At 46.0% G+C, this 110,188-nt stretch overlaps 2 protein-coding genes and 1 long non-coding RNA gene across 3 annotated transcripts; 2 read left to right on the top strand and 1 right to left on the bottom strand.

Annotated features, from left to right (window-relative positions):
- Window positions 1-32,032: 32,032 nt before the first annotated feature.
- LOC149448948 (extracellular calcium-sensing receptor-like) lies at window positions 32,033-43,185 on the top strand. Its single transcript, XM_089694030.1, has 4 exons — window positions 32,033-32,764; window positions 34,284-34,511; window positions 39,116-39,239; window positions 42,051-43,185. The coding sequence occupies exons 1-4, from the start codon at window positions 32,048-32,050 to the stop codon at window positions 42,959-42,961; spliced, it is 1,980 nt and encodes a 659-aa protein (XP_089550156.1). The 5' UTR covers window positions 32,033-32,047; the 3' UTR covers window positions 42,962-43,185.
- Window positions 36,821-99,380, bottom strand: LOC149448946 (uncharacterized). The gene is made up of 3 exons (XR_016315470.1): window positions 99,258-99,380; window positions 43,374-43,447; window positions 36,821-37,285 (listed from the first exon to the last, which is right to left on the bottom strand). It is a non-coding gene; the product is annotated as an uncharacterized LOC149448946 (long non-coding RNA).
- LOC149448947 (extracellular calcium-sensing receptor-like) lies at window positions 85,719-96,353 on the top strand. Its single transcript, XM_089694045.1, has 4 exons — window positions 85,719-86,499; window positions 90,989-91,216; window positions 94,440-94,563; window positions 95,300-96,353. The coding sequence occupies exons 1-4, from the start codon at window positions 85,783-85,785 to the stop codon at window positions 96,208-96,210; spliced, it is 1,980 nt and encodes a 659-aa protein (XP_089550171.1). The 5' UTR covers window positions 85,719-85,782; the 3' UTR covers window positions 96,211-96,353.
- Window positions 99,381-110,188: the final 10,808 nt, after the last annotated feature.

The following is a 110,188-nucleotide window of genomic DNA, read 5'->3' as shown; positions in this document are numbered from 1 at the left end:
CAATAAGCATTCACCATATGCTCAGAAAATATCAAATAGGCCGGTGATCAAAATGTAATATTTTCTTGCCATTTCCTTTTTTATTTTGTAATCAGGGCCACTGTTAGTGAATAACGTAGGACCTAAAATGTATTATTTTAAGATTGCCTGAAGCAGTCCCCTCTTTCTTATATGGCATGGAGATATTGAGCATACCCTGCCTTTGATTCATAATACAGAACAAGAGGAATGCTGGGAGGTGTAGTCTGGGTTGTAAACAGTGAGTGAGTGAGAAACTAAAAAACTCCCAACACACCTAGGAGGCAGGAGGAGTTAGAGGGAGGGGCTTTAAATGGAAAGAGTGGGGCTTGTTGGGGGATTGCCCCAACTAGAGTGGACTGAGAGGAGTTGCTGCCAAGAGGGAGAGAGGGAGAACCAAGGAGGATGGATTTGAGACTTTACCCCTGAGCCACTGGCGGGTCTGCACTACCCAGAAAGCTGCTCACAAGTTTTGCAGATTGCTACACTGAGATCTTCAGAGTGTCTGCACTCCTCCGCTGCCTGATGGATACTGCTTTGAGGAATGTCCATCTGCTGTAGGGGAACCATGCATACTGCACTGTACAGTGGTTCAGTCCTACTGCCACTTGGGTCCACTCCAGGAAAGCCATCATTCTGTTCTCTGAGCCAGTCTGGACAACCATCCATTAGATTGCTGTAAGAAGCTGGTGGACATCATCTTCACACCAAGCAGAAGCCCTTCCAATGGTACAGTCTGCTGCCATAAATTAGAGAGCTGGTGATTGTGCCCTTGACCCATCATTGTTCTATAGCTGACACTGAACCTATCCTTTGAGAATCATGAGCTTCATTTCCATCTCCTAAGTCTCTATTTAATTGCTTTTAGTCACTGTCTGTCCTGCTTGGTCAGGGTTTACATCACCAAGCCCTAACTTGTTATCTGGCCCCCTCTGCACAGGAATCCATTATTATTTTCTTAGGCTCTCTCACCAAGTGCAGGATTACCTGTCACCAATACGTGTGCCAGAGTCTTCAAGGGTCCCAATGTAGTCAGCAGAAGACTAACTTTGAGAATTGTACATAGTTTATTTGCTGTTGAGTGTAGTTATCCTTACACTGCATATTCGTATATTTACAAGAAGCTTAGGCTTAGCTGCCTCATTGCAAGCACCCACAGGCAACGTTGTCCCCCGAGTATGAGGATACCATATGTATAAGAGTTTTTCATAGTCTAGCCACATAGAGGGCTCAAAATCCAAGGAAGCACCTTCAGGCGTTCCAGTGGTATAAATTACACATCTAATTTCCTGACTACCTATCACAGTTTCGAAGGCCCAGAAGCACCAAGGCGGTGGAAACATCTACAAAATGACCACATTTTGGAAAGAAAAAAACCTGTAATTTTTTGCTACAAGTTTTTGGAAAATATGGAAAGAAAATGTATTTTTTACATGCAGTTGTCAATTAATAGGATATTTCTCATATACAGCATAGACATACTAAAATACACATCAGCACACATTCTGCTACTCTTGCTGAGTATGTCGATACCACACGTCTGAGACTTTTTCACAACCTAGCCATATAATGAGGCCCAAAATCCAGGGAGCACCTTAAAGTGGAACTGCACCGCACCTGAGCACTGCAAACCAAAAATGCTATTTAATTCATTTTTAATATTCAAAACAAACTCACCTATCCACCCATGTTTCCATACTTTATTTTGTTGAGAAATCACTTTGAAAAACACCCCACTAGTATTTCTGGCCATGACCATCCTCAGTAAAGGCAGATGATTCATGGCCTATACCAGGAAGTAACTGAAAAAATGTAAAAAAAACAAGTAACTATAGATATACTTTCCTATCTATTTACTAATACAGCCTAAAAGCGGTCAGAAATACTAGGGGGTGTTTTCAAAGAGATTTCTCAGCAAAATAAAGCATGGAGACATAGATGGATGGGTGAATTTGCTTTGAATATTAAAAATGAATGAAAAGCACTTTTGGTGTGTAGTGCTTAGATGTATTGTAGTTCTACTCTTTCCAGGGGCATACATTATGCATCTAATTTCCTGCCTGCCTTTCACATTTTTGAGGCCCTGGAGCAGCAGAATAGTAGAAACACCCACAAAATGACCACATTTTAAACAAAGGAATCTTAAAGGAGTCATGGGGAGTCTTTTGAAGACTTCATTTTTTGCCACAAGTTTTTTGGAAAATGTGGAAAGAAAATGAAAATGTATTTTTTTTTTTACCCAAAGTTTATTTCAATTTAATAAGTAATTTTTCACACATGACATGCACATACTTAGAATTTCACCGAGGACACATTTTGCAACTCCTCCAGACTGAGGGGATGCGACCAGGGGTGGACTGAAAACTCATGGGGCCCCCGGGCAATAGGGAATCATGGGGCCCGTGTCCCTGCCCACACTCAAAGCACACCCAAAAAATCCTATAAAAAGGTAACAGGGGCATTTCATGGGGCCCCCTACTGACCCCGGGCCCTCGGGAAGTGCCCATATGCTCAAATGGTCAGTCCACCCCTGGATGCGACATGTATGAGAGATAAATGCAGAAGACCACACTGTGTACACTACTCACTGAGGGACACTGCGTGCAGACACCTTTACCATACATCTTCCTGGCTTCACCAGGAATCATTTATTTATATTAACCACTATTGCACAGCAATCTCTTTGGGCCTCTATTGAGCTAGTTGAAGATTCAAGACCCCTGCCCATCAAGACTCCTTTTGCTATCTCTCAAGCCAAGGAGTCTGTGCCTCACATCTGTGTGTGTAATAAAGGGTGACTCTATCTAGAATTGGTTCATAGAATAGTTCACACGCTTAGCTCTTACAAAGTGTGTTGTTATTGCTGGACCTGTGAAATCAGGATTATAAGGGAGCAAGCTGACACTCAAAAGTGCCCCATCGCTGGTATCATTGGGAGGAATCGTGCCCCATCGTCGGTGTCAGTGGAGGGAAATATGCCCCATTGTTGGTATCAGTGGATGAAATAGTTTCCCAAGGGCCAGATAAAAGCAAGCAAAGGGCCGCATCTGGCCCTTGGGCTGCAGTTTGGAGACCACTGGATCAGACTATTATTATTATTATTATACAGTATTTATAAAGCGCCAATAGTTCGCTCAGCGCTGTACATTACAGAGGGGGACAGAACATGTGACAGAACAATACCAATACAATTCAAAACATGAGGGGATTGAGGGCCCTGCTCTTTCGAGCTTACAATCTAGGAGACTATTAGATGGTACCGCCCCGTGAGGACGTCGTGGTGACGAAACGCGTAGGGCGTGGCCTGTCGGATGCGGATGTCAGTACGTTCCCTGCTAATGTCGAGTGACAGCTGAGTAGACGGAGCGGGATTTTCTGTTGTGCCTATGTGTTTGAAGCCGGTGTCAGCCTAGACACTGCATTTGTGAGTGGATTTTACATTTTAATAAACAGACGCTGGTTAAACATGCTGCACTATTATATTCTCCTTTATTTTTGAATATGGTCCCGATATACATGGAGTCGTGGTGATTGTCCACTCATGGAAGAGTGGCTGCAGAGTATTCCTCCTCATTCCTTGCCTATATAGAAGGGTATTTATCAGCTTGATTCTAATACTGCAGAATATTACATCAAAATTCTGCAGTTGGTTGGGGTCCACGCTCCCAGAGCAAAAGCGCAAAGGCTGGTCTATAATCTGATCAGCACTTAGCTCTTGTGAGTGCATTTTGATTGATTTGGTGGTGGATTACTCACAAAGTTCATTATATTTGTCACAATTTTTTTGGATTTTCACATATTTGATGTATGGACTTTTTTTGTATGTAGAGGAATTTTTTTGAATTTTTCAAATTTTTTTGAAATTTGATATATGGACGTTATATATGTTGATTTAGCGCACTCTTATATTTGATTTAATTCTTATGAGCAGGGCCCTCTTAACCCCCTTGTAGTTTATTGTTTTGTAACTGTACTGTCCAGAGGCGGACTGACCATTTGGAAACTCGGGCACTGCCCGAGGGCCCGGGGTCAGTAGGGGGCCCCATGAGATGCCCCTGGTACCTTTTTCAAAGGCTTTTTTGAGTTTGGGCAAGGACACAGGGGCCCCATGATCCCCTATTGTCCGGGGGCCCCATGAGTTGTCAGTCTGCCCCTGGTCCTGTCTCCCTTTACATTGCAAAGCACTGCGCAAACTGTTGGCACTTTATAAATACTGAATAATAATAATAATAATAAATATATAATTGGACATGCCAGAAATTTCCAATTGTTTTCAATGTGTTTGTAGATAATTTGGAAGGATACTAAAACAAGTTTGTTTTTTGCAATTACTCTTTTAAGTTTAAGGCTCCATGCACACTGTGCGCTATGCTAACGCTGGAAACGTTAGCTGTGTAAAGTCGCTTTAAAAACGAGACTATTTCAGCTTTTTTTAGCGTTTTTGCATTAGCATGTTGCGGCATTTTTCCATGTTTAGCAGTGTTTTTCCGTGTTTCTGCTTTTAGCTTGTGGGGGGTAAAATAATTTCCAAGAACACTGGTTTGTGGTGTTTTACTGCATTTTGCCGCGTTTTTCAGCATTAGAGCGTTTTTACAGATAAAAAACTCCTCTAGAAACCCACAAGTTCTGGGTTTTTTCAGCCAAAAAAAGTTGATTACAGTCTATGTGTGCATGGACACATAGGATAACATGCCGGGGATGGACACACATAGGATAACATGCCGGGGATGGACACATAGGATAACATGCCGGGGATGGACACACAGGATAACATGCCGGGGATGGACACATAGGATAACATGCCGGGGATGGACACATAGGATAACATGCCGGGGATGGACACATAGGAGAACATGCCGGGGATGGACACATAGGAGAACATGCCAGGGATGGACACATAGGAGAACATGCCGGGGATGGACACATAGGATAACATGCTGGGGATGGACACATAGGAGAACATGCCGGGGATGGACACATAGGAGAACATGCCGGGGATGGACACATAGGAGAACATGCCGGGGATGGACACACATAGGTTAACATGCCGGGGATGGACACATAGGATAACATGCCGGGGATGGACACATAGGATAACATGCCGGGGATGGACACACATAGGTTAACATGCCGGGGATGGACACACATAGGATAACATGCCGGGGATGCACATATAGGATAACATGCCGGGGATGGACACGTAGGAGAACATGCCGGGGATGGACACACAGGATAACATGCCGGGGATGGACACATAGGATAACATGCCGGGGATGGACACATAGGAGAACATGCCGGGGATGGACACATAGGATAACATGCTGGGGATGGACACATAGGATAACATGCCGGGGATGGACACATAGGATAACATGCCGGGGATGGACACGTAGGATAACATGCCGGGGATGGACACATAGGAGAACATGCCGGGGATGGACACTCATAGGATAACATGCCGGGGATGGACACATAGGATAACATGCCGGGGATGAACACATAGGATAACATGCTGGGGGGTTTACTAGCTGTAGAAAAAAACGTCAAAAGTCAAAAACAGCCGCTGTAAAAACGTCCCGTGTGCATGAGGACTCAATGAAATTAAATTAATTAAATTTAAAAACTAACGTTAATTTTATTTGCTCACGCAATAAAATGTGATCTCCTTTAGACAGGCTATGCATGTTACAAGAAATCTCTCCAGTTTCTGTAACAAAAACCTACTGTGATATATATGTATGTCCTTACCTCATCTCCAGATTTCTAGAAGAGCTCCCTACTGCAATCCACACTTGCAGCCCACTATTTCAATGGTGATATTCACTATCCAAAGAAGACTAGTAAATATTGACCCCCCCTGGAAGTCCATAAATCGCAGACACGTGCCAGGTGCTATGGCAAACTCTGGCTCTACAACCAGCAAGAGCAGGAGGAGTTTTATAGCTCGCTAATGAGATGAGTTCAATCCATCCTGTTGGGAACTGTGCTGGTTTGCCCAAGAGAGACCAAGAATTCCCATAAATGGGACTAAGCTTTCAAATGTTCCTCTAATCATTGTATTCCTGGAAATAATCTGTTGCATATTTTAATTAGTTTTGTATTGTAGTTATCTCTGTGGTAGAATGTTGCACTTGCAGACCATCAATATGGAAGGTTTGGAGAACCCTTCATTGGCTATCCTAAAGATGGAAGTGTAGTGCTTACCCCGGAAGGATTCACTCTTTTGCACCAAGGTCTTCTCCCAATCTCGTGTATCCGCAGCCAGGCACATGAGTGGCTCAATAAATAGCCTAGAGGTATCCTTTCTTGATGATTTATTTTGAGTTGGACTTGGACAGGGAGTGGGGAGCTGTGGGATACTTCAGTGGCACAACAATAGAAAGACAAGGACACTTGTCACTTTCACAAAGCTTTTTAGAACAGTTCCTCCAACAGCCACTAAAGAACAGAGTCCCCAATTTGAGCAATCACTGGGACTAATGCAAAAAACAGGATAATAGAAGCTCAAAGTCACCAAGATCCTACTCTCGGGTCTGTACTCACAGATGTCCCTAGACTGTAAGCTCGAAAGGGCAGGGCCCTCTAACCCTCGTGCATCGTGTATTGTTTTGCTACTGTATTGTCTCATGTCTTGTCCCCCACTCTAATGTACAGCGCTGAGTAAACCCTTTGGTAATATATAAATGCTCTATAATAATAATAATAATAATAAATGTCCCTGGATACTTGGGTGCAGGGGCAGACTGACCATTTGGAAACGCGGACACTGCCTGAGGGCCCGGGTCAGTAGGAGGTCCCATGAGATGCCCCTGGTACCTTTTTCATAGGCTTTTTTGAGTTTGGGCAAGGACACAGGGGCCCCATGATCACCTATTGCCCGGGGGCCCCATGAGTTGTCAGTCCGCCCCTGCTTGGGTGCCTCCTTCCAATATCAGCCATACATATATTCCGTGAACTCTCCAGACCCAGTAGAGTGAGAAAGCTAAATGTGACATTTCCAGTAGTAGGTAGTCATGGGATCGAGTTTGGTGTGGAGGTTTAAGGGGAAGTGCCTTCTATTAAATATCTCTTAAATATGTGTGTGAAAAAGATCAACCACGCTATAATGACGGCTACAGCGCGGTTGTCCAGTTCTGGGAGGGCGTCATATGACATCCTTCCAGAACACGCCCTCCCGCATGTCCCGGGGGTGTGCACCCGGCGATCTCCATGATCGCTGTTTCCTACGGACACAGCTGATCAATTGACGTGGTAAAAGGCCAATCACGGCGACCTTTTACCACATGATCAGCCGTGTCCAATGACACAGCAGATCACCAGGTAAATACAGTTGCCGGTTTTCGGCTGCACTTTCCTCATGCTGTCACAGCATGAGGAAAGTACTGCCGAGAACCTGCAATTGGCAGCGAACAGATCGGCAATAATCATCAGGGTACTGATCAGTGCCCAGCAGTGCCGCATGTCAGTGCCGCCCACCTGTGCCCATCAGTGCCACCCACCTGTGCCCATCAATGCCACCCACTCGTGCCTAGCAGTGCCACCAACCTGTGCCCATCAAGCCACCAGCGTTCAGCAGTGCTGCCAGTCAGTGCCACCCATCAGTGCTGCCTGTCAGTGCTGCCTATCAGTGCTACCTATCAGTGTCGCCTCATCAGTGCCGCCAATCAGTGCCGCCTATCCATGCCACCTATTCGTGCCGCCTATCCGTGCCCATCAGTGTTGCCTATCCATGCCACCTCATCAGTGCCCATCAGTGCTGCCTATCAGTGCCCATCAATGCTGCCTATCAGTGCAGCCTCATCAATGCACATCAGTGAAGGAGAAAAATTACCTATTTGCAAACTTTTATAATAGAAACAAAGAAAAACAAATGTGTTGCTATTTTTTTTTTTATAACGCAAAAAATAAAACACCCAGCGGGGATTAAATACCACCAAAAGAAAGCTCTATTTGTGTGAAAAAAACTCATATGGGTACAGTGTTGCATGACCGCGCAATTGCCATTCAAAGTTTGATAGCGCTGCAAGCTGAAAATTGGCCTGGGCAGGAAGGGGGTGAAACAACAGACTCTTCAGTGTTCTCCCTAGATTTTGTTTTAACCGGGTGGGATGAAAGAGGTCTCATGTACACTGCTGCTCCTAATCGTGAATTTAGGAGCTTTTGGCGTTTTTTTGCCAAAGCCCCTGAACTCAACTCAATAAAAGCCTATGTTTCTGTGTACACATAGGCTTTTACCAGAGTTTAGGAGCAGCAGAGTTTAGGGGCAGTTAATCGCATTCAGGAGAGGAACGTTTTGGCCAAAAACAGCTAAACGCGACCAAAGTGTGTCTGAATGCATCTAAATGCGGCTAAACGCTAGCCACGTTTAGCGCTTGGGTATTTATTCATGTCAGTGGAAAATACTCTGGCCAATCAAATTAATAAATGTCCAAGCACTAAACGTGGGTAAATGCGGAACTGCGTTTACACGCGTTTTTGCTGTGTTTAGTTGCCAGAAGAGTTTAACGACTAGGTGAGTTCATGTGTACATGAGGCCTAACAGTGTGGCTGTTGCTACTCTCTGTCCGAACCCCCATTGAAGAAATCCCAGACAGGCGCTAAAAGGAAGGGGGGTTGAAATGTTGGATAAGCCACGTACAGTGGGGCAAAAAAGTATTTAGTCAGCCACCAATTGTGCAAGTTCTCCCACTTACAAAGATGAGAGAGGCCTGTAATTGGCATCATAGGTAGACCTCAACTATGAGAGACAAAATGTGAAAACAAATCCAGACAATCACATTGGCTGATTTGGAAAGAATTTATTTGCAAATTATGGTGGAAAATAAGTATTTGGTCACCTACAAACAAGCAAGATTTCTGGCTCTCACAGACCTGGACCTTCTTCTTTAAGAGGCTCCTCTGTCCTGCACTCATTACCTGTATCAATGGCACCTGTTTGAACTTGTTATCAGTATAAAAGACACCTGTCCACAACCTCAAACAGTCACACTCCAAACTCCACTATGGTGAGGACTAAAGAGCTGTCGAAGGACACCAGAAACAAAATTGTAGACCTGCACCAGGCTGGGAAGACTGAATCTGCAATAGGCAAGCAGCTTGGTGTGAACAAATCAACTGTGGGAGCAATAATTAGAAAATGGAAGACATACAAGACCACTGATAATCTCCCTCGGAGAAAGCACTGCCCTCTACAGTCTCTAATGAGATCATGCAATCTTTGCCTAGAGTTGAGGTCACAAAAAAACAGAAGTAATGGTGTGTTTGTTAATGGCTAGAAAGATGCTTTTTGTTTTGTAGAAAGATGATTTGGTAAGTAAAATCCCTTACACAGTTCCAAGCTTAATTCAGTAGAATAGGCCCCTGCACTAAGACAGCTGGGACCACGAAGAGCATAGAACAGGCCCCCCCAGATTTAGCATAGCCGGGACTTCGATGAGCAAATGTAGAAGTACAACTGGACTGCAGAATCCCTTCAGGCTGTGAACTTCTGGACAGAAACCCAGCTGCAAAAGCTCTTAGGCTGTTTATGCCAGGGGCGGACTGACCATTTGGAAACTCAGGCACTGCCTGAGGGTCCGGGGTTAATAGGGGGCCCCATGAGATGCTCCTGGTACCTTTTTCATAGGCTTTTTTGAGTTTGGGCAAGGACACAGGGGCCCTATGATCCCCTGTTGCCCGGGGGGCCCATGAGTTGTCAGTCCAGCCCTGGTTTATGCACTCCACAGCCACCTACTGGGCACCCTCCCACAGGGAGCACAGACTGGGACCAAATAAATATTCTGACTCTCCCAGCCCACTACATTCCAGAACCCTCCAGAATGCAGGGGAGAGTAGTCAAACCTGCAACCAGTGAGACCCAGAACAACCCAAAGCAATCACAAGCTGCTCAACTGAATACAGAGGAGTCTAAAGAACTAAATTTACCTAACCTAAAAAGTAACCTATCTAGTAGTGTGCTACAGAAGCTTCCCAAACAAGTTAAAGTGTATGTCAACCCCCCAAAACAATTATGTAATATAGTGCAGTTGTTAAGCAATCCTTAGATTTGACAGCTGTAGCAGTTTTCCTCTTTTAAGCTTTTTTTTACATTTCAATTTCACCTGGTGATATGGGCAGTAACACACTTCCTGCCTTAGGCCCCTTCTGAACAATGGAAAACATAGGTTAAAAAACGTCTGTTTAGCCCCGTTTATGCGTGTTTATGTGCATTTGCGTTTAGAAGCGTTTTTAAAGATAAGCACAGAAGAACCTCCCAAATGCCCAGAATGCACTGAAAAGTGGTAAATTATTAACTATTTCAGACTGTTTAAGAGAAATACAGAGAGTAGAAGCAGAGACAACAGTATGTGTTGAGATTAGCTTAGGTGTGAGTTGCTCATTAACATTTCTTTTGTTTCCAAGGGTGGGAAAGGTGTCTGGTGCAGGGAGTCACCAAGGCCACCTGGCAGGGGGTCTGCATAAGGAATTTGAGGTGTGAATGGTCATTAACATATCTTTTGTTTCCAAAGGTGGGAGAGGTCTGAAGTGTGAATTGGTCATTACAACGTGTGACAAACTTGGTAGGAACATCCTGTGTTCGGTGTTTTGTCCATCTGAGCACCTTGAAAACGCTTTGCATGCATTTTTCATGATGAAAAAAGGCTCTGGACAGCATCGGGAACTGGAAGAGATAAATAAAAAATTCAGATGCAAATGCTTATAAACGCGATTTGCCGCGTTTAGCCACGTTTATAAGCGGTTTGCGTTTGAAGTGCTGATAAATGCCTGTAAACGACTGTAAACGAAGATGTGTACATGTACACATAGGTAAACATTAGGGTGAGTTCAAGGGCTGCTGAAAAAAAACGCTGAACAGCTCCTGAACGTGAGTTTATCAGCTGCAGTGTACATGAGTCCTTAGGGTGGCTACTCTCACTCCTCCACTGTGTAGCTCTTACCCTCAAAGGAGCCATTGTATTCTTGAGTCCCCTGTTCCCAGAGCCCACAACTCTGTAAGCGGCACCATGCTCTCTGACACACCTGGGCTAAAAAGGGGATATTTATTGCAACAATACATATAATTTTACAATAACCAAAGGAAGCTAAATGACAATAAGCCATCAAACAAATAAGTAAAATTGTAGCAAAAAAGAGTATTCAGTTGGTAATAAGCAAACAGATCAGAGCATGACCCCTAAACCCTATACTTAGTAAGGTTCTATTTAATGGCAAAGATAATAGTTTGATAGTCATTATCAAACACTTTCCCCACTGGCCAGTACGTTGGGGCCCAAATACGGCCTTGAAGTAGTAAAATTCCTCCTACCCTGGTATACAGTGCCTTGAAAAAGTCTTCATACCCCTTGAAATTTTTGCACATTTTGTCATGTTACAACCAAAAAATGTAAATGTATTTTATTGGGATTTGATGTGATAGACCAACACAAAGTGGCGCATAATTGTGAAGTGGAAGGAAAATCATAAATGTTTTTCAAAATTTTTGACAAATAAATCTGTGAAAAGTGTGGTAGCATTTGTGTTCAGCCAATACTTTCTAGAACCCCCTTTTGCTGCAATTGCAGCTGGAAGTCTTTTTGGGGATGTCTCTCCCAGCTTTGCACATCTAGAGAAGGACATTTCTGCCCATTCTTCTTTGCAGAATCGCTCAAGCTCTGTCAGAATAAATGGAGAGCGTCTGTGAACAGCAATTTTCAAGTCTGCCCACAGATTCTCCATTGGATTTCAGTCTGGACTGTGACTGGGCCATTCCAACATATGCTTTGCTCTAAACCATTCCATTGTAGCTCTGGCTGGATGTTTCAGGTCGTTGTCCTGCTGGAAGGTGAACCTCCGCCCCAGTCTCAAATCTTTTGCAGACTGTAACAAATTTTTTTTCTAAGATTGCTCTGTATTTGGCTCCATCCATCTTCCCGCCAACTCTGACCAGTTTCCCTGTCCCTGCTGAAGAAAGGCATAACCCACAACATGAGGCTGCCACCACCATGTTTCACGGTGGGGATGGTTTGTTCAGGGTGATGTGCAGTGTTAGTTTTCCACCACACATAGCGTTTTGCTTTAAGGCCAAATAGTTACATTTTGGTCTCATCTGACCAGAGCACCTTCTTCCACATGTTTACTGTGTCCCCCACATGGCTTCTCGTAAACTGCAAATGGGACTTCTTATGGCTTTCTTTCAACAATGGCTTTCTTTTTGCCACTCTTCCATGAAGGCCAGATTTGTGGAGTGCATGACTAATAGTTGTCCTGTGGACAGATTCTCCCACCTGAGCTGTGGATCTCTGCAGCTCCTCCAGAGTTCCCATGGGCCTCTTGGACGCTTCTCTGATGAATGCTGTCCTTGACCGGCCTGTTATAACCTAACCCTGCTTTAAACGTATCCACAACTTTATCCCTGACCTGCCTGGTGTGTTCCTTGGCCTTCATGATGCTGTTTGTTCACCAAATTTCTCTAACAAACCTCTGAGAGCTTCACAGAACAGCTGTATTTATATTGAGATTAAATTACACACAGATGGATTCTATTTACTAAATAGGTGACTTCTCAATTTAGTTAGGGGTATCAGAGTAAAGGAGGCTGAATACAAATGCACCCCACACTTTTCAGAAATTTATTTGTAAAAAATGTTGAAAACCATTTACCATTTTTCCTTCCACTTCACAATTATGTGCCACTTTGTGTTGGTCTATCACATAAAATCCTAATAAAATAGATTTATGTTTTTGATTATAACATGACAAAATGTGGAAAATTTCAAGGGCTATGAAGACTTTTTCAAGGCACTGTAGGTGCCTGCACTGTCCCGAACAAACATTACTGTTTTGCCTTAATAAGTTATAGTGGGATTTGGCTTACAGTCTCTAACCAACTCCTAGGGTGATAGCTGGTCTTCTTCATTTTTCTCTCTGTGGTTTAATTGTGTCAGTGGCAGCAGCATTCTCTCCAGCCCGCACACCACCCCCTACTGACTTCTCCATCACGTCCAACAATGCCACCATCAGACCCGCCATGCAGGCCAGAGTACTTGGTGTCATTCTTGACTCCAATCTATCCTTCCAGCCCCAAGTCCAATCACTAACGAACTCATGCAGACTCCACCTCCGCAACATCGCCAAAATACGCACTTTCCTAACCCCAGAAACCACTAAGCAGCTCATCCACTCCCTCATCATATCACGACTGGACTACTGCAACTCCCTCCTCACTGGCCTCCCTCACTGCAGGCTATCCCCGCTTCAGTTGATCCTGAATACGGCAGCCAGACTCATCCACTTTACCAACCGCTCCGTTTCCGCCACTTCCCTCTGCCAATCCCTCCACTGGCTTCCGATTGCCCAACGGATCAAATTCAAAATCCTAACACTGACGTACAAAGCTGTTCATCATACTGCCCCAAACTACATCACCGACCTAATATCCAAATACCACCCAAACCGCACTCTCTGCTCCTCACAAGACCTCCTTCTCTCTAGTTCCCTGGTCTCCTCCTCCCATGGCCGCCTCCAGGACTTCTCCAGGGCGTCACCCATCCTCTGGAACTCCCTACCCCAATCCATCAGACTATCACCTACTCTCCTCTCCTTTAGCTGCACCCTGAAAACCCACCTCTTCAGGGAAGCCTACCCCACCCCCTGCTAATTGCTGACCTCCTCCACTCTTCCTACCACTCCATCCCCCACAGCTTTTCCTCCTGTACCACTATCCCCTCCCTCCTAGATTGTAAGCTCCGAGGAGCAGGACCCTCGAAGCCCTCGTGTATCGCATTGTATTGTTATTGTACTGTCTCATGTATTGTCTCCCATTGTGATGTACAGCGTAGAGCGAACTGTTGGTGCTTTATAAATACTGTATAATAATAATAATAATGATCATGTGGCATCACCAGCCAATGACAGTGACCTTCTCATGTGTCAGGAGATGTATGCTACTCCACCTCTCTGCATCTCTGTTGCGGTGTCAAAATGCTTTACTAACAGCCTGGAGCACAGTCTCCCACATTTCCTCACCACATCAGCCACAAGCCCGGGAACGGACGTTCCTTTTCCTCTCCACAGAACTGTAGTAATGCTGGGATATTTAGTACCAGAACCAACAAAGGCTCACTCTCCCTGGAACTACGTTCCCCACATGTCTCAGTTCCTCCCAGCAAGCTGTTTGGTCCCTGGATGCCCACCAGTCCATATCCCCTTCCTATGTGTCCTCTTTCAGCTAATTACAATCCATCCAGCATACATATTGACTCAATCACAATGGCCATCCTCAGGGTTGAAGACACTCCATAGCCAAGCATTGTTCATGGTCTTCTCCAAAATTCCCCACTGAGACTTCCCCAAAATGGCCACTACAGCCCAGCATTGCATTCAATTAATTTAACGCTTCTTGTGTCACAGGTAAGTAGCAAATAATGGTCTAACCACTAGCAAACTTGAGTACAACTGTAGCTATGGAGGAGCAATGTAGCCACACTTGGAAAGCAGCATTGTCACTTTGTGGAGAGGGTGATGTTAGAGGGACTAGTAAATTAACCAGTTTTCCACTGCCCCATAGCAGTTTTACTGCTACAGGGTGGACTCCCTGCACAAATCACTTAAATATACGTATATCTGTGCTTCTGATGTGGTGATATGCTGGCCAACCTGGTCTCTGCCTCAAAGACTGCTTCCATCACTACCACACGCTAGTGGAGTGGGTACAGCATGGCACAGTCTAGGGCGCATATTTACACAGGGTCTCGAAAGATGTTAGGTAGTCAAAAAACTGGCAAATCGCATTTTGAGAGGCCCTAATATTCTGGAATGTGTACTGTTTAAAAAAAAAGTACAAAAAAAAGTTAAAAGTTTAAAAAGAAAATAAAAAAGTCTTAAAAAGGTAAAAAGTAAATAAATAAATAAAAAATAAATTGTTGTTTAATTGAGTTACTGTTTTATTGTTAACCATTGTTGTTTTCTTTGCCATTCAGCTGCATCACCAATATATTTATTCTGACAGCAACAGGGTCTTGCTTTCAGAATATACGGCAGTGTGTGCAGTGCTTTTGGATTACATTTTTAATCCGCAGTTGAAAAACAACATATATGCCCAAGCATAAGGGCCTGGGGTGGCCAGTGGGTGGATCGCGCCAATGCTTTGGCATATATATTTTATAATATTTTTGGCACAGATTTCAATAAAAGAGTTGTTGTTTTATTGAATTACTGTTCTATTGTTACTGTTTTATTGTTAACCATTGTTGTTTTCTTTGCAGGAATGCCATTCAGCTGCAGCACCTATTTATTCTGACAGCAACAAGGTCTTGCTCTCAGAATATACATCAGTGCATGCAGCACTGCTAGTTGAGATTTCTCATCCACATTTTAAAAAAAAGAACATTTATACCCAAGCATGGGAGCCTGGGGTGGCCAGTGGCTGGATTGCTCCTATGCTTCGGCATATATTTTTATATATAGCTGTGAAAACAACTCAAAAAAATCTGCTGAATCTGTGGGCTGCCAATCAGGATTTGTAGGCTTGCGTTGGAATTCTTGGTGGCTGTGGGACACTACTAGTGTTAGCCACCTCAACAGCTTGGACTGCACTTCTGGGACTTCCCACATCATCATGAGATACTACAATGTTGGTGTGTAAAGGCCAAGATATACTAGACCGCTGGTGCTCACCAGCTCACTGAAAGGTAGTGAGGTTCTAGTACTGGCCTGCTGCTGCATATGAGAATTTTCATGCAATTCCAACACCTCAGCAACCTGGGCATGGAGTGGGGTATGCCTGCTCTCTACAGGTTCATATTCTTAGGCAGAGTCTGTCATTGAGGCTTCCCCTTCGCTTTCATCTGACATACTCAGAATCCTGTAGGTCTCTTCACAAGTGTGACGTTTTGGCCACTAAATTTCTAGGTACCTAGCATGACATATGGGAAAAAGACCTCCTGGCTGCCAGGGACTGCTTGAACCACTATGAATAAAATTCACCTTCTAGTGCTAAGATCAGGCCTGATCTTACTAACGCTGCAATTTTGTGTACAATGTAGCAGAAGTGACAGTGATTCACTGACACTGCACTTTTTTTTGGTGGGGGGGGGGGAGGCGGTGGGCTAAACAAAAGTGCTGGCAGGTATTGGGGCCTATTTCTGCTAACACTGAGTTTTTGGAGACACCTATACTATAGGGGACCCTAGTATAGTTGTGATCTGATCAAAGATACTGTCAGGGATCCCGGCTCCGTCTGCCGCAATCGCGGCTCTGTCCCCCGCGCATGCGCATTGGCGGCAGATCACGCCGGGACACAGGAACTAGGTCCCGGCGAGCCGCGGCTGACAGGACGCCGCGCATGCGCAGTAGAAACCGCGGGCGCGCCTCAGGCGTCCAATGACAGCCGGGGGCGCGTCCTAGCCAGCCAATGACAGTGCAGGGCGCACTATTTAAAGATGCCCTGCACTGTCACAAATTGCCGCAAGGTCTATGTGTGATCCTGAATACCTGCTCCTGCTGTGACCCTGTTTTTGACCCTGACTACGCTGCCTGCCCCTGAGATTGACCCGGCTTTGTTCTGACTATTCTACCCGCTCCTGTGATTTGACCCGGCTTTGTTCTGACTATTCTGCCTGCTCCTGCGTTTTGACTCGGCTTGTCCCGACTGCTCCTACGGATTGATTTACCCGGCTGACCCTGCGTGTGACCCGACTACTCCTAGCCCGCCGATTCGGTACCCCGCTTACCCCACGGGGCCACTATCCGTACCACCCTGCTGGGGCCGCCATCCTCTTCACAGCTGGCTCTCCTGGTACCTACATACATCCCCGGAGGCCTCTTCGGCCGCTGGTGGCCCGCTCAGAGGTCGTGACCTGGCCCGGGACTGTTTCAAGTCCATCCCCACCATCAGGGGCCCTGGTGAAAGCACAGCCCGGGCTTAGACCCCACGCTCTGGGTAGGTCTACCAGCTGGCAGACGGAGGGCTCCGCCTGGCGGATCCTAACAGTACCTTGCGGCCATGACAGAGCCAGGAAGTGGACCGGCGTCCCTAGAGGATATTTGCCAGCACCTGGCAACTTTGACCCAGGCTTTCCAGAACTTCCACAGTCGCTGCGCCCGACTGGAAGACCGCATGGAGACATTAGCCCCCCAGACTCCCCCTGTTCAGAGTTCCCCGTCTGTGGAACCTCCCGCTACCCCGGTATCCGGAGCGGTTGCCACACCCTTAGCTCCTGAACCCCGCGTTCCCCTGCCGGAGCGGTTCCGTGGGGACCGGAGCCGTTTCCGAGCCTTTCGGAACGCTTGCACACTATATTTTAACTTGCAGCCTCGCACATTCTCCTCCGAGACCGTCAAGGTGGGATTTATAGTCTCTCTCCTTCAGGATGAGCCCCAGGATTGGGCCCACCGTCTGATGGAGAGGCGCGACCCCCATCTTGACTCCGTGACCGAGTTCTTTCAGGCCATGGCCGTTTTGTATGACGACCCTCAGCGGGCTGCTTCCGCAGAGGCTACCCTATACTCTCTGCGACAGGGCCGCCGGGCAGCGGAAGAATACGCGTCCGATTTTAGGCGTAGCATGGCAGACACCAGATGGAACGATGCGGCTTTATGTCACCAGTTCCGCATTGGACTGTCTGAGCCTCTCAAGGACGAACTCGCACGAGTAGGCCTACCTGACTCCCTGGAAAGATTGATTGAATTGGCCATTCAAATTGACCGTAGACTAAGGGAACGTCGACAGGAAAGGAGCGGCCAGGGTCAAAGGGTGGCATGGATTCCATCAAGAGATACAACTCCAGCCCCAGGGAACCATCCGCGAAACACGGAGATGGGAGACAACTCGGAACCCATGCAACTGGGACTGGCCCGTTCCCACTTATCGGTCGAGGAACGCCAGAGGAGGCGCTCACTGAACCTGTGTCTGTACTGCGGGGAAGCTGGTCACCAGGTGCGCTCCTGTCCTGCAAAAACGAGTAAGTCCACACCCGTTTCTTGTTCCTTACCTGCAGGCAGGGATGATCAGTCTAGTTACCTGGCCATTCCTGTGTCTTTACAGCTCCCCGGAGGAATATTGTCGGTGACCGCGATCGTTGACTCAGGAGCCTGTAGCTGTTTTATTGATCTGACTTTTGCCCACCGGCAAAAAATCCCTCTCCAGACCAAAGAAAGGGGGTTCAACATTTTCTTGGCAGATGGGTCCAGTATAAAATCTGGGGTGGTGGACCAGGAAACGCCACCCATTTTCACCACTATGGCAGACCATCACCAGGAGTTCCTCCGTTTGGATGCCATCGCCTCCCCCCTTTTTCCAGTCATTCTGGGGCTCCCTTGGCTGAGGGCCCATAACCCCCAGATTGACTGGGAAAAGGGAACGATTCATTTTCGGTCACCCTATTGTTTGAGTCACTGCCACGTCACAGGACCCATGGTTCCCCGGTTCCTCCTGTGCTTGGACGGAGACACCAATCTATCCCAGGTGATTCCTCCGGCCTATCATGACTTCTTGGACGTCTTTAGTAAGCGGGGAGCTGACGTTCTACCTCCACACCGTCCCTACGACTGCCCCATTGACCTCCTACCCGGGTCGGAAATCTCTTTCGGCCGTATCTTCCCCTTGTCCGAAATGGAATCGGGGGTGCTGAGGGAATATATCGACGAAAACCTTCGGAAGGGCTTTATTCGTCCTTCCACATCCCCAGCCGGGGCCGGGTTGTTCTTTGTAGAGAAGAAGGACAAATCATTACGGCCCTGCATAGACTATCGTGACCTAAATAAAATTACGGTAAAGAATCGTTATCCCTTACCCCTAGTCCCCGAGCTCCTCCAGAGACTGAGATCAGCAACGATTTTCACTAAATTAGACCTGCGGGGGGCCTATAACCTTGTTCGTATCAGGGAGGGGGATGAGTGGAAAACGGCGTTCCGTACAAGATTCGGTCACTACGAATATTTGGTGATGCCGTTCGGGCTCTGTAATGCCCCGGCGACTTTTCAGCATTTTATCAATGATGTTTTTCGCGACTTTCTTGATATTTTCGTGGTAGTTTACTTGGATGACATCCTAATTTTTTCCCCCTCACTGGAGGTTCATCGGGGTCACGTGTCACGGGTCTTAGAACGGTTGCGCCAACACGGGCTATACGCTAAGGCTGAAAAGTGCTGTTTTGAACAGCACGAAATCACATTCTTGGGACTGGTTCTCTCTTCCGCGGGGGTCGCGATGGATCCCCAGAAGGTCACGGCGATCTTAGATTGGCCAATACCCGCCGACAAAAAGGGGGTACAGCGCTTCATCGGCTTTGCTAATTTTTACAGAAAATTCGTTAGGAACTTCTCCGGTCTGGTCTCCCCGATCACGCAACTGACGAAACAAGGGGTCCGCTTTAAGTGGACCTCCGAAGCTCAGTCGGCCTTCGATAAGCTCAAGAGACTGTTCACCTCTGCTCCCATTCTCTGCCATCCGGATTCTTCGCTCCCATATGTGTTGGAAGTTGACGCCTCCGAAAACGCGGTAGGAGCGGTTCTGTCCCAAAGGAATGGTACCAAGGAACTACTGCACCCTGTGGCGTTCTTCTCCAGGAAGCTGACACCAGCGGAGCGCAACTATGACATTGGAGATCGGGAGCTCCTGGCCATTAAAACCGCTCTGGAAGAATGGAGGTATTTACTGGAAGGGGCCACTCACCCCATCCTAATATTTACAGATCACAAAAACCTAGAATATTTAAGGACGGCAAAACGACTGAGACCACGCCAAGCGAGATGGGCTCTTTTCTTTTCTCGATTCTCATTCCATATAACGTACCGACCCGGTACTAAGAATACCAAACCAGACGCCCTGTCCCGCATGTTTGAGGACCCCGACGACGCTGCGGTACCAGACACCATCCTGCCTTCTGGAAGCTTCCTCGCGCTACAAACGGAACTGCGCTCCCGGCTTCTTGATGCTTCGGTAAGACTACCCGTTCCGTCTGGTTCACCCCTCCAGAGCCACGGTGGCCTGTTTTGGAAGGAAGACCGAATCATGGTCTCAGAAGAGGTGCGAACCTTGGTCCTAGGGCATTGCCACGACCATCCAATGGCAGGTCACTTCGGGGTGACGAAGACTCTAGAACTGCTACGGCGCTCGTTCTGGTGGCCGGATATGATCAAGGATTGTGAGCGTTACGTCCGGACGTGTCCCACCTGTCAAAGGAACAAACCCTCCAGGAGTAGGGCATGGGGATTGTTACGTCCATTACCTATACCCAAGCGGGCCTGGCAAATGATAGCCATGGATTTTGTGGTCGAACTCCCACCATCCCAAGGCCACACGGCGATAATGGTGATCGTCGACCGCTTCTCGAAGATGGCGCATTTCGTGCCCCTGGAGTAGACCCCATCGGCACCGGAAACGGCACGGATCTTCATTCGGGAAGTGGTAAGGCTTCATGGAGTTCCCGAAGACATTGTGTCGGATCGGGGGGTGCAATTCACCTCCAGGTTCTGGAACGCCCTATGTAAAGCGCTGGGAATCAAGCTGTCGCTCTCGTCCGCCTACCACCCGCAGACCAACGGTCAAACCGAGAGGACCAACCAAACGCTGGAACAGTATTTACGATGCTACACCTCCTATCTCCAGGATGACTGGCTGACGTTGTTGCCTTCTGCGGAGTTCTCATACAACAACTCAAGTCACTCAGCTACGGGTCAATCGCCATTCTTTTCTAATTACGGGTATCACCCCACATTCCTCCCTGATCTAATGCCTGAAAATCTGGTACCGGCGTCGCAGGACATCTTGAACTTCTTTTCCGTCAACAACAAGACTATTCAGGAAGCCATCGCTAAGGCCCAGGAGGACAGTAAGAAGGCTTTCGACAGAAAGAGAAGAGGAGATTTACTGCTTCGACCAGGAGATCTGGTTTGGCTGGCAACAGCCAACTTGAAGATGCTGTGCCCCTCAAAGAAGCTGGGACCCAAGTACATTGGCCCATTTCCTGTTAAACGAATGGTCAACGAGGTGGCCTACGAACTCGAGCTTCCGCAGACTTTCAAAATACATCCTGTGTTTCATGTATCTCTCCTGAAGCCGTCCAGACCGGATCCCTTCCCAGACCGAGAATCCAGACCTCCCGAGGCAATCGCCATAGGTGACCAGGAGGAATTTGAGGTGGAAGCTATCCTCAGTTGCCGAAGGAGGGGGGGCCAGACTCAGTTCCTGATAAAATGGAAGGGTTATGGTCCTGAGGAGAACTCCTGGGAACCCGCCCAGGACGTTCACGCGCCTAGGCTCATCCGGGAGTTTTTTCGTGCTCACCCGCGGTGGAGAGATCAGTGGGGCTCCCGGAGGGTGCCCGTTGGGGGGGGGCAATGTCAGGGATCCCGGCTCCGTCTGCCGCAATCGCGGCTCTGTCCCCCGCGCATGCGCATTGGCGGCAGATCACGCCGGGACACAGGAACTAGGTCCCGGCGAGCCGCGGCTGACAGGACGCCGCGCATGCGCAGTAGAAACCGCGGGCGCGCCTCAGGCGTCCAATGACAGCCGGGGGCGCGTCCTAGCCAGCCAATGACAGTGCAGGGCGCACAATTTAAAGATGCCCTGCACTGTCACAAATTGCCGCAAGGTCTATGTGTGATCCTGAATACCTGCTCCTGCTGTGACCCTGTTTTTGACCCTGACTACGCTGCCTGCCCCTGAGATTGACCCGGCTTTGTTCTGACTATTCTACCCGCTCCTGTGATTTGACCCGGCTTTGTTCTGACTATTCTGCCTGCTCCTGCGTTTTGACTCGGCTTGTCCCGACTGCTCCTACGGATTGATTTACCCGGCTGACCCTGCGTGTGACCCGACTACTCCTAGCCCGCCGATTCGGTACCCCGCTTACCCCACGGGGCCACTATCCGTACCACCCTGCTGGGGCCGCCATCCTCTTCACAGCTGGCTCTCCTGGTACCTACATACATCCCCGGAGGCCTCCTCGGCCGCTGGTGGCCCGCTCAGAGGTCGTGACCTGGCCCGGGACTGTTTCAAGTCCATCCCCACCATCAGGGGCCCTGGTGAAAGCACAGCCCGGGCTTAGACCCCACGCTCTGGGTAGGTCTACCAGCTGGCAGACGGAGGGCTCCGCCTGGCGGATCCTAACAGATACTGAGCCATTCAGACACTTTACTAGTAATGGCGGTTATAGTTTGTCTGTGTTAGTGTTGCTGGCAGTCAAGTTAGTTAGTGGGAGCTAGCTAGGTTTTTTACGCAGAAGCTGAATAGCAGCCTGGTTGTGAGTCAGCCAGGTCACCTTGGCTCAGGGCTCTGCAGATCGGTTCCCTGATACTTTCCCCTGTTCTAGAGACTTGAGAAGTTTCTAGAAGGCAGTGTGTGGGGGTGAGGAAGGGCTAACCTGCATGCCTGAGAGACCTTGACCAATCCCCAATCAGGAGGCTTGGCATGGGGTCAGGAGAGCCCTCAGATATGATGGAACCTGATCAGCAGAAAGCAGTCGGTGTGTGTTAGGTAGAAGATGGTGTAGGAGGCTGAAGTGTGGAGCCTGGGAGGGAACTCAGGGAAGGGGCCTACCTACAGGCCGGCTGATTCTAGAAGAGAGGACTTCCACTGTGCCACCATCTACTAGGAGGGACAGCCTGATCAGAAAAAAAGGAGCCAGTCCAGCAGAAGGCCTGAAGGCAGCCACCAACCCATAAAGCTATCAGGAAGGACAGAGTGAGTAACCCCCTGGAATAAGAGGAGAGGGTAGTCAGGTGGGGAACCCAACTAACTCCTCGGCCGGGACTTTTTAATCTTTGGCAGCTTCTAGATCCCCTTGCCCAGGGAAAACCCTTAGTACTGCTGAGTGAAGAGGAGGATTCATCTGAGGTCTGAGGAGGTAAACTGGAGAGCAGGAGTGCTCTCAAAGAAGAGACAGATATTGCTTCCTGTCCATAGACTTGTACATAGTTTGTCCCCGTAGTTCACAGTTCCTTGGGCATCCCATGCATCCCTCAACCCCATTCAAGTTTATTACCCCATAATAAAATCACAAAAACATGCTTAAGGACTGGTTACTGTCTCCATGTGCAAGTGTAGCGCAAGAAGACAAGTGTTGCCTTGCTGTGCAGGACTGTAAGGGGACCCAAAAACTTAGAGACTCCTAAGGGGGTAGTGCCACATGCACTCTACCGAATCACAGCACAGCATAGCCGGGGTGGTGTGCCCCTACCCAGCATTATCAGACCAGGTACATGTACGTGATCTGGCACAGTGCGGTCGCCCTGACGCAGTATAAGTGCAGTGGGCAGTCTGCAAATGGATAATATACTTTCCTATCTATTTGTTAATACAAGCAGCATAAGGATTACAAATAGTTCATTTTGAGTTTTGTTCTGTATGTAAAATAACAATTAAAATCCAGTTACATTTTCCTTTCACCCATGGTCACATTTATAATGTGAATATACACCAGGTTGAATATTTAGGCTTAATCATTCACAAGATGATACCTGCATTATCCATTGTATGATATTGAGTTATTAATTGTCCCCATGCTTCAAAATCCACATGGGCCTTGGTAATTATCCAGGACAAACCAAGGTAACCACCATGGACTGTAGTCAGGAGAGGGAGGGGGTGATATTGTTTACCTGTATGAATCTTATATAAGGGGCAGGTGGTGTATGCAGTACAGGGGAGACGGACAGAATGAGGTAGGTGCATAGGAACCTATGAACATATTTTAGGTCATATTAGGCCTTTACCAACGTCTCATTATAGTTGTTTTACTAAAGACAAATAGACTGTCCACTCTGCAAGGGAAGTTGCACTTTGCAGGGGAATTTGCCCCAGAGCTTAGCAAATGACGTGAAGCTCTGTTGACTTCCATCATCCAATCATATGCAAGCAAAAATGCAGTATTTTTTATTTTCCTTGCGTGTTTTTGTGTGTTCTTTGCTAAGCTCTCGGCCAAATTCCCTTGCAAATTGAACAGCCTTAATAAATCAGCTCCATTGCCTGCAGGGGGGTACCTACAAATCATGGGTATCTATAGTAAAATTTTGTTGGGGGTCTCTCTGGTAACTTTCTGAAGCAGCTGGCTATACCAACTTTGACATTAGATGTGTTAATAGTAATATAATATATGTGTAAATCAAGGACAGGCAGTGGGAGATCTGCCAGCATAGTCAGACCACTGGGGACCATTGCTCAGGATAAAAGTTACAATAAAAGTCACAATAATAATAAACATGATAATATATTAAATCATGACAAAATAATGAATGCTCTTGTGCCCAATTAAACAATTATCCTCTTATCCTCTTTATCTTTGAATAAAAACAGAATTACACTATCGGAGGCTGCCTCTGGCTATGTTTCCCCCTTACATGCATGCACATCTGGAGAGCAGAAGCCTTTCTGCAGGGAGAGAATCCTTGAAAGAGAAGGGGAACCTTGCAGAGGTCTGCTTGGACCTGTGGTCCACCTGTGGAACATCTGCTCATTGGGACACACCAAATCATGGACTTCTCCATTCGAGTTTAGACAAGTATGAACCAGGGGCGGACTGACAACTCATGGGGCCCCCAGGCAGTAGGGGATCATGGGGCCCCTGTGTCGTTGCCCAAACTCAAAAAAGCCTATGAAAAAGGTACCAGGGGCATCTCATGGGGCCTCCTACTGACCCCGGGCCCTCAGGCAGTGCCCAAGTTTCCAAATGGTCAGTCCGCCCCTGGTATGAACTCTTTCCCTCAGGACTCCACCTGTGCAGGAACACTGGGGCCACAGATAGGTGTATTTAGGAGAAGGATATTCATTCTTGTTGTAAATATTGCACTGGATTTTCAGTAAAAGTCATTCAATTGCCATTCGCCTGGCCTGACGTTATTCAAGGGGTGCATGTTGGGTTCTGGCGTATTCCTAAAGAACTTGGGTCTGTAACAGCACTATGGGATACGTATAACACCACTACAAAAGGTTAACTCACAAGGCAAAGGAGAGGAGATAGTTGCAATGAGTAACCACAAGGAAAAACAGCTACAGCTTTTACCTGGTTAGGTGACAGGTTATCATGATACTTGGTTAGGTGACAATTCCTCCGCTAGCAAGGGGGTCAGTGCTTTGGTTCCCTCCCTAGCTTTCTCTTCTGATCACCAGAATCAGACCAGCATTAAGGAGATTTAAGGCCTGATCACTAGGTACGGGGAAGGAGGAGTTAACTGAGAACTCATATGGCTGCTTGCTGACAATATCTCCGTTGCTCATGGAAACCACATGTGATACTTGCACTATAATGACTCTTCTTACCCCCTGTATTAAATGACCCAAACCTTAGACTCAAGGTGCTAGTTACTTGCATTACACTCCTTTAACCTCCCTAGCGGTCTGATTATGTCAGTATTTCTGTGCTCAAAGCGGTACATTTTTTTGCATGGAAATATGTTGTTTTTTTATTGTAGGCCTGTAATTCTTAGGAATAACTCACTGAAATCTGTCCGAACAAGAGTCTAGTAAACATCCCGGGTATGATAAAATTTGAAACACAAAATCATAAATTATAATAAATAATCATAAAATATAATAATATAATACATTTATTTCAATAATGTAATCAAACCAAAAACACTGAAATGTGAAATAGAGCGCCAAGTTCGCACATCGCTGAGCTCAGTCGCAGAATCGTTTTCAGTGTCTGATGATGAATTTCACCCACAAATCATTATCACTCAATTCTGCAAGTGGTTCTGATTTACTATCGCTGTTCTCTAGCCGGTCTAAAACCGCTTTTGACCTAAAGGGACGCTTTTTGGACGCCATGGACGTTTCTCAGTTTCCAGGCAGAAAGAACAATAAAAATGCAGGCAGGGCGCCGGACAAAGCACTCGGGACACAATGTATGTGAAATGGTTTGATACAGGAATGTTATACTATGTGATTTTAGTGTATTTAGTAAATGTCACGTCCCGACGCTCGCAGGGACCGGAACACGGAAGACGGATGCCGGCATTGGCCGGAGGAGATGGCTGGGGACACTGCAGGGGGGACATTGCGGGAGTGAAGGACAAGGTAAGTGCTCAAGGGATCCCAGAGCAACGCTGCAGTGTATTCCCGAGCATAGCTCGGGGTTACCGATTTTGGTACTGAACGTTTACCCCGAGCTACACTCAGGAATACCGCCAGGGAGGTTAAAGGACTTCAGACCAAGCAGAAGACAAAATCTCAACACTTTTCTTTTAACAGGATCTTTGGAAAAGTCTAAAGATCAGACAAAACAGTCATTTTCCCTAAGTCCCTACTTGCCTACTCCTACTCAAGCTATGTGCTGCCCCAGGGTACCTGCAAAAGGAATAGTCCATGTGAATAAGGGTCCATCAGTGCAACACCCCAGCAGCTGGTGTCTGGATTTCACATCCTCAGGGCCAATAAACCTGTGGCAGGACTCCTCATCTCTTAGGCGGCATTGTGGCTTCCAAGAATTCCTCAGGGGCTCTCTCTCTTTACTGCTTTCCCTTTTTCCGAGGGCTCCCTGACTCTGGAACACCGTCCCTTTTTGTACCCCCTGGAGTAGTAGGTCGGACCTAGAGATCCCGCGAAACAAAAAACCCTGGAACTAAGTTAACCCCAACCCTCCTATCTGGGACAACACCTATCTAACTAATTTCAACGTGTTAACAAGCACGCCTCCAGGTGAGGTGTATGCGTGCAGTAGACCCCACCAGCACGCTGACATGCAGTACATATAAAAAAGTTATAGAAAATGTGTGGGCTAAAAGATCACATACCTGGCTGGTTTTTAACTGATAAATGACATATTTGAAAAATCAACAGGTCCTTTTTTGTTTTTGCAGGTTGAAGTCCCATCTGTACCAAACGCTCTGGCACCTCGTTGTCCTGTACAATGTCCCGGTCTCCTACTCAGATGGTAACCCAACAGACTTGTCTCCCAGCGGGATATTGGTACCTGGAGATGTTCTCATTGGGGCTGTGGTTCCCCTCAATGTCAACCCTCTTTACCAAGAAGTCACCTTTCAAGAGAAACCCCCCGCAGATATTTGCACAATGTAAGACAAGTCATGGAAGTTCTGTGTATGGTCATGAGGCTGTGTGTGGAATCTCACACCATTCTGTGGGTCCATAATTATTTATTACCAATGGATGGAAATAAAGCTTTTAAGTGATTTGAAAGTTACAGCATTGGCAGAAGGTATCTCTGGCCCGTTACAAGTTGTGTTATGGACTTCACCTAAATGAGTCTAATCTCTCGCTACCCCTTCCTTTCCTGAGGGAAACAAATAATGGAAAAGCTTGTATAAGGACCAGCACTGATGAGTCTTCATTGACATCAGAAGTTATTTTCTCCCCATACAAGTCAACAGTTATTTGAAAGCAGCTCATCAATTAGGAAAAAGTCAACTGCAAGTTAAGCGCAGACTCAGAAGGAGGTCAAATGCAAGTTGCTGCAACTTAGAAGCAGGTGAAGCAGGTCGAGTGCAGGTCAAAAGGAGGCCAGCTGAAGGTTGAGGCAACATAGAAGAAGGTCAAGTGTAGGCCAGCAGGAGGTCAACTGCAGGTTGGTACAACTTAGAAGTAGGTCATGTGCAGGTCAGAAGCAATTTGTTACAACTTAGAAGCAGGTCAGAAGGAGATAAACTTCAAGTTTATACAACTTTGAAGCAGGTCCAATGCATGCCAGAAGAAAGTCAACTGCAGGTTGATGCAAAATAGAAGCAGGTCAAGTGCAAGTCAGTAACCGATCAACTGCTGGTTGATGCACCTGTCACTGAACTCTGAATGATCTAAGAAGCATCTCAAACTTATGTCAAATGCATTTGCCCATTGACACCAGCCCAAAGCCCCTAAACACAGGTCCTGGAGGTGGTTTGGCATCTTTCACTTTGCTTTCCACAATACAAAACTACACACCACTTCACTAAGGAGCAGAATAGAAGCCATGGTATGCAGTATGTCACCTACAAACCATTGAACCTGGTAGGTTCTCTAGCCAGCCAATGCAAACATAGCGCCAACAATCTAAACAGTGCCCCAGGGTTAAAGTTGAACATGCAAGCAGCTAAATACACAGATGAAATACATACTGTATATGAGGGCTGTTTTGAGACTCATACCGCAATGCCAAATAGCATTGGTAACCTGACTTTGTAGTTATATTGTAAGTAACCTTCCTGACCCCCAGACAGTGATTGGACAATGAAGGAGCAGCAGTTGATTAATGAGGTCATCAAGCTGTTTTTTTATTGTTTGTTAGTGATATTTTCCAGCTGTTTAAATATTACAATTAATAAAAACATTTTTTTCCTTACACTTGTCCCTTTTTCCTGTCCCTCTTCTAGTCTGGGTTATACTGTACATCTTTTTTTTGTTGTTTATATGTTTTTATAGTGATATGTTCCAGCTGTTGAAATATTACAATTAATGAAAAAGGGTTTTTTTTCTCTTACATTTGTTTCATGCTTCATTTTCAGGTTCCTCTCTGAACAGTACCAGCTGTTGCAGGCTATGAGGTTCGCTCTTGAGGAGATCAACCAAAGCGTCAATCTTCTTCCCAATATCACTCTGGGCTTCTACGCTTATGATTCCTGCACTGTACTGCAGAGGGAGCTAGAGGGCACCCTGTGGATGGTGACGGGTCACGATTGGGTTGTACCCAACTACTGCTGTCGTGACCGTCCACCACTGGCTGCCATCATCGGCCATTCAACGTCCACATTCTCCATCCTCATGGCTCACATTTTGGGGTTGTATAGATATCCACAGGTAAGACACAAAAGCCATTAGATATTTCCCCAAAATAAAGGTATTAAGTGGTTTTACACTATGGGATGGCATTAAATTTGCAGAAACCAAAGCCACTGGGTTATAGACTGGATCCAGCTGTCACCATTGGTAAAAAACTGGCCAGTCAGAGCCTCAATATGTTTTTTTAAGGAGACCTTCATTTTGGATAAATTTACCAGTTATCTTAGGGAATGTTGGTTTATGTGCATTAATTGTTTCCTTTGTTAACTTTATATCAACCTTCTGTGATCCGATGTACAGTAGCACTCAGGCTAGAGGAAGGGTCAGAACTAGGAGCCGCTCAGGTTGTGCTTACAAGGAACATGCTGACAGAAGGAGTGATCAGAGGTAGCAGAATGAATAATGATGGCTCATCAGAGTGCTGTGGCTCCTTTGCTTGTCCAGTAAGCAGGCTGGGGTGTGTTCCTGACCAAGCTGTGCTGCTGCTGCTGTGCCACTCACAGGCTTGGCTGTGCTGTTTGGCAGGGGTGTCTGGATCACAAGACTAGCTTAAAAGAATTACAGATCCATTGGCAAGTAAAGCAGTTCAGGTCAGGGGACTTCAGCGAAGAGTGCAATTTTTCTAGTTTAAATAGGAACACATTTAAGCAGCTCACTCCAAAGCACACTTCAAGCAGGGCCAAGCATATTTGTATAGGTAGCTTTGGTAATACAGTTGAAAATCATTGATAATAGTAGCGCAGTCCTAGGATAGGATCATAGGATGCTGGGCCGAATTAAATGGTAAGTATGACCTCGCTATCTCTACCTGACTCTGCATCAATGTAGACATAGGCCGTACCATCGCTACTTTTTTTGTAAAAATGGAATGTCCAAAGAGCCAGGAGATGTGTCTCAGACAAATAAGCAAACCAACTGGAACATTCTCCTACAAAAGTATCTTTCTGAGGGTAATGTTCAGATTTCAGATGCAAGGGCCAAACTAAAGCAGGAAGTTTGAAAAGATAGTAGCTAGGAGGTAGAGCATTTTAGTAGAAGAGGCTCTGCATGTTTCTTCTTCCTAAAAACCTGTCCCCCTTTTTTCCTGGCAATTTTCCTCTTTTGCGTACACTACCTGTGAGCAGGGTGCAGCAGGATGGGGTGGCAGAGAAATGCCACTGAGGTTGAGTAACCTGAACTATGTATTGCAGAAAATTCCAACAAGGTACAACTAGGACCAGCAGGTGAGCAAAACCATCCTGAGCCACTTACAGCACCTGTAGCAACAATACTTTAATTTGACTTTATTCCGAGAGCTTCTTCAATGAGGAGCAGGAAGGTACCTTTGCCGGTCCAACCCCACTGGGAGGCTTCCTAAGCGAAGAGTAATAGAGTCTTGTAGTCTCTGCACTCTTCCTACTCTTCTGGAACCTCTCCTTAATGCTAGATACTGTCTTTGAAAGATATGATAACCACTCGCAAAATGCATGCCAATTCAGGGGGCCGTGCCTTAAATAAGTAGTGCCCTTACCCAAAATGGCTGCAGGGGTCAAACTGGGCACCAGCGTCCAGTTGGACAGCTGCTCTGCCAATTACTCAGGAAGTCATAGAGGAATTCAGTTCCCCTCAACTTCTTAATGTTTTGTATTGCCACTCAAGTCAAGTGCCATCTACAGAGGAGAGTACAGATTGTACCTGCCTACATGCCTGCACCATGTGCATAGTGCAATGTACATTCTGAGGTCATTCTTGCCATCTGTCAGATGCCGAGAGTGTAGCCAGGCCCTGGCACAACGCAGTATCCATTGCACATTCCCAAGAGGTACATCATCAATGGTAACCCAATGACAGAAGAGAGAAGACACTGAATTTAAAGTGCAGTGGAGAAGATGGCAATGATGGCTCCTTTGAAGGATTATATAATAGGAAATTACTTTTCTTTACACTGATTGTATTCCCTGTTTACAAATGATTTTATTTTTTAAGAAATAGCCTGCAAAATGGCATTACAGCATGAAGTAAAATATACAACAGGGACAAGGCACATCTGTAATATGCATTTCAAAAGGTACAGCCATGTGAAGAAAAAAAGAGAAAAAAAAAAGGAGAAAAGAAATTAAGTACATGAGCAATATAGGTAGAAAGGTAGGCAGAGCTATACAGCTACCAACAAAATAACTCAATCAACCAAAATTAGGGTGCTCCTTTGTCATATAGTCCACTCCACTCTTCCTACCACTCCATCCCCCACAGCTATCTCCTCCTGTGCCACTATCCCCTCCCTCCTAGATTGTAAGCTGGAAAGAGCAGGGCCCTCGACCCCCTCATGTTTTGCATTGTATTGGTATTGTTCTGTCACATGTTCTGTCCCCCTTTGTAATGTACAGCGCTGAGCGAACTATTGGCGCTTTATAAATACTGTATAATAATAATAATATAGTAAATGCCTATGAGTTCTCCAAATTTCCCATTTTCTGTCAAATAAGTGCATCTTATCCAATAAAGTATAATGAATTTTTTCCATGAGCATCACTGCATCAACAATACGCAGAACTGTGGCCAATGGCACCGTGAGGGATTTCCAGTGTAGGGCAACAGCCCATAGGGTGGATATACAGATGGTATGGATTAGCCTCATAATCTCAGTCTGAACTCCCGAGATATGGGCTCCTAGTAGGCAGGACTGCATAGACAGATGCATCGGGGCATCTGCCACAGCACAGGCCACTTCCTGATTGTATTCCTAACAAAGAATTTGCTCATTTATTTTCCATATTAAATGCTATTAATGTAAATAACTTTGTTAGTTTGTCTGGAATGCAGTCAGAGAAATTATCATCATTCCTTACATATTCCTTCAAAGGAGCTTTGACACTTGTAACTATTATAGTACAGTAGACCTTACTTTAGCACACACAACCCAGTCCAAGGTCATGGCCATTTATTTGGGGAATTAATAAGGCCAAAGAACCCACATAGCCTAAAGAGCTATTTAAGATTGAAAAACATGAAAAGACAAATATGTTCTCCACCTACAGAAGATCCAGATTGCCATTCAAGCACAACTTTTTTCTCAACCAAAATCCTTTTACAAATATTTTTGAACATATATTTACTACACCATACGTGGTCTCTCCTGTATCCCCATCATGACCACCCTTCACATGTTTACTTTTTTCCTCAAAAGCAAATGATAAAAAATCACCAGCAAATATTTTATTAACTATGATAATTTGATTGCACCTTTTCACCCAACAGATAAGCTATTTTTCAACCAGTTCTCTTCTAAGCAACAGGGCAAAGTTCCCATCCTTCTTCAGGACCGTTCCAAGCGATGCTTTCCAGTCTCAGGGACTGGCACAGATGGTCAATCATTTTGGATGGACATGGATTGGTCTTGTTGCTGCTGCCAATGATTATGGCCAAGAGGGCATTAAGATTATTAAGCAGGAAATTGCCAAATCTGGAGCTTGTGTGGCATTCACAGAGTATATACAGACTTATTACAGAAACATCAATAAGATAGCCAAGGTTATTAAGACCTCAACAGCTAAAATTGTGGTGGTTTTCTCTACGGGCATAAATCTTAGGCCCTTACTTGCTGAACTTTTGATACTGAACACAACTGGGAAAGTCTTTGTAGCTAGTGAAGCTTGGTCTATTTCAAAGGTACTCTCAGTAGATCAGTATTCTTCCATCTTGTTGGGAACAATTGGTTTTGCATTCCGCAGCTCGAAGATCCCAGGCTTCCAAAACTATCTTAACAGCATTGACCCGTACAATACTCCAGGTGCTTCTTGGGCCAAACTTTTCTGGGAAAAAACTTTTGGGTGCACGTTACCTGACCAAAAGATGGTAAACGGATCAAGGAATGCATTAAATGTATGTACTGGAGATGAGGACCTTCATAGCATCCATAATCTTTATAACGACGTGTCAAGCTTGAGAGCATCTTACAATATTTACACTGCTGTCCATGTTATAGCCAAAGCTCTTGATGACCTCATGTTTTGCAAAGATGAGGAAGGATCCTTTTCAAGGGGAAAGTGCAGAGATATTGGGAAGTTTAAAACATGGCAGGTAAAAGACTATCCAAAATGTTGTTTTATATGAGTCTGATGATACATATGCAATCCATGCACATTTAGGAGATAATTATTAATTGTCTTTAGCATTTATTGCAAATAATACATTTAACAAATAATACCATTTCTTTTTTTGCTTGTTATATAAGTAATTTTTGATTTAAGAAATCAAAAGATAATCAGAATTCTTTATCTGGCCTTTAACACTGAACCCCAGGCTTGCCGTAATCCTAACAGTAAACCTAATCTTTATAGAAAAATCCAGTTAAACGTCAAAATATCTTATAAACTGCAAACATGAACCCTTTTGTGATCAGAGGTCATTGATACCTGAATGCCCCGGCCAGTTTAGCATGGTCCATATGCCACAGACAATTATAGAATTCAATAGATGAACAGCCAACTTCAGGCTGCAGGGGACATCTGCAGTGCCATCTGAAGGCTAAAGACGTATTTTGTCACTGACGTCTCCACCCTGCATGTCATCAGTCCCTATGTCATAGCTGACATAGTGATCACATGATTAGGAAGCACTCTGATTGGTTCCCAATCATTAGTGGGAATCAGAAATGTCAATGACAGCTGAGATTACGAGTCACTACCCCAACAAAGTGTCTACTGATGGATCCCCAGTAACTGGCATCTTTTGCATCTTTAATATTTTATTTTACATATTTCCAGGTGGGAAGACTTTAACCCCTATCCCCAATTATTCAACCCTTAATTAAATCCCTAACACTTGGGAACCAGTGACCCAGCAAATAACTGATTGGTGGGGGCCTTTTTAAGTCTTCAATCCCAAACCCGTTTGCAAAAGTATACCATAGCGGTCATGAACTGTGGCTCCACTCCTTGGAGAGCCTATGGAAGGTTCTACAGAATGGGGACACGTCTCATTTACACCATTAATTTAATTTTTTGAAATTCAAACTTTTTTCATTTATTTAAGGATATTTATTTCCACAAATAAGAAAATGACATAGGCTTCTAGTGCTGACCTCAGTGTTATGCCCATCCTCTGAACACGTACAGTAGTTCTTACCTCCCTATCTACATTCTTGTAGTTAGTGGCTTAGAAAGCCAAATCACCATAATGGCCAGCCAATTAGCATTTTTAGAAGAAGGTCAGCAATGGTGACCTCTATATAATTATCACAAGAGATTTTCTTTCACAAGCTTTCAGTAGAAAAAAAAAATATTTCTTCAAAGAAGACCACATTGACCATAGGATCCTTTAGTTTGGAGATTACATCAGAAAATAATGTTTTTATTATATGAGGTAACATATACAGGACCTTATGTATTTGTATTGTGAAAGTACCAGGACATTTATTCCTCTTCAGTAGCAATCAATCCCAAATTAACTCTTATTGGTCTTCCTTTGGTTGGACTGCTGTAAACTCCCGAAAGCTAATTCATTGCTATGGGTTACACTACACACACATTTTTCTTTGTATGATCTAATGATTCAAATTTTAACTAAGTGTATTGCTGGGTTGTTTCTATCTGTACAGCTTTTGCACTACTTGAAGAAAGTACGGGTGGAACTAAGTGACAAGAGAGAAGTTTTCTTTGATGAGAATGGGGATCCACCAGCTGTGTACGATGTTGTGAATTGGCAAAAGAACCAAGAGGGTGCCATTGTCCAGGTGAAGGTTGGAAACTACGACAGTGTGGCTTCATCTGGAGAAACCTTTTCCTTAAATGCAAGTTCAGTGCGGTGGCCAAATGGCGGACTGGAGGTAAATTCATACAACATCTCTTATATATGATTGTAACTTTAAAGTGTTACTAATCCATGGACCCTGCATTCACTATATCCGGTCTCCCCGGACCCCGCATTCACTATATCTGCTCTCCCCAGACCCTGCATTCACTATATCCTTTCTCCCTGGACCCTGCATTCAGTATATCTGGTCTCCCCGGACCCTGCATTCACTATATCCGCTCTCCCCAGACCCTGCATTCACTATATCCGTTCTCCCTGGACCCTGCATTCACTATATCTGGTCTCCCCAGACCCTGCATTCACTATATCCACTCTCCCCGGACCCTGCATTCACTATATCCGGTCTCCCCGGACCCTGCATTCACTATCTCCAGTCTCCCCGGACCCTGCATTCACTATATCCGGTCTCCCCGGACCCTGCATTCACTATATCCACTCTCCCCGCACCCTGCATTCACTATATCCGCTCTCCCCGGACCCTGCATTCACTATATCCACTCTCCCCGGACCCTGCATTCACTATATCCGATCTCCCCGGACCCTGCATTCACTATATCCGCTCTCCCCAGATCCTGCATTCACTTTATCTGGTCTCCCCGGACCCCGCATTCACTATATCTGGTCTCCCCGGACCCTGCATTCACTATATCAGGTCTCCCCGGACCCTGCATTCACTATATCCACTCTCCCTGGACTCTGCATACACTATATCTGGTCTCCCCGGACCCTGCATTCACTATATCTGGTCTCCCCGGACCCTGCATTCACTATATCCACTCTCCCCGGACCCTGCATACACTATATCTGGTCTCCCCGGACCCTGCATTCACTATATCCGCTCTCCCCAGATCCTGCATTCACTTTATCTGGTCTCCCCGGACCCCGCATTCACTATATCTGGTCTCCCCGGACCCTGCATTCACTATATCAGGTCACCCCGGACCCTGCATTCACTATATCCACTCTCCCTGGACTCTGCATACACTATATCTGGTCTCCCCGGACCCTGCATTCACTATATCCGGTCTCCCACAGTACACAGAACATGGAAATGCAATTATTTTAGTAACTATAAACTGCTAAATACCTTTTCTCATCAGCAATTAGAGCAGTCTTGTGACTTCTATCAGTGTCCGGCAGAGCACTGGTTAAAGCTTGTAGGTGGAGTTTTCATTCCTCCCCTAATTGTCCTATGAGGCTGCAGGACCCCTGACCCTCTGACTGGACAGTGATGATTGGCCCTTTGCTGATCCTATGCACGCTCCCAAGAAAAAGAAGAAACTGTATAGCAATACACACCAAACTGAGCATGTGCAGCTTGCCCCCAAGGCTCTGCTCTATCAGCTGATGGATTGGGGACAGTAGAAGAAGGGAAGGGTCAGAGAAGCTGAGCACTGGTTACAGATTGTAGGAGGAGTTTTCATAGTTCCGTAGGAAGATGCAGGGCCCTTGACCCTCTGGCTGTACAGTGCTGATTGTCCCTGTGCTGATCACATGCACTCTCCCAAGAAAAAAAACTCTTTAGCAATACACACCAAACTGAGCATGTGCAGAGTGACTCCACACCAATATTCCATCAGGAGATATTTAGGAGACACTGAGATAAGGGGAGGATCAGAGAAGACAGGATCAAACATCCTTTTTACACAATGCAGAGGATTAACTCCTTAGGTTCCACAGGGAGTATATAAGTATGCTTTACTGCATATTTAGACTGATTTTACTGATATTGGTTTAGTAACACTTTAATGGTACAAAAGGGATCCAAGCTGCAGTTTATAAATCTAAGCATAGTTCAAATTTTTTAATTACAATGGTGTTGGGCAGGGGCGAACTGACCATTCGGGCGCTTGGGCACTGCCTGTGGGCTCAGGGTCAGTAGGGGGCCCCATGAGATGCCCCTGGTACCTATCATAGGCTTTTTTGGGTGTGGTTTGAGTGTGGGTGAGGACACAGGGGCCCCATGGTCCCATATTGCCCGAGGGCCCCATGATTTGTCAGTCTGCCCCTGGTGTTGGGACAGGTCTACCCATAGGCATCACTAGGAATGAATACAGGTGCATCAAATCCTTCTTCAACATACAGTATATGCATAAATTTATGCAAATATTTGAAAAGGCTCGCTTTGTTGAGTGCACTGGGACCCAAGGAGACATTTATTAGGACTACAGAACATTTTCCTCTCTCCTCATCTCCATAACATAGGGAGCAGTTGTTATTTAGTCCAGAGAGTAGTGAGAAAAGTATTAGCTGATGACAGTCTGCAAGATCAGAGATCACAGGAAGTTCCCGGCCCACAAGATTTCTGGCAGAATCAACAACTGTTTTTTTGTTTTTTTTGCATTTATTGAACAGATATAACAAAATGTTTTCAAAAGACCAAAAAGGAGGCAACTAGGAGAAGTTCTTGGTTAGTGTTTACATACATTTTTAAGCATAAAAGATGATCATTAATAAATGAACAACCTTCAGTTCTCACACAGAAGATGAAAATAATAATTAGATATAAAATAAATTATATCAAAATATGAACAAAATTAAATAGAGTAAAAGGAGTAAACTAATTAAAGGAATAAAAGGTATAAAACCAGTCCGTGGATGGATAGGGAGCAGATATCCACGTGGAATCAGATATCCAGAGTGTAGCAGTCAGCATGTCTGTTCTGCCTCAGCTATACGTGGTGGGGGTATAATTAGACAGACAGCTAACTCTCCTCCCTTAACAACTCATTGATGCAGTCGCTAGGTCCTCTTTTCAACTTTTATTGCAGGGAAGTTAGAGTAAAACTACAAATGAAAGAAATTACATTCAATCAGTATATACAATCTACAAAATATACAGTCCTGACACACTAGTCTTGCTAGAAAGGGTTTTAAACATACCAGCAATGTTTCCGATAGGCTGACAACAGAACTGCAGCTGAATACATGTGGAGTCCTCTGGAGCACATGTAAAGATGGCTGCTAGGAAATGTCTCTAAGACCTCATGGTGAAGCCCATAGGATGATGGGAAAACTACGGTGGCCTTTAAGCAACAAAATGTGTAACTAAAGAAACTAATCTATAAAACTGTAATACAAAAGAGCCACTAGATGGCGATATTGCACTTTACCTTACATTCCATTCCATAGCATACTAAACTAACAATGGACATAACATAAAAATATGCTGAAGGCATGACAATGTCCATCCAATGAATATGCAGGTAGAAGGACCATAAAGGCTGTGGAATACACAAGTGGACTGGCAGCTCCTCATCAAGAACAGAGGTATGCAAAATAACGACAAACAGGACCGAGGAGACCAGATATAGTGGATGCAGGGTCCATGGTCTAGTAACACTTTAAAGTTACAGGGCGCCAGGTCAGTGTAGATAAGAGCAATAGTACTTTATTCCAAAGAAAACGTACATCTTAAAATCCCTCAGCGAGTATGGCAGATGAAGGCCACCAGAGCCAGGGACATCAATGGAGCAGATCCGATGAAATATGCATGGCCTGGGAGGAGACCCGCAGCTATGGATGAACGACATCTCTGGATGCCTTCCCACCGGTAGCAGGGTGACAGATGCTGTGAAGGGAATGGAGGCCAGGCTGCAACGCGTTTCAGAAACTATGCTTCTTTTGTCAAGCCTGCTACCCTCAGCAAGTATGGCAGATGAAAGACACCGGAGCCAGGGACATCAATGGAGCAGATCCAATGAAATATGCATTTCCGGGGAGGAGACCCACAACGATGGATGAACGGCATCTCTGCATGCCCTCCCACCGGTAGCAGGCTTGACAAAGGAAGCATAGTTTTCTGAAACGCGTTGCAGCCTGGCCTCCATTCCATTCACAGCATCTGCCACCCTGCTACTGGTGGGAAGGCATCCAGAGATGCCGTTCATCCATCGCTGTGGGTCTCCTCCCAGGCCATGCATATTTCATGGGATCTGCTCCATTGATGTCCCTGGCTCCGGTGTCCTTCATCTGCCATACTCGCTGAGGGATTTTAAGATGTAAGTTATCTTTGGAATAAAGTACTATTGCTCTTATCTACACTGACCTGGTGCCCTGCTTGTCGTTCTTTTGCTTTACATACATTTTAATTGACTCACACTGCTTACACCTAGAGGCATGAACCATGGTTTAGAATAAGTCGTGTAGATTTGTGACTGAGGGTCAGAGATAGAGATCAAAATAGAAAGTTACAGGAACAGAGCTAAAAATCTAAGCTTTCCTTTCATTCTTAAATAAAAGCGGGCCAACAAGCCCTGAAACAGCATATTTGACATGGGCTGAACTCCACTTTGGTTAGTCTCGTGCAGGGGCGGACTGACCATTTGGGAACTCGGGCACTGCCTGAGGGCCCGAGGTCAGTAGGGGGCCCCATGAAATGCCCCTGGTACTTTTCATAGGCTTTTTTGGGTGTGGTTTGAGTGTGGGCAAGGACACAGGGGCCTCTTGATCCCTTATTACCCGGGGGCCCCATGAGTTGTCAGTCCACCCCTGGTCTCATGCAACAATTTTCCATCAAGTTCTAACATGATTAGTTTTCTATCTAATCCAGCAATTAACAAGCTGCATATCCCTTTGTACTACAATCATTTTTAATCCCTCCTAACTTCTTCTTAGGTCCCCATCTCTGCTTGTAGCATCAGCTGCTTGCCAGGATTCAGGAAGGCACACCATGGCGGGGAGCCTATATGCTGCTTTGAATGTATCCCTTGTCCACAAGGCGAGATCTCTAACACCACAGGTAAGAAGATTCATGACAAAAGCAGTGAGGTTCTAGTGAAGGCACACAGAAGTGTGCTCAAGGCTGGTACACATGGGCCAAATATTGGCCAGTATTGACCGGTTAGACAGAAACATTCAGCCACTGTGTACAGCAACCTCTCCAACAGGAGCCGGCCAAACAACTGGCTTCTGTCAAAACCGGCATGCTGGAAAACAAGCAGCCGATCGGCCTCCAATCAGCATTTGCAGCCACTGGATGCGAGCACTGACCGGTGTGTTCTGGCGGGGAGGCAGTCCTTGCGTCAGAACACAATAGTTCAGCAGGCAGATTGCTCCTCAGTTTTTGTTTTTTTTTGCTTTCATTCAGTCGGCTGGGTAGAATTGCACCTAAGTAGCACAGGAACCTTTTCCAAAATCGCAATGTGTTGAGTTGCATTAATGTGAACCATAAAAACATAGTGATTTCCATTATTGTGCGATTCTGTGCGACTCAAGACCCATCTGAGATTGCACTAGTATTAATGGAGCCTCATCGACAATATAACTACTATGCTGAAAAAACTGTGTGTACCAGGTATTACTCTCTTTGGTTTTAAAATGCAATCCCAGTCAAGATATAGTTTTGGATAAAGTGAAAGAGGATTAGAAATTTTGTAAACTTTTTTTTATGTCTTGTTCTCTATACCTAGTGATGTGTCCTCACTATTTGTCCTGTGGACCATTGTCATAGTATAGAAAGTGAGTGGGAATGCAAAGCTTTATGGTTGTCACTGGAACAGTTGGTGATGGCACCTTCCAGTAGGGACAATTTTTCCATTAAAAAAGGTCAGTGGTGAGATTTCCTCTCATTTTTTTTCTGTTTTGTATCTTATGAAAGGAAGTTTATGAAGATCTCCTCAATTTGAAATCTCTTCAATACCCAGAAAGTGACTAAGATTTGACAACTGTCCTCACCCTCAAAAAACAACAGATTGTTGGTTTTCATACATAGATAACTTAGTCTGTAATGTCTTCTTATGTGTATTGTTCCTACTTAGCTCCCTCTACTGAAAATGCCTCTGGAGCACCTCCTAAATCCTGTAGATCTTTTCTCTCGCTACCTGGTCCTCCCACACTGCAGCCTCCCCTCCAGAGTCCACATATTCAAATGACCATCCTTTTCAAAGCCTTAGGTTTCCTTGCCACCTGCAGGGATATGGCTGAACAACCCCCTGTGATAGCATGTGTTCCTATTTAAATGGCAATATTGGCCACTCTTAAATTACTAATTTTGGAGTTTGTTGGCTAGTGGGTGCAACTTTTTACTGTGTTTCATTTTGACCTCTTTTTCACTGATGTCATTTCCACCTACACTAACCCCTATTGTGCTTCCTGACAAGGCATTTTCTCCTTTTTTTGGTTTTGACGTTTGTCTCTGATCAACCATGCCCTCACCACTTGGGGAAATAATACTGTACAGTGGATATAAAAATTCTACACACCCCTGTTAAAATCTCAGGTTTCTGTAATGTAAAAAAATGAGACAAAGATAAATAATTTCAGAACTTTTTCCACCTTTAATGTAACCTATAAACTGTACAACTCAGTTGAACAACAAACTGAAATCTGTTAGGTGGAGGGAAGTAAAAATAAAAAACTAAAATAATATGGTTGCATAAGTGTACACACCCTTAAACTAATACTTTGTTGAATCTCCTTTTGATTTGATTCCAGCACTCAGTCTTTTTGGGTATGGGCAGGGGCGGACTGACAACTCATGGTGCCCCCGGGCCAATAGAGGATCATGGGGCTCCTGTTTCCTTGCCCATACCCAAAAAAAAAGCCTATGTAAAAGCCAATGAAAGGTACCAGGGGCATCTCATGGGTCCCCCTACTGACCCCAGGCCCTCGGGCAGTGCCATAGTGCTCGAATGGTCAGTCGGCCCCTGGGTATGAGTCTATCAGCAAGGTACATGCTTTGGATTTGACGTTTGGCCCTGATCAACCATGCAACAACCTCACCACTTGGGGAAATATATCCATTAGTCTGAGCTCAGCTGGGAACTAGTTTCACCATGGTCTGTCTAGCTGTTGTTTGTCACCCCTCTTCCTTAACTGGAGAAACATTCTGGAAGCAACACGGCACTATGCTGCTTTTGACACAAGAGCTGCCCTGCCAGGGGAACCACCTCAGCTTCTATCCTGCCCGTTTATGTAGCTGTCACTCTCCTCCATTCTCCCCTCATCTTCTGCTGCCCACATGGTCACTAGTCACCAGCCTTCTGCAAAATGCTGCCAAACAATTGCAGTGGTCATGTCTCGGCACTTGGCTTGACAAAATTGATACCATGTATCGCAGAAGGCATCTAAATCCTGATCTCCCACAAAACATTACAATTTCTCAAAAGCAATATCTCTGTCATTATTGTGTGAGACCAGCCAAGAGCCTACTAGCAACCACTGCGCATGTTTGAGAACATTGTGGGATTTACAAGTGACTGGTGTATCACCCAGGGAGCAGAAAGAGAGCAGCAGCTAGGTGAGTTGTGGGGCAGGCCAGAGTTCTGATATATGTGTATCAGGACAAGGACTGGTGACATCAGCCGCCATTGGGAATTGTGATGGAATATGTCAACAGCACTTGTGGGTCAGCTGCTATAAGGTGACCTAGACTCACAAGACCTGTTGTGCACTGTGCCATAGTCCGGGAGGTGAGATTGAGGGCAGTGCTATCACTTCTTCTTTTTTTTATTTCACAATACCTATAGGATGTCTACCTGAAATGACAGGTGCACTTAACACGTTTAAGGCCTGACTTGTTTATACGTTTATGATTATTCTCCATCTTCAGATGCCATATATTGTTCCAGGTGTCCATGGGATATGTGGCCTAACATAAAAAAAGACCAATGTATTCCAAAACCCACTGAGTATCTTTCATACAGTGATCCATTGGGAATGACCCTTATGTCTACAAGCCTTTCCTCTTCTATAATTCCAGTTTCCATTTTTAAACTTTTCCTTCGTTACAAGACTACACCAATTGTCAAAGCCAATAATTATTCAGTAAGTTGTATTCTGCTATTGTCTCTGTCACTCTGCTTTCTTTGTTCTTTAACTTTCATTGGTTATCCCGAGCCTGAGAAGTGCCTTCTGCGCCAAGCTGCCTTCGGTATGGCTTTTGCTCTATGTGTCTCTTGTGTCTTGGCCAAAACTTTAATGGTGGTTTTTGCCTTTATGGCCACCAAACCAGGAAGCAGGCTGAAGAGATGGACCAGTCCTTATGTGTCCTATATAGTGATTTTCACCGGTTCTCTTCTACAGTTTCTCCTCTGCAGTATTTGGGTGGGGGCTGCTCCACCATTCCCTCAAAATAACACAAAAACACAACCTGAAATCATTGTTGTTGAATGCAATGAGAACTCACCCACTGCCTTTTGGAGCATGTTGGGATATCTTGGCCTCTTGGCCTCCATCAGTTTTGTGGTTGCGTTCTTGGCCAGAAGACTTCCCAGTAACTTCAATGAGGCCAAGTTTATCACCTTCAGCATGTTGGCCTTCTTAAGTGTCTGGATTTCCTACATCCCGGCCTCTCTCAGCTCAAAAGGAAAGTACAGCGTAGCCATGGAAATCTTTGCAATCCAGTCATCAAGCTGGGCTCTAGTGATCTGTATGTTTTTTCCTAAATGTTTCATCATCCTGTTTCGACCAGAGATGAACTCCAAAGAGCATCTCATGGGCAAAGACAGAGGCCGGAAATAGAACGTAGTTAACAGTCCATGAAAACTATAAATGGCCAAATGATCATTCTTCCTGGAACATATGTACAATTTTGTAACTTTAGGTGAAATGTAAAAAATTTTATTTTATGTATTAAATGACTGTATTATTGGGCATTATATGGTTCATGATATTTTGTTTCTGTATGTTCTATACATGTAATATTTAATATTTTATGTTTACAATAAATTTTAATATCAATGAGACCACAGCCTGGATGATATTTACATTTTTTGTTTACAAAATTAGATAATACATTTTGATTTATTTAACATTGCTGGAAATATTTATTTAATACCCAAATTAGTTCATTTCATTTCAAGAATGGTGCCCCAAGAGGGGTTTACAGAAAAAAAACACACAAAAAAAAAAAAGCTCTGATTGCAGCACTTACCTCCTCTCTGGTGCTGTCCTCCATAGTTATTTCCTTCTGCCCCGTAATGATTCCACCCAGAAGACTGAAGTCATCTTGTGTCACAGCATATTACAATATGGAACAGGAAAAACCAATAAATAAACAAGTTGTACAACTCCCCAGACAGAAAGTCGCAACACCACATAACAAAATACATAGGCCCATGTGTCAAAGGTGTGACAGAGCCAGTACTCCCGGTTTTTATGCTCTTGCCTTTTAATCCAAATGTTGACCTTCTGAGTTTCTCAAAAAAATAAGCCCTGTGTTCTCAATGTATATAGAAGCCTTTGAAGCCTTTTCCATGTCCTCCCTTCACCGCCAGCACCCCAACCCTCCTCCTTATACTCCTCTTCCTTCTGCTGTTTCTGCCTCACAAAGGTGGAGGCAGTAAGCAAGAGATCCTGCTCACCTATTCAGTGGCAAGTACTCTTTTTCCCCTTGCTGCTGTGCCTTCAGTGCCTTGTCTATCAGGCCTTGAAGACTGTGCTCCAAGAAGAACAGAGGAACATTAAGATCTGGTAATTGATACAGGTGAGTTTAATTACAAGTTACAGAAGCATCACATACTTAGAATGCAATTATTTCTTACAATTTTGAGAAAGTGCCAATAATTTTGTCCAGTCCATTTTTGGGGTTTTGCGTGGAATGTGCCAGATTTGGTTTATTGTTTCTCAACGTTTTTTGTGTCATACCAATACAAGCAAAACAAAATAAACATGAGAATGCCGAAACATTTGTAATTGCAACAATTTTCTGGGCAAATTATCTGACAGAAATGCAGGGGTGCGAATATTTTTGGCCATGACTGTACAGTCTCTGTAGCATGGCTAAAGTTGAGTTTCAGCACATGGGAGTATCACAGATGGGGTGGGTGGCAGGCATCTGATGTTGGAGCTGTATTTCAGTGTATGACCATCTGAAGCAGGGGTGTCAAACTGGTGGCCATCCATGATGTTGCAAAACTGCAAGTCCCATCATGCCTCTGCCCTTGGAAGGCATGCTTGTAACTGTCAATCTTGCAATGCCTTATGGGACTTGTAGTTTAGCAACAGCTGGAGAGCCACCAGTTTGACACCCATGATCTAAAGTGACCACAAGTCCTAACAACCTTACAAAGGACCTCCTGAATGTCAGGGCACAATTTCTTTTCCCAATGCACCACCAGCTTAAGGATGTGCCTAGTAAGGTACATGTGTGAATTTTCCCTGACAAAGGGTGGCCAGAAGGTTAGTGTTGTTGTCAAAGACAACCTTGTCTGGTTGAAGACAATGTGGTATCAGCCACCTCTCAGCCTCATATTTCCAGTGATTGTCAGTTGTTATGCGACTTGTCACTTCTTCTTTGTGAGTATATTTGAACTTTCATTCAATAAACTGTTATCTGGGATAATGAGCTAGTCCAGTGCACTCTTGTTCCATGTTTTCCTGTTGTACACAGGAGCAGCAAGGCTTGGCGTATCTGCTCAAATTTCACATTTATTTGGGTTCCACCATACCTCCATGTCTTCAGCCCTCTATACTCATGCACAGGAGCTTTTGGCTTATTTTACCTCTCCGCCTGGGCTTGGACAGATGCCAGCAGCTCCGGCCCAGTGTGGCTCCTGTCCCCTAGGCATACAAGCATGTCAGAGTTTAGTTTGAGATATTTCATAAGCTCGGGGCACTTAGTGGAGACTGGTGGATTTGCAGAGTCGAAGGATGAGCCAGTGAGGAGGAGGAAGTACTGGTCACTGCAGTCTCACCACTGGACAATATGAGGGGTGACTTTACCAGCTCCAGGAGGGTGCTCAATCCTGCATACTTCCTTTCCACAACAAGATTGTCCCAGTGTGCCAAAAAGAATACATGGCATCCCTGCCTATATTTGCCTCACAAGTGTATGTAGCCCACCACTGACAGCATAGTCCAGCGACGCAGACACATTACATTCCACATGCTGTTGGAGGGAATGGATGGCATTCTGAGCAAAATAAAGCTGGATGGGTACCTGTCCCTATGGTGTAGCATAGGCCATAAACTTGTGGAAAGGGGCAGTTTCTAAGAGTTGGAATGGGAGCAGCTGCAAAGCTGCAGTTTTGGCATTAGGGCAAATATTTTTCTACTTCTCCAGCAGCTGCAGATGAGGTACCATCCTACCGTAGGATGACGGCGGGGTCAGTGGGTTGCTGGGCCCTCACTAAACCCTCCTCAGTGTGGCCTTATGACCTTCCCTGCTTGACATGGCATATCCTAAGCCTCGGATTCTCCTTGCGACACTTCCCTCCCTGTCACTGTGGCTGCAAATGTTGCAGTGGATGCACCAGAAAATCATTAAGGAGATGGGGAGAACCAGAGTGAGGAATGAGGAGGTAATGTGGGTCTTCATGCATGTGGTACCCAAATAGATGGCCCTTTTACCACAGCAGGTACGATGTAGGCATCAGAGTCCCTTCAAAAGTTGGTAGTTCCAGTGAAACGTTCTGAAAGATAATGTGCTTTCATTATGGTAGTGGCATACTTATGGGGGTGCAAGGGTGTGGACTCAGTGGGAGAACCACAGCCACCTGATATTTATATTATGGCCCTTTTACCAGAGCAGAAATTATGTAGGCAGAGGCTGCAGACCACAGCAGCTCTGTCACCACCATCAGAGTACCTTCAAAAAGCTGGTAGTTCCAGTGAAACATCGGGAAAGATAATATGCTTTTATTAAGGTAGTGGCATACGTATGGGGTGCAAGGTTGTGGACTCAGTGAGAGAGCCATGGCCACCTGATATTTATATTATGGCCCTTTTACCACAGCAGATATGATGTAATCAGAGGCTGCAGACCACAACAGCTCTGTTGGCACAATCAGAGTCCCTTCAAAAAGCTGGTAGTTCCAGTGAAACATAGGGAAAGATAATATGCTTTTATTAAGGTAGTGGCATACGTATGGGGTGCAAGGCTGTAGACTCAGTGGGAGAGCCATGGCCACCTGATATTTATATTATGGCCCTTTTACCACAGCAGATACGATGTAGGCAGAGGCTGCAGACCACAACAGCTCTGTTGGCACCATCAGAAACCCTTCATTATGGTAGTGGCATACTTATGGGGTACAAGGGTGTGGGCTCAGTGGGAGAGCCACAGCCACCTGATATTTATATTATGGCCCTGTTACCACAGCAGATATGATGTAGGCAGAGGCTGCAGACCACAACAGCTCTGCCAGCACCATCAGAGTCCCTTCAAAAAGCTGGTAGTTCCAGTGAAACATCGGGAAAGATAATGCTTTTATTAAGGTAGTGGCATACTTATGGGGGTGCAAGATTGTGAACTCTGTGGGAGAGCCACGGCCGCCTTGATATTTATATGATGGCCCTTTTACCACAGCAGATACAATGTGGGCAGAGGCTGCAGACCACAACAGCTCTGTCGGCACAATCAGAGTCCCTTCAAAAAGCTGGTAGTTCCAGTATAACATCGGGAAAGATAATATGCTTTCATTATGGTAGTGGCATACTTATGGGGTGCAAGGGTGTGGACTCAGTGGGAGAGCCATGCCCACCTGATATTTACATTTTTGTGCTGCCATGCAGCCCTTGGCACCCCCAGCAAGTTTGATCAGAGTGAAAGGAAATCTACGCCCCTGTTTCGTCCATCCTCCCCTCCCCCAGAGAGAAGAAAAACAAAATACCCATGAAGTCTCCTTGGATGTATGACATCATTTTGGCCTAGGCCAGAAACCAGGAAGCAAGTGGCGAAATGTTTAAAAAAAAAAGTAAAAATAATATACCTTCCTATTTTTTACTAATACCAGCAGCAATAAGGATTATAAATAGTTCATGTTGACTAAAAGAGTTTAGTTCAGTTTAAAAAAATATGTAAAATAATTCAAATCCAGTTCCATTTTCCTTTAACCCATAGTTACATTTATAAATGTGAATGTATAGCTGATTGTTATAGGAATATTTAAGCTTTATCATTCAAAAGATGATGAATTATCCATTGTAGGATATTGAGTTATTAAGTGTCCCCATGCAGCAAACTCCACATGGACCTTGTTAATTACCTGGGACAAACCAAGGTAACCACCATGGACTGTAGTCAGGAGAGGGAGGGGGTGATATTGTTTACCTGTATGAATCTTATATAAGGGGCAGGTGGTGTATGCAGTACAGGGGAGACGGACAGAATGAGGTAGGTGCATAGGAATCTAAGAACATATTTTAGGTCATTTTATGCCTTTTCCGGTGTCTCATTGGGGTTGAGTTACAAAAGTCACACAGACTGTTCACTTTGCAAAAAAATGTCGCAAGGGAATTTTGTCCAGAGGTTAGCAAATGAAGTGAACCTGACTTCCATCATCCAATCATGTGCAAGAAAAAATGTTATTTTTTTTTTATTTTCCTTGCATGTGATTGGGTACGCTTTGCCGAGTTATTGGGCAAATTCCCTTGCAAAGTGCAAATTGAACAGTCCTTGATAAATCAGCTCCATTGCCTGCAGAAGGGGGTACCTACAAATCATGGGGCCCTAGAGCTAAATTTGTGTTGGGGGCTTCCCTGCTAACTCTCTGTGGCGGCTGGCTATATCAACTTTGACATTAGGTGTGTTGATCTCAACATAAAGTACTGTTTGCCTAAATCAAGGACAGGCAGTGGGAGGTCTGTCAGCATAGTCAGTCTACTGGGGACCAGTGCTCAGGATAAAAACTACAATAAAAGAAGTCATGATACTAATAGGCATGATGATTTTTTTAAATGATCATAAAATAATTAATGCTCTTGTGCACAATTACTTAATTAGTCTCATAGAGAAATCTTTAAACTCTACCGTCTTTACCGTTTTTATACAACTACAAGCCTCAGCTGTCTTTTAAATCCCTTTTATTTATTTATTTATTTTTTCTAAATCCATTTTTTTTCACACATTAAAATCTGCATTTTTGATAAGAAAGCGATTTAAAACCCACAGAATATTCTGTTTTCAAAAAAAAAAAAATGTAAAATCTCTGTAGAATAAATCCATTTTTTTATTATTTTTTTTTCACACATTAAAATCTGCATTTTTGGTTAGAAAACGATTTAAAACCCACAGAATATTCTGCTTTAAAAAAAAAAAAAGTAAAATCTCTGTAGAATAAATCGATTTTTTTATTATTTTTTTTTTCACACATTAACATCTGCATTTTTGGTTAGAAAACGATTTAAACCCTACAGAATATTTTGCTTTGTTTTTTTTTTTAAACAAAAGCTCTGTGGAATAAAAAAGATGGCAGTTGCAATTTTTTTTATACTCTTTATCAAATCTATATTTTCAGAAAAAAAAACACTAAAATAGATTTGAGTGCACACAAACACAACATAATTTCTGGGGTTTTTTTGTTTTGTTTTTTAGTAAAATATAAAAGAAGGGGTTGTGTCAAGTGCAGAGAAACCAAATGTGTCAGGCCTCAAAACTTCATACACCCACAAAACAACAAAAATTACCAATGGGCAACACATTGACCTTTACAGGTTATCAGTTTGACATTTAAAACCCACAGAATATGTTACTTTTTTTTATAGCAGAAGCTCTGTAGAATAAATCCATTTTTTATTATTTTTTTTCACACATTAAAATCTGCATTTTTGGTTAGAAAATTATTTAAAACCCACAGAATATTTTACTTTTTTTTTAAAGCAGAAGCTCTGTGGAATAAAAAAGATGGCAGTTGCAATATTTTTTATACTCTTTACCAAATCTATATTACCAATGGGCAACACTTTGACCTTTACAGGTTATCAGTTTGACATTTAAAACCCACAGAATATGTTACTTTTTTTTAAAAGCAGAAGCTCTGTGGAATAAAAAGATGGCAGTTGCAATTTTTTTAATAACTTATTTAACTGTTTATCAAATCTATATTTTCAGAAAAAAAAACACTAAAATGGATTTGATTACACACAAACACAAAATATTTTCTAAATAAATAAAAAACAATTTGGTATCCAAAAATTACAATAAATCATATACCCCTATTGGGACTTTGTGGGACTTTGTACATTTTTGACACAAAATGGTTTTGTATGTTATACAACATAATTTCTGATTTTTTTTTGAGTAAAATATAAAAGACGGGGTTGTGTCGAGTGCAGAGATACCAAACGTGTAAAGCCTCAAAACTTCATACACCCACAAAACAACAAAAATTACCAATAGGCAACACTTAGACCTTTACAGGTTATCAGTTTGACATTTAAATTCCACAGAATATGTTACTTTTTTTTTAAAGCAGAAGCTCTGTGGAATAAAAAAGATGGCAGTTGCAATTTTTTTCTATACTCTTTATCAAATCTATATTTAAAAAAAAAAACACTAAAATGGATTTGTTTATCAAATCTATATTTTCAGGAAAAAAAAACACTAAAATGGATTTGATTACACACAAACACAACATATTTTCTAAATAAATAAAAAACAATTCGGTATCCAAAAATCACAATAAATCATATACCCCTATTGGGACTTTGTGGGACTTTGCACATTTTTGACACAAAATGGTTTTGTATGTTATACAACATAATTTCTGATTTTTTTTTTTTTGAGTAAAATATAAAAGACGGGGTTGTGTCGAGTGCAGAGATACCAAATGTGTAAAGCCTCAAAACTTTATACACCCACAAAACAACAAAAATTACCAATAGGCAACACTTAGACCTTTACAGGTTATCAGTTTGACATTTAAAACCCACAGAATATGTTACTTTTTTTTTTTTTAAAGCAGAAGGTCTGTAGAATAAAAAGATGGCAGTTGCAATTTTTTTTATAACTTATTTAACCGTTTATCAAATCTATATTTTCAGGAAAAAAAAACAGTAAAATGCATTGAGTACACACAAACACAACATAATTTCTAATCAAATAAAAAACTATTTTTTATCCAAAAATTACAATAAATCATATACCCCTCTGTGACACTGCAAAAAAGTCCCACTTTCACCCCTGAAAGTTAAATAACATGCAAAACCTTTTGATGTAAAAAATGTGCACATTAGTGCGGGTACAGACATCGCATGAGCATGTGTAAAGGGGGACATAAACGGGGGGCACTGGGGAGGTAGGGAACCCAAAAACCTGCTGTGGAGTGCAGATGGCACCAACTGAACTAATACCAACTGAGAGAATCAAACTTTGCCCTCAGGGAGGCTTTCTATGCACGGTGGCCGAGAAGGTCTGCATTATAAACTTTCAACATAGTATGAGCAGGGGCGGACTGACCATTTGGAAACTCGGGCACTGCCTGAGGGCCCAGGGTCAGTAGGGGGCCCCATGAGATGCCCCTGGTACCTTTTTCATAGGCTTTTTTGAGTTTGGGCAAGGACACAGGGGCCCCATGACCCTTTATTGCCCAGGGGGCCCCATGAGTTGTCAGTCCACCCCTGAGTGTGAGGATGTAGCGTGTACAGTATTTCTAAGATAGATGCCTGGCATTGACTCTGTAATGAAGGGAATGCCTGCAGGGCAGAGTGGGGAGCCGCACCCAATATATACAAAAGAGTTACAGGACCTGGGCAATGGTGAGGGGAAAAAAAGGGAAAAGAACATCCAGACTGGGAAAAAAGTATTCCAGGTCACCGTAAAGCGCTCAGGTATGTTTAAACCCTCGGAGGGCACAAAGGGCTCACTGTAGCATTGCTTAAAGTGGGATAGGAATGGGTCAACTTCACAAGGCAAATGGGGGCCAGTGGGGTTAGTCAGTAGGATGCAGCTTTTCTCACATGCATAGCGGCCAACGATGCAATCTTCAGGAAGCATGAGGCATCATGGATTTGTTGGTTGCGGGGGCTGCAGGGGGTTATGTTTGGAATGGCAGTTGTTCCAACATAGTGGAGGTTTACCATAGGGGGCATTCTGTTGCTGATCCTGGGTGACCAGAACCTTGAGCCAGTTGGGAACAGGAAAGGGGTCCATCCCTGTAAATGTGAAAAAGCCAGGGAGATCTGATGGATGGCGTAGAGAGAAGGTCTAAGTCCCCTTTTGAAGAACCAGGTGAAATAGATAACCCAATTTATAAGTCTGGCCCAGCTTGCCAAGCGTGTCCAGCAGTGACTTGAAGGACCGTCGCATCAGCAGCATTTTCCTGGAAACATCGGGTAGAAGATTATTGGCAGAACCATCCAGTGCTAGGTTCACCGTAGGATCTGTTCTTTTAGGTTAAATGAGTGTAGACAGCATAAGACATCTCTGGACCTGTCAGATGATGAGTGTCATGGGCCTTGGGTTCTATGGACCCTATCCAAAATTATCTCTGTATCTGGTGGATGGTCCAGATAGATTGAAAATAGTAGTGATTCTGGCTGTGCCTCGGTCATGGTTTCTAGAACCCTGCAAAGTCAGATATTTTGTCTACAGCTGCAGTTCTCTAAATTGTCCAGTAGCAAGTGAAACTGAATAAGCTGATCAGCCAAACCTGTATGGGATGATTGCAAATTTTGTACAGATTGGGATACTGTGCTGTGCCCTTCCCAAGGTCGGACAGTCTAGTACAGACACTTCCTGTTTCAGGCCCTGTATCTCTCCCCACAAAGTGGTTTCCACCCTGTTAGCCAAAGCCTCAAAATTTGCCCTTGTTGGCAATTTTTGTAAGAAAGACCATAAAGTATGCTCAGATTCAGACAGTATAAGAAGGCCAAGATGGTGAAGAGGAGCAGGTGCAGTACTCACTGCACTACATGAAGAGAGCATGGGAGTCATGTTATCTTCTGCAGAAGCTGGGCTGAGTTCCAGACTCAGTATGCTGTCCTCTTCCTCTCTTGACATAGCAATCTAGGGAGGAAGGGGGAGAGATCAATCGGAAGAGAGAAGGGCAGCATGATGGTGGCATCTGCTAGCAGCTGGGATTGTTGCTGATTCTTCCTGGTGGGCAAGTGCCATCTTGGAGGGAGACGGCGTGGAGACCGCTGGCTAATGTGGCTTCAAAAAGCAATCCATGAGGGAGGAAGCAGGCAAGGAGCACCAGCCCTTCTTCTTCTTCATCCTCTGCAACGGGAGGAAGACCGGAAAAGCAGGGTAAATGTGCACTGGTAGGCTGTATAGCAGCTGCGCCCGGGAGCTCTCCTCACTCCACCATGCCCTGACCATGCCCCCACAACCCTTCCCCTTGCTTTTAAAGCATGCAGATCACCCACCTACATAAAAAGCTTTCACTGGACCCCACCAGCCTGGACAACGTAAGATCCATTTCCTTGCTCCAATTTACCTCAAAATTTTTAGAATGCTTAGAAACCGCCCAACTGAAACTCACTAATAATTTACTAACTGCTAAAACCACTTATGTCCACCACTCCATAATCTTACTATTAGACCTTTCTGCTGCTTTTATTACTGTTGACCACCCCCTCCTCCTCCATAAACTTTACCCCCTTGGCCTCCAAGACTCTGCTCTTTCCTGATTCTCTTCCTATTTTTCACAGCATTCCTTCAAGGTTACCTACATATCTGTCTCCTATTCTCCACTTCCTCAAACCCTACTCTTCTCTATCTACACCCAGGGCTGCTGATAAAGCAGTACAGCCAGCCCTCCTGTACAGAGCCCTGGCCCCATCAGTTCAAAAAGAAGGCCTGGGAACCTGCTAAGCAGAAGATCTGGCTGCATTACCTTGTGACTCCTGTGGATCCCTCTGTAGCACTGTCGGCTTTCTCTCTCTGGCTGCTCTGCAGGGGGATCTGTACTACACATTTGTAAGCCGTCCTGACTTTGGTGTTTTTAACCACTTTTATTAAAGTTGAACTTGGATATACTGCACTTAGAAGCTCCTTCCTGTCTTATCTTCCTCCATACAGAGTTTTCTTCCACTCCCAGAAGTGCTGCTCAGTACTGGTGTTCCAATTAATTATCCACCACTGGCTGCTATTCTTCCACAGCATCTTTCACCAATGCACCTTCTACACATTCTACTCATTCTGTGTGAGTGTATTTGGCTACAGAAATGCACTGTGTCTGGCTGCAGGGCAAAGAAAGGGGAAATCAGGGTAATAAACAAGCTGCTCCTGTGGGGGTAGCACTACATAAGGTTTAGGGGGTCTTTTACAAACTCTGAAAGCTGTAAAGGAAAAATAAAAAAATAAATGGAAAAATTGCAAAAATGGTTCGGCGACCTGAATTTAAAGGTGGAGAGCAGGGCCCGGTAGCGAAAGGGCTATACGCATTTACAGTGCATTTCTGAAATGCACAGCAAAACATACTTTTCCTGTGCACTTTGTCACACGTTCAGGAAACACCAAGCGTGAATGCGGCCAAAGGGCACTTTCACATGGGCAGCTGAGCTGTGGATTTACTACTATCCATGGTTGTACACCAAAATCCTAACAATACAGTCAGACAGGATTGTATACATGCCATGGCTGCAATGCTTTACTTGCATTTTTAACGCAGGCTGCACCACCTGTCAAACTCCCCATTGAGTTCAATAGGGCAGCTCTGCAACTGTGAGCCAAACACTTGGCTCACAGTTGCAGCGTGGTCTCACAATGTAAAATTGCCATTCAGCAATTTTTAAAAAGTTTTTAAAAAAAACAGGTGTCAGGAGGCGGGAGTAGTAAGTGTGCAATTTCTGCCATGGCTGCAAATCATATCATTGCGACCGTTACATTTTATTGAAAATATAATTTGATATTTTTTTGGGGGGGTGGGGGGGCCCATCAGGTAAGATGTACGGGGTCCTGTGATGTCTAACAGCATCACTGTCTACGTCTCCTCTTTTGGTGACTTGATAAGCTTCCAATACCATGTGTTTGCTGATGACCCCTCATCTATCTATTCTTCATTTCACTCCTTCAGTCTCCTCTCACAGTACTAACATACTAATTGACATATTAGCATGGTTGTCACACCACTTCATCAAGCTAAATATTTCTAAAACCAAGCTTGTATTGTCCCACCCACCACGTTTCTCAAACCCCAAGGCCAACCCTCCAGCTTCTCCTTGACTTTTCCATCAGAATGGACAATACAAACATCAGTCAGTCCCTCCTATCATGTCAGGGTAATAGGTGTAATGTTAGACTCTGACCTGTCCTTTCAGCCCCAAATCCAATCACTGTCCAAATCTTGTAGACTTCACCTCCGCAACATCTGTAAAATATGCTCCTTCCCAACCAATGAAACCACCGAGCTGCTCATTCACTCCCTCCCACTTGCCTTGACTAATGCAACTCCCTTCTCATTGGCCTATCTTTACACAGGCTATTCCATCTTCAGTCTATCATGAATGTTGTGCCATACTTATCTACCTTACCAACCTATCAGTGTCTGCCACCCCGTCTGCCAATTACTCCATTGGCTTCTGATTGCCCAACAAATTAAATTCAAAATAATAACAACAACATACAGAGCCATTCACAACTCTGCCCCCAGGCTACATCACCAATCTTGTCTCCAATCTTGTCCCCAAACCATCCTCTCCTCTACCTCCCAGTCTCCTCCTCCCATTCTCACCTCCAGGACTTCTCCAGATTCCAGTTCACATGTCTGCAGAGGAGGTCAGGGAATAGTTGTTCTGGTAAAGCCATCCACCTTACATGTCAAACATGTTGGAAAACAAATATATTTACAAGCCAATAAGAATGCACTTATCTGAAAGATTTTTTACTAATAATGACGGTCTGTTTGCTGATATTTGGCTGTTATTTCTTTTGCCCATGCATAACTCTGCAGAACATGTGCTGGGCTTGCCAAAGCTGCCAAAATGAGAGTCAAACCACCTTTTATCAGGACTGCAATGCTATCTTCTAAATTGGGCTTAATGTTTAACTCCCAAAATGCCTAATATTTAAAAAAAAAAAAGAGTATGACGCACCCTGGAGAACCACCAAGTTAGGTACAAGCAATGTAAAATGTGTTGTTGTCAAAATGCACATTTTGGCCTTAATTTAAAGTGCAACTTCAGTCTGCCTCCCAGGTGGCTCTACCTCCACCCCAGGTGCCACCATTTTGGCGCATGTGCAGATGTGCCCATGGGCTCTGTCCAGCCTTTGAATCCTGGGAGAGCCCATCAGCACAACTGCACCTGCGTAGGTGATTGTCCATGCACGCGCAAATAAAGGGACGGTTTTGGACTCCCATGCTAGCAGTCTTTGTGCGTGAGTGGAAACCCCATGCACGTGCATGTGCAGATGGCCAGGGGACTGGCGCATTCGCAGATGTGCTGCAGAGTTCTCTTGGGACTTGAGCCCTGTGGCAAATCTGTGCATGTACACAGGCATGGAGAACATATCACCTAGGATGGAAACAAATAAGCACAAATAAATTGGTTTACTAAAAAAAAAAAAAAAGTCCATTTGTAATAGAGATGCGCTTTAAAAATTGATAGCCAGACCCTCTTCCTCATCACCAGACATTCCTCCTGGCTGCATATAGAAAGGTTACAGCAAACTTTCTTAGATGCATGGGCTATGATTGACAGATGTCTTCACCTTCTTAATGTTTTCTAAGAGCCAAGATGGCAGAAGTGGAAAAATAAAAATCTAGAAATATATACTTTGTTTGCTAAACAACAGACCAGACACCAGACTGGCATCTAACTGGTAAATAACATATTTGAATAGTCAATAGGCCCTTTTTAGAGTGTTTTTATTGCTTTTGCAGGTTGATGCCCCATCTGTACCAAACACTCTGGCACCTTGTTGTCCTGTACAATGTCCCGACTTCCTACTCAGATGGTAACCCGACAGACTTTTCTCCCAGCGGGATATTGGTACCTGGAGATGTTCTCATTGGAGCTGTGATCCCCCTCCACATCGATTATCTTTACCAAGAAGTCAAATTTCAAAAGAAACCCCCCAAAGATGTTTGCACAATGTAAGACAAGTCTTAGAAGTTCTGTAAATGGTTGTAATGTTGGTGGTGCAATCTCACATCATTTTATGGGTCCATAATTATTTATTACCAATGGATGGAAATAATCCTCTTAAGTGATTCAATCACATGAGAAACATAATTATTTCATTGGCATAACGTACCTGGGGCTCGAATATAAGTCCTCTTATGGGCCCCACCTAAATGAACCCACCACTTGCTGCCCCTTCCTTTCCTAAGGGGAACAAATAATAGAAAAGCCGCTTTAAGGACCAGCATTGATGGGTTTTTGCTCACGTCAGAGCTTCTTTTCTCCCCATACAAGTCAACAGTTATATGAAAGCAGTTCATCCTTTAGGAAAAGGTCAACAACAGCTGGCTAAAACTTAGCACCAGGTTAGGTGTTGCATCAGACAGAGGTCAACTGCAGCTTGCTGCAACGTAGAAGCAGGGGAAGCAGGTCAAGTGAAGGTCAGAAGGAGGTCAAATGCAGGTTGATGCAACATAGAAGCAGGTCATGCGCAGGTCAGAAGGATGTCAACTACATGTTGGTACAATGTAGAAGTAGGCCAGAAGGAGGCCAACTGTAGGTGATGCAACTTGGAAGCAAGTCAAGTGCAGGTCAGAAGGTCAAATGCAGGTTGGTGCAACATAGGAGCAGGTCAAGTGCAAGCCAGAAAGAGGTCAACTGCAGGTTGATGTAGTATATTGTAGAGGCAGATCAAGTGATAGAGATCAACTGATGGTTGATGCACCGATCACTGAACTCTGAATGATCTCATAAGCAACTCAAACTGATGTCAAATGCATTTACCCACTGGCAGAAGCCCAAAGCTCCTAAACTCAAGTCCTTGTCCTGGTTTGCCATCTTTTGCTGTGTTTTTTCTAATACAGATGTACAAAAAATGTGGTCAAGAAAAAAACTACACACCACTTCATTATGGAGCAGGATAGAAGCAATAGTATGAAGTTTACACCTACAAACCAGTGAACCTGGGGGGTTCTCTTGCCAGCCAATGCAAACATAGCACCAACAATCTAAACAGTGCCCCAGTATTAAAGTTGAACTCCATGCATGAAGCTAAATACACAGATGAAATACATACTGTATATTAGAGCTGTTTTTAGACTCATACCGCAGTGCCAAATAGCTTTGGTGACTTGATTTTCTTCTGCTGCAATTACAGCAATACAACTAAGTAACCTTGTTCACCCCACAGAGCAGCAGTTGATTAACCCGGCTGTTCTTTACTGTTTCTTTCTGGTTTATTGGGAGCAGGGGCTCACTGACAACTCATGGGGCCCCCAGGCAATAGAGGAGCATGGGGCCCCTGTTTCCTTGCCCGAACTCAAAAAAGCCTATGAAAAAGGTACCAGGGGCATCTCATGGGGCCCCCTACTGACCCCAGGCCCTCGGGCAGTGCCCGAGTTTCCGAATGGTCAGTCCGCCCCTGATTGGGAACCTATGTGCACACAGCACAACGCACTTGGGTCCTAGTGCTGCCTCTCCCTCTCCCAGTCTGGGTTATACTGAACACCTTTTTATTGTTGTTTATATGTTTTTTATAGTGATATGTTCCAGCTGTTGAAATATTACAATTAATTAAAAAAGTTTTCTTTTTTCTTACACTTGTTTCATGCTTCACTTTCAGGTTTCTCTTTGAACAGTACCAGCTGTTGCAGGCTATGCGGTTTGCTGTTGACGAGATCAACCAAAGCGACAAACTTCTTCCCAATATCAGCCTGGGCTTCTACTCTTATGATTCCTGTACTGTACTGCAGAGGGAGCTAGAGAGCACCCTGTGGATGGTGACGGGTCAGGATTGGGTCATACCCAACTACTGCTGTCGTGAACATCCACCACTGGCTGCCATCATTGGCCACTCAACGTCCACGTACTCCATCCTCATGGCTCACATTTTGGGGTTGTATAGATATCCACAGGTAAGACACAAAAGCCATTAGAGCTGACAAAACCAAAGCCACTGGGATACAGACTGGATCCAGGTGTCACCATTAGTCAAACACTGGCCAATCAGAGCCTCAATGTGTTTTTTTTTAGGAGACCTCAAGTTCAGATAAATTCACCAGTTACCTTAGGGAATGTTGGTTTATGTGCATAAATTAAAATGAAAAAAAAAATGTGCTATTGCGCTTATAGATATATCAAAAACTCCAATTCCAACTGCAGCAGTCCTATATTGTTAACCTAAATGCACAAAAAATAAATATGAAAACCACATAGACTGCGTATATCATGTGCATATATACAATTATATATAACTCGGGCCCAAATTAGTGAAATAAGTGCAGAGTGCTGGTGTTCAACTCCTAGTTTCATATCTTGATTGGTAACTCTTTCCAAGACACAACAAGTGCTCCACTGTGCTCAAACCAGTGCCCCACATGGACTGACACTCACCATCATCCATCATCCATTGACCATCTATCTCTAGAATGGTCATTCACGCTTGCGGGACTATCCCAGTAAACTGAATGTTGCACTTGTGATCACCAATTCTTGGAGTGGTCCATACCAGATAATAGACAAATTCCAGGGAGCCCACTATCTCCTCACCTCCACAGGCAGGGCATGCAATATATCACCATAACAAAAAACAGAAAGGGGACATCCCATAGCGTAAAACCACTTAACAGTGGCGTCCTGAGGCAGGTGCGGGAGGTGCGGCCCGCACCGGGTGACACCGACCGCACGGGGTGACACCGGAGCCGCTCCACGAAAAGGTAAGGTGTAAAGAAAGCCGACGATCCCCGCAGGATGGATGGGATCTGTAGATTGGGGAGCATAATGGATCAAACTCTGATCAATCCGCAGATCCGAACCACCAACCCTAGGGACGCCTCTGCTGCGTAATACCTTTATTTTGGGGAAATATCTAAAAGAATACACTCACTCAGATTGTCTTCAGGAAATGAATCTGTGATCGAAACTCGTCGAGGTTTGATTGCGCAACTTCCGCTGACTACACATCCGCCCTGTGGAACGCCCGACACTCAGAGGAGTGATTACTACATTGGCTTACATTCTTTTTTTTATTGAAAACAGCAATAAGGCTAAGTACGCCAGGTGCTGGGCTTAGGCACTTCTCTTGTGAGTATATTCTTTTAGATATTTCTCAAAATAAAGGTATCAAGCAGAGGGAGCTAGAGGGCACCCTGTGGATGGTGATGGGTCAAGATTGGGTCATACCCAACTAATGCTGTCGTAACCAAACACCACTGGCTGCCATCTTTGGCCACTCAACGTCCACATACTCCATCCTCATGGCTCACATTTTGGGGTTGTATAGATATCCACAGGTAAGACACATAAGCCATTAGATATTTCCTGAAAATAAATGTATTAAGCGGTTTTACACTATGGGATGTCCCCTTTCTGTTTTTTTGTTATGGTGATATATTGCATGCCCTGCCTGTGGAGGTGAGGAGTCAGTGGGCTCCCTGGAATTTGTCTATTGTCTGGTACAGACCACTCTAAGAATAGGTGGTCACAAGCCACAACATTCAGTTTGACGGGATAGTCCGCAACTTAGTGTGAATGACCATTCTAGAGATAGATGGTCATTGGATGATGGTGAGTGTCAGTCCATGTGGGGCACTGGTTTGAGCACAGTGGAGCACTTGTTGTGTCTTGGAAAGAGTTACCAATCAAGATATGAAACTAGGAATTGAACACCAGCACTCTGCACTTATTTCACTAATTTGGGACTGAGTTAGATTTCATTGTACATTGATATGCGCAGTCTATGTGGTTTTCATATGTGCATTGATTGTTTCTTTTATTAAACTTTATATCAGCCTTTTGTTTTTTTTATATACAGTAGCACTCAGGCAGAAAGATGGAGGGCAGAACTAGAAGCCACTCAGATTGTGCTTACAATGAACAAGCTGACAGGAAGAGTGATCAGAGGTAGCCAGGGGCGGACTGACCATTTGGAAACTCGGGCACTGCCCGAGAGCCCGGGGTCAGTAGGGGGCCCCATGAGATGCCCCTGGTACCTTTTTCATAGGCTTTTTTGAGTTTGGGCAAGGACACAGGGGCCCTATGATCCCCTATTGCCCGGGGGCCCCATGAGTTGTCAGTCCGCCCCTGAGACAAACCCTGTGTCCAGCAGGATGCTGTGGCTCTTTGGACAATATTGCTTTATGGACAAAAAGTTTTACCAAAAAAAATAGGTAGCCGTTAGTAGAGTTGGGTCTGGCCAGCTCAGTGGATTGCTTCAAAAACGTCCTGGATTCTTTCTTGGATACACAGAATATAACTGGATACTAACTTTCATAGGTAAAGTTGATCCAGGGAATATCCGATTGCCTTTCGGGGGATCAAGAAGGAATTTTTTTCCCCTGCAGGAGCAAATTGGATCATGCTTTCCTGTTTTTTTTGCCTTCCTCTGGATCAATTGTGGGTGTAGGATTATAACTTTTTTTTTTCAGTGGTTGAACTGGATGGACTTTGTCTTTTTTCAGCCAGACTAACTATGTAACTATGTTACATGAATGCATTCTTCCAATAGTGAGACATATCCAGTATGGGCCTCAAGCATAAGTGGCTGTTTTTTCTGCAAACATACTAGTTGGCCTGGGAGCATTGCCAAGACTGTTTGTTACTCTATGTACAGTAACTCTGTCAATAGTTCCCAAGATGTGACACAAATAAGGGCTCATAGGATTCTCAATAGTGGCACCCTCAATCTGTTCTCCAATACTTTCCAAAGAGTCATACTAGACCAAAATGCTCCATGGCTTCTGTTGCTATACAACATGCTTCTACTTGACCCAGTAATGTGGTAGGTGGCCTTACATCTACCAAAGTCCATGACACCAGGTGTGTCGGTGACAAATAAGTTGGAACATTCTCTTACAAACATAACCTTCTGAGGGAAATGTTCAGATTTCAGACATAAGGGCCTTACTAAAGCAAGAAGTTTTAAAACAAAGTATTTAGAAGGTAGAGTGCTTTGGTAGAAGAGACTTTGCATGTTCTCCTTTCTCCTAGCATTTTTTCTTTTTTTTCTGCACACTTCCTGGTACATGGTACACTCTGGGTTCATCCTTGCCAACTGTCAGATGCAGAAAGTGTAGCCAGGTGCTGGTGCAATGTAGTTTCTATTGCACATGCCCAAGAGGTACATCACCAGTGACCACCCAATGTCACAAGAGAGAAGACGCTAAATCCAAAAGATGGCGGAGGAGGAGCCTAACCAAGGCGGTAGGAGAGAGGGCGATGTGAGCGCTCTCCGTAGGATGGCCACCCTCCCTCCCCTAATGTTCCCCGACTAATGCTGCGAAGGCACCCGGCTGAGAACTTACGGGTGAGAGGGGTTCCCGAAGAGAATCTGGGAGGACGGAGCTGCAGGAGTCCGCGACTACGGGGCGGTTGAAACCTCCCTCCCGAGGCTGCTGGGAGTGCAGGTGACGCGGGGCGGTCACGTGATCTCCCGCAAGGGAGCTCTGGGAGACAGTGAAGCCGGTTACCTTCCCGATTCAGGGGGAGATGCCGGCTCTCTCACGGATGAAACATGTGGACCTGGCTCAGCGTACCGGATCGGTGAGAGGAGAAGGGGAGAGAACTGACAGATCCCCAGAGGAGTTGGAGAAGACGCCAGCTTGGGAGAGAGGAGAGTCTGTGTGCCGGATACCAGTGAGAGAGGTAGATGGAGGAGAAAGAAGGAGATCTGGAGAGAACCCCCCCCCCCCTTCTTCAATTGAGGGGAAGAGGAATGGTGCCAGAACAGAAGGCAGAGATCCCAAAGGACAAACTCCCAGGAAAAGCAACTAAAAGAGGGTGAGTGAGAGTGGCTGGATTATATATAAAATCTGTTATTATGGACATTTTATTGATGCAGCAGGAGAAGTATACATAGAGGGGGAACACCAAGCACAGTGAATAAATTAGAACCTCTTCAAAAGACCCATTACAGCATATACCCTAAAGTTTTAAAGAAGAGGGTGTGGACACATATAGAAAACATGAAGAGTAAAAATAGCAAAGGGAGTGGTGCCAAGCATTCCCAATCTGGAACAATTAGAAAATTTACGTCTCAAGGTAATGTGACCCCAGAAAGAACTCAAGGGGTAGGTGAAAAAAGTATAATGGAAAATAGCATGGATAAGAGCGCCAGGTCTCCTGTGGAAATGGATAATAGTAGCCAACAAATAATTGGAGGAATAGATCTAAGAGAAAATGAAGGAGAACTACAAATCCCAAATAAAAAGGAGATGGCAGAAATGTTTGGAAACTTGGAAATATCAATTAAACAGGAGATGGGAATTATTCGGAAAGACTGGGGTCATCTTTTGTCCAGAGTAGAAGAAACAGAAGAAAAAATTAAAAAACATGCTCAAGCCATTCCTGAACTGAGAAATTATATAATGGAGATTAGGCAAGAACAGAAAAAGCTGGGATATAAGTTGGAGATACAAGGTAATATGCATAGGAAAAATAACCTCAGGATAAAGGGAATTCCGGAGCTTGCACAAGAAGAAGATTTAAGAGAGATAATACAAAAAATTCTAATCTCCATCATGGGTAGACCTAGAACTGAGACATTTGTATTGGACAATACATATAGGATGGGAAGGTTTCAGCGAGATCGGGTGGAAGAGAGACCGAGAGATGTAGTGGTACATTTCAATAAAAAAGGAGAGAGAGAAGAAGTATGGAAGAAGATAAAAGGAAGAGCTAGTATTGAGTATGAAGGAAAAAATTTACAAATTTTTGCAGATTTGACACCTGAGACATTATGGAGAAAAAGATCAATGAGACCACTAATAGAACAGATGAAAAAACAGAATATACAATATAGATGGAATAGTTCGATGTGTCTAATCGGATGGAAGAATGGAGTTACTGCATACCTGAGATTTCCTGAAGAATTAAGAGACTTTTTTGATAAACTTAATATTCAAAGAATAGAGATTCCAGGTTGGGAGGAAGAAGGAGGAGGGATGTATGCTGAGGGAAAAAAGGAGTGGCAACAAGTTAGAAGAAGGAATAGAGAACGAATAGATAGGGGAACATCAGGGGAAAGGGAGGGTAGGTGAACCGCACAAGGTTAGAGTTCTACCTCAGGATCAAGATCCAAACGTGGCATTAGGCCCACAAAAGGATTAGATGGCAAAAAATAGGCCTAAGGGGAGAGGGGGGAGATGGGGGGGAGGGGGGGGGGTTGGAGGGGGGAGGTGGATGTTGGGGAGGGGGGAGGAGAAAGGGGGGGATATGGTAGGGGAGGGAGGGGAGGAAGGTATAGGGGAAAGTTTTTAAGAACACTCTGCATAGGGAGGAGATGTATACAAGAAATATGGAAGATATAAGATTTATAACATACAATGTAAAGGGGTTGAATAGTCCCGGGAAGAGATTTAAGCTATTTAAAGAATTACAACTTAGAGAAGCCTCGGTAGTTTTGCTGCAGGAGACGCACTTGGAGATTAAGTCAAATATAAAATTGAACACCAGAAATTATCCAACATGGTACTATGTGGATTCCCCAATTAAGAGAGCTAAAGGGGTGGCAATTGGGTTTGATAAAAACATAAGGTGGGAGATGGAAGAGAGAGAGACAGATCCTGAGGGGAGATTCTTGTTTTTGAGAGGTAGATTGCAAGAAATGGAATGTACAATAGCAAATATCTATTGCCCAAACAAGAAACCAGAGATATACCTGAAAGGGATATTAAGAAAACTGATGGATTTCAAAAAGGGAAGATTGATAGTGGCAGGGGATTTGAATCTAAGCTTGGACCCACAGATGGACACAACCTCTTGTGTGCGGAGAGAGGGAGGTAGGTCTCTGAGGATTTTAAAGAAGGAGATACACGAGTGTCAACTGGTGGACATATGGAGAATAATGCATGGAAAGGAAAGAGACTATACCTTCTTCTCTAATGCACACGAGATTTACTCGAGATTAGATTATATACTGGTAGATCACCAACTTATCGAGAAGGTGGCTAAAGTAGAAATAGAGTCAATGACGCTTTCAGACCACGCCCCGGTTATAATGAAGCTAAGATGGGGGAAAAAGTTAACAAGGGGGGTAGGATGGAGGTTAAATGAGGCTCTTCTACAAGACCAAGAGACTGATAAGAAGATTAGGAAGGAGATGGAAAGATTTTTTCAGGAGAATGAAACAGGTGATGTGTCAGTGGCCACAGTTTGGGAGTCCCATAAGGCATATATTAGAGGTATATTGATTGCGCTAGGGGTAAAAAAGAAAAGGGAGAGGAGTAAGAAATTAATGGGGCTTTTAAAAGAAATATATGACCTAGAACAGATCCATAAAAATAGAACAACAAGTGAGATAAGACAGAAGGTAATAAAAAAGAAGAGAGAACTGGAGATATTAATGGAAGAAGAGAGGAAGAGAGTATTAAATAAAATAGCGGGAGAGAGGTATAGATGGGGAGATCGACCAGGAAAATATTTAATGAAAGCCCTAAGGAAAAAGAAAAATAGAAATTATATAGAAAAAATAAGAAATACCAAGGGAGAAATGGCGCACTCTACTAAAGAGATCGTAAAGGTGTTCAAGGAATATTATAGTAAGTTGTATAATATTAATTCCCAGGAGGCTGTGAATGAAGGTGAAAATGAGAATAGAGAAAAAAGAAGAATATACTTAAAAAATGCAGGACTACCAAAGGTAGATGAAGATCTATTGAAATCCCTGGAAGTAGAAATCACGCAGGAGGAAATAAAAATAGCATTAAAAAACACTAAGGTGGGGAAAAGTCCGGGCCCAGATGGATATACCGTGAGATATTATAAAAAATATAGTGAATTTCTTATACCCAAATTGAAAGACTATATGAATGCCCTAGGTGGAGAAATGGAGATTAGACAGGAATCCCTACAAGCCCATGTAACACTTATACATAAGGAAGGGAAAGACGCTACTCAATGTTCCAGTTATAGACCAATTGCACTGCTAAATATAGATACGAAGTTATATGCAAACGTCCTAGCAAATAGAATGAAAGTTCTAATGCCAGAATGGATCCATGGAGATCAGGTGGGCTTTGTATCGGGGAGAGAGGGTAGAGATAATGGAATCAGAACTATGTTATTGATTCAGAAATCTAGGAAGGGGAAAGCCCCGGTGGTGTTGCTATCTATCGATGCTGAAAAGGCTTTCGATAGAGTAAACTGGAGCTTTATGATGGATACCCTATAAATCATGGGAGTAGGTGGTAGAATGAGGGAGTGGGTAGGAAAATTGTATAGAGCGCCCTCCGCGGTTATTTTGGTTAACCTCCCTGGCGGTATTCCCGAGTGTAGCTCGGGGTAACATTTCAGTACCAAAAGCGGTAACCCCGAGCTACACTCGGGAATACCATGCGGCACTGCTCCGGCATGTGTTCTTCACTTACCTTACCCTGCGCTCCCACGATGTGTCCCCTGCAGCGTCCCCGGCCATCTCCTCCGGCCGATGCCGGCATCCGGCTTCTGTGTCCTGTCCCTGTGACGTCGGGAAGTACGGGCGCCGCCGCCGCCGCCGGCGGCGGGAAATTTAAAAATTTTAAAAAATGTCATTTTTTTTTTTTTCATTTTACACAGTAAAACATTGCTGTTTCAACCTATTTCACATACATATTGTCCCTAGTGCTTTGTCCTGCGCCCTGCCTGCATTTTGTCTGTTCTTTCTGCCTGGAAACTGAGAAATGTCCATGGCGTCCAAAAAGTGTCCCTTTAGGTCAAAAGCGGTTTAGATCAGCTAGAGAACAGCGATAGTAAATCAGAACCACTTACAGAATTGAGTGATAATGATTCGTGGGGGAAATTCGTCATCAGAAACTGAAAACGATTTTGCGACTGAGCTCAGCGATGTGCGAACTTGGCGCTCTATTTCACATTTCAGTGTTTTTGGTTTGATTATATTATTGAATTAAATTTTTTATTATTTTTATGATTATTTATTAAATTATAATTTATGATTTTGTGTTTCAAATTTTATCATACCCGGGATGTTTACTAGACTCTTGTTCGGACAGATTTCAGTGAGTTTTTCCTAAAAATTATAGCCTACAATAAAAAAAATACATATTTCCATGCAAAAAAATGGTACCGCTTTCAGCACCAAAAATCTGAAATAATCATACCGCCAGGGAGGTTAATGGGGAAAAATCTGACCCCATAGAAATGTCAAACGGGACAAGGCAGGGATGTCCATTGTCCCCATTGCTATATGTGTTATCATTGGAACCTTTACTGGAAACAATTAGGAAAAATGTAGACATAAAGGGAATACAGATAGGGGAAACTGAACACAAAGTGGCAGCTTTTGCGGATGACTTGTTGTTTTATGTGGGAAATCCTAGGATAACACTCCTGAACTTAATAAAAAGCTTAAAGGAGTATGGGAAATTATCAAATCTAAAAATCAACCCAACAAAAACTGAGATTTTAAATATAAATCTTCCGAATAGTGAGAAAGAAAAGATACAAAAATAATTCCCTTTCATTTGGAGAGATAAAGAGATAAAATATTTAGGGGTTAAACTTACTGCTTCATATACAAAATTGTATAAATTAAATTAAATTATATTGCTCTTCTAAATGAGATCAAAGAGGAAATGAAGAAATTGGGAGGAGGAAACCCCTCTTGGTTAGGACTAGAGATGAGCGAAGAAATGAAAAATTCGATTCGACTGATTCGGCGAATTCGTGGACAATATTCGATTCGAGTCGAATAAATTCGCTGTGAATTTAACTTAAAAAAGGGTGTTTCTAGGCTTCAGAGAGACTTAATATTAGTGCAGAACACTGTACCTTTAATTTAAATGCCCTTGGAGTCTGCTGGGGAAGAGAAATAATACTGTCAGTCAGTATGACATGCAGATGAGTGCCGTCGATCTTAGAATCACCGCACACTTCACTCATTTGGGCAGTCACGGGGCCAAAACCAGAGTGTGGAGCCACAGTGTGGCGGTGGAGGCAGCAGCAATGGGAGGCCATACAGCACCCTATGACAAAAATGGAAACCACCAGCAGTGTGAGGAGACCTGAAAGTGGCACATGGCAGAGTGTGGCGATAGAGACAGCAGCAATGGGAGGCCGTACAGGGACCCATGACACACTCTGGACCTGGCAGCAGCATGAGGAGGCGGTACAGGGGCCCATGACAGATTACGGGCCTGGCAGCAGCATGAGGAGTCGGTACAGGGGCCCATGGCAGATTACGGGCCTGGCAGCAGCAATGGGAGGCCGTACAGGGACCCATGACACACTCTGGACCTGGCAGCAGCATGGGGAGGCGGTACAGGGGCCCATGACAGATTACGGGCCTGGCAGCAGCATGAGGAGTCGGTACGGGGGCCCATGACACACTCTGGACCTGGCAGCAGCATGAGGAGGCGGTACAGGGGCGCATGACAGATTACGAGCCTGGCAGCAGCAACTTGGACAGGAGGACGTTCAGCTTCTGCACCGTCGGGTGCGTGCTCGCAAACTGTTGTCTCTTGGAAACGGATTCCAAGAAAGACTGCTGACGGAATCCGTGAAGAGGAGTAGCAGGAGAAGGAGCATCTGAACGAGCGGAATATGCCAACAAGCGACAACAGTGGCCCATGACAGATTACGGGCCTGGCAGCAGCATGAGGAGTCGGTACGGGGGCCCATGGCAGATTACGGGCCTGGCAGCAGCTATGGGAGGCCCGTAATCTGCCAGCACCCTATGACAAAAAATGGAACCCACCAGCAGTGTGAGGAGACCTGAAAGTGGCACATGGCAGAGTGTGGCGATGGAGACAGCAGCAATGGGAGGCCGTACAGGGACCCATGAGAGACTCTGGACCTGGCAGCAGCATGAGGAGGCGGTATAGGGGCCCATGGCAGATTAGGGGCCTGGCAGCAGCTATGGGAGGCCCGTAATCTGCCAGCACCCTATGACAAAAAATGGAACACACCAGCAGTGTGAGGAGACCTGAAAGTGGCACATGGCAGAGTGTGGCGATGGAGGCAGCAGCAATGGGAGGCCGTACAGGGACCCATGAGAGACTCTGGACTTGGCAGCAGCATGAGGAGGCGGTATAGGGGCCCATGGCAGATTAGGGGCCTGGCAGCAGCTATGGGAGGCCCGTAATCTGCCAGCACCCTATGACAAAAAATGGAACACACCAGCAGTGTGAGGAGACCTGAAAGTGGCACATGTTTGGGGCATGATTCATGGCGGATTTAGTCAGTTGTGTCAGGAACTGGTGGTTTGAAATCCAGACTAATCCACGCCTGATTCATTTTCACAAACGTCAGTCTCTCCACACTTTGGGTGGACAGTCGTGTCCTCCGCGGAGTTGCAATACCTCCTGCCGCACTAAACACGCGCTCCGATGCCACGCTACTGGCCGGGCATGACAGCCTTTCAAGGGCAAATTCAGCTAGTTGGGGCCAAAGGTCAAGTTTCGTTGCCCAGTAGTCAAGGGGATTGTCTACCTCGGTTGGCAGGGTGCTGTCCAAGTAGGCCTAAGCCTGTTGTTTGAGGTCCTGCTCCAGGTCCACCTGATGCTGCTGCTGCTGCTGCGGCTGGTTAGTAGTTTCCTCACTGCGCTGGTGAAGAAAGCTACTCATCATCGACTGCAGACTGAGGCAGCCGCTGCTGGTGGAGCTGCCACTGCTCCTACCACCCCACCCCTCCCCTGCTGCCATGGCAGCGGAACACGAGCGCACAGGGCCCACAGTGTCTGAGGATGGACGTTGGCGCAGACAGGCAGAGACCAGCTGACTACATAGGTGTTTTTTATAGTACGTTATTTTGGCCTCCCTCTCAGCAGGTGTGAAAAAGGCCACCATTTTTGAACGGTAGCGAGGGTCCAACAAGGTGGACAGCCAAAAGTCATCCCTCTGTCTGATGGTTATTATTCGGCTGTCGCTACGCAAGCAACCGAGCATGCTATGGGCCATTTGTGCCAAGGAATGCGAGGGACTCCCTGCCTCCATCTCCACAGCATACTGCCACGGTGCGTCTAGGTCCTCTGTCTCCTCTTCCTCCTCCTCTACCAGATGCTCCTGCTCCTCCACTCCTGTCCGCTGAGTGGAAAAACCACCCATTTCACTCAATAATTCCTGAGCACCAATGTCCTCCTCTACCTCCTCCTCTTCTTCCAGTCCTGCCCCCACAGGGGCCATGTGGCGTTGAGATCTGTGCGCCACGTCTACCGCACCCTGACCAGCCATTGTTAACAGCATTTGTTCCAGGACGTGCAACAGAGGAATGACGTCGTTCATCCCATAGTCCTGCCGACTCACGAATAGCGTGGCCTCCTCAAAGGGCCTGAGCAAGCGCAGGTGTCACGCATGAGCTGCCAATGGCTGACATCTAAGTTACACAGGGAGTACCTTTATCTGCTTTTAACATCAGGAAATCTGTGATGGCCTTTTGCTGTTCGTAAAGGCGGTCTAACATATGTAGGGTTGAATTCCACCTTGTTGCAACGTCACAGCATGAGGAGTCGGTATAGGGGCCCATGGCAGATTAGGGGCCTGGCAGCAGTTATGGGAGGCCCATAATCTGCCAGCACCCTATGACAAAAAATGGAACACACCAGCAGTGTGAGGAGACCTGAAAGTGGCACATGGCAGAGTGTGGCGATGGAGACAGCAGCAATGGGAGGCCGTACAGGGACCCATGAGAGACTCTGGACCTGGCAGCAGCATGAGGAGGCGGTATATAGGGGCCTACGGCAGATTAGGGGCCTGGCAGCAGCTATAGGAGGCCCGTAATCTGCCAGCACCCTATGTCAAAAAATTCAACACACCAGCAGTGTGTGAGGAGACCTGAAAGTGGCACATGGCAGAGTGTGGCGATGGAGACAGCAGCAATGGGAGGCCGTACAGGGACCCATGACAGACTCTGGACTTGGCAGCAGCATGAGGAGGCGGTATATAGGGGCTTATGGCAGATTAGGGGCCTGGCAGCAGCTATAGGAGGCCCGTAATCTGCCAGCACCCTATGTCAAAAAATTCAACACACCAGCAGTGTGAGGAGACCTGAAAGTGGCACATGGCAGAGTGTGGCGATGGAGACAGCAGCAATGGGAGGCCGTACAGGGACCCATGACAGACTCTGAACTTGGCAGCAGCATGAGGAGGCGTTATATAGGGGCCCATGGCAGATTAGGGGCCTGGCAGCAGCTATGTGAGGCCCGTAATCTGCCTGCACCCTATGTCAAAAAATTTAACACACCAGCAGTGTGAAGAGACCTGAAAGTGGCACATGGCAGCAGAGTGTGGCGATGGAGACAGCAGCAATGGGAGGCCGTACAGGGACCATGACAGACTCTGGACTTGGCAGCAGCATGAGGAGGCGGTATATAGGGGCCCATGGCAGATTAGGGGCCTGGCAGCAGCTATGTGAGGCCCGTTATCTTGCAGCACCCTATGTCAAAAAATTTAACACACCAGCAGTGTGAAGAGACCTGAAAGTGGCACATGGCAGCAGAGTGTGGCGATGGAGACAGCAGCAATGGGAGGCCGTACAGGGACCCATGAGAGACTCTGGACCTGGCAGCAGCAGGAGGAGGCGGTATATAGGGGCCCATGGCAGATTAGGGGCCTGGCAGCAGCTATGTGAGGCCCGTAATCTGCCTGCACCCTATGTCAAAAAATTTAACACACCAGCAGTGTGAAGAGACCTGAAAGTGGCACATGGCAGCAGAGTGTGGCGATGGAGACAGCAGCAATGGGAGGCCGTACAGGGACCCATGAGAGACTCTGGACCTGGCAGCAGCAGGAGGAGGCGGTATATAGGGGCCCATGGCAGATTAGGGGCCTGGCAGCAGCTATGTGAGGCCCGTAATCTGCCTGCACCCTATGTCAAAAAATTTAACACACCAGCAGTGTGAAGAGACCTGAAAGTGGCACATGGCAGCAGAGTGTGGCGATGGAGACAGCAGCAATGGGAGGCCGTACAGGGACCATGACAGACTCTGGACTTGGCAGCAGCATGAGGAGGCGGTATATAGGGGCCCATGGCAGATTAGGGGCCTGGCAGCAGCTATGTGAGGCCCGTTATCTTGCAGCACCCTATGTCAAAAAATTTAACACACCAGCAGTGTGAAGAGACCTGAAAGTGGCACATGGCAGCAGAGTGTGGCGATGGAGACAGCAGCAATGGGAGGCCGTACAGGGACCCATGAGAGACTCTGGACCTGGCAGCAGCAGGAGGAGGCGGTATATAGGGGCCCATGGCAGATTAGGGGCCTGGCAGCAGCTATGTGAGGCCCGTAATCTGCCTGCACCCTATGTCAAAAAATTTAACACACCAGCAGTGTGAAGAGACCTGAAAGTGGCACATGGCAGCAGAGTGTGGCGATGGAGACAGCAGCAATGGGAGGCCGTACAGGGACCCATGACAGACTCTGAACTTGGCAGCAGCATGAGGAGGCGGTATATAGGGGCCCATGGCAGATTAGGGGCCTGGCAGCAGCTATAGGAGGCCCGTAATCTGCCAGCACCCTATGTCAAAAAATTTAACACACCAGCAGTGTGAAGAGACCTGAAAGTGGCACATGGCAGCAGAGTGTGGCGATGGAGACAGCAGCAATGGGAGGCCGTACAGGGACCATGACAGACTCTGGACTTGGCAGCAGCATGAGGAGGCGGTATATAGGGGCCCATGGCAGATTAGGGGCCTGGCAGCAGCTATGTGAGGCCCGTTATCTTGCAGCACCCTATGTCAAAAAATTTTACACACCAGCAGTGTGAAGAGACCTGAAAGTGGCACATGGCAGCAGAGTGTGGCGATGGAGACAGCAGCAATGGGAGGCCGTACAGGGACCCATGAGAGACTCTGGACCTGGCAGCAGCAGGAGGAGGTGGTATATAGGGGCCCATGGCAGATTAGGGGCCTGGCAGCAGCTATGTGAGGCCCGTAATCTGCCTGCACCCTATGTCAAAAAATTTAACACACCAGCAGTGTGAAGAGACCTGAAAGTGGCACATGGCAGCAGAGTGTGGCGATGGAGACAGCAGCAATGGGAGGCCGTACAGGGACCATGACAGACTCTGGACTTGGCAGCAGCATGAGGAGGCGGTATATAGGGGCCCATGGCAGATTAGGGGCCTGGCAGCAGCTATGTGAGGCCCGTTATCTTGCAGCACCCTATGTCAAAAAATTTAACACACCAGCAGTGTGAAGAGACCTGAAAGTGGCACATGGCAGCAGAGTGTGGCGATGGAGACAGCAGCAATGGGAGGCCGTACAGGGACCCATGAGAGACTCTGGACCTGGCAGCAGCATGAGGAGGCGGTATATTGGGGCCCATGGCAGATTAGGGGCCTGGCAGCAGCTATGTGAGGCCCGTTATCTTGCAGCACCCTATGTCAAAAAATTTAACACACCAGCAGTGTGAAGAGACCTGAAAGTGGCACATGGCAGCAGAGTGTGGCGATGGAGACAGCAGCAATGGGAGGCCGTACAGGGACCCATGAGAGACTCTGGACCTGGCAGCAGCAGGAGGAGGTGGTATATAGGGGCCCATGGCAGATTAGGGGCCTGGCAGCAGCTATGTGAGGCCCGTAATCTGCCTGCACCCTATGTCAAAAAATTTAACACACCAGCAGTGTGAAGAGACCTGAAAGTGGCACATGGCAGCAGAGTGTGGCGATGGAGACAGCAGCAATGGGAGGCCGTACAGGGACCCATGAGAGACTCTGGACCTGGCAGCAGCAGGAGGAGGCGGTATATAGGGGCCCATGGCAGATTAGGGGCCTGGCAGCAGCTATGTGAGGCCCGTAATCTGCCTGCACCCTATGTCAAAAAATTTAACACACCAGCAGTGTGAAGAGACCTGAAAGTGGCACATGGCAGCAGAGTGTGGCGATGGAGACAGCAGCAATGGGAGGCCGTACAGGGACCATGACAGACTCTGGACTTGGCAGCAGCATGAGGAGGCGGTATATAGGGGCCCATGGCAGATTAGGGGCCTGGCAGCAGCTATAGGAGGCCCGTAATCTGCCAGCACCCTATGTCAAAAAATTTAACACACCAGCAGTGTGAAGAGACCTGAAAGTGGCACATGGCAGCAGAGTGTGGCGATGGAGACAGCAGCAATGGGAGGCCGTACAGGGACCATGACAGACTCTGGACTTGGCAGCAGCATGAGGAGGCGGTATATAGGGGCCCATGGCAGATTAGGGGCCTGGCAGCAGCTATGTGAGGCCCGTTATCTTGCAGCACCCTATGTCAAAAAATTTAACACACCAGCAGTGTGAAGAGACCTGAAAGTGGCACATGGCAGCAGAGTGTGGCGATGGAGACAGCAGCAATGGGAGGCCGTACAGGGACCCATGAGAGACTCTGGACCTGGCAGCAGCAGGAGGAGGTGGTATATAGGGGCCCATGGCAGATTAGGGGCCTGGCAGCAGCTATGTGAGGCCCGTAATCTGCCTGCACCCTATGTCAAAAAATTTAACACACCAGCAGTGTGAAGAGACCTGAAAGTGGCACATGGCAGCAGAGTGTGGCGATGGAGACAGCAGCAATGGGAGGCCGTACAGGGACCCATGACAGACTCTGAACTTGGCAGCAGCATGAGGAGGCGGTATATAGGGGCCCATGGCAGATTAGGGGCCTGGCAGCAGCTATAGGAGGCCCGTAATCTGCCAGCACCCTATGTCAAAAAATTTAACACACCAGCAGTGTGAAGAGACCTGAAAGTGGCACATGGCAGCAGAGTGTGGCGATGGAGACAGCAGCAATGGGAGGCCGTACAGGGACCATGACAGACTCTGGACTTGGCAGCAGCATGAGGAGGCGGTATATAGGGGCCCATGGCAGATTAGGGGCCTGGCAGCAGCTATGTGAGGCCCGTTATCTTGCAGCACCCTATGTCAAAAAATTTTACACACCAGCAGTGTGAAGAGACCTGAAAGTGGCACATGGCAGCAGAGTGTGGCGATGGAGACAGCAGCAATGGGAGGCCGTACAGGGACCCATGAGAGACTCTGGACCTGGCAGCAGCAGGAGGAGGTGGTATATAGGGGCCCATGGCAGATTAGGGGCCTGGCAGCAGCTATGTGAGGCCCGTAATCTGCCTGCACCCTATGTCAAAAAATTTAACACACCAGCAGTGTGAAGAGACCTGAAAGTGGCACATGGCAGCAGAGTGTGGCGATGGAGACAGCAGCAATGGGAGGCCGTACAGGGACCCATGAGAGACTCTGGACCTGGCAGCAGCAGGAGGAGGTGGTATATAGGGGCCCATGGCAGATTAGGGGCCTGGCAGCAGCTATGTGAGGCCCGTAATCTGCCTGCACCCTATGTCAAAAAATTTAACACACCAGCAGTGTGAAGAGACCTGAAAGTGGCACATGGCAGCAGAGTGTGGCGATGGAGACAGCAGCAATGGGAGGCCGTACAGGGACCATGACAGACTCTGGACTTGGCAGCAGCATGAGGAGGCGGTATATAGGGGCCCATGGCAGATTAGGGGCCTGGCAGCAGCTATGTGAGGCCCGTTATCTTGCAGCACCCTATGTCAAAAAATTTAACACACCAGCAGTGTGAAGAGACCTGAAAGTGGCACATGGCAGCAGAGTGTGGCGATGGAGACAGCAGCAATGGGAGGCCGTACAGGGACCCATGAGAGACTCTGGACCTGGCAGCAGCAGGAGGAGGTGGTATATAGGGGCCCATGGCAGATTAGGGGCCTGGCAGCAGCTATGTGAGGCCCGTAATCTGCCTGCACCCTATGTCAAAAAATTTAACACACCAGCAGTGTGAAGAGACCTGAAAGTGGCACATGGCAGCAGAGTGTGGCGATGGAGACAGCAGCAATGGGAGGCCGTACAGGGACCATGACAGACTCTGGACTTGGCAGCAGCATGAGGAGGCGGTATATAGGGGCCCATGGCAGATTAGGGGCCTGGCAGCAGCTATGTGAGGCCCGTTATCTTGCAGCACCCTATGTCAAAAAATTTAACACACCAGCAGTGTGAAGAGACCTGAAAGTGGCACATGGCAGCAGAGTGTGGCGATGGAGACAGCAGCAATGGGAGGCCGTACAGGGACCCATGAGAGACTCTGGACCTGGCAGCAGCAGGAGGAGGTGGTATATAGGGGCCCATGGCAGATTAGGGGCCTGGCAGCAGCTATGTGAGGCCCGTAATCTGCCTGCACCCTATGTCAAAAAATTTAACACACCAGCAGTGTGAAGAGACCTGAAAGTGGCACATGGCAGCAGAGTGTGGCGATGGAGACAGCAGCAATGGGAGGCCGTACAGGGACCCATGAGAGACTCTGGACCTGGCAGCAGCAGGAGGAGGTGGTATATAGGGGCCCATGGCAGATTAGGGGCCTGGCAGCAGCTATGTGAGGCCCGTAATCTGCCTGCACCCTATGTCAAAAAATTTAACACACCAGCAGTGTGAAGAGACCTGAAAGTGGCACATGGCAGCAGAGTGTGGCGATGGAGACAGCAGCAATGGGAGGCCGTACAGGGACCATGACAGACTCTGGACTTGGCAGCAGCATGAGGAGGCGGTATATAGGGGCCCATGGCAGATTAGGGGCCTGGCAGCAGCTATGTGAGGCCCGTTATCTTGCAGCACCCTATGTCAAAAAATTTAACACACCAGCAGTGTGAAGAGACCTGAAAGTGGCACATGGCAGCAGAGTGTGGCGATGGAGACAGCAGCAATGGGAGGCCGTACAGGGACCCATGAGAGACTCTGGACCTGGCAGCAGCATGAGGAGGCGGTATATTGGGGCCCATGGCAGATTAGGGGCCTGGCAGCAGCTATGTGAGGCCCGTTATCTTGCAGCACCCTATGTCAAAAAATTTAACACACCAGCAGTGTGAAGAGACCTGAAAGTGGCACATGGCAGCAGAGTGTGGCGATGGAGACAGCAGCAATGGGAGGCCGTACAGGGACCCATGAGAGACTCTGGACCTGGCAGCAGCAGGAGGAGGTGGTATATAGGGGCCCATGGCAGATTAGGGGCCTGGCAGCAGCTATGTGAGGCCCGTAATCTGCCTGCACCCTATGTCAAAAAATTTAACACACCAGCAGTGTGAAGAGACCTGAAAGTGGCACATGGCAGCAGAGTGTGGCGATGGAGACAGCAGCAATGGGAGGCCGTACAGGGACCCATGAGAGACTCTGGACCTGGCAGCAGCAGGAGGAGGTGGTATATAGGGGCCCATGGCAGATTAGGGGCCTGGCAGCAGCTATGTGAGGCCCGTAATCTGCCTGCACCCTATGTCAAAAAATTTAACACACCAGCAGTGTGAAGAGACCTGAAAGTGGCACATGGCAGCAGAGTGTGGCGATGGAGACAGCAGCAATGGGAGGCCGTACAGGGACCATGACAGACTCTGGACTTGGCAGCAGCATGAGGAGGCGGTATATAGGGGCCCATGGCAGATTAGGGGCCTGGCAGCAGCTATGTGAGGCCCGTTATCTTGCAGCACCCTATGTCAAAAAATTTAACACACCAGCAGTGTGAAGAGACCTGAAAGTGGCACATGGCAGCAGAGTGTGGCGATGGAGACAGCAGCAATGGGAGGCCGTACAGGGACCCATGAGAGACTCTGGACCTGGCAGCAGCAGGAGGAGGCGGTATATAGGGGCCTATGGCAGATTAGGGGCCTGGCAGCAGCTATAGGAGGCCCGTAATCTGCCAGCACCCTATGTCAAAAAATTCAACACACCAGCAGTGTGAGGAGACCTGAAAGTGGCACATGTTTGAGGCATGATTCATGGCGGATTTAGTCAGTTGTGTCAGGAACTGGTGGTTTGAAATCCAGACTAATCCACGCCTGATTCATTTTCACAAACGTGAGTCTCTCCACACTTTGGGTGGACAGTCGTGTCCTCCGCGGAGTTACAATACCTCCTGCCGCACTAAACACGCGCTCCGATGCCACGCTACTGGCCGGGCATGACAGCCTTTCAAGGGCAAATTCAGCTAGTTGGGGCCAAAGGTCAAGTTTCGTTGCCCAGTAGTCAAGGGGATTGTCTACCTCGGTTGGCAGGGTGCTGTCCAAGTAGGCCCAAGCCTGTTGTTTGAGCTCCTGCTCCAGGTCCACCTGATGCTGCTGCTGCTGCTGCGGCTGGTTAGTAGTTTCCTCACTGCGCTGGTGAAGAAAGCTACTCATCATCGACTGCAGACTGAGGCAGCCGCTGCTGGTGGAGCTGCCACTGCTCCTACCACCCCACCCCTCCCCTGCTGCCATGCCAGCGGAACGCGAGCGCACAGGGCCCACAGTGTCTGAGGATGGACGTTGGCGCACAAAGGCAGAGACCAACTGACTACATAGGTGGTTTTTATAGTACGTAATTTTGGCCTCCCTCTCAGCAGGTGTGAAAAAGGCCACCATTTTGGACCGGTAGCGAGGGTCCAACAAGGTGGACAGCCAAAAGTCATCCCTCTGTCTGATGGTTATTATTCGGCTGTCGCTACGCAAGCAACCGAGCATGCTATGGGCCATTTGTGCCAAGGAATGCGAGGGACTCCCTGCCTCCATCTCCACAGCATACTGCCACGGTGCGTCTGGGTCCTCTGTCTCCTCCTCCTCCTCCTCTACCAGATGCTCCTGCTCCTCCACTCCTGTCCGCTGAGTGGAAAAACCACCCATTTCACTCAATAATTCCTGAGCACAAATGTCCTCCTCTACCTCCTCCTCTTCTTCCTGTCCTGCCCCCACAGGGGTCATGTGGCGTTGAGATCTGTGCGCCACGTCTACCGCACCCTGACCAGCCATTGTTAACAGCATTTGTTCCAGGACGTGCAACAGAGGAATGACGTCGTTCATCCCATAGTCCTGCCGACTCACGAATAGCGTGGCCTCCTCAAAGGGCCTGAGCAAGCGGCAGGTGTCACGCATGAGCTGCCAATGGCTGACATCTAAGTTACACAGGGGAGTACCTTTATCCGCTTGTAACATCAGGAAATCGGTGATGGCCTTTCGCTGCTCGTAAAGGCGGTCTAACATGTGTAGGGTTGAATTCCACCTTGTTGCAACGTCGCAGATCAGGCGATGCTGTGGAATTCCGTTCTGCCGCTGCAGCTCAATGAGGGTGTTCTTTGCGGTGTAGGAATGGCTGAAATGCATGCACAGTTTACGTGACATTTTAAGGATGTCTTGCAGTGGGATGGTGGATTTTAGGAACCGCTTGACAACCAGATTGAACACGTGAGCCATGCATGGCGCATGGCACAACCTTCCTTGACGCAGAGCAGACACCATGTTCTTTCCGTTGTCAGTCAACATGGTTCCGATTTTTAGTTTGCGCGGAGACAGCCATCTGTCGATTTCTCTGTTCATTACACTCAGCAGTTCCTCCCCTGTGTGACTACGTTCGCCAAGGCATACCAGGTGCAGCACAGCGTGACACCGTTGCGCCCTGCACATGTGATATGCCGGTCGGGTAATGGGACTTGGCACGGGGGTGGCGGCTGAGGACACGGCGGAAAAAGAGGTGGTAGAGGCGGACATGCTTGCTGGACCAAGGACGTGCAAACGTGGAGGCAAAAGCGTCGTGACCTGTCCAAGTTGCTGGTGCGGCTGTGCCGGCACCACGTTCACCCAGTGGGCCGTAAATGACATGTACTGTCCCTGACCGTAGTTACAGCTCCACACGTCGGCGCTGCCGTGCACTTTGGCAGAGACCGACATGCTCAAAGACTGGCCCACCATCTCTTCTACATGTGAATGCAGGGCTGGCACTGCCTTTTGGGCAAAGAAATGACGGCTTGGCACTCTCCACCGCGGCGCGGCACAAGCCATCATTTCTCGGAAAGGTGCTGAGTCCACCAGTTGGAAAGGGAGGGACTGCAGCACCAGCAACTTGGACAGGAGGACGTTCAGCTTTTGCACCGTCGGGTGCGTGCTCGCAAACTGTTGTCTCTTGGATACGGATTCCAAGAAAGACTGTTGACGGAATCCGAGAAGAGGAGTAGCAGGAGAAGGAGCATCTGAACGAGCGGAAGATGCCAATGAGCGACAACTCCCCTCAGCAGAGGTGTTGGAGCCTTGACTGGCTGATAGAGGGCGATTGACGACGTCGGGTGACGGAGCAAGTAACGGAGCGGGTGATGGAGCGGGGGCTGGGGCAGGCAGAACCGCCGTATGTTTATCACGGTTTTCCCAGGCCACCGAATGGTGACGCTGCATATGCTGACGCAACGCTGTAGTCCCAACATGGGCCCCCTGGCCACGCTTGCATTTCTGGCCACATAGTCGACATACGGCTACGTTTACTTCCTCGGGCGGCTTGAGGAAAAATTGCCACACCACCGAGTAGGAAACTTTGCCCCCGCTACTCTTCACTGGCTGACTGCTACTTCCTCCGTGCGCACCGGCACCACTACTGGCCGTGGTGGTAGGCTGCAGTGGAGCTGGTGCTCTACTCCGTGGACGTTTGGCTCCACTGACACTGATGCGACCCTGCTGCTGTCTCCTGGGCAACCCACCGACTGTTTTGCTCGCTGCCAAGCTGCCACCCTCTTCTCCTGATGATGCGGAAGAAATTGCCTGATGACGACGAGGCTGCCAAGTGCGATCAACCTCCTCATCATCAAGTAGGGTCTCCGCCTCACTACTAGCCCCCTCGGCTGCGTCTGGGTCAGGAGACAGACCTGTCTCTAGACCGGCTACCGAGCCACTCTCCTCGCCAGTACTTGTTCGCTTGGCTGCTGAAAAGGCCGATGTCTCCCCCCGTTCCTGACCGCCCTCTGTTAGCTCTTCCTCACTGTACAGTGGGGCTGAGCCCACAGCATGCGATACTTCGCTTGGTGAGGGAACAGCAAAGGACAGGGGCAGGTAGAGGACACGTGATTTCAGTGGGCTTGGTCCCGGGCCATGCCAACTAACGGTTGTGTCTGACGTACCCACCGACCGTTGGCTGTAGGTGTCAGAGGTGACCTGGGAAGAGGAAGACGACCGAGCCAACCAATCAATGACGGCAGGGTTGTCGGTGGAGACACGACCGCTGGATGACACCGGGAGCACTGGCCTCTGGCTGCGAATACTGCTGCCTCGACCCCTTCCTCTGCTGCCACGTCTGCTCGCTCCTAAAACATTGCCTCCTCTGCCACTCCTCTGCATGTTGTCTGACATACTATTTAATTCAACGATTAGGTGTCCCTGAGTAACAATTCTCTGGCACTCAGTAACAATTCTGTCTGTCCCTGAGTATGAATTCTGTGGCCCTGAGTAACAATTGTGTGTCTGTGCAAGTAACAATTCTGTGTCTGTGCAAGTAACAATTTTGTGTCTGTGAGAGTAACAATTCTCTGGCACTCAGTAACAATTCTGTCTGTCCCTGAGTAACAATTCTCTGGCACTCAGTAACAATTCTGTCTGTCCCTGAGTAACAATTCTGTCTGTCCCTGAGTATGAATTCTGTGGCCCTGAGTAAGAATTCTCTGGCACTCAGTAACAATTCTGTCTGTCCCTGAGTATGAATTCTGTGGCCCTGAGTAACAATTGTGTGTCTGTGCAAGTAACAATTCTGTGTCTGTGCAAGTAACAATTTTGTGTCTGTGAGAGTAACAATTCTCTGGCACTCAGTAACAATTCTGTCTGTCCCTGAGTAACAATTCTCTGGCACTCAGTAACAATTCTGTCTGTCCCTGAGTATGAATTCTGTGGCCCTGAGTAACAATTCTGTCTCTGTGCGAGTAACAATTCTGTGTCTGTGCAAGTAACAATTTTGTGTCTGTGAGAGTAACAATTCTCTGGCACTCAGTAACAATTCTGTCTGTCCCTGAGTAACAATTCTCTGGCACTCAGTAACAATTCTGTCTGTCCCTGAGTAACAATTCTCTGGCACTCAGTAACAATTCTGTCTGTCCCTGAGTAACAATTCTCTGGCACTCAGTAACAATTGTGTGTCTGTGCAAGTAACAATTCTGTGTCTGTGCAAGTAACAATTTTGTGTCTGTGAGAGTAACAATTCTCTGGCACTCAGTAACAATTCTGTCTGTCCCTGAGTAACAATTCTCTGGCACTCAGTAACAATTCTGTCTGTCCCTGAGTATGAATTCTGTGGCCCTGAGTAACAATTCTGTCTCTGTGCGAGTAACAATTCTGTGTCTGTGCAAGTAACAATTTTGTGTCTGTGAGAGTAACAATTCTCTGGCACTCAGTAACAATTCTGTCTGTCCCTGAGTAACAATTCTCTGGCACTCAGTAACAATTCTGTCTGTCCCTGAGTAACAATTCTCTGGCACTCAGTAACAATTCTGTCTGTCCCTGAGTAACAATTCTCTGGCACTCAGTAACAATTGTGTGTCTGTGCAAGTAACAATTCTGTGTCTGTGCAAGTAACAATTTTGTGTCTGTGAGAGTAACAATTCTCTGGCACTCAGTAACAATTCTGTCTGTCCCTGAGTAACAATTCTCTGGCACTCAGTAACAATTCTGTCTGTCCCTGAGTATGAATTCTGTGGCCCTGAGTAACAATTCTGTCTCTGTGCGAGTAACAATTCTGTGTCTGTGCAAGTAACAATTTTGTGTCTGTGAGAGTAACAATTCTCTGGCACTCAGTAACAATTCTGTCTGTCCCTGAGTAACAATTCTATGGCACTCAGTAACAATTCTGTCTTCCCTGAGTAACAATTCTCTGGCACTCAGTAACAATTCTGTCTGTCCCTGAGTATGAATTCTGTGGCCCTGAGTAACAATTCTGTCTCTGTGCGAGTAACAATTCTGTGTCTGTGCAAGTAACAATTTTGTGTCTGTGAGAGTAACAATTCTCTGGCACTCAGTAACAATTCTGTCTGTCCCTGAGTAACAATTCTCTGGCACTCAGTAACAATTCTGTCTGTCCCTGAGTAACAATTCTCTGGCACTCAGTAACAATTGTGTGTCTGTGCAAGTAACAATTCTGTGTCTGTGCAAGTAACAATTTTGTGTCTGTGAGAGTAACAATTCTCTGGCACTCAGTAACAATTCTGTCTGTCCCTGAGTAACAATTCTCTGGCACTCAGTAACAATTCTGTCTGTCCCTGAGTATGAATTCTGTGGCCCTGAGTAACAATTCTGTCTCTGTGCGAGTAACAATTCTGTGTCTGTGCAAGTAACAATTTTGTGTCTGTGAGAGTAACAATTCTCTGGCACTCAGTAACAATTCTGTCTGTCCCTGAGTAACAATTCTCTGGCACTCAGTAACAATTCTGTCTGTCCCTGAGTAACAATTCTCTGGCACTCAGTAACAATTCTGTCTGTCCCTGAGTAACAATTCTCTGGCACTCAGTAACAATTGTGTGTCTGTGCAAGTAACAATTCTGTGTCTGTGCAAGTAACAATTTTGTGTCTGTGAGAGTAACAATTCTCTGGCACTCAGTAACAATTCTGTCTGTCCCTGAGTAACAATTCTCTGGCACTCAGTAACAATTCTGTCTGTCCCTGAGTATGAATTCTGTGGCCCTGAGTAACAATTGTGTGTCTGTGCAAGTAACAATTCTGTGTCTGTGCAAGTAACAATTTTGTGTCTGTGAGAGTAACAATTCTCTGGCACTCAGTAACAATTCTGTCTGTCCCTGAGTAACAATTCTCTGGCACTCAGTAACAATTCTGTCTGTCCCTGAGTAACAATTCTGTCTGTCCCTGAGTATGAATTCTGTGGACCTGAGTAAGAATTCTCTGGCACTCAGTAACAATTCTGTCTGTCCCTGAGTATGAATTCTGTGGCCCTGAGTAACAATTGTGTGTCTGTGCAAGTAACAATTCTGTGTCTGTGCAAGTAACAATTTTGTGTCTGTGAGAGTAACAATTCTCTGGCACTCAGTAACAATTCTGTCTGTCCCTGAGTAACAATTCTCTGGCACTCAGTAACAATTCTGTCTGTCCCTGAGTAACAATTCTCTGGCACTCAGTAACAATTCTGTCTGTCCCTGAGTAACAATTCTGTCTGTCCCTGAGAATGAATTCTGTGGCCCTGAGTAAGAATTCTCTGGCACTCAGTAACAATTCTGTCTGTCCCTGAGTAACAATTCTCTGGCACTCAGTAACAATTCTGTCTGTCCCTGAGTAAAAATTCTGTGGCCCTAATAACGTTTCTGTGGCCCTAAGTAACAATTCTCTGGCACTGAGTAACAATTCTGTCTGTCCCTGAGTATGAATTCTGTGGCCCTAACTAGCGTTTCTTTGTCCCTAAAGAACGATTCTGTGGCCCTCATTAACAAGTCTGTGTCCCTGAGTAATGGTTCTCTGTCCCTAAGTAACTTCTCTCTGTCCCCAAGTATTGTTTCTGTGGCCCTAACTCTGTCCCTGTCCCTAGTACAGAGCGGTCTGCCTCTGTTCAATGACTGCAGGCAAATGAAGATTTCCAAAATGGCCGCTATATATACCTCGACCATTACACAGTGCTGGCTGGCTGGCTGCTGATTGGCTGATGCGATCACATGTCGTTGAGGAATGCATTATGGGGCAGCGCGCCTTGTCTGCGCGCCTTCCCCGACATCCCCGCTCCGTCGCCGCACATGTCAGCCGCCATTTTCGGAAAAATTTCGATTCGCGCGTCCGAATTAGGCTGTTTTTCGGATTCGGCACGAATCGAAATTTTTCCGAAATTCGACTCGAATTCCACTTCGGATACTTCGATTCGCTCATCTCTAGTTAGGACGTATAAATTTGATAAAAATGATAATAGTACCCAAAATCCTGTACAAATTTCAGATGATTCCAATTAGACCCCCAGAGGCCTTTTTTAAAGAAATTAAAAGGATGATAACAAGATTCATATGGAGAAATAAAAAACCTAGAATATCTTATGACCTGATGACTAGAAGTAAAGAGAGAGGGGGATTGGGAGTGCCAGACCTTAAAAGATATTATAACGCTGTAATCTTAACAAGAATTTATGACTGGACACATAATGGTGAAGGGAAAAGATGGGTTAAGATAGAGGATGATTTGAGTGGAGTGGATTTGAGTAGAAGTATATGGGCACCTACACAATATAGAGGTTTAAAAGACACCACGAGTATATATACACTGAATGTATTAAAGGTTTGGGATAATTTACATAAAAGTATGAAATGGGATTTTAATTCACAATTAATGTCACTAAGGAATATGGAGTATTTTCCACCAGGTATAGAGGGGAGAATGGGAAAATGGATTAAAAAGGAAGATATCCAACTGAGAGATATTATGGATGGACACAAATTGAAAACACTGAAGGATTTAAAGAAAGGTGGAGGGGAATTTTTTAGTAAGATAGATGAGTGGAAATATTGCCAATTAAAACATTTTGTAGAAGGCCTTCGGAAACCTATGAGAGGAAAAAAGGAGTGGAATTTGTTTGAGAGATTGTTGGAATCACGAAGAGATGGGAGACGGGGCACGGCAAAAATTTATAAGATTCTCACTGAATTAGTCATGAAAGTAAAACCAATCTATATAGAGAAATGGGAAAAAGATTTGGGGATAGAAATAGATGAGGATAAACAGAGGAAAATATATAGACTTACACATGAAAATGTCAGTATGAGAGAGGTGGAGGTAAATTATAAATGTTTAGTTAGGTGGCACATCACACCGACTGTTGAACACAAAATAGAGGTAGAAAGAACACAGGAGTGTTGGAGGGGGTGTGGAGGGATTGGTACGTGGTTCCATATGTGGTGGGAGAGTCCAAAGATACAAAGGTACTGGGAGAAAATGGTCAATATAATAAGGAAAATTTCAGGGATAAAGATAGGACTAGATCCAGAAGTGTGCTTGTTACATAGTACAGATATACCAATGAATAAATATAAAGATTCGGGTATATGGTACTATATGAATGCAGCAAAGGGCCTAATACCTAAATTCTGGCATAGTCCAGAGGTGCCGGGAAAAAAGGATTGGGTAGAGAGAGTAAATCAGATCAGTAAGATGGAGAAGTTGTATTATAGCCAAGAAGATAAAATGGAGATCTACATTAGGAGATGGAGGCAATGGGAAGAATTTATACATCAAATGAATATATGTGAAGCAATGGAAAGTGATGAATGAAGTTTCTGTGTCTTTTTCTTTCTTTTGATCTTTAGGAAAGGATGAAAGAGAGAAACGCAGAGTGGGAGGGTGGAGGGAGGGTGGGAAATAGGGGTAGAGGGAAGGGAAATAAGGGGGGGAAAATAGAAGGAGATAAGAATTTTATAAGATAGATGAGTGTTGAAGAAATGTATTATCTTCTTTATTTATTTTTCTCTTTTTATATGTATTTATGAATATGAAAAATTAATAAATATTTGAATTAAAAAAAAAAAATCCAAAAGATGGCAATGTTGGCTCCTTTGAATGCCTACATAATACTGTAACTATAAATAACTATTTTCTCAATCAGAATTCTTTTAGAAATATTTTCTTTAACATAAAACTACTACACCATAAGTAGTCTCTCCTGTATCCCTACCGTGACTTCCCTTTACATGTTTTCTTTTTTCCTTCATAGCAACATTATAAAAAAAACTCACCATCATTTTTTTCCTAAATATGATAATTTGTTTGCAACATTTCACCCAACAGATAAGCTTCTTTTCAACCAGTTCTCTTCTAAGCAACAGGCCAAAGTTCCCATCCTTCTTCAGGACTGTTCCAAGTGATGCTTTCCAGTCTCAAGGACTGGCACAGATGGTCATTCATTTTGGATGGACATGGATAGGTCTTGTTGCTGCTGACAATGATTATGGCCAAGAGGGAATCAAGATCATTAAGCAGGAAATTGCCAAATCTGGAGCTTGCGTGGCATTCACAGAGTATATGCAGACCTCCTACACAAACATCCGCAAGATTGCCAAGGTTATTAAGACCTCAACAGCTAAAGCTGTGGTGGTTTTCTCTACGGATGTCTATCTTATTCCCTTACTTGTTGAACTTTTGATACTTAACACAACTGGGAAAGTCTTTCTAGCTAGCGAAGCTTGGTCTATTTCAAATGTGCTCTCAGTAGATGAGTATTCTTCCATCTTGTTGGGAACAATTGGTTTTGCATTCCGCAGCTCAAAGATCCTAGGCTTCCAAAACTACCTTAACAGCATTGACCCGTACAATACTCCAGGTGCTGCTTGGGCCAAAATTTTCTGGGAAGAAGCTTTTGGGTGCACGTTACCTGACCAAAAGATGGTCAATGGATCAAGGAATGCATTAAATGTATGTACTGGAGATGAGGACCTCAATAGCATCCATAACCTTTATAACGATGTGTCAAGCTTGAGAGCATCTTACAATATTTACACTGCTGTCCATGTTATAGCCAAAGCTCTTGATGACCTCATGTTTTGCAAAGATGAGGAAGGATCCTTTTCCAGGGGAAAGTGCAAAGATATTGAGAAATTTAAAGCATGGCAGGTAAAAGGCTGTTCAAAACTGGTCTTTTTTTTTTACATGATTCTAAAAATGCATATGTAACCATGCACATTTAGGAGTTAATTATTCATAAACCTAATGCAGCATTTGAATAAATAATAAATGCTTTTTTTCAGTTTGCTAAGTAATATTTGGTCTAAGAAGTCAAAACATAATCAGAATTCTTTACGTAGCTTTTAACACTTAACCCCAGGCTTACCCAGGGGTGGACTGACAACTCATGGGGCCCCCGGGCAATAGGGGATCATGGGGCTCCTGTGTCCTCGCCCTCACTCAAACCACACCCAAAAAAGCCTATGAAAGGTACCAGGGGCATCTCATGGGGCCCCCTACTGATCCCAGGCCCTCGGGCAGTGCCCGAGTTCCCAAATGGTCAGTCCGCCCCTGGGCTTACCATAATCCTAGCAGTAATCCTAACCCTTACAGACATATCCAGTTAAATGTTAAAATGCCTAATAAACCACAGTCCTAACATTAACCTTTTTGTGATCAGAGGACCTTGATACCTGAATGGTCTGAACAAATTTAGCATTGTCCATATTCCTTTAGACAGATATAGTATTAAACAGATGAACAGCCAAACTTCAGGCTGCAGGGGCTTCTGCAGTGCCAACTGCAGGCTAAAGACCCATTTCATCAACAAGGCCTCCAGCCTGCATGTCATCGGTCACTTTGCTATAGCTGACATAGCGATCAGGTGATCAAAAACCACTCTGACTGGTTCCCAACCATTAGTGAGGATCAGTTCAGTCAATGACAGCTGGGATTAAGGGTCACTACCCACACAAAGTGTTAACTGCTGGATCCTCAGGGATGGGCATCTTTCTTTTTTTTTACATTAATTTCCAGATTCCTGGGTAGGAAGACATTAACCCTCATCATTTGACACTAATTCAACCCTTATTTAAATCCCTAACCAGGGACTGACCATTTGGAAACTTGGGCAACCCCGAGGACCCGGGGTCAGTAGGGGGCCCCATAAGATGCCCCTGGTACCTTTTTCATAGGCTTTTTTGAGTTTAGGCAAGGACACAGGGGCCCCATGATCCCCTATTGCCGGGGGGCCCCATGAGTTGTCAGCCCGCCCCTGTCCCTAACACTTTCCCTGCAGGAGCAAATTGGATCATGATTTACTGGGTTTTTTTGCCTTCCTCTGGATCAACTGTGGGTGTAGCATTATACATTTTTTTTTAATGGTTGAACTGGATGGACTTTTGTCTTTTTTCAGCCAGACTAACTATGTAATTATGTAACTAACCTAGCTCCTAAAATTGCAAATATAAGTTATCAAATACAACACATACAAGCCCCAACGTTTGACAGTCTTGACATATGATCTATGAGCAACGAGATCTTGGAAACCAGTGAACCAGCAAATGGCCACCTGGTGGAGATTAGACCTCTACTGGCCTTTTTAAATCTGCAAACACAAAACTCTATTTGTATACAATAGCGGTCATGAACTGTGGCTCCACTCCTTGGAGAACCTCTTGCAGGTTCTACAGAATGGGGACACGTATCATTTACACCATTAATTTCATTTTTTGTAACTTAATCAGTTTTACATTTTTAATTTATTCAGGGTATTTATTTCAATATTAAATAAACCTGCTTTAAGAGAATTATATAGGCTGCCAGTGCTGACCTAAGTTTTATGCCAATCCTCTGAATATTTACTGTGCGCACATCAGTAGTTCTTTCCTCCCTATCTGCATTCTTGTAGTGGGTTTGTGACTTAGAAAGCCCTGAAGTCAGATTATCACAATGGCCAGCCAATTAGCATTTTTAGAAGGAGGTCAAGATTGGTGGGTTTTATACACTGCTCAAAAAAATTAAAGGAACACATTTTAATCAGAGTATAGCATTAATTCAATTAAACTCCTGGGATATTAATATGGTCAGTTAAGTAGCAGAGGGGGCTGGTAATCATTTTCTTGCTTTGGTGTTAATGAAATTAACAACAGGTGCACTAGATGGGCCACAATGAGGCAACCCCCAAAACAGGAATGGTTTTACAGGTGGAGGTCACTAACATTTTTTTCCCTACTCATCTTTTCTGACTTTTTTTTCTAGATTTGCATTTGGCTAGGGTCAGTGTCACTACTGGTAGCATGAGGCCATACCTGGACCCTACAGAGGTTGCACAGGCAGTCCAACTCCTCCAGGATGGCACATCAATATGTGCTATTGCCAGAAGGTTTGCTGTGTCTCCCAGAACAGTCTCAAGAGCATGGAGGAGATTCCAGGAGACAGGCAGTTACTCTAGGAGAGCTGCATAGGGCCAAGAAAGTCTTTAACCCATCAGCAGGACCGATATCTGCTCCTTTGTGCAAGGAGGAACAGGATGAGCACTGCCAGAGCCCTACAAAATGACCTCCAGCAGGCCACTGGTGTGAATGTCTCTGACCAAACAATCAGAAGCAGACGTCATGAGGGTGGCCTGAGGGCCTGACGTCCTCTAGTGGGCCCTGTTTTCACTGCACCATAGAGCTCAATTGGCATTTGCCATTGAACACCAGAATTAGCAGGTCTGAAACTGGCGCCCTGTGCTTTTCACAGGTGAGAGCCAGTTCATCCGGAGCACATGTGACAAACATGAAAGGGTCTGGAGAAGCCGTGGAGAATGCTATGCTGCCTGTAACATGGTTCATTATGACCGTTTTGGTGGTGGGTCAATGATGGCCTGGGGAGACATATCCATGGAGGGACGCACAGACCTCTACAGGCTGGACAATGGCACCCTGACTGCCATTAGGTATCGGGATGAAATCCTCAAACCCATTGTCAGACCCTATGCTGGTGCAGTGGGTCCTGGGTTCCTCTTAGGGCTTGACAATGCCTGGCCTTTTGTGGTGAGAGTATGCAGGCAGTTCCATGAAGATGATGGAATTGATACCATTGAATGGCCCCCACGCTCGCCTGACCTAAATCCAATAGAACACCTCTGGGATATCATGTTTCGGTCCATCAAATGCCGACAGGTTGCACCTCAGACTGTCCAGGAGCTCAGTGATGCCCTGGTCCAAATCTGGGAGGAAATCCCCCAGGACACCATCCGTCATCTCATTAGGAGCATGCCTCGACGTTGTCAGGTATGCATACAAACAAATGGGGCCACACAAACTATTGAGGACCATTCTGAGTTGCTGCAATGAAATTTCAGCAAAATGGACTAGCCTGCTGCATAATTTTTTCACTTTGATTTTTGGGGTGCCTTTGAATTCAGTCCTCTGATAATTTGCATTTCCATCAAATGATGGGGCATCCTTACATTCCTAACACATTACCCCGTCCATATCAGTATAGATATCCAACATGATATTTTTCCCCATTGAGACCTGATATGTTTTCAAAATGTTCCTTTCATATTTTTGAGCAGTGTATTACTGTCATGAGAGATTTCCTTTCTACAGCAGAACAATGACCCAAAGTGCACGTCAGAAAGCCCCCAGAAATGGTTTAAGACAAAGCGCTGGAGTGTACTGAACAGGCCAGCAATGAGTCCAGATCTCAATCCCATAGATCTCCTGTGGAGAGATCTCAGAACAGCAGTTGGGAAAAGGAACTCTTCCAATCTGAGAGACCTGGAGCAGCTGGTGAAAGAAGAGTGCTCCAGAATTCCAGTAGAGAGGTGTAAGAAACTCATTGATGGTTACAGGAAACTATTGATTTTCTAAGGGGTGTGCTACCAAATATTACATTGAGGGTGCCAATATTTCTGCCCAGTCCATTTTGGGGGTTTTGTGAGAAATGTGTCAGATTTGGCTTGTTCTTTCTCCACTTTTTTGTGTAATACCAATACAAACAAAAGAAATAAACATGAGAATGCCTAACATTCGTAATTGCAACAATTTTCTGGGCAAAGTGGTGCATTATCTGATAGAAATGCAGAGGTGCCAATAATTTTGTCCATGACTGTACAATTGCGACACAAGTCATATTGTAACTGAATGGTGAAAAAAATGACATTTCCTTTTCAATCTGCAGTGCTATCATTTTCTGTAAAATGAAATATGGCAACCTGGAAGTGTTCCATACACAGAATGTGTACAGAATGCCCCCAGCAACATAATTTCCTGCTTGTGTGATTGGCTCACCGATTTTCCCAGAAGTCTGCAATAACATACAAGTCAGATTTCAGGCATCCCCTGCAACAAAAATTTAATTTTTGTTGAGCTACTCCCAATAGAAAATCATGTCTAAAGGGATGCAGACCCTGCCACTTTCCTCATTAGAGTCCTGCAGGTACAGCAGCTGACTGATAATTAGGATACCACTCCCATTAGATCACTTTCCACATGGACAGAGACAAACAAACAGTTCTTTCTTCAGAATAACAACTGGTAGGACTCTGTAACAAAGTTTGTTAAAATCGTTACAATGTATATAGATCACCCAGAGGGGAATGTTTTTTTTCTTAACAAAAGTGGAGTTAGTCTTTAATTAAGTTGGGTTGTTGTTGTCTGTGCAGCTTTTGCATTACTTCAAGAAAGTACGAGTTGAACTAAGTGACAAGAGAGAAGTTTTCTTTGATGAGAATGGGGATCCACCAGCTGTGTACGATGTTGTGAATTGGCAAAAGAACCAAGAGGGTGCCATGGTCCAGGTGAAGATTGGAAACTACGACAGTGTGGCCTCATCTGGAGAAACCTTTTCTATAAATGCAAGTTCAGTGTGGTGGCCAAATGGCAGACCGGAGGTAAATTCATACAATATCTGCTCTTAAATCTTTTTGTAGCCTAATGGCACAAAAGCAAACCAAGCTGTAGTTTTTATATCTAACCAAGGTTCAAATGTTATCAAATACAATGGTGTTGGAACAGGTCTACACATAGGCAGCAGTAGGAGTGAATGTGGGTGCAATAAATCCTCCTTCAACATATAGGCATATATTTTTTTTTTTTTTTTAGCAAGGTAAAGGACTTGAAAAGGCTCGTTTTGCTGAGTGAACTGAGACCCAAGGAGAAGAAATACACTATACTGCCAAAAGTATTGGGAAACCCCTCCAAATCATGTGATTCAGATGTTCCAATCACCTCCATGGCCACAAATGTATAAAATCAAGCACCTAGGCATGCAGACTGCTTTTACAAACATTGGTGAAAGAATGGGTCGCTCTCAGGAGCTCAGTGACTCCAAGCGTGGTCCCGTGATAGGTGGCCACCTGTGCAATAAGTCCATCCGTGACATTTCCTGGTCACTAAATATTCCACGCTCAACTGTTAGTGGGATTATAACAAGGTGGAATCAACTGGGAACAACAGCAACTCAGCCACCAAGTGATAGGTCACATAAAATGACAGAGCGGGGTCAGCGCATGCTGAAGCGCACAGTGCGCAGAAGTCACCAACTGTTTGCAGAGTCAATAGCTAAAAGAGCTCCAAATTCCATGTGGCCTTCATATTAGCACAACAACAGTGCATAGAGAGCTTCATGGAATGTGCTTCCATGGCCGAGCAGCTGCATCCAAGCCTTCCATCACCAAGTGCAATGCAAAGTGTCGGATGCAGTGGTGTAAAGAACACTGCCACTGGACTCTAGAGCAGTGGAGATGTGTTCCCTGGAATCACAGTTCTCTGTCTGGCAATCCGATGGACGTGTCTGGGTTTGGCGGTTGCCAGGAGAATGGTACTTGCCTGGCTGCATTGTGCCAAGTGTAAAGTTTGGCAGAGGGGGATTATGGTGTGGGGCTGTTTTTCAGGGGTTGGGCTTGGCCAAATAGTTCCAGTGAAGGGAACTCTTAAGGAGTCAGCCAAGATATTTTGGACAATTTCATGCTCCCTACTTTGTGGGAACAGTTTGGGGATGGCCCCTTCCTGTTCCAACATGACTGCGCACCAGTGCACAAAGCAAGGTCCATAAAGACATGGAGGAGCCAGTTTGGGGTGGAGGAACTTGACTGGCTGCACAGAGTCCTGACCTCAACCTGATAGATCACCTTTGGGATGAATTAGAGCGGAGACTGTGAGCCAGGCCTCCTCCCCCGACATCCGTGCCTGACCTGACAAATGTGCTTCTGGAAGAATGGTCCAACCTTCCCATAGACACCCTCCTAAACCTTGTGGACGGCCTTCCCAGAAGAGTTGAAGCTGTTATAGCTGCAAAGGGCGGGGCCAACTCAATATTGAACCCTACGGACTAAGACTGGGATGCCATTAAAGTTCATGTGAGTGTAAAGGCCGGCCGACCAATACTTTTGGCAATATAGTGTATATAAAGGCTATAGAACATCTTCCCCTCTCCCCATCTCCATAACTTAGGAAGGAGGTTTAACAATTTGATAATCAAAAAAACGGGAAAGCAGAGACACTCACTATAAAAGCCAACTTGAGTTTATTAAATCAGAACAAAGCACCGACAATCCTGCTTTGAGGTATGAAACACATTAGAATTCTTTCAGCACTTGGGGGATTGTCAGTCCATCATTCTGCTTCGGTGTACTCAATGCTAACAGTCTGCAGAATCTAAGAGGAATTCTGGCAGGATCAACACGTGTGGGGTATTTTTTGCACTTGTTGAACAGATATACATAACAAATGGTTTCAGTGGTATATTTAAGAGATCAAAAGGGGACAAATAAGAGAAGTTCATGGTTAGTGTTTACATACATATTAGGTTGACTCACACTCAGGGGCAGACTGACAACTCATGGGGCCCCCGGGCAATAGGGGATCATGGGGCCCCTGTGTCCGTGCCCAAATGCAAAAAAGCATATCAAAAAGGTACTAGGGGCATCTCATGGGGCCCCTACTGACCCCAGTCCCTCGGGCAGTGCCCGAGCTTCCAAATGGTCAGTCCGCCCCTGGTCACACTGCTTACACAAAGGGGCATGCATACTGGTTTAGAAAGGACCATGTAGATTTGTGACTGAAGGTCGGAGTTAGAGATCATAATAGAAAGTTACAAGGACAGAGTTAAAATCTAGGATTTTTATTTCCCTTTTGTTGTTCACTCACAAAAGATTTTCTTGTCTTTGTGTCTGGGAGGTTGGTTTACTAAAGACAAACAGGCTGTAATTTTGCAAGGAAATTTGAATTTTGCAAGGGAATTATGCCCAGAGCTAAATCTCTTCCTGCTGACCACACACATATATGCTGCCTTTTGGTGGGTGGGCCTTAACGCCGAGAGGCCGCATATATGGGTACACACACAAAAATAGAGCCGGGAGCGCTCACCGTGCACGCTCCCAGCCAGATGCGGACTGACAACTCATGGGGCCCCCGGGCAATAGGAAATCATGGGGCTCCTGTGTCCTTGCCCACACTCAACCCACACCCATAAAAGCCTATGAAAGGTACCAAGGGCATCTCATGGGGCCCCCTACTGACCCTCAGTGCCCAAGTGGCTAAATGGTCAGTCCGCCCCTGCCCCCAGCACAATTACCAGCGGCTAACAGAAACTGCTGTGACAGCCAATCACGGCAATCACATGATCACAAACCTTGCCCTGTCTCCCAGCATCTAAAACCCCTTAAAGGGAACAGGAGGCGCCGGCACAAAGGGGTTAATCAGTGAGGTGAAGCTCTGCTGACTTTCATCATTCAATCACGTGCAAGCAAAAAATGCTGTTTTTTTTCCCCTTGGAAGGCAATTTGGTATTCTTTGCAAAGTGAAAATTCAGCAAATTCACTAAGCTCTGAAGAAGATTCCCTTGCAAAGTCCAACTTCCTATACAAAGTGATCGGCATATTTGCCTTTAGTAAATGACCCCTTTATCCTCTTATTTTAGGCTTGTTTCTGGTTTTATCAGTCTTTGCCTTCTGTTTTCAAGCTTCAGTCCCTAATCTGTATGTCAATGCATAGCCTCCTCATGCTACAATTATCCACCGTGTTCTCAAATGTTCTCTTTCTAGTCAAGCTATTAACAAAAGTCATATCCCTTTGTACTATAGTCATGTTAATCCATTCTTAACTTCTTCCCAGGTCCCCATCTCTGTTTGTAGTGTTAGCTGCTTGCCAGGGTTCAGGAAGGCACACCGAAGCGGGGAGCCTATATGCTGCTTTGAATGTATCCCTTGTCCACAAGGCTCGATCTCTAATGAGACAGGTAAGAAGATTCAAGAGAAAAGCATCTTCCTTTGTCTTACAGACAGCATGTTGGAGTGGAGTGAAGTAAGGCTCGCAGATGTACCCCTTACCAGGGGCAGACTGACCATTTGGAAACTCGGGCACTGCCCGAGGGCCCGGGGTCACTAGGGGGCCCCATGAGATGCCCATGGTACCTTTTTCATAGGCTTTTTTGAGTTTGGGAAAGGACACAGGGGCCCAATGATCCCCTATTGCACGGGGGCCCCATGAGTTGTCAGTCCGCCCCTGCCTCTTACTTTATTTAGTTTTACAATGCAACCCATTAATGATAATAATATTGTTTTAAAGTGGAGGAGGATTAGTATCTATGTCTGCGTTCCCATTGAGATTCTCACTATTTGCCTTGGGGACCATTGTCACAGTAAGGAAAGTGAGTGGAAATACTATTTTATGGTTGTCCACCAAGTAGGGACAATTGTTCCATTGAAAACTGTCATTGGTGAGATTTCCTTTTATTTTTTTCCCATCCAATTCCTGTTTTGTCTCTTAAGGCGGCCATAGATTTCCGATTTTCTTGCCAAATTATCAGCCGATAAAAAAAATCAGCCGATATTCGTACCGTTAGTGGGGAAAAATGTTGGACGTTTTTCTTTAATTTTACAATAACTATAGGATGTCTACCTGAAATGACAGGTACACTTAACATGTTTAAACCCTTGTTTGACAACACATGTATAATTATTCTCTATTTTCAGATGCCATTGATTGTTCCAGGTGTCCATGGGATATGTGGCCGAATACAGAAAAGGACCAATGTATTCCAAAACCAATTGAGTATCTTTCATATAGTGAACCATTAGGAATGACTTTAATGGCTACAAGCCTTTCCTCTTCTATGATTCCAGTTTCCATTTTCAAACTTTTCCTTCGTTACAAGACCACACCAATTGTCAGAGCCAATAATTACTCTGTGAGTTGTATTTTGTTATTGTCCCTGTCACTCTGCTTTCTCTGTTCTTTGACTTTCATTGGTTATCCTGGGACTGAGAAGTGCCTTCTGCGCCAGGCTGCCTTCGGTATGGTGTTTGCTCTCTGTGTCTCCTGTATCTTGGCTAAAACACTCATGGTCGTTTTTGCCTTTATGGCCACCAAACCAGGAAGCAGCCTGAAGAGATGGACAAGACCTCATGTGTCTTATATGGTGATTGTCACTGGTTCTCTTCTACAGTTACTTCTCTGCAGTATTTGGGTGGGGGCTGCTCCACCATTCCCTCAAAATAACACAGAAACACAACCTGAAATTATTGTTGTTGAATGCAATGAGAACTCACCCACTGCCTTTTGGAGCATGCTGGGATATCTTGGCCTCTTGGCCACAATCAGTTTTGTTGTTGCATTCTTGGCCAGAAGACTCCCCGACAACTTCAACGAGGCCAAGTTTATCACCTTCAGCATGTTGGCCTTCCTAAGTGTCTGGATTTCCTACATCCCGGCCTCTCTCAGCTCCAAAGGAAAGTACACCGTAGCCATGGAAATCTTTGCAATCCAGTCATCAAGCTGGGCTCTAGTGATCTGTATGTTTCTTCCTAAATGTTTTATCATCCTGTTTCGACCAGAGATGAACTCCAAAGAGCATCTCATGGGGAAAGAGAAAGGCCGGAAATAGAACATAGATAACAGTCCATGAAATGAGTATATTACCTAAAACTTAATATGGTCAAATGATCTCCCTGGAATATTTATACATTTGTAGCTTCAGCTGAAATGTAAAAAATATAATGTTATGAATTAAACAACTGTATTATTGGGCATTGCCTTATTGATGTATTTTGTTTCTGTGTGTTCCATACAGATAGTATTTAATATTAATGTTTTTATATATATATATCAGGGCTCAAAATTTCAAGTCCTGAGCTACTAGCCAGGACTTATGAGTTACTCGCCACCAGTTGCCTTACCCAACCCCTAGCCTATCCCGCCCCTAAACATGCACTCATAAATTATCTCATTAAATGGCACTGTTAAATGTTTTATGCAGAATGAGGGAAGGAAAGGAAGGAAGAAAGAAAATGGAAGGGAGGGAGGGGTGGAAAGAAGGCAGGGATGGAAGGCAGGGAGGAAGGGAGGGATGGAAGAAAGGGAAGAGTGGAAGGAAGGGAAGGAGTGGTGGAAGGAAGGAAGGATGGGAGCAGTGGAAGGAAGGGAGGGGTGCAAGGGAGGGAGGGAAGGAACAAAGGGAGAGGTGGAGGGGAGGGATGGAAGGAAGGAAGAAAAGGAGTGGTGAAAGGAAAGAAGGGGTGGAAGGAAGGAAGGAAGAAAGGGAGGGGTGGAAGTAAGGAAAAGGGAGGGGTGGAAGAAAGGAAAGGAGGGGTCGAAGGGAGGGGTGGGTGGAAGGAAGGCAGGAAGGAAGGGTGGGTGGAAGGAAGGAAGGGAGGCAGGGGTGGGTGAAAGGAAGGATTAAAGGGAAGGGAGGGGTGGGCGGAAGGAAGGCAGGAAGGAAGGGAGGGAGGGGTGGGTGAAAGGAAGGATTGAAGGGAAGGGAGGAGTGGGTGGAAGGAAGGAAGGGAGGGGTGGAAGGAAGGAAAGAAGGAATGGAGGGGTAGGTAGAAGGAAGAGAAGGATGGAAGAGAGGGGGGGGCAAGGAAGGAAGGCATGGAAGGAAGGAAGGAAGGAAGGAAGGAAGGAAGGAAGGAAGGAAGGAAGGAAGTGGAAGGAAGGAAAGGATGGGTGGAAGGAAGGGGTGGAAGCAAAGGAGGGTGGAAGGAAGGAAGGCAGGGGTGGAAGGAAGGAATGGAGGGGTGGAAGGAAGGGGTGGGTGGAAGGAAGGAAGGAAGGAAGGAAGGAAGGAAGGAAGGAAGGTGTGAGTGGAAGGAAGGAAAGGATGGTTGGAAGAGAGGGGTGGAAGCAAGGGAGGGATGGAAGGAAGGAAGGGAGGGGTGGAAGGAAGGAAGGGAGGGGAGGAAGGAAGGAAGGGAGGGGGTGGAAGGAGGGAATAAAGGGGTGGGTGGGTAGAAGGAAGGAAGGGAGGGGTGGGTGGAGGGAAGGGAGGAAGGGGTGGGTGAAAGGAAGGCAGGAAGGAAGTAAGGATGGGGTGGGGTGGGTGGAAGGAAGGAAGGGAGGGAGGGGTGGGTGAAAGAAAGGATTGAAGGGAAGGGAGGGGTGGATGAAAGGAAGGATTGAAGGGAAAGGAGGGGTGGGTGGAAAGAAGGAAGGAAGGGGTGAAAGGAAGGAAAGAAAGAATGGAGGGGTAGGTAGAAGGAAGAAAGAAAGGAAGAGAAGGATGGAAGAGAGGGAGGGTGCAAGGAAGGAAGGAAGGAAGGAAGGAAGGGAGCAGTGGAAGGAAGGGAGGGGTGCAAGGGAGGGAGGGAAGGAACAAAGGGAGAGGTGGAGGGGAGGGATGGAAGGAAGGAAGAAAAGGAGTGGTGAAAGGAAGGAAGGGGTGGAAGGAAGGAAGAAAGGGAGGGGTGGAAGTAAGGAAAAGGGAGGGGTGGAAGAAAGGAAAGGAGGGGTCGAAGGAAGGGAGGGGTGGGCGGAAGGAAGGCAGGAAGGAAGGGTGGGTGGAAGGAAGGAAGGGAGGGAGGGGTGGGTGAAAGGAAGGATTAAAGGGAAGGGAGGGGTGGGCGGAAGGAAGGCAGGAAGGAAGGGTGGGGTGGGTGGAAGGGAGGGAGGGAGGGATGGGTGAAAGGAAGGATTGAAGGGAAGGGAGGAGTGGGTGGAAGGAAGGAATGGAGGGGTGGAAGGAAGGAAAGAAGGAATGGAGGGGTAGGTAGAAGGAAGAGAAGGATGGAAGAGAGGGAGGGTGCAAGGAAGGAAGGCATGGAAGGAAGGAAGGAAGGGAGGGGTGGAAGGAAGGAAAGGATGGGTGGAAGGAAGGGGTGGAAGCAAAGGAGGGTGGAAGGAAGGAAGGCAGGGGTGGAAGGAAGGAATGGAGGGGTGGAAGGAAGGGGTGGGTGGAAGGAAGGAAGGAAGGAAGGAAGGTGTGAGTGGAAGGAAGGAAAGGATGGTTGGAAGAGAGGGGTGGAAGCAAGGGAGGGATGGAAGGAAGGAATGGAGGGGTGGAAGGAAGGAAGGGAGGGGAGGAAGGAAGGAAGGGAGGGGTGGAAGGAGGGAATAAAGGGGTGGGTGGGTAGAAGGAAGGAAGGGAGGGGTGGGTGGAGGGAAGGGAGGGAGGGGTGGGTGAAAGGAAGGCAGGAAGGAAGTAAGGATGGGGTGGGTGGAAGGAAGGAAGGGAGGGAGGGGTGGGTGAAAGGAAGGATTTTAAGGGAAGGGAGGGGTGGGTGAAAGGAAGGATTGAAGGGAAAGGAGGGGTGGGTGGAAAGAAGGAAGGGAGGGGTGAAAGGAAGGAAAGAAGGAATGGAGGGGTAGGTAGAAGGAAGAAAGAAAGGAAGAGAAGGATGGAAGAGAGGGAGGGTGCAAGGAAGGAAGGCATGGAAGGAAGGAAGGAAGGAAGGAAGGAAGGAAGGAAGGAAGGAAGGAAGGAAGGAAAGGATGGGTGGAAGAGAGGGGTGGAAGCAAGGGAGGGTGGAAGGAAGGAAGAGAGGGGTGGAAGGAAGGAAGGGAGGGGTGGAAGGAGGGAATAAACGGGTGGGTGGGTAGAAGGAAGGAAGGGAGGGGTGGGTGGAGGGAATGAAGGGAGGGTGAAAGGAAGGAAAAGGTGGCTGGAAGGAAGGAAGGAGGGAAGGGATGGGTGGAAGGAAGGGAGGTCAGACTCACTGGCTCAGTCAGATGTATCAGAGCTGTCGGCTGCTATGTGTACAATTTTCTTCCCACACATCCTCTGAAGCTGTATGGACTGGAGTGTGGGCGGGCACAGGGGGAGGCAGAGCAGATTTAGCATCTCTCCCCTCTTCTCCTGTTGGTGTGGAGGATAGGGGGAGGGGCTGGGCACTGAGGAGCATACAGCGGGGAGGGGCTAGAAAGAAACGGAACAATCAGGGATGATCAGTGCAATGGTGGGGGCGGTGACAAGCAGCGATCTCCTGTATGGCTTTCAATGAAGCAGCTCCTCCTCTCCCTCCCACGGCTTCCAACTGCTTCATTGAAAGCCATACAGGAGATCGCTGCTTGTCACCGCCCCTACCGCTGGTCCTTCCACACACCCCTAGTTCCAGCGCTGCTCGCCCCCACCTTATTTCCACTAGCCCAATGTGAGCGGGTGAGTGGAAATTTAAGGGCTGTATATATGTTATCATTAAAAAAAATGTATTAAAATTGCATCAAAGGCATTGAATCGTGTATATAAATCGTTCTCGTAAAAGTGGTACGGAGGTCAGCATCAATAATCATAACACATAGAGATAAAGAAATGGGTTCACAACAGCAATTTCACAGAGATTACCCAGACAAGCTGAAGGAGTTGGGGGGGGGTAAAGAGAAAGAGGAAATGGAGAGGGTTAGAGGAAATATAAGGGTAAACAGGGACCGGGGAAGAAGAAAAAGCACCCACCTACAATAAAATACTGATTGGTATCAAAATATTAACTTGAATAGCCAGGGATGTCAGGGAAGTGTTCCCTAAACAGCAAACGCAGAAACCTAAAATACAGCTTTCATTCAGGTGGTTAAGCCCTGTGCAACAGTCCAATTTGCCCATATTTTGTCAAACTTCCATAGGTGTGACATAGCCAGCCCTCCTGGTTTTTATGTTCTTAACTTTTAATTAAAATGTTTACATTCCTATATGCTAGGAAAATAAGCCCCGTCTTTCTCAATATATATAGCAGTTTACAAGGTAGGGTCAGCTGGATGTAAATGCCATAGAAGGAATAGTCTGTGGTTAGAGGCCTTTATACTATACCCCTCCCAAGCTTTATCTATTTCATATGTAATGATATGCAGAAATTTCCCCTTCACAAATCATCTCACTCCCAATCCCCCTTCCCAACACAAATTGCCTCAATCACTACTCCCGAATCACTACACCCAGCACAAATCCTCTTCTACCCAGATGCCCCCTCCCAACTCAAATCCTCTCCCCCCAAATCCCTCCTCCCAGCACATACTCCCCCCCCCCCCCCATCCTCCTTCCTAGCACAAATCCTCTCAATCCAGGCACAAACCCCCAAAGTAATTTTGTCCTCCAGTAATTTTCCCTTTCCATCCCTAAACATACAGACCTCAGATACAGTGCAGCAGATGGATGAAAGATGTCCTTACTCCCAGGCTCCCCCTGGTCTTTTGTCATGTGACACGTCAAAGCCATGGAGGAACGTAGGGGCAACTTTTCTTGGCTTTGAAGTCTATTGCTGTGCCAGACAACTGAAAGGGAGATATACCAGCTGCTGCAGTGGTGGGAGATTCCAAGGTCAGGGAACCAGGAAACCCAACAGTAGATGCAGAGTAAATTCCCTCGGTGTCTAGGGCTAGTGGTGACCCCTCGTAAGACTCTTAGCTATATGTGTTGGGTATGTTTCCATCCTTCAACCTGTGTGTCATAACAAGACACAGCCATAACATTGGGGATTAGAGGATGGAGCCACAGTGCTTGACATCAACATACAATACTCCCATTGGTGTCAATTGCTGAAGAGCCAAGGTGCATTGCTTGAACAAAAGGAAAGTAGAAGACAGGGGCTGCTGGAGAGGTATATTACCTCTCCTACAGCAGAGTAGTGTTCTTTAAGGATCTGACAGGGTTTTTTATGTGTAAAATAACCAAAAAAGCCATTTTTTGTCCAAATTGTCCAATTAAAAAAATGAACATTTATAGATGACCAATCAAAGCCTTATAAATCCTCAAAAAAAAGGTAGAAAATATTTAGGTAGGCAAAATAGTCAGAGTTCTACTTAAAGGATAAGCTCATCTTTTAACAAAAATAATACATGCACATTTTTTTCGCCAGTAAAAAAATATGTGCATTTATTATTTTTTGTTTCTGCAGTCTCTAAAGCATGGCACCAGTGATCAGTAGATTGCTGGTGCCGTGCAGGACTCCTGCAGACCTGCCAGTATATCTGCTTACTCGTAGTACATCCCGTATGAGCAAGCAGATACTTAGTGACAGGAAGGCTCAATGAATTACCATGGCACTGTGGAGCACTGTGGTAGTTCATTGAAAGCTAGAAGCCGACAGCCACAAAGGCTGTCGGAACTTGCAATTTTCCCATTCACAGATGCGGCTGGGCGGGCGGAGCCCTGCATGGCCACGTTTTTTTTTTTAACCTCTTGGCACCGGCCACATGCAAATGTGCGGCCTCCCGGCATCTGGGCCTTGACGGCGAGCGGGGGGGGGGGAGGTCAAAGGGAGGACAAAAACCAGGGGGCTAAACCCCCTGGAGACCCACCCAAAGGGGATGATGGAATACGAGCCACACTACATATGCATCAATGTAAACATTTAAATAAACATGACCTCTATCAAATGATTTCAAACATTCTGAGTGAGGGGTGTAGAGACGCTCTAGCCACGAACCTACGCTGGCTTCTATTTGTTGCTTCTTCATATCGCGAAAACTTTTCATAAATAGTAAATATATAATTTCAAGCCAACTATGACATTCTTGGAGTGTTGGGAGCTGGACAACATATAAATTGTATCTAACACCCAGCTCTACAAATGCATCCGCTGCATGGCAACATGTTTAAAACAAGTTATCTCCACGCCTGGCATGTGAACAAAGCTAAAAGCTTCCTGTGTGATGGTAATAACATACGGTGAAAAGCTTTATTAATACTCTGCTCTATATGTAAAAAAAAAACATATTTAACCACTTACCATCCGGCTGCTGCATATAAACGGCTGGACGGTGGCAGTCCAGGGGTGGGTTGCCGTTGATAAACGACGCCCACCATTTTGGATTGTGCGCGCTCCCTGGGAGCGCGCGGCACCAGGATCCGGTGCCCGCTGTATCCTCTGGACACAGCGGAACACCAATCGCTGTAAGGGACCTCTGTGTGAGGTCCAGATCATGTGAACTCGCCCGGCCCCTGCTTGTGCACGCTTCCTGGGAGCGCTCAGCACCGCGATCCAGTGCCCGCTGTGTCCTCCAGACACAGTGGAACATCGATCGTCGGACGGGACCTCTGTGCGAGGTCCCGATCATGTGATCACTGATTAGCCAATCAGTGATCACATGAATAGGTGTAAGCAAGATGTCAATTCTGACATCATTGCTTACTACGTGTGAAGTCTGTGAATGATCACAGAGGTCACATGGTATAGGGCTATTCACAACAGCCTTGTACCATGTGACAAGCTGTGACCAATCACAGCTCACACAGTATTTCTCAATGGCTGCAAGAATGCAGCCAGAGAGAAATAGAAATGATTGCTTTTACAGGCTTTATGGGTAAAAAAAAAAAAAATCTTCATCACCCTCCACAGGTAGTACAGTGTCATTATGGGGACACTGTACTGCTAGGGTGACAGTATGTAAAAAAAAAAAAAAACATAAATAATAATATAAAAAATAAAATAAAAATGTAAAGAAAATTTTAAAAAAATTATAATTTTTGGTTATAAACTAATTTGGGTTTTTTTTTTTTACTAAAAATATAACTGAATACATTGTGGCCAAGATTTATGAAGAAAGATTATTTATTTGCAAAATTTTATAAGAAAAACACTTTTTTTTCAAAATTTTTGGACTTTTTTGTTTATATAGCAAAAAAAATATAAAAATCCCAGCGGTGAATAATTACCACCAAAGTAAAGTTTTATCTGTCTCAAAAAAATGCTAACAAATTCATATGGGTACAGTGTTGCATGACCGTGTAATTGTCATTCAAAGTGTGATAGCGCTGAAAGCTGAAAATTGGCCTGGACAGGAAGGGGGTGAAAGTGTCCAGACATGAAGAGGTTAATCAGGATGCATCATTAAATGACCTTAATGTGCCAAGATCACTAGCCTCAATGCCAAAGAGACTCCAAATGGACTTCGTAAACACAGCTAAACGGTGCAGCAGATTTTCAAACCAGCTGGATCCCCACTGTGGACTCACAAAAGAAGCTGAGAATCTCCTACATAATAATGATAATACCCAATAGGAGTCCTCATTTAGGCCTACACTCTATGTTCAGCAAAAAAACCAACAATGGCCATTAACGCTGTTCAACAGGTAAAAACTTTTGGGCATAAAATTAGCTAATCTTACATAATTTTGGGGTGCTGAAAACGAAAATGACCCTAAAAAATGATGATTGGCTCTAGTTTCCATGATATATTCACCCATCTAATGACGTAAGCCATTCAAAATTATGATGCAACTTCAGCTGCATATTGCGCAATTGATACTGGTGACCAATAGAAAATTGCATGTATACTGAGATGATGCAATATTAGCCTTTAATTGCATCACTTCACTGCATAAAAGCTGCAGTATCTGTAGCTGATTGTAGTTGGACAGCGTCTTTACATTTCGTTTTATGCTTATATAGGCTACTCAGTAATGCCTCGAACTTGTGTGAATAAAGCAGATAATTTCTGCTATATCTGCGGTGAAATAACTTTTATCTCACAAAAAAGGAGGATAACAGGAATGATTAAGAAAGCCTACAACTTGTATTTTGGCTGCAAGATAGGAGACCAGGACAAGAGCTGGGCACCACATATATGCTGCAATTCTTGTGGGACGGCACTGGAGCAATGGTCAAATGGAAAAAAGGCATCTATGCCTTTCGCTGTGCCAATGATTTGGAGAGAGCCAACAGATCATGTTAGTAATTGTTACTTTTGTATGGTGCCTCCAATTGTAAAAGGGCTAAATAAGAAGAAAAAGTTATCTGTGCACTATCCAAATATTCCATCGGCAATACGTCCAGTTCCTCATGGAGAGGGGCTACCAATTCCTAAAGCACCAGAATCCTTCGTGGTTGAGTCAAGTGAGGAAGAACCTGAAGCGTGTAGTCACGTGCAGTTGTAAGAGATAGCCCTTTCCTCGAATACAAGAGAAAAGCCAAGAGAAGCAAAACCGACACAAACTGAAGACAAAACTAGTGAGAATCCTAAGTATTAAAATGATTCAACTTAGCTTATGGCTATAATTTTTCTTGGTAATCCTATGCAATATATTATGCCATTTAGGCTTTGTTATGTAGTCAATATCACTTGCTTTATATTTGTGGAAAGACATCTATCTATATAATTATTGTGCATTATGTAGTCATTACGCCTATAGTAGAAAACTTTCCGTTTACAGAAAAACTAGAACCAATTGACAAATTTCATTGTTATATTTGAACTCAGAATGTGAAATTCATTAAGAAATGGATCCTTTTGTTTCCAAAACTGGCAAAAAATAAAAATTTGTTGAACAGTGTAATAGACTACATTGTTATATTACCTTAATTTTTCTGGAGAGTGTCTTTTGGGGTGCCCCTGGGGGAGAGGGTGTTGTAGAGGATGTCCAGGGAGTGCACCCCCATGGTGCTGGAGCCGAAAAACCTCCCTTATGTTGGGGCCATAAAGACAAAATACTTTGTCTGCGATGAGTAAGGGAATGATGCCAAGTGCGTGTTGGTGTGGACAATTTGCGGTAACAGTGGATGAGGCTTAGGGGGAATGGCTAAATAAAGTCTGAGTCTATCCTGCTTTCAGTCAATAGAGTGTAAAGCATACAGTTCACGGGTCAGTGACACGCAGTGTTCAGAGGTCAGGAGTAAGTAACACACAGAGTGCAGGGGTCAGGAGTAAGTAACACAGAGATTTCAGGGGTAAGGCGTAAGTAATACACAGGGAGCAGGGGTCATATGTAAGTAATGCAGAGATTTCAGGGGCTAGGAGTAAGTAATACACAGAGTGCAGGGGTCAGGAGTAAGTAACACAGAGATTTCAGGGGTTAGGAGTAAGTAACACACAGAGTGCGGGGGTCAGGAGTAAGTAACACACAGAGTGCTGGGGTCAGGAGTAAGTAACACACAGAGTGCAGGGGTCAGGAGTAAGTAACACACAGAGTGCAGGGGTCAGGAGTAAGTAACACAGAGATTTCAGGGGTTAGGAGTAAGTAACACACAGAGTGCAGGGGTCATGATTAGGTAACTGACAGAGTTCAGGGGTCAAAAGTAGGTATAGGACAGAGTCCAGAGGTCAGGATTAAGTAACATATGGACTTCAAGGGTCAGGATTAAGTAACATGCAGTGTTCAGAGGTCAGGAGTAAGTAACACACAGAGTGCAGGGGTCAGGAATAAGTAACACACAGAGTGTAAGGGTGAGGAATAAGTAACACAGAGATTTCGGGGGTTGGGAGTAAGTAAAACACAGAGTTCAAGGGTCAGGAGTAAGTAACACACAGAGTGCGGGGGTCAGGAGTAAGTAACACAGAGATTTCAGGGGTTAGGAGTAAGTAACACACAGAGTGCAGGGGTCAGGAGTAAGTAACACAGAGATTTCAGGGGTTAGGGGTAAGTAACACAGAGTGCAGGGGTCATGATTAGGCAACTGACAGATTTTACAGGTCAAAAGTAGGTGTAGCTCAGAGTCCAGAGGTCAGGATTAAGTAGCACAGAGTGTTTAGGGGTCAGTATTCAGTAACACATAGAGTTCAAGGATCAGGTTTCAGTAACCCACAGAGCTCATGGGTAAGGATTAAGAAACGCAGAGCACAGGTGTAAAGACTAAATAACGTAGGGAGTTATGGGGTCAGGATTCAGTAACACACAAAGTTTAGGGGTCAAGCGTCAGTTAGGCTCCATGTGCACGAGCAGCTCCTAAACCCAACTCCTAAAAGCCTAAAAGCCTATGTGTCCATGTACAGATAGGCTTTTAGCAGAGATTAGGGGCCTTCACGTTTAGGTGAGGTTAAACCTCCCTCTCCTGAATGTGGAAGAATCACGTTCAGGATAGGAATGTTTTGACCGCCGACCATGGGAAAACGCAAAACGTGGCAAAACCATGGAAAAATCACGGTACTGTGGTTACCGCATTTTGCTGCGGTTTGTGTTTTCCCGCGGCCGGCGATCAGAGTAGGCTCCTGTACATGGAGCCTAACAGAGTTCAGGTATTTAGGACTGAGCAAGTAACTAACAGATTCTGCCTGGTGTCTCCTGCTCAGGCTGTCCCAGCAGCGCCATTTTGTACTGACTCTCAGAACCATGTTCATTTAATTTGCACATGCACACTGCAATAATTCCTTGGGGAAGAATCCAGGAACACCTGTTTCCTGAGGACAGGCCCCTCACAATCGGGATGAATGGTAACTAGAGATGAGCGAAGTATTCAAAAATTTGATTCGACTGATTCGGCGAATTCGTGGAAAAATTTCGATTCGAGTCGAATATATTCGCTGTGAATTTAACTTAAAAAAGGGTGTTTCTAGGCTTCAGAGAGACTTAATATTAGTGCTGAACACTGTACCTTTAATTTAAATGCCCTTGGAGTCTGCTGGGGAAGAGAAATAATACTGTCAGTCAGTATGACATGCAGATGAGTGCCGTCGATCTTAGAATCACCGCACACTTCACTCATTTGGGCAGTCACGGGGCCAAAACCAGAGTGTGGAGCCACAGTGTGGCGGTGGAGGCAGCAGCAATGGGAGGCCATACAGCACCCTATGACAAAAATGGAAACCACCAGCAGTGTGAGGAGACCTGAAAGTGGCACATGGCAGAGTGTGGCGATAGAGACAGCAGCAATGGGAGGCCGTACAGGGACCCATGACACACTCTGGACCTGGCAGCAGCATGAGGAGGCGGTACAGGGGCCCATGGCAGATTACGGGCCTGGCAGCAGCATGAGGAGTCGGTACGGGGGCCCATGGCAGATTACGGGCCTGGCAGCAGCAATGGGAGGCCGTACAGGGACCCATGACACAATCTGGACCTGGCAGCAGCATGGGGAGGCGGTACAGGGGCCCATGACAGATTACGGGCCTGGCAGCAGCATTTGGAGTCGGTACGGGGGCCCATGACACACTCTGGACCTGGCAGCAGCATGAGGAGGCGGTACAGGGGCGCATGACAGATTACGAGCCTGGCAGCAGCAACTTGGACAGGAGGACGTTCAGTTTCTGCACCGTCTGGTGCGTGCTCGCAAACTGTTGTCTCTTGGAAACGGATTCCAAGAAAGACTGCTGACGGAATCCGTGAAGAGGAGTAGCAGGAGAAGGAGCATCTGAACGAGCGGAATATGCCAACAAGCGACAACAGGGGCCCATGACAGATTACGGGCCTGGCAGCAGCATGAGGAGTCGGTACGGGGGCCCATGGCAGATTAGGGGCCTGGCAGCAGCTATGGGAGGCCCGTAATCTGCCAGCACCCTATGACAAAAAATGGAACCCACCAGCAGTGTGAGGAGACCTGAAAGTGGCACATGGCAGAGTGTGGCGATGGAGACAGCAGCAATGGGAGGCCGTACAGGGACCCATGAGAGACTCTGGACCTGGCAGCAGCATGAGGAGGCGGTATAGGGGCCCATGGCAGATTAGGGGCCTGGCAGCAGCTATGGGAGGCCCGTAATCTGCCAGCACCCTATGACAAAAAATGGAATACACCAGCAGTGTGAGGAGACCTGAAAGTGGCACATGGCAGAGTGTGGCGATGGAGACAGCAGCAATGGGAGGCCGTACAGGGACCCATGAGAGACTCTGGACTTGGCAGCAGCATGAGGAGGCGGTATAGGGGCCCATGGCAGATTAGGGGCCTGGCAGCAGCTATGGGAGGCCCGTAATCTGCCAGCACCCTATGACAAAAAATGTACACACCAGCAGTGTGAGGAGACCTGAAAGTGGCACATGTTTGGGGCATGATTCATGGCGGATTTAGTCAGTTGTGTCAGGAACTGGTGGTTTGAAATCCAGACTAATCCACGCCTGATTCATTTTCACAAACGTCAGTCTCTCCACACTTTGGGTGGACAGTCGTGTCCTCCGCGGAGTTGCAATACCTCCTGCCGCACTAAACACGCGCTCCGATGCCACGCTACTGGCCGGGCATGACAGCCTTTCAAGGGCAAATTCAGCTAGTTGGGGCCAAAGGTCAAGTTTCGTTGCCCAGTAGTCAAGGGGATTGTCTACCTCGGTTGGCAGGGTGCTGTCCAAGTAGGCCTAAGCCTGTTGTTTGAGGTCCTGCTCCAGGTCCACCTGATGCTGCTGCTGCTGCTGCGGCTGGTTAGTAGTTTCCTCACTGCGCTGGTGAAGAAAGCTACTCATCATCGACTGCAGACTGAGGCAGCCGCTGCTGGTGGAGCTGCCACTGCTCCTACCACCCCACCCCTCCCCTGCTGCCATGGCAGCGGAACGCGAGCGCACAGGGCCCACAGTGTCTGAGGATGGACGTTGGCGCAGACAGGCAGAGACCAGCTGACTACATAGGTGGTTTTTATAGTACGTTATTTTGGCCTCCCTCTCAGCAGGTGTGAAAAAGGCCACCATTTTTGAACGGTAGCGAGGGTCCAACAAGGTGGACAGCCAAAAGTCATCCCTCTGTCTGATGGTTATTATTCGGCTGTCGCTACGCAAGCAACCGAGCATGCTATGGGTCATTTGTGCCAAGGAATGCGAGGGACTCCCTGCCTCCATCTCCACAGCATACTGCCACGGTGCGTCTGGGTCCTCTGTCTCCTCCTCCTCCTCCTCTACCAGATGCTCCTGCTCCTCCACTCCTGTCCGCTGAGTGGAAAAACCACCCATTTCACTCAATAATTCCTGAGCACCAATGTCCTCCTCTACCTCCTCCTCTTCTTCCTGTCCTGCCCCCACAGGGGTCATGTGGCGTTGAGATCTGTGCGCCACGTCTACCGCACCCTGACCAGCCATTGTTAACAGCATTTGTTCCAGGACGTGCAACAGAGGAATGACGTCGTTCATCCCATAGTCCTGCCGACTCACGAATAGCGTGGCCTCCTCAAAGGGCCTGAGCAAGCGCAGGTGTCACGCATGAGCTGCCAATGGCTGACATCTAAGTTACACAGGGAGTACCTTTATCCGCTTTTAACATCAGGAAATCGGTGATGGCCTTTCGCTGTTCGTAAAGGCGGTCTAACATATGTAGGGTTGAATTCCACCTTGTTGCAACGTCACAGCATGAGGAGTCGGTACGGGGGCCCATGGCAGATTACGTGCCTGGCAGCAGCAATGGGAGGCCCGTAATCTGCCAGCACCCTATGTCAAAAAATTCAACACACCAGCAGTGTGAGGAGACCTGAAAGTGGCACATGGCAGAGTGTGGCTATGGAGACAGCAGCAATGGGAGGCCGTACAGGGACCCATGACACACTCTGGACTTGGCAGCAGCATGAGGAGGCGGTATAGGGGCCCATGGCAGATTAGGGGCCTGGCAGCAGCTATGGGAGGCCCGTAATCTGCCAGCACCCTATGTCAAAAAATTCAACACACCAGCAGTGTGAGGAGACCTGAAAGTGGCACATGGCATGAGAGACTGTGGACCTGGCAGCAGCATGAAGAGGCGGTATAGGGGCCCATGGCAGATTAGGGGCCTGGCAGCAGCTATGGGAGGCCCGTAATCTGCCAGCACCCTATGTCAAAAAATTGAACACACCAGCAGTGTGAGGAGACCTGAAAGTGGCACATGGCAGAGTGTGGCGATGGAGACAGCAGCAATGGGAGGCCGTACAGGGACCCATGAGAGACTCTGGACCTGGCAGCAGCATGAGGAGGCGGTATATAGGAGCCTATGGCAGATTAGGGGCCTGGCAGCAGCTATAGGAGGCCCGTAATCTGCCAGCACCCTATGTCAAAAAATTCTACA

Source organism: Staurois parvus, unplaced genomic scaffold, assembly GCF_062004578.1.
Source record: "Staurois parvus isolate SC_StPar_1 unplaced genomic scaffold, SC_StPar_1.0 ptg000647l, whole genome shotgun sequence".
Lineage (NCBI taxonomy): Eukaryota > Metazoa > Chordata > Amphibia > Anura > Ranidae > Staurois > Staurois parvus.
Note: the sequence above shows the minus strand (reverse complement) of the source record. Positions and strands in the feature narration are given on the sequence as shown.

Coding starts and splice junctions, on each gene's coding strand:
- LOC149448948 (XM_089694030.1), top strand. CDS start 32,048: ATGGTCAATCATTTTGGATGGACATGGATTGGTCTTGTTGCTGCTGCC. Junction 32,765..34,283: donor GGAAGTTTAAAACATGGCAG/GTAAAAGACTAT, acceptor CTATCTGTACAG/CTTTTGCACTACTTGAAGAA. Junction 34,512..39,115: donor GGCCAAATGGCGGACTGGAG/GTAAATTCATAC, acceptor ACTTCTTCTTAG/GTCCCCATCTCTGCTTGTAG.
- LOC149448947 (XM_089694045.1), top strand. CDS start 85,783: ATGGTCATTCATTTTGGATGGACATGGATAGGTCTTGTTGCTGCTGAC. Junction 91,217..94,439: donor GGCCAAATGGCAGACCGGAG/GTAAATTCATAC, acceptor ACTTCTTCCCAG/GTCCCCATCTCTGTTTGTAG. Junction 94,564..95,299: donor CTCGATCTCTAATGAGACAG/GTAAGAAGATTC, acceptor CTCTATTTTCAG/ATGCCATTGATTGTTCCAGG.